General features: G+C 39.5%; 1 protein-coding gene across 3 annotated transcripts; it reads left to right on the forward strand.

The window, feature by feature from the left end:
* The first annotated feature begins 36,569 nt into the window (after positions 1-36,569).
* Positions 36,570-118,715, forward strand: EYA1 (EYA transcriptional coactivator and phosphatase 1). Of its 3 annotated transcripts, none has more exons than XM_064442558.1 (16): positions 36,570-36,694; positions 49,319-49,399; positions 51,292-51,361; positions 51,742-51,887; positions 56,064-56,201; positions 62,755-62,837; positions 63,250-63,436; positions 73,802-73,944; positions 75,125-75,208; positions 81,198-81,287; positions 105,533-105,591; positions 105,789-105,949; positions 106,159-106,273; positions 106,585-106,706; positions 108,689-108,789; positions 117,030-118,715. In XM_064442558.1, exons 1-16 carry the CDS (start codon positions 36,571-36,573, stop codon positions 117,108-117,110), a joined length of 1,785 nt encoding a protein of 594 aa, XP_064298628.1. In that variant the 5' UTR covers position 36,570; the 3' UTR covers positions 117,111-118,715. The 3 variants fall into 3 exon arrangements, with proteins under 3 accessions (XP_064298628.1, XP_064298629.1, XP_064298630.1); XM_064442559.1 differs by having other exon boundaries at positions 56,079-56,201; XM_064442560.1 differs by having other exon boundaries at positions 51,745-51,887; positions 56,079-56,201.
* Positions 118,716-144,179: the final 25,464 nt, after the last annotated feature.

Below are 144,179 nucleotides of genomic sequence, written 5' to 3' on the forward strand. Positions count from 1 at the left end.
TTCTGCTGCCAGGCTGCAAGGCTTGTGAGTATTTTTATAGTCTGGTCACTCACAGAACGCTTAGATTAGACCTGCGGACTATCAGAACCACCTCTGTATAACCTATGTAATTATTAAAATACTTTTAGTTTCAGAGAAAGAAGTAAGAATGTGCATCCTATGTATGTTTAAAGCCCACATTTACATCCTCTGAATTTTTGCCTCATGTTTCAGAGAGGTTTCAGACTGCTTAAAGGCAGCCTTGTCTTGACACTTGCCTGTCAAGTGTCATGATTGCTTATAGTTTTGTCATCTGTACCGATGTTAATTTACTTAGGATGCAGTTATGGCACACTGCTGAATTTTCTTGACCTCAGGCATTGAGTCAGAAACTTAAAGCACTGAAGTAGCTTTCTTAAATTAAAACTGTGGCTATAAATAATGCACACACTTTTGTGTAATGAAATAATTAATAATTTTCCCCAATTTAGTTATAAACTACTGAAGTTAATATTTATTTTTTTTAAGTTCAGATTTCTACAAAATGCATCTAATAACTTTATAGAGCACCACAACAAAAATCTAAAGAAAATATTTACAGATTATAATGACCCCTCCGTTTTAAATTGTTCATGTAAAGATAATCATGTATTCAAAGAAAACGTACAAAGGTTTTGTTTTTTTCAGATGTTTTTCACCTCATCTGGCTTTCTGTGGCAAGTAACAAAGTATTAGTACCTTTGGTGCTAATAATAATAACTCACAACCTAATGCAGAGTTTTCTGAGGCCTCCCTGCAGACAGTATGAAGGCTTCTTGTTTCACTTCTTAGAATTTATTAGTATTCAAGTCCAGTGAAGCCTAGATGAATAATTGCAGAAAATAAACACCCCTAGGAAGTACGAACAAGGTGAGCTATAGAAGCTGCTTTTACACCGAAATCAGATGAGATCCACATTTGGTTCTCTTTCATGTTTCTCTTGCGATTTTTCAGAGGAAATGGTACAATGACAATGACCGTTTTTAGTAACACACTGTAATTGTCACAGTGTTAGGGCACAAACCATTGTGAATCAGGGGAAAAAAGGCTGAAAATGACCAGCAAGGACACTTTAATGAACACTTGAATGCACCTCAAATGAAAACCAGATGTTCTTTGTTAACTTCAGCAGTAAGCCTTCTGTTCCGATTGAGGAAACAGTACCTTCATCAAGGACAGAGAACAAGGAGAGATCTTTCCAACAACAACACATATTTTTTGTATGTTTAATAGATAATACTGCAGAGGTATGTTTCTGTACCTTTCTGAACCTTTATGGCATATTTAACATCACTGATATAAATAACAACCCGTGGCGCCGTAATTTTATGATTTGAACAGTACAGTTCTTTATTTAAGAAAGCTCTGTAACAATTTGCTTAGCAAATGGAAAATATTGCTGCAAAATAACTAACAAAAAAACCTACGAAAAGGGACTATTTCCTTACAATTTCACTGCACCAGAAGGAATACTGCAAATTAAGTGATGCTGTAAGTAAAGTTTGATTTTCAGCACGGTTTTGATTTAATAGATCGTAAATACCATTTCGTAGCTATCCGTTCTCCAAGTTCTAGTGGGACTGCCTCGGTCTGGCAAATCAACCGCTGACAGGAAACTAAAAATTCCTGGAAGAATTAGTCACAGTATTTATGTGCACGTGTGTATCTGTATCAGTACATACCTAGACATTCAGAGATCTATAGCATTGTATGTAAACTCTAGACCTTAAAAACATATTGGCTCATAGGACACCTACAGAAGGTAAGTCAGGTCTTAGGTGCTGCAGTTACCCCTGTAGACCTGCTATGCTACTGCAAGTAAAACATCATGGGTACAGCTGGAATGTAACAATGGTAAATTGTCTCTTCAGACTTTAAGGAAGGGGTTTAATTAGAGATGTTCAGAACTAATTCTGGAAGCCTATAACATTTTATAGGTTTAGCACTGATTTCTCCAGATCATCAGGTTGTTCTGCAGCACATGGTGTGTGGCCAGATGAATCCTTTGTAGGTAGTGAGAATCCTGTCTCTGCCCTGGAATGGGTACAGATAATTTTCCTGTACCATCTGTCCCCTTTCACACTGGGAGAAGTGGAACTGGAGGCAGAGACAGGTCATGGTGGAGCTAACTGGTCTGTGCTTCAGCACTTTTTGGACTGTGTTAGTGGAAATACAGGTGGGCTCCTGGTTGTTTTAGCTGGAGGTGAGGAATGGGGAGGAACAGCCAGCTTCTTGTAGCTGTCCCTCTCCACTATGTCTGAACATAGTTTTAGGATTATGTATTATTTCATGAATTACTAATGTAATATGAATCATTACAATCTGCCACATCAAGGCCTACTGAATGGAAACATAATGTATCATGCCAAGACCTAGTTGGAGGCAATTTAATTTATGGCTTATCGACTAAAATTTGTGACCATTTTCTTCTGAGCTTTTAATATATGCTGCATAAGGGTTTATCAAGGCACTTATTCTATAATAAGCAATGTCGGAGGTCTGAAAGACTAACATGCAGTGGCTAATGCTAAGCAATATACTACAGCTACAAGTTGTTCTTTCTTTGTGCATTAATTCTTCTGTAATTAATGTTTAATTATTTAGCCACTTACCTGTTTAGATAATTAATAATTTAGGATGTTAGGATTATGGGAAAATTCAGTTCGGAAGGCAGCCCGAGAGGTCCCTGGTCCAACCTTGTGCTCAAAGCAGGATCGCCTGTAAGGTCAGATATAAGGAAACGTCACCTATAAGGTTGCTCAGAGCCTCATTTAGTCTGGTTTTGAAAAACCTCCAAGCTTTTCACCTCAGAGTAAAAGCAGTTTTCCTATTATCCACTCTGAAACTCTTGTGTTTCAGCTTATGCCCACTGTTCCTCATCCCCGCACCATGCCTCACTGTAAAAAGCCTGGCTGTTGTCTTCTTGATGACCTCCTTGCAGGTACTGGAAGACTGCTATTAGGTTCCCCTTAAGCCTGCTAAACTTGGTAGAGTTTGCCTGATTCAATCCACTGGCCAAGCCACATGTTATTTTGAGGAATAAAGGCCAGGTTTTAACCTTTAAACAACTCCTGACAGCTTGCTGTTGGCATGTGTTTAAGACCTTCAGACTTTTTGCCCTCTTTTTTTGTTGGTTCTGTGCCTCTCTGCGCTGTACGAGCGCTGGTCTGACATCAGTGAGCAGTTGTGAGTGTTGTGCCCAGCGGTTCATTGTGGGGTGAACTAAAATGTTGTTGGGTATGTTTAGGCTGTGGATACTCAGTGTCCTCTGTTGGCTGCAGAAGGGTTTTGGTTTCGAGCACCTCTTCACATGATAGGAGTAATCTGCTATTTACACTGGCTATGCAAGGTTCCTCCAAAGGTCCTCTCTTGTGTTGTTTCCACTTAATCTATTCAGAAGAACATACCCTCTTTGCATCCTCCTTGCTTTCTGCCCTTTTGTGGGAATTTTAAACTCTAAAATGAAAGTCAGATCCACAAAGCTACTGGCAACACCAGTTCATCTTCATGGAATTTGTGTTTAGCTCATCTTCACCAGATTATACCATTTGTCCTACTTAGGATTTCATAACTCTTAGGGTATCTTCTCCTTTTCTTTGATTGTTATCTGGTTTGCTCTGCATTTCTTTATCACATTTAATTTTCAACACAAGATGTCTGAAAATGTTCTTACTATGAAAAGTGGTTGTGGTGGGTTGATCTTGGCTGGATGCCAGGTGCCCACCAAAGCTGCTCTATCACCCCTCTCCTCAGCAGGACAGGGAGAGGGGAGAAAATGAGATGAAAAAAACCCTTGAGGGTCAAGATAAAGGCAGTTTAATAAAAGCAAAAGCAAAGGCCTCGCATGGAAGCAAGAGGAAAACAAAGATTTCGTTCTCTACTTCCCATCAGCAGGTGATGTCCAGCCACTTCCTGGGAAGCAGGGCTTCAGTATGCGAAGGAGTTGCTCTGAAAGACACGTCATACATAATTAATGCCCCCCCAACACCCCCACCCCCCACCCCCCCAGCTTTTATTGTGCAGACATCATATGGTATAAAATATCCCTTTGGTCAGTTTGGGTCAGCTGTCCTGGCCGTGCCCCTCCTGAGATCTCACCCGCTCCCAGCCTACTGGTGAGGGGGGGAAATCTTGGAGAGGCAGCCTTGATGCTGTGCCAGCACTGCTCAGCAGTAGCCAAAACACTGGTGTGTTATCAACTCCTTTCTAGCTACCAATACAAAGCACCACACTATGAGGGCTGCTATGCAGAAAATTAACTCCATCTCAGCCAGACCTGATACAGTGGTTCATCTGTTTTTGTGAACAGGTTTTTTTTTTTTAAATTATTGAATCTCAGCTTCCTGACAATGCCTTTCAAAGTTGACATTAGCTGTCTTCATTACTTTGCCTTCAAAATTATTTTGTGCCTATGCCTGGATTGAGGCTGGACTGGAGGGAGTAGGTGGGGACATTCCCATAGGTCCTCAAAGGGAATTCAAGGGTGTGTCTTACATTTGTGTCAAAGTAAAATGCCAAAATTGACCAAACATCAGCATTGCCTATATCAATCCTATTTTTCATATTTTCCATTTGAAAGAAGAGATCCTGTGTACGCCTAGAGATAAAAGTGAAAATCTGTTACTTACCAGCTAGTAGTTGAAGAATACAGAGCTGGCTTATACAGCTCTATTAACAAGTTTGCATACAGCATTACAGCACACCAGAAATCACTGCGTGTAAGATGTTGGAAATACCAGATTCACAGATATTTTTGGAGCCTTGGTCATCTGTCACAACTTTATGCTTGTCTCCAGTGTTTCTGTCCTTATAGGGGAGCTGTGGACTTGTAGCTGTGTTGCGTGAAGCTGAAGCTTTCATAAAGCCTTAGTGAAGAATATCCAATAGATCATTCTGAGCACAAACTGTTGGCAGGAAACATGGGGAATTCCTTGAGATTCTCTGATAGTTTTATACTTGATATTTGGAGATTTTTTTTCCACAATATGTAGCATTTATACTGTAAAGACTCAATTTGCTTTGGCTAGATGTGGAGACGGAAAGCTTTTCTTTTTGATTTCTGCATTTATGGAAATGAGTGGCAGTTTAGCATTTTGTTCTCATCCGTGGAAGACTCGTAGGAGATCTAGTGCCACGTGAGACTGTGGAGAGATGTACTAGATGGATGGATAGAAAAGCATGAGAAGGGAGGGGAGCAGATCAGCAGGTCCTTCTGAATATCAAAAACTGTGCTTATTTAGATTTTGGTGATAGCTACTGATGAACAATGCCTACATATCTACGGATAGACGGACAGTTTGCTCTGAGCAGAGTTGCTGGCTTTTGTTTGATAGCATCCCTGCAGTGCCTTGGGAAGGCTTTAGTTAGTGAGATGTACCCAGTCCAAGTTCTACAGATTTTAACCGGTTCTATCGGAGCATCCCTCTCGTGCTGCAAGAAGGAAAAATATTAATGTTTTAGTTTCTTTCTATTTTAAGTAGACTTTTTCTTCAGTGTAACTGAAGTTTTGTTGTTCATTATGCCAACTAGTATGTCTCATGGAGAACTGAGGTCATGGAAATCTGCTGGGGAAGGACTTCACAGCAGCAGGACGGAGTCCAGAAATGGCAGTAAAACTGTGGTTTTTCATTTGGTTATTGAGGCCTATTAAATTTATGTTTAAGTGAGCAAACTTATGAGATATGAATTGGTACACTGAGAAAAAAAAAATTGGGGTCATTCCTGTATTTCATGCTTTAGCAATTAAAAGTGTAAATTCATGTGCTATTGCTTGTTGTTTTATATAAAAGCCAGTCTTGGATCCTGATTAATGTGATTTGTGGAAATAGTAAAATATATACTCATTTGGGAAGTCATTCGCAGGTTTAATTCATATATTTTGACTAGGTCTTGCAAAGTTTATCCCAATGTTGTCATAAAGTAGATTCGTTCCTGTTTTAAGTGATAGCAGTGCAACAAATTTATGTTTACAGAAGTAGATTTCAAATGAAATATTGGATAAACCAAATAAGCCCCAAAAGCGCAATAACTTAGATACAAATTCAGTTTTAAATATGAGTCTGGGATACATTTAACAAGGCAAATATCACAGGTATTTCTTCTGTTTCCTTCTAGTTCCTGTGCAGTGGGATTCAGTAATGCACGTATGCAAAAAGCAGAGCTTTATAAAAGCATTAACTGATGTACTCATTAGTGCCAGATACCAACTTTCCTAGAAGATGTTGGTGCATAGAATCACTAGTTAGAACAAAGTGGATTTGCAAGCTGAAGTTACAATATTTCCATACTGTACTGTGGTTATTTTACTGTTTTAGAGTACACGGAGCCACTATTCAGCCGCATGGCAGCGTTCAATTTTGCATATACTGAAGTATTGCATGAAACTGCATGACTGCCAAGTCTGAAGTTTAAGGTGGCTGACAGCAATTTTCATAAAGAAAAGAAGCCATGAAAAAGGGAATTTTACTGCATAGATATACTTTTGATTTCCCACCAAAATTTCGTCCTGTTATTTTCTCATTTGAGTCTTTTTTTTCCTTTTATGATTTATTGGAATTTTGTCTTACAGTCTGGGAAAGCATTGTAACAGGGAGTAGAAATCACAGATTATAATTTAAATCTATGGTATGGTCGCTGTTGTAATGTTGGATATAGCTGTCTGCTGAGGTTTTGGTATAAGAATACTAGTTCCCGGGTGAGGAAACAGAGTTTGTAACTTAATAGGAAAAATAAATAGAATGTCCCACTCTTAAACAAACAAAATCCCTGTGCCCCTAACCCCTTAAAGTTTGGACAGCATTCAAAGTAATTCAGAATTAAAGTTATACTCCAACAAGCCATTGTGGAAATGCAGTCTGAAAAAGGAAGAAATAAGTGTCCTCTGTATTTGTCCTGTATTATACATAAAGCAGGAATAGTCTTCATTTTATCACGCCTCATGTATATTTTAGCTAGGTTTACTGGAGGTCTCCTTTGAGAAGAAGAGAAGTGGATGGAGAACTTTATTAGCTCTTGAAGGACAGAACAGATCATTGAATAATCAGCAGAGATCTTACCTCCCAGCTGTTTGAATTAAATAAGCTGTAAAAAAATGTACACAAATACTCCCAGAGATTTAAGTAGGTGACTGTGCCTGAGGAAGTTGAATTATAGAAAATAACATCTTAATTTCAGTCCACTGTCTCTGAAACTCATTTCATAGGCACTGAGAATACTGAACTCTCATAGAAATCAGGCTACTGAATTCAGGGCACCCAAGTCAGAAAACACAGCCCTTTGTATCTTCCCCAAGACATGTATATTTTTGTTTGTTTGTAGAGAAATGGAAGAGCTTATCTTATAAATAACAGAAAATAATTTGTGATGATAATTTTTCTTAGGATCCTTTTGCTAATGCCCACTAGAATGAAAACCATGTAATTATTCATTCTGTAAAAGCCAAAACATTCATCAGTCAGGCTATTAAACTGTAAGAAACTAAATATAATATCCGAGAAGGAAAGAGGCACTATATCTCTGTAAGGACTCATGAATGATTAATTTATGTTAGCTTAAAATTAAACACTTTTTATACAAAGTTGAGGAACTGTGTTTACAATGCTGAAGGATGTGCTAAACCAAGTAACTGAACTGAACAGCAGCAAGAAGGCCAAATGGCATTATATTTGTTCAGTTTAAGAAGGGGTTGGTTAAAAAAATGAGTAACAATACTGGAAAGCACTGAGACATATTTTTGTATGAGGTAACCAGTGAGTGTGGAGGTGTAAATCCCTCAAACATATGTGAGACACAATGAGGCTTCTGCGTTCTTCGTGTGGGTCACTGGGAAGGTGAACGAAAACCAGACAGATGTGGTATATTTGGATTTTAAAAAAGCTTTAGATTCTCAAAAGAAGTAATTCAAGAAACATGTTGCTGCTAAACTTCTGTGTAAATTGAAAAGTGGCCGGGAGAATAAAGAACAAATAGATAATATGAGACCAATATTCATCATGCAAAGCCTTCAGCATCTATACTGCAAGTACTTTGATAAATACACTTATTAATCAACTAAAAATAGGATGAGTGGAGAGGTAGCAAATTTAAGACAAGATAATTTAGGTGAAGAAGATTAAGAAAGGCTGAAGAACTCCTGTGGGACCTGGTATAACTGGCAAATATGATGCAAACTATTTGGAAGGACTGTGCGAGCTGCTGTAGCCAGAACTCCTAGAGAGATTCAAGCACGCTCTTGTGTAGCTCATTGCCACTTCTGCTCAGAGCATGGCACCAATCAAAAATTAAACTGGTTTCATTGACACTAGAAAATGTTTTCTTTGTGCAAGTAATATGCCTGTGTTACCCATAGAAGAAAAATTACTTAAAGTTCAGAAAGATTTAAAAAGATATTAGCAAGGATAATACAGATAACAAAAGCATCATAAAAAAATTGTTTTTAATGTTTCATAATCCTTATTCTTCAGAAGGCAAAAGCATGGGCAACTGTATCCCTCTGTTGTTGTTCTAGAAGAGCAATCAGTATCTCTCTGATAAAAATGTCTGGTACCGTCAGATGGGTGAGACCCCGTGGAAGGGACAAAGCACAAGGCTGTGGCAGTACAGCAGTCATTGTGTTCAGAGTTCACCAATAAAGATATAAGTTTCTAAATGACAAAACGCTTGTGGGAGTACAGGTTATTAGAAAACGGAAGTTCAGATTGCAAACCCACTCCATTTAGCTTTTGGGTCTTACACGTTTACTGTGTGCAAGACGACACTTTTGTCTTATCTGAAAAGATATAACCTTCACTATTCCTATTAATTCATAACTGATCACCTGCAAATGAGCAAACTACTTAGACTTGTATGGTTTTAGTATCCTAGCCTAGCTAAGTGCTTCTGGAGACTTAAAGCTCAAAACTCAGCCCACTCAAAAAGCTTGTTAATGGGTCCCACATGACACAGCTATCAATTTTTTAGTATCAGATATACATGCTGTATCCATTATAACTTTCACTTAGGGGCAGGCTTGCCCTAACTGTACAGGAGCTTGTAAGGCTTTGCTCTTATTTTTGGTCTGAAAGAAGGAAAAAAATTAACAGTGTTAGATGAAGGTGAAACTGTGTATTGCAAAAGACAACGCTCACTACGTGTCTGGCAGAGAGAGGCCTGATGCATTGCAAAGGGTTGCAAGATTCTGTCTCTGTTTTCAACATTTCCCAGGTTGTTTAAATGTGCATTGTAAGCAATGATAAAATGACAAGTTATCATTGATCTGTCCTTTCCTCCATCTCAGAGGGATTCATTAAATAATGCATGCACCCATGTGAATTACCCTTCTTCACTATAGTATCCCCAGACCATTAGCCAAATATAGCAACAGCAACATTCTTCAACCCCTAGAAACCCTTTGGCTTTCATTTAATTAAATTATCCCATTATGAAAACTCTTATAATGAGATTAAATTTAATTATTTATTAGACACTTATTTGCACTAGGGAACCTATCAATTATGCATGGTTGTGCTAAACATTTTTCAATCCATCACCTTTTCTTTTCATGGAAGGTGCAATTTATTAAGTGCATTTGAAGTACTGTAACAGAGTTGCTCTAGCAGAAATGTGCATGCCATCCTAGTCCAATTACTTGCAAATGTAATAGGAAAACAGAAATATGAAAATTTATTCTTTCTCCTTTTGAAATTCAGCACACTGACAGAATTGCACATTTTGCAATTATTTGGTGCATCTCCTCTTTACGACCTACCTAGTAAAGTTCATGGACAGTCATTTTAATTCATGCTTTTTGGTTGTATTTTGCATGTTGACGGCTCCTAATTGCACAAAAATTCAGATGCAATGTCTAATTAGAATAGTTCAAAGAAATATTTGTAGCACAGTGTGGCTTGTAGCTATGTACATGCATGAATTTCTTATTAATTTATAGAAGACACTAGTATTCTCTTAATATGAATTAGTTGATCATAAAGGTTAAATTTTAGGCAAATTGATAATGCGTATAACCATAAAACGTCATCAGTCACATATCTTGATGATAAGAATTTGGATATGAAGGCAAAAACGTATAAGCTACCAATAATTGTTTCAAGCAGAATGACATTTTCTAATGAATGTTAAGAAGAAGATATAAACTTCAATACAGCTCTGAGCTTTTCTTTTGTAAGACCTTGTCAATATGTAATTAATTATTCAGCTGGAGTTCTGTGTGGCTCAGGGCAGTGTTACAAAGAGCTTTCTTTTATAAATTGCAAAGTCATCATAATATTGCTTTTTCTTTTTTCTTTTCCTTTTGTTTTTTTTTCACATTTAGAAATAGCATGTGTATAAAAGCTCATAGACACCTGCGAGGCAGCATAAGTAGTGCAGTGATAAAGTGAGGAGCGGCAGGCTTTTTAGTAGCAGTAGGCTTTAGCAGATGCTTTTAATACATTACAAAATTCTGCCTTGCTTGAAAAGTGCTCGTGTTTCATGTTCAGATGTGAATGGGGGTCAAACAGAAAGATTTATGTCCTTTTTCTCCTCACTTATGCATGTAAGAGGATGTTTGCTTCATTAACTTTGAAATTCACTGGCCAAATAGACTGCATATTTTAGAGGATTTAAATAAATGTGCCCCAAAGTTCGGACAATTTACTATAGAGCATTTCAATCCTCATCTTGAAGGAATGAAACACTATGCTTCTGTTAATAAAAACAAAGGAATACTGCCTGTATTTGGCAAAACAGTCATATCTTGTACTTACGACTTTATCAACATCACTGGTGGTTATTATTTGGTACTTTCTTCCCGAAAGCCAGGACTGTTAATTAAATGTCAGTGTACCCTAGTGGGCTGGATAGGATGGTTTTATTCCTGTGAGGGAGATTACATTCATTAGGACAGCTCTCCGGACGATATTCAGAAGTGGAGTTTACTTTTTGGTATGCTGCTTTTGCCAGCCAAGGATCTAGCTCTCATTTTCCAGAATAGCCACCCATCTTACACTTGGATACAGATACTCATATGTAAGCCCCATATGTAAGGTCTGTACCTAGTAACACACAAATACATTTCTTCTGTCAAAGTCCCAAGATCATATATGAAGCAAGTGGTGGTACCACAACTAGTAATTTTGGTCTCTGACACTTTCTTCACAGAACCAAACCTCTGAGTGAAGCTAAAAAATAATACCTAGACTAAAACCTTTGCAACGTTACACTGCAATGTGATTACCATCTGCACACTCTTGAATGGTGAAAGGGTGAGTTACATTTGACATCTTTTCAGCCTAAAAGCAGTATTTTAATATATTTTTCAGTAAGTTACAGCAAAAACTTCATTTCCACTTTGGCAAAGATGAGGTGATTGCTGTATTTTGCATTCTGAAATCCCGGTGCTGCAGTTGGCTGTGGAACAGCCCATCCTAGCCCGTGTTGCGGGCTGGTAAGCTGGCAGTGGTTATTCCCATTTTTCCCATTGTATAATTACTTGACAGCTTTGAACTCTACTTTGAAATCTCTTTTAAGGATCCTGTAGGCTACACGCTACAATATGTTAGCAAATAATTTTAAATGCATACTTGAGACATGACATATGTCAGCCACCAGCTTAAATTATAGCTATTCAGTCAGGTCAGATGCATTGGTACGTGTACTCAATTTTCACACCTATATTCCATGAAGTGTTTCAGTGTTTGCAAACTGGCTGTGGTTGCAAGTGCCCATATACTCCTCTCTTCCTTTTACGTGTGAAATTATATTTTTTTCAAGTGGTACAAGAAAGGTGAGCCTTCTAAGAACTTCAGATGCTGAAACAGTAACGAAACTGTACATCCAGCTTATATTGTGGAACAGGCATTTTGGATACAGCTTTTCAATACTTTGGATACAAGTTTTGACAGTTTCACATGGGCAAAGACATGATCTATGAGGAAAAATGGAATGGCAGTGATGATGTCATCACTGGTATCAAAAACTTGTAGGGAGGCTTTTCATTTACGGCTTGCTAACAGCTTGGTAACCTCCATTAACATCCTTTTGCTTTTGTATTTAATAAAGACAACAATTAATAGGATATTGCATAGATATAAATACGTTAAAAAGCAACCAATTTCAGCGGTGTACCTTTTCAAGCTTTATTTTTAACACTGATGGTGAAAACACATGATGTGGCCCAATCTAGCTTGTTATAACCTTTGGTCTTCTGCCTTTATTAATAAAGAACATCATGCACTTAGTATGGTTCTTAATTAATATTGTTTAGAAATGTTCTAAAAGAAAGATACCAAGTTTAATAAAAATATTACTTAGAGGTATGGAGTTTCCAGCTTTTTTCTTGTTCATTGCTTTCCTCTTCCATAACTCTTCAACTAGAAAGAGGTTTCTGCAGAGAACTTAATATAGGAGTAAAAATAATGTTTATCAGGGGGATTATGTTAAGAAGGAAAAACTTGTTAAAAATGGAGGGAAATGTGGGTTTTCAGAAAATTACAGGATGCAGTAAAATTTTTAAGACACTTAAGGCAAAAACCTTTCAGCTTTTTTTATTCTTACAGCTTTTAAAATATTTTAGACAAGTGAGACTTTGCTTATGTTTGGGTGAAAAGACCTCTGGTTTGAGATTTGCTTGTTTCAGGAGAAGATTCTTTTTCAAGAGATATAGATAACTGTAGCTGGAAGTTGTCAAGGCATTGGGTCATTAAGCCAGGGAGAAGGACTCTTGCTTCCCCTGTCCCTGATGCAAAGCTTTTTTTCCCCATCATTTTATGCCCTCAGATTGCCAACACTCTTCCCATTTTCCTTGAAACAAGCTGACAGCCTAAGGCTTTCCAGCAGGCTTTGTAACAAAGCCTGTTCAAGACCTACTTGGTAGAAAATCAGGTTCATTGTGAACACACACACGGTGTCAGTTCTTGTGGCTTTTACTTCTTTTCTAGTGGTCTTATCCCTCACTGCATTCCTGTGCTGCCTTTGATTTTATTTTCTGGTATTCATCAAGGTAGACTGAACGAATGGGTAAAACAGGAAGATCATCTTCACTGATATCACTCTTACTCATGACCTGCTGCTCTGTGGTGAGGAAGAGAAAGTGAGTCTGGCCCACACATGAGACAGGACAGTCCAGCTGTGTACAGCATCAGGTCTGAGGTGCTGGCTCAAAAAAAAAAAAAAGAGTTCAAATGATCTGTAATACAGAAGAAGCAACCGCTGGCTGAAAAAAAAAAATGTTCAAATGATGCAAAATATGGAGGAAGCAACCTCTTGATTGCAGCCGTACCCAAGCCCTGGTAGCAGGCAATGCCCAACAATATTGGGGAAGGTTTCTGTGCTTACTGTTTTCCTTCCTTCAGCAGCTCTATAGAATGAAGCTCATTTCTTGAGGTACAGCTTTGCTTGTACAGGTAGGGACTGAAAGGATTTCCTGTGACGACTGACAGAACTTACCCTCTGGGGAACTGTCTTTCTACGTAAAATGAAGTTGTTCTGTCAGCAGAATGAATGTCAGCAAAATGAAAAATTTCATTAAAATAACTGAACAGAACTGTAAATGGAGATGAGGCACTTTCTTGTTATAACCTGGTTTCCTAAAGAAAAATGGTTTTTACAACCACATTCTTTGTACATGTCTGTCTAGCTGTATGCCTCCTAATAATAACTTTTCAATTTGTTGGTAAATCTCAGTCCAGTCTGATGGAGATCTGGGAGCCTCAAAAATATCACACTTAAATTTGTATGAAAACAGGCAGATCAGTCGTGGAAAATGTGTGTAGACATCCCTGGCTGATGAAAGGCTAAAGACAAATACATGTTTCAGTAGACATCTGTGAATCTGTAGGATAGGGCTGCCCTGTACTGACAACAGAAAGGTTGGAGGTGTGGGTCTTCAATCCAAGCTAACTGCCTTTTGGCCCTTGGGGTGCTGCTGGTGGGAGCAGCTCATCATGTGTTCCTCTCCCCAGACCGGGGTTTTGGTAAGAGGTGCATGGTAGAGTTGGTCTGTGTCAACCCTAAGCCATACACCCTTAGTGCTCCCAAGCCCAAAGGTTGCATTTCTAAGCAACTTGCATCCCAGAAGCAGGACCCTTTCCTTTTAGGAGCTACACCATCCTCATCAGCAAAACTCCCCTGCTTCCCCGTCTCTTGGTTCCCTTCACTTAAGTCCCCTCCATGATCTTCTCTCCAAGTTTCTCAGCATGCAGCCTTCAAACCCGTTGCAGCTGCTTCACCATCAGATTTCAGCCTTTCTAAAGTGCTGCTTCGAGCCGCTGCGCTCCCACTGGCCACGTGTGTTCACTGCCCCTGCCTCCCTGGCTGCTGAATTTCTTGAGGTTATCTGTGTGGGGAAAAGAAGTACTCCCTTTCCGCCCCACTCGCTTTCCAGGAGATGTAAAAAAGCTGGTTAGAAGCAGCAAGTGTGAAAAATGAAGCCTACAAGCTATAAAACTGAGGGAATCTCTGGCAAGACACTGTAAGTAACTCCAAGACTGTAATTCTTTCTGCTCACAGCCTTGCTCTAAAATACCCTGGCTGACCTTCCTGGGACACTGTGGGGAAAGTTCAAATATAGTCAAATGACAAAAATCTTTCATTTATAACCTGCTGTCATTAGCTTCTGGGGGAGGAATGTCAAAGCATGGTTTCTGGGACTGTTTGATGGGTTACCAGGTTGGTTGTGTCTTATTCTGTTTTTAGCAGTGCTTTTGATCCTACTTTTTCAGTCATTGTGCTTTTAATCATGTCAGAGGTTCCCAGGGTATTAATTTTCTATGTACCTAAGTAGGCATTTCAGCAAAGGAATTAATGGAAACATCTTTAGAGATGAGGATTAAGAGCAGCATGAGGAGCTTAGTAACTCTGATTAGGCTGGGGACTTCTTCCTTTGGGTATAAAATGCCACCAGAGCATCCTGAAGTATCTATGTGAAAAGACTACGTTTCCCTTGTGTATTTATAGATTATAGAATGGGAGATGCAGACAGTGCATACTTGGAATTAGACAGTTATTTTAGATGGTGGAAAGCAGGAGGGAAATTTTCAAATTAGAGTGTGAGAACATAACCACGTGACTCATTAAAATTAATAGGAACTGCATAGTTTAGTCTCTATGCACCACTTTGAAAATTTCCCTAGGTGATTCTCTATGAATATTTATGTAATCAGAAATAAAATGCAGACAATGAAGAAAAAGACAGTGTAAATACAAAGTGATCACATAATTTACATGTTTTAAATTATTGACATAAATTCCACTTTTGTCCAGTAATAAAAAAATGCATATGAATGAAAAAGTCATTAAACACAAAAGAAAACAATTTCAGCAATTTTTAAAAAAGGAAATACTTTTCTGATTTAGTTTCTAAAGAAGTCACTAAACCTGGTTGCATTTTAACAAAATCTAGAGTCCAGAGTATGTTATAAAAAACAAAAAGACATGATTGCATCACTCTAGGGGAGAGGTTTATGCCAATTGGATCACTAGATATCAAACAGCCTTCTGGTAGTGTACCATGGATCTTAATTTGATCTCAACATTGGGTTAAACTAGTTCTTTGAATTCTGAAGACTGTACCTGCACTGAAGGATGACGTGAGAAAGGTGCAGGATGTGAAAGGGAAGGGGTATGCATTTGCTTAAGAACCCACCTATCTACAGTGTCCTCTGACCAGTTACTACTGGCTTACTGAAAGACACAAGGTGCTTATCTTTAATTAAGTCATGAATGGTGTTAATTTTATTATCCACTGATCTTTTATTCAACAGCATAAATCCAAAGCAAGAGAACTAGCAAGGTTTGTCATTCCTGATTGGCAGTTCAGCTCAGGGAAAGACTGAAAGAAGCAGTTATGTCTGAAAAAAAAATTTATCATATGGTGTCTGCACCCCATGCCAAACTCAGGAGCCCCAGAACTAGTTTTATCTGTTAGTATTATTGTACCACCTTTGCTTTCCCAAAAGGGATGCAGCAGGTCAAAACATGGCAATGCCTGCAAAATTAGAATAATTCTGAATCAATATAATCTTTAAAAAACCTGTCAGGAAAAGTAGATGTTCTGCAACTTTCTCCATGCTTCCCTGTCTGCCAAGTGGTTTCTACGTTTTGAATGAGCAGCGATCTTCCGCCAAATAATTCCATCACCAATTAGTCTGTCATAGGCTTTGTCAGCTTATCTGAACTTCTCTGCCCTATGGACTGAATACTGGATACCAAACAAAGATCAAGAGAAAAGAAATGTTATGCTTTCTCTCTGTATAACACTGCCTTACCCAAACATCCTCCTCCTCTGAAGCTGTGAAGCTGCCAAATTCCTCCCCAGGATCCCAAACTGAAAAAGGAAACAGTCACATCTCCAGTAGGACGAAGCTGCTCACACCCTTCCTAGTGAGACCCAGTGTAGGAATGGCTAAAGGGACGAGAAGAAATATATAACAAATTGATCAGTATCAGAGAGAGTGATCCCTTATATGTCCCAAGAAAAATATGTGACCTCCCTACCCAATGGAAAATCTATAGGATAGAATAGAATAGAATAGAATAGAATAGAATAGAATAGAATAGAATAGAATAGAATAGAATAGAATAGAATAGAATAGAATAGAATAGAATAGAATAGAATAGAATAGAATAGAATAGAATTGAATAGAATTGAATTGAATTGAATTGAATTGAATTGAATTGAATTTCAGTTGGAAGGGACCTGCAATGATCATCTAGTCCAACTCCCTGACCAATTCAGGGCTGACCAGAAGTTAAAGCATGTTGTTAAGGGCATTGTCCAAATGCCTCTTAAACATCAACAGGCTGGGGACATCGACCACCTCTCTAGGAAGCCTGTTCCAAGAGAATAGTTTCCCCTGGGAAATACATGTGGTTCTTCCCCAAAGGAGAGTTTAACAAGCTTGTGTAAAGAAAGACAAATTGTGCAATTGGTTAACCAAAGGGTAAATTGAGAGAGGGCTGGAAGATGGTGCTAGGTGAATGTGGGCATCGCCAGCTGTTGGCAGTGGCTTGTGAACAGCTGGACAGCGGAACCTGCTATGAAAAAATGCCAGCCAGCTCGTATTGCCATGGGACTGTCCCCACTGCCAATATAATTCAGAATATCTGTGATTCATACTTCAGTGGTTCAGATCAAGAGAGCTGACAGAGTGAACACCAGAGATCTAATAAATATGTTCACTCCCTTCTCTCATCTTCAAAGTAAAGAGAAGGGAAATAAGCTTCCGACACACAGTAAGGCTGTCACCCCTGCGTGGGAGAATGGACTCCTCAGAAAGTATTTATAGCATGGTTAGGGGCAAGACACCGGCATGTTGGACAACGCATTGACTTCTCTGATAAACATTTTCTGAACAGTAATTTCTGGAGCTATCAGGGAATTATGTAAATGGAGAAATAATCAGATAAAGTGATCAAGACTGAAGAAATGAAACACTTTTTCAGGGTACAGTTATGAAAAGATGATTGTGATACATTTAGCAGATTTCAGCTAATGAAGTCAGAGTTGTGATTGCAGGCAGGTGAGGAAAAGGAACACATTTTAAATGGTAAATCAGTATTTATGTTTTCTAGACTTGCAGGAAGTCAGAGTTTCATTTGTTTCAGCCCAGATAGTTGAAAAAGAATTATGGGAAATTTTGAAAATGCTCTTACTACAAATAGCTCTTTTTTTGTGTTTTGTTTTTTTTTTCCCTTAAAAAGTAGTTTTATTTTCACTGTCATGATATCCGGTAACTCTGATAAACACTCTGACAAACATGATAAACATTCTAGTAAACATACTGATATCATTCGTATCAATAAAGTATTGTAGAAACATTTGTGGAAATGGCAGGTGAGGAAAACAATGGTTTCACGAGAGATTCAGTTTCTTCAGGGAATGCTTCCTTTGTGGCAGCCGATAAGGCATGTTTGTTGGAAGCTAGATTAAAAGCAGGTTCTACCAGTTGTCGGGAAGATGCAGAAATTCTCATTGGTTGTGAATCTGTGCCTCTCCTCACTCCCATCCCATCCCAGAATCCTGCAGTGTGGAGATACTGTGCCATTCGGTTGCAGGTTTCTCCTGCCATGTGCTTGTATGAGATCTGCGGTTGCACCCCTCCATGAGGTAGGTTTCAAATTTGAACCCAAGTCCTTCATGTAGGTGTCTGCATGCCGATGCTGCTGCTTCTCCCAGCACTGAGTCGTTCAAGTGCCACCTAGGAAGAGGACGATATGACTTAGGTAGCGAGAGCTGCAGTGTGAAGGCTGCGGTTTGATCCTACAGGCAGATCCCGAGTCGCAGGAGGGACCACTCACCATCATGCTGTCCTACTTTCCATCAAGAGGTCTTCTCCACCTCTCCTGGCCAAGCTGCTTTGCTGTGGTGCAAGAGGTGCAGTGTCTGGCCCTTACAAATTGCATTTGCATGAGAATGTGAGTGCTGTGATGTTTTCTGAATCCGGGCAGGCCTTAGGTACCAGAGGATGGTAGCCTAAACACAGTGCTCAGCCCTCCAAGGGGAGAAATGGCACTGTGTATGCTTGGTAGCACAATTTAAGCACCAGTTCCAATGTGACATCATTACTGACTTCATTTTTCTTAGATGATGTCCGATACAGTTATTTGGGCTGCACTGTAAGCTGGTTGAAAGCTAAGGTCAATTCATGGAGTTGGGAACAGTTTGGGGATATTTGTTATTTTTCCTGGTAGGCAAGAAAAAATATTCCTTTCACTTTGTTGATACAATTCATAATTGTCCAGTATAACTACTCATAATATTAATACCTTGTCTATAATTAATCATACTATTAATATTTTGTCATAAATTTTATTTTGCATTGTAACTGTTAGCCAACCATCATTAACAAGATGCTAACCTTTACTTGGTAATCCATCTGTCACTGGAATACCAGATCAGGTATTATAAATCAGCTTTAAAGAACAACAGTTTGAACATTTCCAAGCATACCTGTTTCTGTCAAGCTTTCATAAAAGGATGTTTCAAAATTTGTTATAGTGAATCCATTTGTACATTTCAGAAAGCAAGCAGAGTAAGGAGTAAATTCTTTGGGATATTCAAATCATGGAGCTAATCCAAGATCCATTCAAGTGAACAAAATTTATTGGATTTAATTCTTTTATCAGTAGGATCCACTCTGCAAAGGTGTTAATTTGGGCATCCCTGCATTTGGTGTTAGGCAGGGAAGGGTGCCGTGGTTTAATAGTTCTTCTAGGATGGGAGGAAAGAAACACATTTTCATATTTTAAAGGAGATAGTAAATGAATGACTCATTCCCTTGAGCAAATGACACCTATCTGCTTGTGGCACATTGATACGTGGAAATCGTATAATGTCTGGATGTCACCATTTTTATTATTTATTAGGTTATCATGTTTCCACTGATGTCTGCACATGTACTTTCATGTTTGTTGACTGTTAAATGACATCACTGCTTTCTAACTGCTAATAGTTCTAACTACTATTAGTTCTCAGCTATCTGAGAATTTTTTGGTGTTGTACATGGACCTTTCTAGCAAGAGAAGAGCCACATATGTGCTTAAACAGAGCTAAAGTTGGAAATTTGCCATGTATTTTTAAGCGGTGCAGTGCAGTTTTATTAAAACAAAGAAACTTATGTCTTGCAAAGTTACAAGCAAGCTTAAGTGAGTGTAAAGATTTAGCAAATCAGTGTCTCAAACCAGTCTCTTAAATCACTGTGATTTATTCTTTTTTTATTCACAGTCATGAATTTCTAAACCAAATGTAAACAGCAGTCTTCAAACCTCTCATTCAGGGTCTCTAAAGTCCACTTCTCTTACTAAATTAATAGGAAACTTTTTTTACCTGTGTATTAACTTTCAGCCATTTTTTCATTGCCCTTCACTTCAAGTCATTTTATGGTACCCATTCAAATTTTGAGAAACTGGTGTCTTGGTGGACTTCAGTGCATCCAAACATGAAGAGATAACCCGACCTGGGTCCTGCAACCTGGGCTGTGAGGGTAGACCAGTACACGGCCCTTCTGAGGGCAGAAGGACTGTTAATGGGTACCACAGTCCACCTTTGGATTGGACTGCAGGACGGTGGCCTGGCTGAAGCAGACCACGACACTGGCTGACACGAGCCTTGTAATGCAGGACCTGCTGAAATGTATTTCATCCTGCACATTCATCAGATGGTAAGAACAGTGTTAGGCATCCCCGTATTAGACTACCATAAAAAACATTTGACCTAGCAGTTGTTACTTTATGATGTGTACTGCATTACTACTTACTATTATTTACTTATTGACCAGAAAAACAAGAGGCAAATCTTGGAATTCATCAACTAATAGAGAAAGATTTGTATAAAGCGCCTGCTGTGCTTGGTGTACTGCATATGTCTGAGGTCAATTCCGTGAAAAGAAACTTGGCATGAAGTTGATCCTATTTTAATTCAAGCTTTAAGATGCATACACGATGTTTTGTAGTATTTTGGAGGTAAAAGTACTAATAGTGTTTTCTTATTTAAAAAAAGAAAAAGATAGAACTAAAAATAATGAGGATTTTATGAGAAGGGAGACAGGAGGGAGAGAGAAATGTATTGTAAGGCTGTCATTGCTTCTTTGTTGCAGCTCGTTTGGGTCTCACAGGGGAACTAGAGCCTTATGGTGCCCAAGCTGTAGCCAGCTGAGGGGCAGCTGCTCTCCATCCCCTGGATTTCCCCCTTCCCAACTGTAGGCACCACACGGTTCCTGAGACTCTTTCTGAATTCAAAACCTTTTCTAGATGTGGCTTAAGATTCAGGAGGGGGAGCCTTCATTCTGGATGCTTGTTTCCCTTTGCAGCGAGGGGTGGGGAAGCAATTCATCAGTGGTTGCGGGGGCCGGGGATGCTTTCCCATATGGCTATAGCTACCAAGAAATATGCTTGGTAGAGCAAGCAGCATCACCACCGGTGTCCTCAGCCAGGGCAATGGAGCCCTTGTTTGTGTCCCAGGCACCATAAGGCATCACTTGAAGCATTCGGTCTCCAGCAGTATAATTTTGACTTTATTTCAATAAGCAGTGGAGTACCTTGGTGGATTATGTTTCAAGCTAGTGCATTTTTAGGCTACTAAATCCACTAAGTTTTCCTAGGTCCAGTTTAGGATTTGCTGCTTTCCGGAAGAGCTATTAAGAATCAGCCTAGATACACAACGGTACTCTGCTTATCAATATAATGAAAGTGGCACCAGATGCACCAACGATAAATGAGCGTTTTGGGTGCAGCTAACACATTCCTTATACTGATAGCTGCTGAATTACAATTTTAAAAAACAATTTATAAGAGTTAAAACCTGTTTATCTCTGCTCATTCACCTTTGTTTCGAGTTCTTCATACAGTTTTGTTCTGTTGTGTGTATCTCTGTGCCCTCTCTCCTTACGTCATGACATTCTTCTGGTATCACTGCGTAAAAAGCGTTCTGCCTCTTCTCGGCATGCCGTACCTGCGCTGTGTCCTTCAGCATATAAATTGGCATCCAGTGCAAGGTGTGTTTTCATTTGTCTGTGTCTAGTTTGGCAACATTATTTAACGGGGACTGTTGTGTGCAGAGATTCCTGACCTATACAAGGCAAGGCGTCCTTAAGGACACATTTTCAGAACTTCATCCGGTGAATCACTCGGCTGGATGTGAATGCTTCAGTCTTTTGCGCGTGCAAATGTGGTACAAGACAGAGTGGCAAGGTATATGATTTAGTTTTTTAGATATTCAAATCAAACATTTGCTTGTTCTTAATTCTTCTGAAACCCTCTTGAAATCCTTATTTTAACCTATTTCCCTCCAAATTAATGACAGGTTTGCAGGGACAAAAGTACTGACTGCCCTCTGTCATTTTTTTTTCCCCTTGAGCCTAGGTTTGAAAGGCATCTGTCATCTTATGTTCATGGGCTGAAAATATAGGTGTAATTATGAATAATTTGTATAGGAATTAAATATTTCATTGGAAAGGTAGATTATCAAGCAGGAAATACGTGTAGAAAATCTGTATATTGCACTTATTTTTAAAAAATCTGTATTAGGAGCTTGGAAGTATCCGAGCAGTAAAAAGAGTTTAAGCTTTGTTTACATTTTGGCTGCAAGAGGTGCCTCTCTTTAAGTATTTAGATAAACAAACCAAAGCTGCTGTTTTCATTAGCATGTAACACAGAGCCCAGTTTCCTCACCTTGGAGAATATTAAACTAAAATCTGGTGGCAGAGAGCAATTTGATCTCTCACAAATATGACTCCTGATAAACCTTACAGTATAGAACACCCCCTCCCGTCCCCCCCAACCTTCAAATTTTGTACCTATTGACATTGCTTAATAAAAACATCTCGAGTGCTGGTGCTTCTGGGTGTGTTTCCAATAGCAATGTGATTGCAAGGCTCTGTGGATAAAGTTACCAATCCTTTGAATTCTGACCTTCAGTCTAAAACAGCTTTAGAGGTTACTCTTTTTCCGATTTGTGAGATTGCAGAGAAAAAGTTAATGCTGCTGGAAGGAAGCGGGGGAGGGAGCTGGGCTTGGAGACGAGAACTGGGACTTTGAAGCCATCTGAGAAGTTTTCCTCTGGCCTTGATTTGTAACAACAAATATTGGCAGTCTGACTCTTAGTAATTATACAAAGTTTCAAAATAGAGCATGCGGCAATTGAAATTTCTGTGAATACAGTTACTATTGAGACCTGATGGATTTTAAGGGAAATTATATTGTTGCATTCAACAAAGTCTGGGTTCCTGGGGGAGCCGTAGCCATCAAAACCTCAGAGCCAGCTTGAGCCCATCATCTCTGTCTATGGGGAGGGGAAACCTCAAAACTGAGTCCCGCCTAGACACGTCGACTGGAAGCGTCTGTCCCTCTCCACTGATGATGAGGGTTGGGATGATCATCTTGCACGAAATGCTTAATTTTAGGTGGTTACAGTTAGGTGTGAGAATCTAACCACTGCTGAACAAATGAAGGTCACGGCATAATTACTGTAAGGTTCAAATCAATTTATTGTGGTAAATTTCTTAAAAACGGTTTACAGGAAAAGCAATTGTTGCGAGTGTAAATTAAATTGCCCTTGTAATGATTATTTTAACTTAGACTTCCACTTTTTCCTTTTCATTACAAGGCCCAAAATGTGGAATATTTATGAACTTCACTTTTAGAAGATACTTCACCCTTCCCGATCGTCGTAAGAAAAATATGTGTGACTGAATATTTCAAGGTTAAGGACGTACATATTTACTGTATTCAACTAACGCAAGGTTTGTGATTTGAATGTGTGTTTATGAATCACTTATATTAGTCATAAATGCAGGCTTGTCTTAAAAATTTGTGAAGTGAGCTTGGATTGCTGTTCTTTCCATTTTCTTCATAGTTCTGAATTCTTTAATTAACAATTATTTTCTCTATATCAGTTTTTTTATTTGCTTACCCAGTGTTATATGTCAGCAGCTGAAAAATTATGCAATAATTGATACAAATAACTAAAATACAGTAATGATCCACTGCTCCATCTACTGTTGAACAGTGACATGAGTAATGCTTCAGGAGAAAATACGGAATGCATTTAGGAAGTAATAACAAAATGGAATTTGCAACAAATCAACCTATTGTTTCTGTGGTTAGTGAACAAACATATTTTTCTTGCAGAATTAAGAATTCTGAGTACGACTTTAATTCAGAGCTGAAAAACAAAGAGGAACTTTCCATCTCCTTTTTCACCTTATAGGAGGTGCTGACAAAACTGGTTTTGTTCATGTTAGTGGAAAATACTTGGAGAAAAGACAGTCTAGCATTACTGAGCTGACTCATGTTATACAGCATGCTGTATTTATATCACTGGCAAAAGTGTAAGTTATTGCTGTGAAAAAAATTTGCAATGGTTTGTGAATTCTAACTTTTTTCTAGTAGCACTAAATGAAAGATGAGGAAGGCTTAAATAGTTGTGGGAGGACAAACTACAGAAAAATGGCATGTGTGTGAAATGATGTGTTTTATAGTCTTTACAGAACAACGGGACTTGATTATTTTGTCAGCTCACTGATAATCTCTCATTTGTACTGTATTCTTTGTGCAACTGAGTCTTCTGAGGAACCACTCAGTATAGCTTTTATTGCCCATTAGAGTGCTAGCAAGCTGCTCCTCATCATCACTGGTGCATTTGATTTGACTTGTTCATTTTTGCAAGCAAATTATTATTCAAACACCACAGCGAAGGATGATTACTTTCTGGTTTTTGGGCAGTGATGTTTCCATGCTGAGCTGGAGTAAAAGCTTGAGTGTAACTTAGAAAAATTAGCTCTTTCTCAAGGACGCTCACAGGTTGCAATTTACTCCTTTCGTTTCACCCCCTGTCTTGCAAACAACTTCACTGAAAGACAATTTAGTTGCCTTCAGCAGGGCTACTTTTATAAAAAGTTACTAACATTTCACGTATCTTTTCAGCTGAGGCTTTTGTGCAAAACAAAGTGACATTCTCACTGATTCTTAGGTACCATAGACAGTGTGAAAATCCCCCTGTAACTGAACTTTACTGGAAAATGGAAAGTAATTTTCAGTACTTCCATTTAATAGATAAGACATGGCTTAAATGAAGGCTGTTGTAGTTAGAAAAGCTAGAATATCACTCTTAAATCAGGAGCAGCTCCCAGAGCTTTGCCCTCAGAGTGTCACAGACCTGGTGCCTCAGTCTTTAGGGACACTCCTCTACTTTCGGGTAAAGCATCTGCTTCAGATGATCTGGAGACCAGAGCTTATCGGTATTTTTGTGTGGTGATCATAAGTATAATTACCTTCATGAGATTTCTAGAAGGGAAAAGCGATGTAGGAAGTTTTCAGTTGGGTATTACAAAGTACCAAAAGAGAGATGACAGTATTAGATATGTTTGTAATTTACCTTCATGTAGGAACCCTTCCCTTGACCCCGCCAAACTACTTATTTTGCAGTTAGAGTACTGAGCATATTTATAGTTTACACTGTTTGTGTCTAAATATATATACACGCTCTGTGTTTTTTCCCTGTTACATAATGCTTTTAAGAGGTAATGAATCTGTTGAAAAAACATGCATACCTTGATTTTGGAAAGCAAAAAATTGAGAAACACTAAGGTACTTGCTCTCAAACTAGATCTTGACCACTTCTTCTGTGGAAAATCTCTGCATTAGTTGATATCATAGTTGTCAAGAACTATTTCAGAATCATATAAAGTCATGCATTCATTCAACAAGCTAAAGCAGTATCTCTCTGAGATTAATAAAGACTACTGTTTCCTGTTTAAAATTATACAAAATGATCCTGTACTTCATACTGTAGCTGCTGATTAAAAACCAGCACAACTGCATGCACAGTAGCAAAGATGTCATCGGGGCCAGCAGCTGATACATGTTTTGACTAAGGATGATGGTTAGCAGCATGTACCTTTTCATATAACACGTTACACGTGGACCTTAATTCGTGATTAATTTTATCCAGTATGTCTTGAAAGACTATAATGAAATTGCCCTTCTCAGTCATGCCGATAGTTTTTGGACAAAACAGTTAAAATGGTTGATTTCTGTCACTTTTTTTGTTTGTATTTACCAAGGTCTTCCTACTTTTGCTCACATGAGCAGCATGAGACAATAAGGGCTCCTGTCAAACGCTGCAAACTTCTGCTCCAGCCAGGGACGTCTCTAGGCAACAGCTGCTATGTGTAAGATAAAACTTGTATGGAGACATAGGAGGGATATTGCCTGCTTCAGAGGGTTCTGACGTTGCATTGCAGTTGTTACGGGAAGAGCCAGGCGGTGGCTTTCAGGAGTGACGGGATGCATCTTTTGCTTTTTGTGATCTCCCTGGGCCTATTTCTAATGTGAAATATTTCAGTAGCATTTCCTACTTAGAGGCAAACATGCAAACATGCCACTGTTCCGTATCCATCTTATACCTAATTTTTCTTAATTACCAGTGCATCGGTAATTGTGGCACCTCGGTGCCCAGTAAATACTATGCTCAGGATAGACCCACTTTACTTGAGCTAAAACAAGTGTGTGACACTGCATATGGAGTTAAAACCATATTGCCATGACTAACAGTTGTAAAAATATACCCAATAGCTTGTTGTGCATTTGATATTATGTAATAGGCCTGGTCCTTTATTTCTTTACTCCTGAGATGCCAGCTGCATCAGCAGGAATGCAGAATCAGGGCAAATTCAGGCATGATGTAAACGTATACAAATCCCACTGAAATATCTTCCAAACCCAGTGTTAGTGCAATTGTGGTTTAAAATTGATGCTGGGTGCCAGTGATCAACAGCCCAGCCTGCACTGATTTGGTATGCAGTTAACTGGAAGAACAAAACCAAAAAGCCCAGTAAACAAACCTCTTTCAAACAGGCTTCAACTAGGTGCAGTGCTCAGCTGGCATAATTAGATTAGCTATTGAAATGAAAAAAAAACCAACCCAAAACCAACCCTGCACTCGCTTAAGCCAAATGACGTTCTGGTCCATGGTATCAGCCGTAGGATGAGTTCATAGGTTAGACCATATCACGGGGTAATGATATACACTAATCTGAAGTCCAATCTTCAGACATCAGATAAAGAACTTTAAGGCACTGTTTAATGGCTGTATAAACACTGAGGACCCTACTTTATCTTATAACCCCCATCTAGATCATTTATATGGCTTCAGTTCCCGTACTGCCTACATGCCATACTACAGAAGAGATTAAATATTCAAAGCTGATTCTTTTCTTGCAATGCATCATCAGCACCCTTTTTCTGATCATCTCAGCCGCTGTGTAATTTATCCCATGTTTATCATCACATCATCGGGCTTTGTATGTGTGCGAGGGGACCTGTCATAGTTTAATTAAATACAGAGACCGGGCACACTCCTGAAGTTATTACTTAGGCAAAATTCCCATTAGGGACTACAAACTCCAAACAACAGTAAACCTGTTTCAGTAAGCTTTACTTTCAAAACAGTAATAATTTTTCCATTCATTTGTGCTGTTTGTTTTTTTCAAATTTTGAATGGAGTTATGCAAAAATTCATATGTGTCACTAGAAGTCACAGTCATATTTTTGAAATATTTTTTTTTTTATTTCCGTAGCATCATTGAATTATCACTATTTTTGAGAGGGGGTTTTGAGACATCATTTTCCAGTGTCTGTTGGTACCTCACAACAAGGAGATGGTATTTTTTGCTTGGGTTTCCCCCCCCCCCCGCCCAGAAAAAAAAAAAAAAAGAGCTTCTGTTTCCTAAAAGTATGTGCCTGATCTTTTTCATGTGGTAGATGGAGCTCCTAGAGACAGTGAGGTGTTTTTAACTCTGTATAGGATTGGGTAGGGTTTTTTTTACAATGATCTTATTATCACTGGTAAAGACTTCAGTGGTGAGTATTTTCCAGAGGATCATGGCTGTTCCAAAGAGCATAGTTCAGAATAATTACATAGCCTTGTATTTCAGGATTTCAGTGAATTTTACCTGACAAAACTGCATGTCTCCATAATAAGTAATTTGTATTTCTTTCACAGTTTAATATAGAACATCACAAATAGTTTTCTTGGCGCGAGATCCGGTTTGTGACTATAAAGAAGTAAAGGGATTGTGTTTGTGCTGGCTACGCAGACGGGCCCAATCGAAAGCTGCTTATTTTGACCTGGGTTCCCATATATGGTGTGTGACTGTCCCGAGATCCCTTTTCTCCGCTAAACAAAATGAAATCCTAGGTGCCTTTTCAGCTCGAGGTTGACTTGTAGCTTTGCAAACCGATCTGCTTTCCTGAAGTATTCCCAATGTACGTGCTACAAAATAATGTCTCGCTTACTGGGATGTAGTAGCCAGAAGACATTTCTCCTCTAGAAGCATTGCTTTCGTTCACAGATTAGTTAATTGAAGGTAAGGATATCTTAGTAGTGAATAACAACAGATTTAGGTAAAGAAAAAAGAGTTTTCTGTTTGACTCTATTTATACAGCATAAAGTTTTGTTGGTTTTGCTTTTGGATTTTTTTTATTATTATTATTATTATTTAGTACTGTAGACCTGGCATAGTATTAAGACTTCTCTTTTTTTGGTACTGTAAATCATTACACTGTTTTCCTCATCATATTTGGATTACGTGTGCTGAAAAAGTGTAGAAGAATAAGTGTTACATGAATTGAAAGATACTGTCTACAAAGTGGAAATGCTCCGGAGAACCCTGGTCAAATTTGATTATTGTGTATGTTATAATGTTTTTTAACATAATGTATATATTTTTAAAAGGAGTTTTTTTGAATTATGATCAACTAAGAGTGCTGTAATAGAAATGTATCATAAACCCATTTCAGTTTAAATGGCTTACTAATTAAATTATTTAATTACTTATTGATTGGTAAAAGCGAAGCTTTAAAGAGTTACTGTTACTTAATGCACAAATTTAACTCTGTGCAACTGTCTCCCTGTTCTTTGGAAATATTTGGAAGGTCTATGGAAAGGGCCTTTACGCAGTTTTAAGACTTCAGTAGGTGAGTTGTAATAATGTAAAATACAAACTTGACTGTGTTTACGATTGCTTTTAGGGTTAGAGATACTTCACGTATCTGCATGGTTTAAACCATTTAAAAAGTTCCAGATACTTTATTTAATAAATACCTTTAAATTGGAGAAGGCCGGCTTAAATAGTTTTAGCAGACCCTTTCTTTACAAGGTTGCAAGAATGTCAGATATTTGAGAACAAATCTGTTACATATCCAATCAAAACGGCATGTCCGGACGTGCATGCCGGTTGTATGCTTAAGAGCCTCTGTGAGTATCCTTATTTAGCTTCTCTCATTGATACAATGTTGGTTTAATTCCAGTTATTCTATTAGCAGGGCTTTTGTTTAAACCCAGCTTACTAGAGGGGACGCGTCTCCGCGCAAAGTTTTTAAACGAGGAGGGACTCGAGGGGGGTTCATTACTTGTTCTGGGGTGAGGCTGAGGAAGGTGTACGGAGGCGCTGGGGGGTGCGGGCTGGAGGGTGCGGGCTGGGGTCCAGGGGCGCGCAGCCCCGGCCGCGTTTCGCCCAGGCTGGAAGGTTGACTTCAGACCGAGGGAGCCTCGCTGCAGTTGTTGTTTTTAAGCCAATAAGGTTGGGACAAGAGAATAGCTGCGGTTTGCATTACAAAAACAAAAACAAAACCCGAAGAGGGGAGAGAAAAAAAAAAGGGGGGGGGGGGGGGGAAGGAGAAAAAGAGGAGTGAGGAGGAGAGCGGGAGCGGCAGCGTGCCCCCAGGCACTGCCTGGGCAGACCCACAAGGCTGAGCAAAGAGGCGGCGGGGCTGGAGGCAGCCTGCGCCGCGGCTTTGTCTGCCCGCCGCCCCGCTCCCGGCCCCGGCCCCGCTCCGCGCCCCTCCGCCCCGGGGCGCGCCCGCCCCGCCGCGCCGCGCCGCGCCATGGGAGGCGCCGCCGCCGCGCTGTGATCCCGCCGGCGCGGAGGCTGCGCGGAGGCTGCGCGGAGGCTGCGCGGCGCTGCGCGGAGACGGCGCGCCCCGGCACCGTGAGTACCCGGCGGGCGCTGACAGCGGCCGGCGGCGGCGGCGGGGGGAGCGGGAGCGGGAGCGGGAGCGGGGCGGGAGCGGGGCGGGAGCGGAGCGGAGCGGAGCGGAGGAAGGGGGCGATTGCGCTGGCCGCATTGCAAAGCAGCCCGGAGCTCGGCGGCGGCGGGGATCGCCCGTGCGGCGAGTTGCAGCGGTGACTTTCTGCCGTCCCGGAGAAGAGCAACGCTCAATTATAAATCACTAGGTGCAGCAGTTAATTTTGGCCGCGTTTCAGGCCGGGGTTTGTAGGCTTCCCACAGAGCAGATGTTAGGCGGTTCTGTTTATTGTGATCAGGCAGGTTTGGGGCTTCTCCTGTTGGGTTTCCTGGAGTGCTAATGGTTCGGCGGACGGGAATAACGTGATGGTGAGACGTTAAATGGGGGCAAAAACCAGGTACGGAATATAGGAAACCCGTAGACCTTTCTGAAAGAGACGTGAGAGCGTGAGAAAAATAATTAAAAAAAAAAAATTGGGAGGAAGAATGCCTGACAGAGATTTTGACAGCGCTTTCTGAAGCAGGAAATCCTTTTGCTTAATATGTTTGAGTTTTCCAAACACCAAGGAAAACACACAGATCCCCACAGGAGAACTTTTCAAGATGACAGAATAAACATCTACACAACTGAAATAGTTGACGTTTATTGACATTTTAGATGGCTTATTTAGAACGATGATCTTAGAACGAGGAAGTTAAAGACCTTTTGAAGTCTCATTAAATTTACATCTTGCTTTTGAGCAACCCAGACCCACAAAACATTCCCCAGTATGCGTTTCTCTCCGTGTTTCAGACAGCCACCGACAAGAGGAAGGACTGCCCTTTGCAGCGAAAGGTTTATTCTGGAAAAGTAAAGGTGTTAGTGTTTTTAAAAGTGTTTCTTAGAAGGCGGTTGAGTTTTGGTGGGGTTTCTTTGGTAAGTAAACATTTAAAAAAGAGGCAAGCAGAAGAGATAAAAGCTTTTTTGGGGGGAAGAAGAGGATAGTGTATTTCATGTAGTTTGTTTAAATTTAAAAATGATCGCAGCGAGGAATTTGGGATGAGAAGTGGAAATGTTGTGTAGAATATCACTGGAAGTTTTTAACATTAGATACCACGTATAAAGAATCTTTTATTTTCCATCCCATACTGAGACGGTTCGCAAAGCATCTGCCAGAACACTGGCTGCTGGTCTGGTGTGTAAAACAAATTCATAATGTGTATATGTGTCTGTAAATATATATGTGAGCGTGTATACACACTGTATACTTTTACGTACATCAACACGTATGCGCACAGCGTTACACATGTTGCTCACGAACCCGTGACACGCAGTCTTTAGCCGAGCACCTCACTGCTGTCGGAGTTTTCCCAAGGCCTGGTAGGGTCTGGAAATGAGCAGCCATCCCCTCTCGGCAGTTCTGCGCAGTGACAGACGGCTTGAGTCACGCTTCGCCTTTGGAGAGCGGAGAAAAAAGAATGAGTAATCATTTTGTTTGAATTGCAATAAGTATGAAATATTTCTCAGGAGCCAAAAAAATCTTGGAAAAGCAGAAAGACATTCTTAAATGGCTGGTCAGAATAGGAGCATTGTCACATTGCAGTACTTCTGTCTTAAAGGGAAGCAAGTGGTGGGGCTTCAAAACGTTTCATTCATAAGTGTATGAAATGAGCACGCAGGGTAGCGCTTTTAGAAGAATTTAAACTAGTAATTAAAAATGAAATCACTGTAATTACCTGCCTCTGGTTTAATAAGTGCAATTTGTCTTTGGTGTGAGTAAGTAGTGAGAAAGCTTTACCTACTCGCTTAGAGCCCAGCCGTAGGATTACTGGAAGAGTAAAAGTATTACCAAGTTTTATGTGTTGCCAGCAAGGTGCCTTTTTTGTAGCCAATTTGCATTTTATTTTTGTAACATTTTGGCTGTTGAAGCCAATACCCTGTAGATAGTGATTGCACAGCGCTTTTAAGGAGGCAAAGAGTGCTGTTGGGGGAAAAGTGCTCTCCTCTCCTTCCCTCCACCCCCTGCTAAAAATGACAGATATATTTTTTTTTCCTAAGGAGGAACGCTCTGATTTGAAAACTGCCATTGTCTTTGAAATTTCCTTCTTTAAAGTAGAACTGTTTTAAGAAAAAGCGCATGCGCTGGCTATAGTTTTCCGGGTTAACTTCTTATTTTTTACTTAGAAAATTTCTTTTCAGCTGGAAAAATGTTTTAAATTATAGCCATTTAGGAAAAAAAAAAAAAATTGCTCCTAGCAAGCAAAAATACTGTGGAAAACCTGTAATTTAGACAAGTACCTACATTTTATTTGCTCTGTGCTGCTGAAATTTAGAATCCCTTCCCATTTACAGTTTACTTTTCACAGAACATTATTAACTTTTTGGCTTCATACATGATATTCTGTCAGATGCTTTTGATTTGTAATTTAGCAAAGTATAATAAACAGTGCAAAAGTCATGAATTTTCCTCTGCATCCTGAGCTCTGTGGTAGGGAAAATGTGATAAAATGTGTACCTTAAGTCTTGTTTGATGATCTCTCAAAGCAAGTTTGCCTTCTGGAAATAATTTCTGGGGTTGAAGAGCATGGTATTAACAGATTTAATGTGGCTATTCAATGGATTGGTGGAGTACTATGTGAGGTTTAACAAAATGAGAGAGACAAATTGAACATCAACAAAACCTACATCTGTGAAGAATTATAAATTTAATTAGAAAAAAGGCAAACTTAAAAGACCTCATTAACTAATCAGAATTTGATGTTACTGATTTAAGATTCTTAAAAGGATGAATTTTAAGTAGCTTTGCTATCATTGTCCTTTTTTTCTCGCCGTGTACTATGTAGTCCCCTGATTTGCAGTCCGTATTAAAGAGAAAGATGTGAACGTTATTTACAGCAATGAAATTATACACAGTAACGTTTTTGCGGTACTAAGGAGAATGTGTATGTCATTTTTCATAGCAGGCATTTTTAGTTTAAGTGGAGAGCAGAGTATGAAGGGTGAGTGACAGCTCCTTTTTCCTCTTTTTGATTTTTTTTTTTTTTTAAATGTGCTCCTTTGGCTGGCTGGGTAAGGCCGTTGCTTTTTTTTTTTTTTTTTTTTCGGCTTTTTGTTTGATATGTGAGTTGTGTTGCAGAACTTCAATTATCCAGAAATCTGTTGGCAAAATGGGAGAATGTATGAGAGCAAGCACACGCCACCCAGAAATGTTTTTATTCTATGAACTGGTCGTCATAAGTGTGGTTCCTTACCACGTTGTAATTTTGTACTACACATAAAAAACTGAAAGCATGTGAAGTGTAGCATTTTGTAAACTGTAACTAATTTCACTCACATCTGTGTCTAATTGTTGTCTGCATTCGCATTCTTGAGAGTAGATTTATTTTTCCTGGACCACTCTGTGGATTCAGCTGACCAGCCTAAGTGAGGATTAGTTGTTTTAAAGTTATTTTGATTAAAGAGTCATTTTTAAATATGGTAACGTGCAACACATGGTTTAAATAATCCTTGAGACACAAAGGAATATATCTAAAGTATGTCTAATGAAAATGAAGATTGTGGATATGAACTTTCGCAAATCATGGAGTGTTAGAGGACATATAAGGTATATATTTAATTCACTGTGAATGAGCTGGATTTTTTTTTTTTTGCCCTCTCCCATGAATCTTTAAATGAAATCTCTCTCACTATACACACGTGTGCATAGCATATATGTATACATTTGTAAGTGTACAGAAGTTATTATTTTTTTCAATTTGGGTAAGTAAAATAGTGAGGATTAATTGTATTTTAAGGTTTAGTGAAGTATGAATAATACTGTAGGGCACTTTGGAAAATATCAATTAATTAAAGCATCTGTTTGAAAAGCAAAAGTTTTTTGCTGTTATAAAAGATAGGTTTTGAAGGATCCTGTGCAAGAGGGAGTGAAGATAGCTCTGTAAGCAAACTGAGTTCTCACCTATAATTTTTTCCAGGTGTTTAGAAGTAACAGCAGAAACATATCCTAAGGCACTCTGCTGCAGTTTCTGGGGCAAAGAAGTAAAAAAAAAAATAAAACAAAATGCACAGTTTTGAATTTATCTGCTCATCTAGTTTGATTGGGCATGTGACGATGTATTGAAAAGCACATTATGCAGTACTTTAAGTACCCAGTTGTAAAAAGATTGATGTTTTTCAGCGTACATCATTGCATGCTTCTTGACATCATTTGTAATGTTCTGCATTGCCTGGCTGCCCCTAGCAGTTGTTTACTCTTGCTAGTAGTAATTCTGTCTGTGAGTAAAAATAACAAAAAAAAAAAAAACCCAAAACAAACCAAACCCTACAGACACATAAGTAGGATTTGCTTGGATGATTTTTATAGCACTTAAAATGCCTCATCTCTCTTGTCTTTGCTCTGTGATCATTTAAGAGATGTCGGTTCAGGTTGAGTGGAAACGCACATGAAGGATTCTCAATGCAGACATTAAGAGGTTATATACCTTGCCCGGAGAAGCTTTGTATGCTTTTAAGCTAACAGTGTCTAGCCGTGTATCTTCACCTGAATTTTATCACCTGCTGACAATTGTTACTGGCTACAGGGAAGAGTCTGTTAGCAAAGCAACAGTGTTTTTTTCTAATAGGATATGATAAATCTATTGCTCACCTGAGTTATAAAAGGAGTTGTTTTATTAAACTGGAAAATTATTGGTGGGCTTCCCTGTAGAACCAGATTCCTTTTCTTGATGAGTGACCTCAGAGGTAAATGCTACAGCTTCCTCCTATTTATTTAGCCAGAATTGTTCTTTTAAGTCATTTTATCAGAAATCTCATTAGTGACTGGAATTTTTTACAAGTAAGACCTTGTGCAATAACGTGTGGGGATTTTATTTTAATTTGCCCTGGTCAGAGATGGGCTCATTTTGGAGATGGTTGTGTAATACTGTTGGTTATATATTGAAGACCTTTACAATAGGTAGACCTGCCCCTTGTTGTCCCCCCCCAAGAAATAGTGTCAGCCTCTCCAGCTTGCTTTGCTCCTTGCCTTTGGGGTGAGCTGACTTGTGGGTTCCCCACTGCCCAGGCGCGGAGGAAGGATGGCGAAGAGTGGAGGAAGAGGAAAGACAACGTGATGAGGGCAAGAAGCTGTCAAGAGTTAAGGGGATGGGAGGGAGACATAACCCGGCTGGTGACAAGAGGCGAGAGGGGTGGAGGATGCTGGGGGGCTCGGGGCTGGAGTGGCCCCGCGGCTCCTGCCACCCTTGGTGGGGCGACGCAGCAGGTTTACCTTCGCAGGGGTGCGTGGCCGTGCCGTGCCGTGCCGTGCCGTGCTGGGGGAGGAGTGAGCCCCTCTGCAGCTGTCATGGGCCCCTGATGAATCACTATCCCGTCACTTGGCCGCCGTCCCCCGGCGCGGGGAGGAGGGAGAGAGACCTGCCGAGGAAAGAGCAGTTGAGCCTTCAATTTAAAGACAATATGCCTTTCACGGGCACCGAGCCCTCCTCCTCTCCTTTTGGGTTTAAAGGACGGAATTGTCATCCACGGTGATACCCTTTCTTTAAATTAAGGCCTCATAGTAAAGCGGAGTAATAGAGGCTTCTGTTTGTTTCCCTGGTTTACAGGTGCAGAAGTCCCAAACCAGTTCAGATGTTGCTGTTTCCTCAAGCTGCAGGTAAGGATTTGATTGAAAATTGCTGTTTTTCTGCAAGCCTTTTAATATCTTTTTAACTTCATGTGATAAGTTAATATTTTTTCCTGTTTTCCACGTTAAGCAGATGAGTAAGTGCTGGAGGGTTGCTTTTACGTGCATGCAACCAAGTCTGTAAACCACAAGCACGTACGCTTTTTCACTAAATTGTTTCACTTTGTATTAGATACTGGCTTTTCAAATTCATTGTGATATTATCCTTTTTTTTTATGTGTAGATTGGTTTAGGTAATGAAATATAAAGTGAAGGATTTGTGTTTAGAACTTGTGATAAAATCTCAGTTAAAATGTGAAAACTTCATAGCTGAAATGACACTTGCGCTTAAGGATGTTTATACCATTACTGTGGGAGGAATTTTTATATAATTTTAATAGTCTTTAAAGGAGCCTAAGCGTTGCTTTTAAAGAGAAAAATTACTGGTTTGAATGCCTTGGAGGCACAGTAACCTATGAAACTTCTACTGGGAGCAATTACTTAGACTGAGTACATCAAATAACATTATCAAAAGTTTTAGGTAGAGAGAAACAGAAGGATGGGGCACTTCAATCATAAGCTTCCCCAGCATCAACCAAGGCATATGTCGTGGTGGTGACGGCTGTTGGCCTTTTTCTACAAGGCTGTTAAAAACGCAGATCAGAAATATTCAGCTGCTTGTGTGCTGTATAAACGTTTAATTTTTGCTTTCAGTCGGAATGGCTCTTCTTATTTTGCCTAAGTGACAGCTGCTGAGATACGGCAGAGTGCTAAGGCATACTAACGCCTATATGGATTCACTGTATGTTGGTCATATCCCTTTTCAGTTGGGCACGCTTTATGTAATCCACAAAGCAAACAAGTGAGCAGACATAATAATGTTTTAATGCTGCATTTGTTTCAACGGAAACAGAGGAACAATTAAGTAGTTTGCCAGAGTAAACACATACATCAGGAATATCTTATTCCCTGTCAGTAGATGATAGGTTTCCACAATTGCTTCAAGTGTTTTATTTGGTTTGGAGGCCCATTATATTGCCACTGAGTGGTAAATCTTGAAAAAGCAGAGTGTTAATTTGTCGTTAAGAGAATATATGTCTTCATATATTGGTGATTCCATCTTTGTATGTGTCTTAAAAATACAAGGTGACATGAACGTTTAAAGTACACTGCTTCGTATCTAAATTTTTTTCTGTTAGAAGCTGTAAAAATCATTACAGTAGGTGGTCAGTGATGTGTGTGGAGCTGCAAAATGAGTTTAGCACTAGAAAAGATCAAGTTGGGAGAAGCTGTTAATTTTTTATTAAGTGGCTTCAGGATGTTGATTAATAGCAGGCTGCGTCTCATATAGGTAACTCCTCTGTAATCCATGTTGAATATGTCACTAAAACTAGTTGCATCTTGCTTTCAGGTCTATGGAAATGCAGGATCTAGCCAGCCCACATAGCCGACTAAGTGGTAGTAGTGAATCCCCCAGTGGTCCAAAACTTGATAACTCTCATATAAATAATAATTCCATGACACCCAATGGCACAGAAGGTGAGCTACCACTTTTTTAGTGTTTCATAGTTTCTTTTTTCTCCTTGTTGCATTAGTGTTCTTGCAGTCTCCAAGCCAAACACAGACACTGTTTTACTATTTTAGGTGTTGCGGGTTTATGTAATATGGTGTAAAGAGCGGATGTTCAATATTTATCGGTAGTTACTATTATCAAGTTTCAGCAATAGCTTTCATTCCAGGTTTATGTTCCTTTCATGGAGTTTGAATGGTCTGAGCAGGTAGCATGTGCAGAACTTTAAAAAAAAAGATCCAAACACCCTCAAAAGGTAGTTTAGTGATGAGAAAAAAGGTGGTGTTTACAGTTGTCTTACTACAAAAGGCAATCTTTCTATCTTTTTCACTATTCCAGTATTTCTTTATGTTCTCACTTTTTGCAGGCTCCTAAGGCTGTGAAAGTTTTGTCAAGTAGGCTAATAAAACTGAGTGTTGAAATTTCCTCAGGCTAGCTTGCGGCTCTGATGAAGTGGCCAAAATTCAAACAGGTGTAGTAATTCAATGGGGTAAATTGATACCTATTTTTCAAGAAGCAGTCAGCCAGTTGATAAGTTATGTTTGTTCTCAGTAGAATACTAACGACGGAACAAGCTAACAATTTTGCCAGTAAGGACATATAATGAAATACAGAAGGGTTTATACAATAAGCAGTGAAAAATACTCTTTCGTGTAACATTTCTATGGCAGTAGTAGAAAAGGTCGTATATGTCATTTGGCTAGCTATGTGGACAGAGATTTTAATACATTACTGGAAAATATTATCTGAAGATGTGTGATTCTACTTTTCAGTATAAATGTATAGCTAAACAACTGTTGTGGCATAGATATGCCTTTTTTTCCCCTAAGAACTGGGTCATATTAGTGCTGTCAGACTGTTTAGGATTATGGACATGCATTGCATTCTTCCAGGAAAGGCACATGTCAGTCAAACAGATGTCGTCCCCCTCAATTCCCCAAACATCTCTGTTATTCATTCTAATTGGAGTCCTCTGTAGTGGGGAGGGTTTATGGGTTATCAGATTAACAGGCGTTTGTGCCAGAGTTGTGTATAATTTACTTTTTGCTATTGCTTTAAAAGTATTGCTGCAATCAAATTTTAAGCCATATGAGGAAAAAAAAAGTAGCTTTTTAAAGAATGAATTAATTGTTTATCATGTTATTTTAGTTTGAGCAGAAAAATTTTTCATCTCCACAGATGACTCTTCTTCCTTTTTAATGCCCAAGTACATTATTATATTTTTATATAATATTATCAGGTATATACCAGTTATTGGTATAGGATAAAATTGCTCAGTCCTTTCAAATTATAATTCCTCTTGCTCATGAAAGCCTTTGCTGTGAACTTCACCAGCTTTTGTACCTCCATGTAACTTCAAGGTTCTTTAGTAGCACAAAGATAGGGAGTGTTCCTTGAAACACTGAAAGACACTCACCATCTGGCTTGACTTCTTTCCTAAGCAGTTGTATGCAGGCATACGCTCTGAAAAATGGGCTGCTTAATATTACTTTGTGAAGAAGTTAGCTATATATTGTATCTATTCATGCACTGGCCTCAGGTAGCAAATAATTTTGGAAATAATATCCCAACTTCTAGTAGGTATCAGTTTATCGAAGAAAGTAAATTGAATCACAGTAACTTATTTATCTGAAATTAGAATTTCAAAGTTCAGGCTTATTCATTTTGGGTGAACGCTGCCCAGAAAGCTATAATTTGCAATACACGTTTACCTTCTGAGACAAAGCCAAACGGTTTTCTTTTGTTTGCAATTTTCCCTCAGGTGACATGACCCTCCTCAGCACTGCAGACTGGTTGCTAAGCCCTAGCACACAGACCCCCGCAGGTTTGGGTGGCTGCCGTGGGCGCCGCAGGCGTGGGCACTCAGCATGCATTTTCAGATGTTGTCCAGAAAGCGCCCCGAGAAATAGCTTGTGCTTGGCGATTCTGGTCTAAACTTTCTAAACTGAAAATTCCTGTCTCTGATTGCTCTTAAGTGACAAATAAGGAAAAGTTCATGAAATAAACATAATTGAATAATTTATTTCTGAATTAGATGTGTTCCAAGAGACACAATCTGCGAGCGAAGCAGATACCTAAGAATCTGAAGGTGGAGTTTTTGCTTTTAATCTGTTTTATCTTGAGAAAATGTTTGGTTTGGGTTCCTTGAGCTGCCAAACAGGCTTAAGGAAAAACTAGAGTGAATGAAGCAAAGGTTTCTTATTTTTTTAATGAAAGGTGAAATAAAATTTTTTTTTCCTGAGATTCTTGAAGCAGAATCCTGCTGAGACACAAGTGGCAGATTATAAGGATACAGTCGTATCTTAAAATGCTGCAGTGTGGTTTGCTTGCTTGTTGCATGTGGAGTGGAGATGTGGGTTGCTGAAGCTTCACATGTTAAATATAATATGTGAAGCCAATGTCTAATCTACTACGCGCCCGTTCTCACTAACATGAAAAAGCCCTCCTTTTCTGGCATCAGGGACCTTCATGTGAATGAGAAGCAGGGCCTCCAGGTATTCGCATGTCATAAATATCTTGTAAAGATATGTTAAATTTGATTTTACTATGGGTGTGATTTAGGCAAGTTTCCATACCCCAAGTGCAGGATATGTTCACTAGATGAGGGGGAGGAGAAGAAAGAAGAAGGAGGAGAAAATAAAAAAAAAACCCTGTCCCAAAGTGAAATGGCCCCGTTTCAAACAAATGTTCATTAATTCCTCTAAGGCATATTTTCAGACTTGTCTCTTATTGATGTTGTTCTACAAGAGGATGTGGTTGGAAGACAGCTCACTGTTATTAGCTAATATTTTTAGCTTCACACTTAGTGGTATATTTTCAAAGCACTGAATAGGGATTTAGCTGTGTGATTGAGTCTGGGTTTCATCTCTGCGTGCGGCTTTGATACAATAACTCTTTGTGTGCTTATTTCACTTTGGTAGGGCAAAATTACTGTAGTGCAGAACTGACCAGGTCGTGCTGGCTGATGGCTGCAGCTGAAGAAATTCAGGGGGTTTTGGATGACTGCTGTTTATTTCCTTCTAACTAAACATTTTTGAACAAGTCAGGTTTACTACTTCTTGTCTCAGATAGCAATTCCTCTACAGATTCTTTTAGAGCATAGTGATTTCTGTAGAACAAACGCTATTTTTTTAAAGTTTGTTGCAGATCATGAGACAGTCTTCATACCTCTGGATGTATGTGTGGTGAGGGGAAAAGTAGTATTTCCTTAACATCTTGATTTAAAAAAAAATCATAGCTAATAAGAAGTAATTACTTTGCTGGTGTTTGGGTTTTTTCTTTCTCTTCTCTGGGAAAGGCAGCATGGACTTCAAACCATTGATGGGGAAGTAACAAGGAAATTATAGACCCTGACTAGTCCGAAATTTCCCAGGATCAAATGCAGAGGAGTAACACTAAAATATCTGGCTAAAGACACTCAGAAAAGTCAGTTCTGGCACGCCAAGATGGAGCTGATGATATAAATACTGCAGTATTTCAGTTTTCCGTGATCTCTTTAAGTGTTTTTCCACAAAATGCCCTCTGTTGTAGGGAACAGCAGACACTGGACACCATTAAAAATTTGGCCCTGTGTGACTTGCCTAAGAAAATCTATTTAAAAAAATAAAAAAAGAGAGAATTGAAGAAGGGCTCAAAATGTTCATAGTCATGCCTTATCTCTAATCTTCCTTTGTCAGCAAATTGCTATGGTGGGTTGAAACTGAAGGAGTTAAAGAAACAATAACAACAGAAGCTAATAAAATTGCCATTCATTAAGTTTTATCAGACAGCTAGTGGCTATTCCAACAACAGTGCCCACTTTGGTAGATACACTTCAGAGGGGAAAGGCTGCGAGTAATCAATAAATTTGAAAGGAGTAGCAAAGCTGTTTTCTATAGGAGACAACTGCATCCAGTTTCTGCCAACAGTGATCTTTACTTTTACCTAAAAAACATAAATCAGTTCTGATGGTTTCCATAGAGTGAGAAACAGAAGCCTGTGGCCCATCATGATAATGTTTTTATGCAACTGGAATGGAAAAGAATAGATGAAGACTGGGAGAAGGAGCTGTGCTTTTCCAGGCAGCTATACTTCATTCATATTGGGAGCAAGGAGCTGCTTCTGCCCTCGTTTTTGAGTGTTCAGAAGGAAGAAGAGACGGCGTTTTCATATCAAGCAGGAGGGGAAAATGGATAACAAATTGAAGATCAGATTTTCAAAGATACATAGGAGGGGAGGCTTCAAAGGGAGTTGGACATCAAAATTCCTTTGGAAAAAAAAGGGTTCTCACTCTTTAAGTACCTGCTGCAACATGAGAATGAGATCCCACACAAAGGCATTCAAAGCTCCCCACTACGTGACTATCTAATGGGTGGCCATTAGAAAGGTTGTTTTAAGTCTGGTGAACATAAATCCATCTTCAGGGTTTCAAAAGACAGTGCTGTGTGGTACGTTTGCTGTCGAGTAGCAATATCATAGAATGGAGGAAAATTGTTTTCATTATTTTCTGAAGCAATGGTGGAGTAAGATGTTGAAATCCATAGAGAGTATGAGCTGGTTGTTCTTATGGCACATGATGTAGACTTCTGTAAGTAAATGATATGTTGCGTATTCGTTGTAATTCTAACAATGCTTTATAGCACTCGAAATAGTCTTTCAGTATTGCAATCAAGCCTGTGCATTGGTAGTGAATAATTTTTAATTTTGTGTAAGTTATTAATAATTTTTAATAGTTAATAATTTTGCATGCTTTGAGGTGCAATGTTGTGGTAGGTGATGGCAGTCAGACAAAGTGATCCTCCTTTGGGAGATGTTTGGGTTCTGGTATCTTTTAATTGCTCATTTTTGGAGTTTCTGCCAATTACGTATGCTGAAGTTTCTAGACTTGTGTTTGTGATGATGAGCTTGATAGTATGAAACTTGTAATTGATGCAGGGATACCTCCATATTTAGACATCTTGAAATAATAGCCTGGTAAAGGTGAATCTAATCTTCGCATTCCAGTAGGGTGTTAGTATCAAGAACTGCTGATGCCAGCTTCTTCACTCAGCCCCAGAAGACTGCAAGAGGACAGTTGTGTGGCCAGAGGCAAAGACTGCAGTGGTCCCAGGCCCCAGGCTGGTAAAAGCAACCTGGGGGTCAGTAGGGGCTAGTAATCTGGTCTTCAACCTGCTGCCACTTCTGGAGGATAAAAAACAGATATTCATCACTCTGCCCGTTTATGTGAAGGCAAGGGGCTGACTTGGATTATCTTTTCTTCCCTGCTCTTCACCTTTTTCTTCTTGCTGTATTACATTGGCTTCCTTCCAGACTCTTTGTCTTATCTGTGCTTTTATCCTCCTGCTTCCCTAAGAGTCCTTCCGTCTGTTCTGAGCACTTGTAGCATAATGCTCTATTATTCCTCCTTCATAGGTTTTTGGCCAGTGAAATAACTTGTCTACTCCTCTGTTGGCTCAGTCCAGCAACTCCTGTTGCAAGGTCTTGAGGAGGAGACTAGCTAATAAATATTTATGTATTTATTATCTTTTCTGTATGTATGTGCATCTGTTTGTGAAAGCTTCACCGTTTTGTTTTCCCCCATAACATTTTCCTGAAAGAAAGCACCTTGTTTAAGTGAAAAGTCAGTAGCAATACTGGTTCCCACAGACACTTGAGGGAAAGAAAATACTCCGAATGACAAAGGATTTTAAATAAAAACCCAAACAACCAATTGAACATTTTGGAAGCACCGTTATTTTAATATCATTTATTTTTGCAAGCCTCTCGTAAACATTTTTGCAGCATATGCTGTGCCAGACTGTGGATGGAGCGTGGTGGTGTGAGAGCACCCTCTGAGCATGCCTGAGGGTCCCAGAGCCCCACTGGCACAGTGGCTTTGCACAGGCTGCAGGATGTCAAGAACCTGTGAAAATATTCACTACTTCACTGAAAACTAACTGCAACACATTGCGCTAGGTGTTGCAAGCCTCTCCAGTGGGACCAGCCTGTTACGCACCACCTGCAGGTGTGCAATCGCTGATTGCACAGCGTAACATAGGAATATCATACGCCTGGCCAGTAACACAGAACAGAAGGAAATTCAGCCCTTGCTGTTGGTGTGCACCAGCAGAAACTCCAGGGAACAGGAGTAACACATCTAAATCTCGTCTGAGATCACACCTTAATAGACAGTAGGGTGAGATCTGAAGAGCCTTAGCAAATTCAGAGGCTTGTGATCCTTCAGATGGTTTAGCACTTTCATTTGCTTCTTGCAGTCTTCTGAGGGGTTTTGCTTATCGTGGGTAGACAAAAAAAGCAAGAAACTTGGTTAAACTTCAGGGTTAGCTGTGTCATCTCACCCCTGGTCGGTGAGTGAAGTACTTGTGCCGCCTGGTTTGATGAGACAAGCTGGGGAGTTTTCTGCTCCTGCTGGGTGGAGGGGAATGCAAGCTGGTGTTATCTATCTCTGTCCAGGTGAATTTGCCTTCAAGTCTGGCAGTCCTGGAGTTCAGACCCTGGCCAGAAGTCAAGGATATTATTTCCCATTTATGAAAGGCCCCACCTGCTTTGTCATTTTGCTTCTATCTTCATGTCTCTGTCTTGTACGACTAAATGGCAGGGCAGTCTTGACTTCTCCATGATGCTCTCCACTCACTTGAAGCCCTCCGTGCTCCCAGACGGTAGCTGAAGACAACCTTTTTTTTTTTTTCTCATTAATGCCTGGGGCTGTGATGCTGTGTGGTCGTTCTGTCTGGCTTTGGTTAAAGTGTATGGATATTTTACACAGACATGGTGCAAACTGTTACACATGTGTAGGGGAGCTGCCATGGTCAGATTCCCAATTGAGGATTTAAGAAGGGAAAAAAAAAATAGGCCATAACACCTCTAAAAAGATTGTTCCTGCATATATGCTGCCTGTTTGGACAGGAGAGATACTATTATTCAGTATAAATTGACAAGTGACTGTGAAGGGGTAAGAACGTTAGCTTGGCTCAGATATTCTCATCTAACTGCAGTGAACGAGACTACTTTAACCCATGACACTAGTTCTCAGACAAATATCTGGGTTAAATCCTGATTAGAAGCTACAAATACTATCAAAAGTTGTCTCCAATTAGATGTTTTTGAATTTTCTTTCTGATTTTGCACTGTAGCAGTGATGCCATTTCTTTGTGAATTTAAAGTTTTTACCGCTAGATGAGCAGGTTACAAAGACATTAAGGCTCTTTCAGTGTAATGCATAGCATAAGAAGATGATGAGGGTCGTGGGGGAGCCGTGCATGCAGTGAAGGCTAGGTGTCAGTTGCAGCCAGAATACAGCAGAAGTTTTGAAACCACCTCACATCAGAGGAGGGGAGAGCAGGAAACAGTCTGGACTTGAACTAGAATGTGCTGCTTTGAGCAGGGACTTTCTTTGAAAACTGAACTTAAATTTAGGTTGGAAATTACCTTGTAGTAATTATCTTCTGGTAATTTCCCGACAAATGAGATTCAGGAAGAGTCCTCTGCTTTGAGAAGCAAGAGCAAGTAAGTTTATCAGGCTTCATGGTTAGGAGCTGATGATTTGATAGTGTGTGATAAAATGAGAGAATTATGTCCTGGATCGGAATTAGTATATCTGAGTAACTTGTTTATAATTAACCTGTAATCCTTAGTAACCTGTTTATAATGGCAAGATTTTCCACTACAAAACAGTTGAGAGTTTGAATAAAATAATGGAAAATATAATCAGCTTAGAGATTCAAGGTAGATTTTTTTTTTTCCCCTGTTGTTACATAATTTTCTTTGAGCTTTCAGGTGAGCTTTGGACTTCTAGTGGGTACAGAAAGAGGATGGTATCAAGGAAAATAGTGTATGAATAGTAATAGATACAGAAAATACTTACGATATATTGGGGCAGAGTCTGTCATTAAAATTTGCATCAACATAGTGTTTAGCTGCTAACATTATTTGAAGATGTCACCTTGAGATAGAACAAAACAGGGCTAGAGACTGTATTTACATGTGTGTCTACAAACTAACAGCCTCGCTTACTTTGCTGGGACTCTTTGTGCCCTGTGAGCATTGAGAGCTGTCAGTCAGGGATTACTTCATTTTGCCCACTTGCAATACAAATACTGTAACATTATAGTATTAATTCAGTCTTAAAACTGCAAAATTAGAACTTATTTAATAACTCAGCCATGTTTACAATATTTCTATGCTGGGTTGATGTATATGGCGCAGCTGTTAACAAAGACTAGTTCAGTAGAGCAAGCCTTATATGTATTTTAGACAACAAAAGTAATTTTAAAAAGGTATTTAAAAACTTTACTTTCTGCATGCTTGAAGGTACAGTCGCTATGATGCATTCATATGACTTTTGTGTTAGCAATGGCCAAATATTAGGTCCCTAAATCCATATTTAAAACAACTATCATCTCATTCCTCATAGTCCTCTTTGCTGCTATATATGCCAGTGGCTGTGTGACAAGCTGTGAACTCAGACAGTTGTTACATGGCCAATGAACCACGTGAACGTGTGGGTTCTGGTCTGAAGTTCTCTCTCTCTGTGGAGTTCAGAAACTGCCGTGTAGTCATTATTAACCACCTTTTGTAATACGGCTGACAAAACAGGGCACATTGCATTTGCTATCTCCGAGTGTCCTAAGAAAAAATATCTTGACAATTGATAGAACGGTAGATGAACAGTGATGCTATCTCAGAATATTTGTGCTTTTTTTCTCACAGCCAGCATGTGTGTTATTATCTGCAGCTCCTATTTTTTCTATTATTCTGTTGTTTTCTTATACAGTTTCTTTTTAAATCTTGTTTTTAGAATCTCATAAATGACTAGAAAAGAAAAATAAGGATGAAAAATGTCTCTCTGTTGACGTAGCTTCTTAAGTTCCTTGGTATATAAATCAAATCTGTATCAGTAATTCTAAATGTTGAATTTTTGCGGCAGATTAGGAATACATTAGATTTCTTCTTTAATTTCTTGTTCATAATCTGGTTTATTACATGAGTGATTTTGCTGTCACTAAACCTTGGTAGCATATTGCTAAATCAGAGTCTGTTTCTATAATGCAGTTCTGATAATTCTGCACCTCTGTAAAGGTCTGTTTTGATAAAGGAACAGCAGAAATGGGAACTCTCCTGTTTTGTTTTCTGTGGTCTCTGCCACGACTGAGGACACTGTTGGAAGTTACTGGCAAGCCTGCAACACATTCTGTGTAAATGTGGCAATATTCCCACTGATTGCCCAGTGTCATCCTGTGAAAGCTTAGGACACGTTGCAGAAATGTTAATTGTCATGGAAAATGTGGAGGGCTGAAATCCAGAGCATGCTGAAGGAGCACGCGGCAGGGCCAGATCCAAAGCCTTGCTTCCTCGGACAGCTCCATACATCTCATGATAGACATGGATTACTGACACGCTACTGTGATAGAGTGGCAGACTTGTAACCTTAGGAAACCCCTTCTTTCCCCATGATTCTAGGGGGAAATACGCTCTGTTGCAGGTCACTTTTTGTCCTGGGCAAATGAGAGACCTTCCTTGGCAGTGAGAAGCCATGTGGTGAATATTTCCAACTGGTGAAACCATCGCTGTTTCTTCTCAGTTGATTTCTTTTTATAGCAAACTTTCATCCTCTTGAAATATTTTTAGGCTCAGGTAGAAGGAAATACTCCATCATTTTCTGGCATTTTGATTAAAATGCTTGGGGAATGGAGGGCTTTTCAGTTCCTATCCATCTGTATTAAATTCCCAACTAGCTGCGGCAGAAGGTCCATTAAGGTCATGGTTGTTCCTAAAGACAGCATGATAGGGCTTATTTATTATCACCCTACTAATGGCTATTTCACATCAGGTATAATGTGAACAGCCTTTCTCATCCCGTTTTTTCATATATTCAGGAAATACAACAGCTGAGAGAGGAGACATAAGGAACAGTTTTAATGAAAAATTTGTGAGAATCTCAGACAGCAACTAGAATTCCTTTCCATGAAGGAGGCACTGCAGTGTATTTCATATAAGTTTTCCTGTATCTTCAAAAGTCATATGTTTAGTAAAGAGCATTCAGTTATAAATGTAGTTGCATTGAAGTATTTTTCATGAGTCTTAGAGAAAGAAATTCCATTTTGATGAGGTTTTTTCCAAAAATAGTATCTTTAACAAAGATCTGAGATCCAGATAGGTGGCAAACAGTGCATGTGAAGTAGGCTTTTAAACCAATGGCATGAGAGGCATTTACTTCCACTTGGAAAGAAATTATCCTAAAAATCTTTATCGAGAATAAATGATGCTAAAAGTCTTGACACTGTGTGAGGTGGCTCAGTGTAGTCCTTGGGCTGCCGGTCTGTGGTGATCCAAACAATTATATTTTATTTTATAAGGAATATATATGAATTGTTTTTCCAGTAGAGATGAGGGGAAGAGTTTGGAGAAAGCATATACTGAAATCTCCCAACCTTTACCCCAAGTTAGGCTGATTTGTCTCATCATCTTCCCTTTTCCTCCCCGACAGCTGTCAGCTATAGAGAAAAGCATCTTTCACTGTTATTTCCGAAAGTATAATTGCATTATGGAAATAAGGTTCAGAAGACATGCAAATATTGGGGAACGCTGGAGCAATCTGTGAAGGAAATATTAGTCTGACTGTAAAATGTAGCTGTGATAAACTTTTAAGAAAAAGCAGAAGATAATGTAGATGCTTATAATTCTCGGTAGGTTCTGGAAAATTACTTGGGATAGACACTTTGCAACAAATGTTTTGTTGCATATGTGTGTTAGACTTTCAATACTTAGTTATGAGATGGATGTTGGATATGTTATATGCTGTGTTTTTAAGAAATATGTTTATATTAGAGTCGTAGTTCAGATCATGAGTGCACTCCTGAAGTGAACTTCTTGGCCACCCCTTCTTTCCACATGTTAATTCACCGTGTAAAGCCTTTCAAATAAGGTGCTCTGCAAGAGTGCAGCTCATCTTCTCCAGCTGCTGATGGGTGCTCCCTCCTTGGGACAAGACTAAACCTTACACAAATAACGCCTCTCAACATGCCTAAACTGTGGATACTGGACCCCCTGCACCAACCATTTCACTCCTTGAAACTTTTCTTACTGGGCTGCATTGCTTGTTAATGCAGACATAGCAGAATTTTGTGTGGAGCTAGCATTGATCTCCTGAGTTAGCGTGTGCACACAACACATCCTGCATGAGAATCAAAAGAAAACAGCGGGCAATTAGTAAAATCCTGAGAGATTTCAAGCAAATCCCTTGGATGAGGTCAGGTGAAGGAAATAGCGAGGCACGTGGAAATAAGAACTTGGATAGGCAAGGAAAGGAAAGGTCCTTTGTCCAAAGGGGAAAGTGCCTCTCTGTCACCCTTTGCAAACCTGGCACCAAAAGGGTTTCTGCTAGTGATGGTTGCAATTCCTGAACGCGTATGTATAGACGAACATACATGCAGACATGCGCACCTATGTCAAGGTGACACTAAGGCTTTACATGTCAAATGGGGTTCAGTTTGCCTTGGTTTTCTTGGATTCACTTTCTGCAGCGTTACTAACTGCCTCGCTGAAAGGTCAGGTATGCACCAGCGCTGGTGCGTGGGAAGCGGCGACTGTGTGTGTCAACAAGAGCGAAAGCGGTGGGATGCTGATAGTAAGATCAGCTCTGTTGTTTTCTGAAACACCATCCTCAGTTGCTTTTGTTGTGCTGTAACTCCAAAAGCTACGTATATAAAAATGGATTTGAGAGATTGCCATGCTGATCTGCTAACTCCCTGGGAGTAGGTGTTGCGCCTGTTTGCACCCATGCCGGGTCAGCCCCATCCTTGCTCCATGGGTCAGAACACTGTTGTGACTGAGATTGCGCTGGAGTAATCGAAAGGGAATTTTGCTTATTTCTTTGAGGCTTTATTAAAAGTCATTAATTAATAATTAATTATGAAGCAACATGAGCCAGGAGAGAATCTTTCTTATTTTTTTTTGCACTCTGACAGCCGTGCTGGGTTGCGGGTGCAGAGGGAATAAAATGTAAAAGCATTCTTTGAAGTATTTGGTGAGGGCTGTGTCCCCTTTGTTTATTCAGGGTTGCTGAGTATGAAGTTGGTTTTCATTCTGAGGGGAGAAATCCACCACGTGGGAAGTGTTTTACTTCATTAGAAATTGTCATTTTTCCTCTGAAAAGTTAACACGGATGGAAAAAAAATGTGAGCAGCCCTTAGGGAAACCCATTTGAAAATTATTTCCTTTTTTGTCTTATTCAGATTGCTGTCTTTCAAGCCTGTAAATGTCTGTGTGACCTGATCTAAATGTAGACCCTTATTGTTGGGTCTGCAGGATTGAGAGGAATCAGGACAGGTGCAGAGAGTTGCATGGGGACTTCTGGTTTGTTACAGTGGCTCTTATTCCTTGGGGACAGAAATAACCCTCTTAATCATTTTATATGTATGTGTAAATCATAGCTGCCAGTACTTTGCATTGTTTGTATATGCAAATACATAAAATGCAAAATATCGACAGCCACGATTTAAAACATTTTTGGCAGATTTTTGTTTTATTGAATTTGTGGCTGCAGTGAGTGTGTGTGCATGCGTGTGCAAGAATATTAGGTGCATATAGAATATATTTTATTTATATTTCTATAGTTAAAACAGAACCAATGAGCAGCAGTGAGATTGCTACTACTACTACCACAGACGGGTCTTTAGACAATTTCTCAGGATCAGGTAAGGAATAAACAAAGGTTTTAAGCTCAGCATTCTTTTCATTTACTATTTTCTTATCCCATGTGGTCTAAACCTGTGCACAGCTGTTAAAAAGCCTTGCACACTTTGCAGCTTATGCCTATTTCTGTTCATCTTACTCAGACAGTGTAAGTCAATAGGAGTTTTCCCCAAGTAAGGAGCATTACAGCATCAGGCTTATTAATGTCCATTGGTGTCTTTGGTGGGAGTCTCACTAGGGAGTATTCTGGCCCAGAGTAATTACTCTTTTGTTTTCTGTGAGTAAACATACCTGCCTCTGTGATTAGTGTTGTAATTGAGGGGTAGGTCTTCCTCATCTATTCTAATTTAATATTATCAAGGTATTCATTCTTTTGTCAGGCTTTTTTTCTTCCTGGAAGCCAAACACATCTTGGCTTTTAACATACAGGAGACAAACACTGTGAGAAAACCCTAAGATGTTTGCGCACTTCTGCATACCTATTTATTAACTGTAGTATTTCTAGCACATCATTTTAATGGTGCAAATCAAATAAAAAAGGATCTAATACTATGTTGTGGGGTTATACAAAATCTGACATCTCACAGTCAGGCTTCAAGCAGCCAACCCTTTTCTGGTCTCATCACAGCCTCCATTTTCTACCCATGCTCTTGAGTATGAAACTATCAAGCTTGAAAGCCAAAACAAGGTTTCTAGGGTATTTTAAATCTCCGAAAGAAGAAAAGGTAGTGCGTTTAATAGTAGCTATGTACATCTGTGGTGATCTGGCTAAAGGTCGGACTGTATTATTTGACGTATCTGCAGCCTTACAGGCCACAGAAAGAAAAACTATCAGGTGTGGAAGGCACAGAAAGAGATTCCCTGCTTCCCTCCGCGCTTCGCGAGCGCTCCCGGAGTGTAAAGATGATGGATTTTCCCTGTAGTTGGCCAGGAAAGGGGTAGCTGGTGAAGGGTAATTATCCGTGCCTTGTTTATTTCCAAGTACTTAGCAATAGGGCCTGTTGTTTCTCTGGCTGTCTGGTTTTACAGTAGTCTCATAACCTGCTGCTGACCCCTTCCTGGCAAAGGCTTCAAAACCCACCCTGGGACCCAGAGAAGAAATGGCACCCAAACGGTAACCAGAGAGGGAAGGGCTCCCAAAAATAACGCCCCGAGCAGAGCACGCCGGCACATCCGCCACGCTCTCAGCAGCACCCAGAAATACCGAAAGAAATTGGGATGCGTTGGCGTAAAGCTCTGTGTCAGCAGTGGGGGAGAAGCTCACTATTTAGCCTTCTAGGCTTAGGTGTTTCACTAAGAAAATTTGCATATTAGTCGTCATATCTTTATGCAATGCTGAGTGTTTTGAGGGTCTGAAAGCATTTTAGCAAGCAGATAAGATGGGGAAAAAAAGAAGGAAGTGTAATACGGTAATACATCATATGCATTATGGAATTATTTTTAAAAAAAGAGGCACGTGCTCTGAAGCTGGCCATATGTTTTCAATCAAGGCATGCATAAAGCTCCTTCATAAAATGTAGGTCTTAAAAATTCTAAAAGTTAATAAAATATTGCACTTGAGATATCAATAATCCTTTGAAAATATGAAGGGAAATGTTTCCATTAGGAAATACATAGTTTGCATTGAAAATGTTGTCTGTGTGTGAGCAAAGAATAAACTGTTGCTCAGGAGTTGTACAAAGGGGCAATTTAGTATTTGAAATTTGTAATCAAGATTTTAATGTTTAAGCATTCTTGTATAGTTCCTGATAAAATATTTTCTATCTAAAGTATCAATGATATTTGAATTTAATTAAAATCTTGTTAATACTCTGAAATTCTATTAGGAAAAATAATATTTATCTTTGGTGTGTGTATTTACACTTCTGTGTGCTTTCTTTTCTCCTTGGTGCAGCAATTGGAAGCAGTGGTTTCAGCCCAAGACAAACACATCAGTTCTCCCCACCACAGATTTACCCTTCCAAGTATGATATCTTTTAAAAATAATAATAGTAGTAGTAGCAGTAATAATAATAACTGAAATAGGCAGATTTTTACCTCATTTAAAATAATAATTGGGTCCATCTGTTAAGTCATAATTTAAACCACAGCAGCTTCTAGGGGAAATATATTTTTTTTAATGCTAAGAATATATTTTTCAAATACTTGGAAAATTCTTATTTTGCTTATTCTTTTATTGTTGATTTCTTATTGTTGTTTTGCCATTGTCTTAGTTTCTGTTGTCTAGCACAGCCTATGATTATATATTAATGAAGTAGCAGGATTATAATAAGGCTAAAAATAAGTACACGCATGTCTGTCTAATGCAGCGTCTGTCCTATTTTCTGTCCTTTGTAATCAATAGCAGACCATACCCACATATTCTTCCTACCCCTTCTTCACAAACGATGGCTGCGTATGGGCAGACACAGTTTACAACAGGGATGCAACAAGCTACAGCTTATGCCACCTACCCGCAGCCCGGCCAACCTTATGGAATCCCTTCATATGGTAAGAAACCGTGTCCATGTTATTTTGTTCCAGAGGCAAATAGTTTTTAGAACAAGATTACATGACCCTTGCATCCGTGCTTAGTGGAAGAGCTGTGCTCTTGAGCATTTCTTGTGGAAGACTGGTAATTTTGCCACTGGAGTGCATGATGCTTAATTTATGTATTAAAGAGCCAAGAAGCTACTCAAAAGGGTGCTTCTGCTGTGGGATCAAGGAGAGGGATTCATTAGGGTTTTATTGATGATATAAAAAAAACCCACACTGAAGGGGGAAAAGAGATCTAGGGACTTCCATTACACAGGCACAGCTCCTGGTGACTTGCCGAGGACCTCTGCTCTCCAGCAATGAAGTAGGGTACATCGGTACGTAAAGGTCTGATTTTCAGCTGATCCAGATTACTGGAGCCCAGATGAATTAGTGAAGCCGTGCTGATTTTCAGCAGGTGAAAGAAAAAGACCTCCACCAAAAAAAAAAAATCTCACTTTCAATGTTTTAAAACTCCCTGGAGGTGAAAAATGAGGTAAATTGCTACTAAAGCTCTGTCTGCCTGATGAAGGAGATAGTACTAAGTAGCAAATATTTCCAAAAAAATTTAATTTAAAAACAAGCTGCTGTGGGTGAGACCATTTTGCTGCCAGACTGTCTGCTGGCAGACCACATAGCAGTTCAGCAGCAAGGATGCATTATTAGAAAAAAGGTCTTTTATTCCTCTGGGGGAATATATTAAAAATATAAAATTCACATGCTTTTAGCTATATATTTTGCAAAGACACATTCAGGTAATGTAAGTTTTATACCAGAAGGACAGGACTGACAGTACAAGCCATGCCCCTTAAAGACATTAAAACTTTTAAATGCAAAACTGGTCCATTTTTCATCCTGAAATGTGCAAGTTGAAATCCACTCGGTCTCAAGTATATCCTAGAGCAGATTATTGTAACAGTAGGCACAAGAAATAGGTTATTGTTTCCCCTTACTTATAAAAAATGTGTTTCATTAATATATCATCAATAATTATGATCCAAGGAAGCATTCTTCCTGTGGCTACAGCCTTGATTACTTACTGCCAAAAATATGATTATAAACATGAATTAGATGTTTCAGTGTCAGTTTGAATCCACATATTTTAAACTTACACAAACAAAATACTTTAAGGATATTTAAACTACATTTTCAAGACTATGGGGATTTTTCCCACCACCACCACAAGCTCATGTTGCTGATGAGAGCTTGTCTGCTTGATCAGGTGGTGTGATAACAGACGACCCCTTTCCCCATCATGCTTTTCTTGACCTGTTTCTCCTGCGGACACCTCGTGTTCATACTTGGCCAGCTGTGGTGGCTTGGGCAGCCCAAACAGTGACTTTTTTGTTTTTTGCTTGGTTCCTCTGGATGAAATCCTGACCTCACTGAAGTCAACTATAAAACTCCCACTGGCTTCAGCAAGGCCTTGATTTCACTACTGAGTTTAGCTGTCTCGCTGTCGTCGGAGCTATAATTGAGAGTTGCTTTACTTGGCAACTGCTTGCTGGGGGTTAACATGCCTGCCTGCTCTTTTGTTTTGTTTTGTTTTTTTGCCCAGTCGATCCCTTGTGCCTAGGACTTTGGATAATTTTGCTTAACATTTTACATTGCAGAGCTGCTTTTGACCACTGAAACCCCCAGCTCCTGAGCCAAGTGGATTTTAATGTGTTGTGTTCTTTTCAGACAGTGCCTCGTGACTGGGGCTAAGGTGCTCCGTGCTGATGTACTTTATAGAAGTAATATTTAAAAGCAAATAACTATTAAAAAGTTTTGGGACCCAATACCATATATATTTTTGCATATTTGAGGCACATCGTATAATCCATGCTATTAAAATAAATTACCTAGGGAACACTGGGGCACCTTGTTTAGAGCCAAAATTCTCCTCTTGGGTCTGGAGCTTAGACCCCATGTACTGTCTGCCTTGCTGTTTCCTTGTCCAGGCAGAGAGCTTCCAGCAGGTATAAAAAAGGGGAGGCTTATGACATATGTGAAAGGAAAAATCTGAGTTGGAGTCTTTCTTTTTGTTTCTTTACTCTGGGGCTTGGGCTTACTGGCAGAAAAAGTATTCATTATTTCCCATATCAACCTCCCCTCAAGTTTTCTCTCTAGGGCAGACTTTGGGAAGGTGTTGCCTCGAATGCACCTCTAACCTCTTAATTTTCCACTCCCCCACCTCCACCGTGGTGCAGCCGTGCAGGCAGGAAGGGGGGTGGAGGGGAATGCCACCGACAGCTGCCTCCCGGGGCTCCTGGCGCTGGTTCATCTGCAAAGCCCCTGAGGAGGCTGGAGAATTTCCTGAGGCTCCCTCCTCCTGCCTGCTCCAGTACCAGCATCTAGCAAAGGCTTCGCTCACCAGCTTCTTATCCTTCCAGATCCTGGCAGTCCCGTTATGTTTTCTCACTGTCCCTTCCCGCTTCCTTGCATACATTAGACTTGGGAGAAGGAGAAGGGAGCGTCAAGGTTTAATGAGTGAAGGCCTTCTGGGTGAGAGCAGATGGGAAGAGTACATCCTAGGAGATGAAAGGCTCTTCATAGCACAGAGGTTTGCAAAAGGGCACGTCAGTGCCAAGTTGTCTTCACTCGAGTGGCATCCTCCTGCTGCTGCCTTTGATCGTCTCCTCCCACTTCGCCTGAGATGGAGAGTTGAACCAGGCCGTTAAAGCTGGATTAGAAATGTAATGCTTGATTTAGTTAAACTTTCTCTAAGCAATATTTAATCAGCATTTCAGAAGTCCTTAAAGAGGCAACAAATAGGGATCACTGATACCAAAACACCCATAGCAGGAGTTTCCCCTTGGAAACGAGGTGTCAGATTCATCATTGTGATTGTTTAATTGTAACATGAAACAGAAGAAGCAAGTAAGCATCAGGGAAAAACAAGCAAATAGGGTTAGTCTGGCCGTTAGCAGGTCTGGCAGAAGGAATTAAGGGTAATTAATGACAGCAGTTGAAAAATAATGACTTAAATGGCAGAAGAAAATACGCTGCCATTTGTATATAGGGAGATATTGAAGTTTTGCAAACACAGTAACTTCTCAGCCCTCTCTTACCTTCAAAAGCTGTTGAATATTGTTTTTTTAAAAAAAAAGTCCAACCAGGAAATGGACTGAGATTAACAGTCATTTTCAAAGGAATGTTACTAATTCACACTTAGTTAATTCTGTTCAAATAACGGTGGTTTCTGAACAATGAGGTATCACTGAATGCCCCAGTGAAACCTAAGAGTATTGTATTACTTTTCCATTGCTTTGGCTATAATTATTTTTAAATGGTAGTTCATGTTGGGACAACCTTATAATTAAAACTAAGAGACAGAGGCTGAATTGTGTGTGTTTCCTCAGTGTTTCACTTGCTGTTGTTTACTTGCTTGTTGCCTTACAAATTGGGGGAAGAATCACTGAAGTTGGGAGGCAAGCCGTTCATTTAATTGGACTTTGGATTCTTTTATTACTAAATTTGGAAATGAGAGGGTAATGTGATGTGTAATGGATTTCCCTGTCAGTGCAGAGTAATGACTCTCTGCTATGTTCTTCCCAGTTTGGGAGATTGCTTCAGGAATAGTTCCTGTCTATTAGGTGTTTATTTGTTAAAAGACTGAATGCCTCCTATAGTGTTTAATTAGCTTTGAAAATCATCATTACTCTTAATGCTGCTCGTTCTCTTTATCCACTTCTAATTCCTTAGAAAGCCATTGCACTCGGAGCCATGTAATTTTCATGTAGGAATATTATACAATGTAAGTCTCAGTTATGTCATTAATGGGTGGATGGCAGGAGAGCTTGGCTATGCTATGCTTCATTAAAATCGTATAAAGTTGCTAATCTACCTCTGTGAAATGTCATGAATATATGGAAAAGTTAGCCTCTGGCAGGAAGGGAAAAAAGGAATAATGCAACTTCCTGTTCATATATAAATTTCTTTTGCAGCTCTTGGAAACACAGTTTTGAATTTAACCTCTCCCTGGTGAACTTCAGTTTTATGTGTGCTTTTAGACTACCCTTACCCTGTTCATTTGTGCATGCTATCAATATTTGTTCTCTCGTGCATGCAATAGTAGGAGTATGTTAAAAATGCTGTTAATTAAGTGATTTTATTTTCCATCCCTGTTTGAATATGAACAAATAGATTTGCTGTCACTAACTGATTTAGGTGCATTGTGGGCAGGCATCAAGACAGAAGGTGGATTGGCACAGTCACAGTCACCTGGACAGACAGGATTTCTAAGCTACGGTGCCAGCTTTAGCACACCTCAACCTGGACAGGCTCCCTATAGCTACCAGATGCAAGGTCTGTATAAACAGATTTTACCATTAATTATATAGAGTTAATGCTATGGGTTCCCCCCCACCCTTATTTCTTTACATTCCTAGGATAAAAAATGAATGATTGCTTGAGCACTTACCTCTGATGTTATTGCAGTTGGAGCTGACATGATGATTGCCTTTGCTGAGAGCAGTGACGGGCCAGCTCTCAGCAGTTTGGAAGATCCCTCGCTTAGTGACTTCATTAATTTTTAAATAGTGAAGTGTTGTAGTGTTATTACAGTAAAAATGTATCTCTGAATAGCAATAGTTTAACAAATACGAATGTGCCAAAGCGAGTCCTGGAAAACGTGTCAGGATTATGAATTTAGGAAGTGCCAAATATAATTTGACACCTGAGAGTGTGCGGGAGGGAGAAGAAGATAAAAATACCTAGTGCAGCTGTGGAGGTAGCTAAGTAATGATTGAAGTCTGTTTCTTTGAAGTCTATTTAAAAGCTGTAAGTCTTTGTATGTGCGGGCTATTATTATCAATTATACTTTGTAGCCTTACTTGCCTGTTAATTTACTTAATATTTTTCCACCTTGTTGTCCCAATTCCTTTTTCCCCTTCTGTATCAGGAAGTCACTGGGTATGTTTGGTTCTGGATTTTCACCACTTTAAGGGATATGTAAGGAATCTTTGTTTACTACAAATAATTTTGGTTGTCTGCTGCGGGACTTTTCGCCCCTGATTTTGACAGTTAAAATCAAGTGTGTTTCAGATTTTAGAATTGTTGAAATAAGTGACCACTCACAGCATTGGACCACTTTTAAAAAAAAAATTAGCACCTCTCTATTATTATTGTGCTCCATTTAAACTCTGTGCCATCATCTAAATGCTCCATGAAATGGCTTGAGGCAGACGTGCTTTTAGAGACCAAGTGAATGAGGTTTTGCTTTTGCTCCTTGGCTTTGGGGTATATTGATCCAGTCCTTTGCTCAGACACAAGGGACATGTTTTCAGTTTGGTTTGGGGTTTTTTGTTGTTTGTTTGTTTGTTTGTTTTTAAATCCTTTTTTGAACTATGTGTTGGGTAGCTCTGTACGGCAGAAGCAACCATCTGACATCTGAAGTGTTGCTTACTTGTAGTGTGCTCTGAGAAGTAAGAGGAAAATAGTATGAGAGTAGTACGCAAACGTTCATCTATATGCTGAATAGTGGTGATTGTCTACTCATCGGAGTAAATATAACCATAACCAAGCTGTTGGTTTTGCTTTCTGCAGATAGCCACACTGAAAAAAAGCCAAAGACACATACCCCCCTCTGAAAAAAACCCTACCTCTCTGTAGGAGAGAGCTCAAAATGCTTGCCAGCAGCAGCTGCGAGGAACTCCTGGATCGACATTCCAGCTTTTAAGGAACTGATAATTCATGGTCGCTAGGAAATAGTTATTGATAAATCATGTCTGTGTTACCTATAATTTCTATTGCAGTAGTGCCTTCATAACACAGTCATGTATTGGGATCCTGTTGTGCTAACTCATACAGCCAAATGAAAGTATAGTCCCCATTGAAGTTGGAGGGTAGAATAAAACCCACAGGCTTATTAGGGCCTAATATAACAATAAAGCTGACAGAGTTTAGGCATAATAAATAGTCATCACCCCATATTGGTTATCTGACAGCTCTAAAGGTGGGTTTTTTTGAAAGATACAGAGCAGGGAGATGTCAATAAAAAGGGATTTTAGGGAGGACAATGAAGTATTTTTGCAGATGTCTACTGGAAACTCATTCGATGGAGGGAGGAAAAGGGGAACAGCATGGGATAATGTGAGAGTGCTTGTTGGAAAATGTTAAGAGTAAGAGTGAATTCTGGCATTAGTAGAGCAAAGCTGGGACTCGGTCAATGGGCTACACAGAGGTCTATCATAAAGGGTATTGCTTTGTTTTCTGCAATATGCAAAATGTGTATAAGATGAGAATTGTCAAGGTTGTGAAAGGGTGATGGCTCTCAAGAGATGGAACAGTAAAATCTTGGAAAGCATTTCAGCTCTACACACTGAAAGGCAAGGATCTAAAAATATTCTGCTGAAAAGATGTTTTAAAGATGACCCAGTTGTGAAGCCCTAACAAGAGGAGGGTCAGAGGCATTGATTTCATGATAGTATTGTCTGCAGGGCTGAGGGAGGAGGGGGTCTGAGCCTGGGTTCTGCTCCAGCTGTGCCATGCTTGGGCTGAGAGCTGCCTGCCTATGAACGATAGCAGGTCACTGACAGTCTGGCTTGGGTGGAAGAGCCACAGGTCAGAGTGGAAGAGTCTGGGGTCCCCATGGTGTGTATGTCATTTCTGTTGTGCTCATGAACAGCATGGCATGTGGATGAGGGAAGGACTGGTGTCCTAGAGAAACCTTACAGACCACAAGAGGAAATAAGGAGACTATTTCAAATGAAAATATTGGAGTTTTTAGAAACTAAGTACAAAAGAATCACATTGCTAAACAGGTCTTTCTTGCAGTTAAATATTGACAGTCTATACTATAAATGAGAATATGTGTCTTTTTAATGATTTCATTAGGCTAACTTTTGAATTTGAAACAAGTTTAAATTGACTTAATTCTTCCTTTTGATTGAACAGATGTTAAAAGTAAACAGGAACATTTGCTTCCCTTTCCTCATTTAGTTTTGCATGCACAACCTATTCATAGTTTCAACTATTATTTAAGGAAAAAAATTGATTCTCATGACAGAAGACAGGGGTAGTGCTGCTGCTGTTCAGTTGTTTGTGCAGAAACCTCCAGAGGGGGAAATGAGTTTATTCTCCCTTTCTCCTCTACCAGTATATGGGCAGGCTCAAGCCTCAGCCTTTTCATAGCCTGCAATAGCCGTTCTTCATCTCCAGTGTGTGGCTGCTGAGCTGCTAAATGGAGATAACGGATCCCACAACCTACTTCACAACCAAGCCTTACACAGCAGGGTTCTCATGGCCCTTCTGGCATTCTTGCCTGCAGTAAAGGGGATTTCCTAGCGGCCTTGCAGTTGCCATGTTCGTGCTCCCTGATTGGGGTTACCTTGCGCTCAAAAGCTTTGGAGTTATTCTGGTTCCTTTCCCTGGGGTGAATGTCTCCCTGCAACGTAAAGGCTCTGCCTTGTGATGTGTGTGCAGCCAATTAAACCCAGTGCTTTTCCTGACACCGCTAAAATTACAGCTTGATTAGTCACTGAACAATAGCGGAGGGAAAGCCTGCCAACTTTTGAAGATGATGAGGAAAATCGTGGCCTGTGACTCCTTGCTAAGGTTATTCTGGTAATTGGATTTTTGTTTGTTACAAATTTATCTTCCCTGTAAAGGGGGGGTGTTGATGAGGGGGGGAGTGTGGAGGGGAGGGGCTGGGAAGAGGACCTAGGTGGTTCTGCTGTCCCTCTCCCCACTCCTCCCCACTCTTACTTTAATGTTTTTCATATAAGTTGCTTCATAGATGTTGAAAGACCACTTACATGACTAATGGCTGTGGGAATGGGCCGTTGTTCCTATATTGGTAGAGTTATAAGAAGTGCTCAGTGAGGATAAATGAAGTGGAGAAGGGCTGGGGGAAACATCTTCCTGAATACCCTTTGATTGTGATAAAAGCATGGCTTTTACCCTGCAACCGAGCATCCTACCGCTGGAAGGGTACTAGACCTGTGATGAGCACAAGCGTTGTTTTAGTTACCGAGACTGTGATGTTTGAGAATATACTAACCAATTGGTTTGGGAATTCGTCCACAAAAAAGTAAACGTTAAGGTATTTGGTTATTATTATACAGTATAAAAATATTGTGCTGGATGGCTAAGCAGTTACTAGGACAACAAGGGGGAGTTTGCCAAGGATTTTTAAACACTGTAAGCAAACGGAAGAAACCTTGAGTTTAAATAGCCCATCTGGCCGTCTTAGGCTTTCCCAGGAGAGCTGCACTAAACTTCTGCCACATACATTGTACCCTGATGATAGACATAGCCCATGGCAAGGAGACTGAGCTAGGAAAGCAAATGGACTTCTGTGGCAAATACACAGGGGAGGACCGCGTCCTACGCCTCGCGGCGGCATGGGGGCAAGCCCCGCACCTGGAGCCCGCGCCCTGGTCCCAGCAGGGTCCGGCCGTCTTCCGACGCTGACTGGGATTCCCAGCTTTAATGTGGGTCCGTGCTCTTTGCAAAATAGACCTTTGACCTGCAATTTACAGCTTTTATCACATTTTAAAGCTACATAGCGGGTGAACTTGGGGCAGTAAATCTCGTGCATTTTGTAAAGATCCCTATTTTTATGTTTGCTCAGCTAAGGCGGGAACAGCAGCTCTCTGCCGTGCTGCAGCCGATTATTTAAAAAACAAATGGCAAAATTGGAGTATTTTAAAAACAACTTTAGGCAAGTAGTTCTGGGTGGCCCACAGAGCCGTTTCTGAGAAACCTGCTTCATGTTTGTTACGGTCTAGGAGACCCCTACCCCTCCTCCATAGGAGCCAGTGCTGACCATGAGATGAAAGAGAGAGATTTGCGTGTTAGTATGTGTGTGTCTTTGTCTGAGAGGGAGGGGTGCTGGCTGGCATGTAATTACTTTTCTCATTTGCTCTTGCAAATTATTTGCCAAACTTTCTGTGGAAAGATAATGTATTCATCAAAAAAAGTTTGGGGTTGTTTTTCTTTCTTTTTTTTCCTTCTTATAACTATGAGAAGCCTTTTCTATCCTTTCAGAATGGTTCAAACTGTGCACCTATAAAACTTGTGTTTGAATGCATTACTGCATCACTCAGAAATAACTACAGAAATAAAAAGAGACACAGTGACTTACATTCTTCTAGCCAAAGCACTCTTAGAAATAAAATAGCATTTCAAAGTTTTGCAATTTAAAATATTTTTCAGCTGTATTTTGCCTCTGGGGTTTGTTATAATAAAAAATAACATCTGTTTTCCAATTTTAAATTAAATTTAAAACAACATGTTTTTCTCATTAGTACTGTTTATCTGTACTATCTGCTAAACTTGGATGTCAACTCTTCTGCTGAAGTAATCTGATTTTAGTTCCGAGGATTAGTAGCACCTATCAACAACCACAGAGCTTTTGTACTAATAACAAATACAAGAGAAGTGTTTACAGTCATTATCACACGTTAAGTTTAAGCTTCATCTCTTCCTCCCACTGCTGTTGGACATACTTCACATCTACACTGAGGCTTAATTTGTGGGCATTTTTAGTAACTTCTGCAATCAAAGCATTTAAATGTTTTTCCTTCTGACTTTTTATAGCTAGGATACCTATTGCTGGTTTGGGGTTGGTTTTTTGTTGTTTTAAAAAGTAAATAGCTCACAAATGCCCTTTAGGGCTTGTACTAAGCATGCAGCCCAGCCTGCATTCCTCACTCTTCGGAGTTGCAAGAAAAGTTGCTTTTCCCAGTGAGTAACCCCCGCATAGGGTTTGGTTAATTGAGTTGTGTTGGGTACATCAGAGGATTGGTGCATGTGTGCTCCTGGCTTCCTGTTGATTTCCATCCCTCTTTGCCTCCTTTGCTCACCTGCAAGCTTTTGCTACCAAGGTCTTGGTTTATCTCTGCTCTAAGGAAGGTTTCAGTGGTGAGGGAGGCTGCAAACAACCCGCGTGCTTTAATGTGAGCTCCTCGCTGGCTGAGGCTCTCCCGCTGGATGAGTTCAATAGGTTGCCTCATTACAGACTTTCTGTTGGCTTACGTAGCTTCACCCTGTGCATCCATATGTCTCAGCTGGTGGCTGTGTCACTCCCGGGTTATAACCAGTGAGGGCAAAACAGCTGAAAGGGGGTTGCTGCCCTTTTAGTGGAACAGCTTCTCAGGTTAGGTATTAAACAAGAGCCCCATCTGTCTATTTTTTGTGGTTCATGAGGGGAGGAGGGACGTGAAGGCGGTAATTCAGTCTCTGGGCTAAATTCAATCTTGGGTCTCCATTCTCAGAGAGGTACTTTTCTTCCTTTGTGTCATGCCCAGTAGACTCTACCCAAAAAGAGAAGGGTTTGCGGCCCAAGGCTGTCTATGATCAATTAGCAAATCCTAATGGCTTCGCAGTCAGGCTGAGCTGTTCAGAGCAGCTCAGCTTTTGCTGAGCTTTTGCTACGGCTTTTGCTGTTCCTTCAGGCGGTGAGGCTCAGGGAGGGGAGAGGACCCGGTTTTCGAAGGGGTTAGGAGATATGGAGCCAATGGACTTCAGTGCGGGGAGATCGCGTCTCTCGGGACAAGGCTCGCAGTTATCGTTCAACAAAAACTGAAAGTAAAGAGACCTTCATTACTTCCACAGAGCTGGGGATTATTTGGAAGGGTGAGCCTAATATTCAGTCAGACCCAAGGTGCCTCCAAATTCCAAATTCCCGTCTAAATTTCAAGGTTTTCTTTTTATTGCAATAATGAAACACAGGGTGTAGGAACAATGAATTATCACTTTCCCTATATTAACATGTTATAGAGCTGATGACAACCAAATCGGTCAACATATGGGAAATATTAAAAATATGCCACATCCTCATGATATAATCGCATGATGGAAGTTATTTTCTGATACGGAGTTTTAGTAATTCACATAATTTTTCATTTCATTTCAGGCAGCAGTTTTACAACATCATCAGGAATATATGCAGGAAATAATTCACTCACAAATTCTACTGGATTTAATAGTTCACAGCAGGTAAATTTGTAGATATGAGTCAAGGAAACTTTGGCAGAATTATCCACTGAAAACACGTAACCCATAAATAGCTTTTTGAATAAAATTAGCATCATTTCAAGTTAAACTAATGTTTAGAAATGTTTTTCTTCAATTCATCACCTTCCAGTAATAGAACTAATTGTCTGGGTTTGATGTTCTTATCCACACATCTTCAGTAGTGTGCCTAATAAACTATTTGTATGAGAAGACATACTAAATTATGTGTAATTTAGATTTTGTTTTACTGCCTCACAGCTTTAAGTCCTACAGCATCCAATCCAGGCAGCATACGTGCTGAAAGTCTGACATGTGTTTGTAGTTATATTTTGGAATTTATACTGAAAAGTAGCAAAACTTTGATGGACTATTCAGTTGCTTTTTTGTCTTTCAGGAATATCCCTCTTATCCTAGTTTTGGCCAGGGCCAATATGCACAGTATTATAATAGCTCACCGTATCCTTCACATTACATGACAAACAGCAACACCAGCCCAACGACACCCTCCACAAATGCAACATACCAGCTTCAAGAACCACCATCTGGCATCACCAGTCAAGCGGTTACAGATCCTGCAGCAGGTAATTACATGGATTTTATGGTCCCTATGAAGCACGTTTTTGTAAGTTGAAAGGGGGTTGAATTGGATTTTGTGTGCGTGTGTGTAGTCGTTGATATTTTTTATTATTATTATTTCTTAATCCTGAGCCTGTAGCACATCTTGCACAGATTCTAACAGAAAATAGACTAAAGAAAAACTGGGATCAGTAAAAGTTTAAAGCTTGCACGAAATGCAGGTTGTTTGTATTTATTTGTAAAATGATTGTGTTAAAAATTGCAGGATATGGGAAGGTCTTTACACTAAACCGGAACCTGATGCTTTTAAGCTCTGTCTTCATTAAGATAAACTCCTCTGATTTTTCCTAAGAAAGACTGAAATCGAGAGGCCTTCAGACCATATCCCGACTGTCCACTTGAAAGAGAGCTTTTGTGTTTTTCACTTTCGGAGGACATCATAATGCTTGTAATGGGGAGTTAAAATTGTAGAAGTGTTTCCATTTTAAGAAAAGATTTTCAGTGGCTTGTCCTTCTTCCCAGTTGTTTTACCTTTCTTGCTAGAATTTGGCAGTCCGTTTCTAGTTGAGATATTTTTTGAATATTTATGCCAAACTGCTCCAGCTGTTTTTGGAAATGAGAGGTGAAAAATACTTTTCCCATTATAAAAAAAAAAAATAATTGCATTTTTTAACAGTTCAAACATGTCAGTAGTTAGTAGATGGCAGAAGTCTGAAATCTGTCAGAGAGGAAGTACAAGGCTGCAGATGCGTTTCTCAGTAATGTAGTAAGAAGGAGCTATGATTTGGTGATGTTGTCAGGAGGTTTTGTTTTGGAGTTTTTTCAGGGTAGATTGTTTTTAGTTTTCTTGAAGTACACGATGAGACTGATCTTGCATGTGCAATGTGAGGTTTAATACATTTGCCGGGACTCTCCTGCTTTTCTGCATGAGCGTGTACCTGAAGAAAATTTATGTAGTGTTGTCTCTTGATACATTTGCTGAAAGTACGTAGGGAAAAAAATACAGCTGGTGTGTTTATATACATGAGACCATGTGTGTGTGCAATGTATTTGAGGAAGGAATCTTTCTAAATATATGAATGCATATCGGAGTCTGCAGCTTTTAGAATATATGGATGTGTATTGAAGCCTGCATAATTACTCTGCTTTTCACTTTGTTTTTAATTCTTTTTTGTTTTCATTTGGGTTTTTTTGCTTTTCTTTTTAAGTTGGAAGCAGGAAGTTCCTCTTACTCCAAAAAACAAATGTGATCAAGTTTTAGCTTTTATCAAGATACTCAGATTGAATCATTGTATCATCTGGGTCTTGACCTTTTACAAAATCTTTGCATATATTTTTTTAAAGTAGTTGATACTTCCTAAAAGCAACAGTAAACACATATAGGGAGAGAGTCTTGTTAAGGAAGCTTTGTCTAAAAATTTGAAAGAAGTTGGTGGGCTTTCTTATGGATGGGTCCTGCACCTAAGCCCTCTTCTAGATTATGCTTTCAAGTATTGAAAGCTGTGTACCCATAGGTGCCTTACCATTGCTCCCTTAGACATGTTCCTTGGTCACGTGCACACCTCCTCCGGCAATGCTGGGGAGGCTTATTATTTTACTGATTTAACAATTCTGAAAAAGTTCCTTCAAATGGTTTTCAAATAAAAAGTCTTAGTGTAGCTATGGGGTTATCCCACAGGCAGGGATACATTTAGGAAGGTACCTGCTGTGCGCCACTCTATTCCCCTTCGCCAACAGGGTCACAGTTGGCAGAAGGTATAGGGCTAGACCAAGATTTCTCCATTTATCTTTTTTCACTTGTCTTTATGCATTTAAGTCAGGATCAAGCCCATTTAGGCTCCTTCTGTACTAAGTGGAGAGAGATGAGTACCTCTATTTATAGGTCAGTTTAACTACAGTCTTAATCCCGAGGTGCCAAAGCCTCTCCACTGGTATGAGCAGTTTAAGGTGGCTGACGTACTATTGTTAGGTTCCTAGTTAAAATCAGGTGAGAACTTCTCGCTGCATCACAAACCTTCAACCCTGGTAGAAGGGAAGTGAGGACCAGTCAGTGAATCCAATGCTGTGCCTGCCATTTCCCCTCAGATGGTGTAAATTCTTTGTGCTCTCTTCTTGCTGAAGCTTTTTGCAAAGCCTCAGTTGAGCTCATACACCATTTGCTCAGAAGATAAAGCAAGGCTGAGGGCAAAGGAAAGAGGGGTCAGCATGGAGGAAGGGCATTCTGCTGGAGTGGGGACAAGTGAAAGGCAAATTAGAGAGAAGGAAATTCACAGTTAGGTAAAACCACAGAACAAAGGAGCAAACTAACCAAATTTTAATTACAGTTAGTGAGATTTCTGTAGGATGTTTTGCCACATCTGGTCAAGTTAAGCTTGTGGTTGTCTACCACAACTGGAACTCTGCATATGAGGGATGGTGGGGGGCAGTGCAGAGCCATCACCTTAGGCTACTGTACCCCTTTAGCAGGATGGGCTCCAGCTGCTGAATTGCAGCTGTTCTTACTGGATGTTGATATCCCTAGACATCATCTATATTTTAAAAACCCAGGTCATCTGTGCAGTTCTGAACTATGCCAGAACAAGCAGAGGGCGGCCTTCAGACTTTGCAGAGGCACCAGAATAATTTGACAGACATAGGTGGTTCCTATGAATTTGGGCCAGTAAGTGAAACAGAAGAATCTGGTAAGAAACATGTGAAAAGAGAAAAAGTAATTATGTGCTCTTGTGACATTTTTAGTAGACTTTTGCAGAGTCAGAAAGCTCAGATAATTTCACTTAAAATATGTTTAATTCCTTATCCAAATATAAAATAAACCTTTTATGGTTTCCCGCAGTTCCTAGTTAAATATGCAAGTTTTTTTGCCATGCAATCCAGAACATCCAGGGATTCTTGCAGGAGAACCTGAGATTTTTCGATGCTCAGTGTTTCTTCTTTCTTTTGCGGATTTGAAAAATTTCTTGTACCTCAGTCATGACAAAACCTTTTGATTGCACAGAGGTTGGTAGCCTCTGTCTCCATAAAGCAGGCATACAAATTAATGTTACTTTCTTGTGAACAGAAGGTTCTATTTTTGCTAGTGACATAATCAGAAAATTATTAAACAAAACTATGAATCTCAGTATAACATTTCAAATTTTTAATGTGTGCTTTGCTTCAGGTTTCATTGGAAATTTTGTTTCAGCTCAAAAGAATTTTCAAAGTTTTTTTTTTTCCACTCATAGAATTCTAACTTTTGCTTTACAGAATAAAATGGTTTTCATCAGAATAACAACATAATACTGGGTTCCTTCTGGCATGATCTTTCAATCCATACATGAGTAGATTATCCCAGGTACTAATAGTGAGTTGCTGATTTTTCATGTGAGCGGTAGTATGTAGGAGTAATAATAATTAAAATAATAAAAAATAATAAAAGTAGATGAGTGAGCAAAAATTCACTCTCCCTTCCAATACTCAAATTCATTGAAGTAGGTTCAGAGCAAACAAAAGGAAGTATTTCTTTATGTTGCATGTAGGTAAGATGTGCAGCTCCTTGCTGCAGGATGCTGCGGATGCAAAAAGTTTATGCCAGTTCAAGCATTGCTTAGACAAACTCAAAGACTGCTTTTACACAGATACCAAATTAAATTCAAGAACTTCTTGACACAAAGAATCACTGGAGAACGTGGATGAATTAGCACTATGTATATGTCTGTCCTCTACGCTCTCTCACCTAGTCACCTGCTGTTGGCCAGTGTTGAAATTTGCCCTGGATTTTGTGCAAATTTTTGTTTAGAAATGCAGTCAACAAACTGAATTTATTGTTCTGTTTCATATGATGCTGTATTTGTAATTTATTAAACAGTGTTTCTTGCAAGAGAGACTTGCTTTGTTCTTGAGATTTGATCTCTTTCAGTGTTCTTGGTTTATGCAATAAGTATGTTTAAAATATTACTGGAAGGTTTTTTTCATATCGCTCACATACTTCACAATGGAGATTAAAAACCCCACAAGGGCTGTGCTAGCCAACAAATATCGTTCTCAGCCATGGGTCACCATTTTGCTCTTAAAGACTAAACTTTTTCCTTGAACACTGTACCACATTTAGTATTGCAAAAGGGAAAGCTACTTTCACAGTTTCTCCTTATGATATTTCATAACAATAAATTAAAGACAGGAAAGTGAAACAGAGCGAGTAGACTATATAGGACACTTTTCAGTAATACCTGTATGGAAACAAATACTGCTGTATTTATGCTGTCTAGCTGTATTTATGCAAAAGTAAGAAAATCATAGCTGAGACCAACATATTCAAACTACCTGTATCTTATACTTTTATTTTGGTATACAGGAGTTGAAATAACACTGGCCTGAGGATTTAAGGTCTTAATTTGGAATTAAGCATTAGATTTGGGGGGAAGCCATTAATCTATTTACCACAATCTAAATAGAAAATATTTGTACCTACCTATTTGCAGGGACATTTGACTATAGCAGCTATCTAGACCCATCTCATCTATGGGATTTACATTGTGACACGAGATATCATTACTTTGATATTGTGCATTTACTCATTTTTGCATACCCTTTCAGTGAAGTAGGGGAAAAGTCTGATGAAATTTCCAATGCCTTTGTGAACAGCAAGAGCTCTACCCACACACTTGCCAGTCAGATTTACCTAGAGATAGACTTGATTTTGAGATTTCTGGGGCAGCTAGTTTTCCCAAAATTTGTCATTTGAGACTATTGCTGTAGTAAGAAAATACAGCAATTACTTAGCAGGATTTTTGTAACAATCAGAAAGGAATTACAGGATACAATGTTGCAAATGGTATCTCTGTGTCTATATTGTCTATTCATAAGTAATCAAAGATGATGGAAAATTGTCCTGTGCGACAAAACCATCAAAACTGCCCATGATGATGTGTAATGGGGAAGTATGTGTGTATGATGTTTTACGTCAAGTTGGGTTAATATCGTTAGTTGTAGCACAGGGGAAGGTCTGCTACAATATGCTTCGTATATTTTAGGTAAAACAGAATGAAAACATGTTCTATTCCTCACAATTATGTGTAGCTCGGAAAAAGAGGTATACATTTGTAGACCCTGGGGTAAAAATGTTTTTCTTACTGATTAGAGAAGTCAAGATTGGCTCTACTACATTTGCTCAAGGTTTGGAAGAGGGAATTCTGAGTGTGTGAAACAAGCCGTAACATTTGGCGTCAGACAGCCTGGGGCAGAGTTTAGAGAGATGCCATAGAAGAGACACCTAAAATTGTATGTGTCTGTTAATGGATGCAGAAGAATAACCATTATTACAATATTATTATAATTTTGTGAAGGCATAGGCAACCTACAGAAATGGCATTAGTGGTCCAGACTGACAGATCAACTGGCCCGGTACCCTGCCTGCCGCAGTGGCCATCAGCTGACTCCCTGGGAGCAGTGAGGACAGGCTAAGCTTGCATAAGACTTGCCCTAAGCACTTTTCCAGCTTCCAGATATTTCCATCTCAGGGGATTTCCAAAGCTGCTGTTGTTTGTATGTTTAGGGTGCACCTACATTAGCATTTTAATTTGGAGCAGGAGTCTGTTTTGAAGCAAAGAGCTTTGGTTCAGCAGAGCAGTCCTAGAGCACCCAGCTGGAGCCCTTCCAGGAAAAACTAACCTGGAAGGTGTCTTCCAGGACAGCTTCTAATTCCTCCAACCCCTCTTGAGGATGCTCAGGGCACCAGATCAGGCAGGACCTCCCATCAAGTGACCTCCCAAAAACAGGCAGTGAAGCCTGGGGTTGTTGCCACCACTTGTTAGGTCCCACAGACCCAACCTGCTAGTGCAGACATGGCTATAGAACCCCTGAAATCCCCTCCTCCAAGGATGTCTCCAGGCTCTTCTTGAACACTTACAACCTCTTGGGAGCCTGGCATTTTTTGAGAAAAGGTGCTACAAATCTCCCAGCTTTTCTTTTTTGCCCCTCAGACTAGATATAAAGAAGAAATTTTTCATGATGAAGGTGGTGAAACACTGGAACAGGTTGCCCAGAGAGGTGGTAGATGCCCCATCCCTGGAAACACTCAGGGTCAGGTTGGACGGGGCTCTGAGCACCTGATCTAGTTGAAGATGTCCCTGCTCACTGTAGGAGGGTTGGACTAGATGACCTCTAAAGGTCGCTTCCAACCCAAACTCGTCTACAATTCTGTGATTCTTTTATCTGAACTCCTACTTCTTGTGCTTAATCTGGCTGCTGCCAGCTTCCTTTGGTAATCTTGCTTTCGTTTTGGGGCGAGCAGTGGAGGGCTGATCCTCACCTCCTTTTCTGCTCATGATTTTGTGGGAGGGATGGGTTTTGTCCTGCACTTCCCTGTGTTTGTGATGCCCAGGAACAGGATAAAATTAAGTCCAATGCTTTAGAAACATAATAATTTCCCTTGGCTAATATTAAAGTAAGTCTGTTACTATGAAGTTTGCTGAGGTTGAACAAATTAACCTCCTCCTATCAACAAATGTAGAATAATGGGTATAACAATAATGTGGTTTGTGGCTATACAGCTTGTGTTCAGCAAGGCTTTTGCACCCTGGAAGTTAAATCTTTCCATTTAACAATCTTATAAGCAAACTAGGCTGAAGCAGCCTAGCAGAAACTACAGCAGAATGATATAGAGCTGTTTAGGAAACCAGGTCCAGAGAGAAGTCAGAGCTCGCTGTTAAAATAGCAGGATGGCTACAGCAGCATTCCTTAGTGTCTGCCTTGGGCCCAGCATTTTCATTAATCATTTAGATGACGGAACAGAATGTGTTTGCCTATTAAATATGTAGATGACACCATGCTGAGAGGGGCTCCGAGTTCTTTGGAGACAGGATGAGAACTCAAAAAATGGAGATGTGATCTGAATAGGAGCAGGTGTGAGGTATACATTTAGGCAGGAATGATGAACTGCACAAATGTGGGATGGGGAATGTTGGCAGCTCCTTCCAGGCTCTACCTTTCTCTGCAGACCGCTCTCAGTACTCCAAATATTAGTGGCACATGGAGTACCCTCAGCCGCTGTTGTTTTTCTTGCTCCAGAATTTGTCAGGGCTCGGGCTTGTCAGGGCTCGGGCTTGTCAGGGCTCAGGGCTCAGCTGGATACTGGATTCTTTAATTGGGTTTCCTTATGAGGACCTGAGAGTGACCATTGGACAGTGAGCTGGTAACCCAGCCGCCCACATGGAGGCTGCCCTGTCGAGCAGCCTTAATCCGAAGAGTACATGCTATGGTTTCCTTTTACATACATGGAATAAGTTTCTAACACACTATGTCACGTTTCCCTCCATTGATTACTGCCATCTGTCACACTGCTCATAGCAGAGTGGTCTCCTGAATAGGCTTGGAAGCTCCAGGTATTAACAATGTTGTGCATTCAGTTCATGTCCAACATTGGGCCAGGTGTTTGAGAAACGACCAGTTAGGTGCCACTTCTTTCTTGGAAGATGATCTAGGGATCCTGAAACTAACATTTATTAAAAATATTGCAGAAAATGCAAATTGTTCCTTGCCAAGTGGTGTCCAGGGGAGGGTAGCCTGCAAGACATGGGAAGTAAAGCTTTGCTCAACCTTGTTTTGGATTACTGTGTCCAGTTTGGTGAGAAAATAGAGAGCAATAATCGAAGCCTAGAAAAGATGATTGTCAGGGAAGGGTTAACCTAACAACTAAGGGGATCTGAGAACAGCCTTCAAACGCATGCAGATACCATGAAGGGAAGAATTCTTACCCCACTTTCATGGATGGAACTTAAATTGCTGTAATGAATGCTGAACTTGTATGTTTTGTTTCTGATGGTATGGCTGTTAAAGCAGCAGAGTAGATTGCCTGGAGAGATCCCTAAGTGCAAGACAGACAAATCTCTCTTGGGAATGATGCAGGTACAGCAGGCCCCAAAAGGGTGGGCTATGGTGTGTCCAGCCAAACTTGGGGTCCCGAGCTAGGGTTGGGAGTCTGAAAGTCAGGTGAGGGGCTGGCCCATTCAGACAGATGACTTGCAGCTGAGAAGGGAAGATGGAAATGAGCCTCCACCCAAATTTGCAGCCCTGTGTTTGAAGTTTTGAATGCAGAATACTTAAATGAAGGTGTTTGCAAAAATGGAAAGCTGGATGACTCTTACAAACAGACCTTCTTCCCCACCCTCACCGTGCTCTGCTCTGTGCGCTCACTCTTCTAGGTTTACTTGGCTTTTTTTGTTTACACTTTTTCCATGCTATCTGTTCCCTCTTTTATCTAGTAGTATTATTGCTATGCCAAGTTTAATATGTAAAATTTTTAGGGATATCACGTCCATGAGAAGAATTTTGAAAACTGGAATCTAAAGCTAAACTCCTAAAAATACTGTCAGAGACCAAAAGCAACCCCAATTTCAATTAGGCAATAGGAAATGCAATTTTTCATTTTAGAGCACATATTTAGAACATCATTGGCCAGTATACCTGTTGAAGAAACTCCAGTCCATTTATTTTACTGGGTTATAATTTATTTCAAAGCTTTTGTGCATTTTTTTCTTTTCTTTTTCTTTTTATTAAGGATTTTAATAATAAAACCAATGTATAACAGATAAACCTATTTAAGTTTAAAAGGTTGGGAAAATTTCTACTACCTGAGTAATGATTCTTATTTATGTTTTAGTACAGTAAGTGAAAGAGGAATCAGCATTCAAAGTATTAGTTTAAATGAATGTTCTGACGTATACATCATCATAGGAAAAAATGTATATTATTGGAATGTACATGATCTTCAGCTTTTAAACCTCTGACTAGTTATGTAGCCTGATGTGGCTAGATGATGATTGTTGTATGGCACATACACAGAATCACTCTTTTAGGTATAGGTTGAGTCTTTTTTGAGGACTCTTTGTTTTCACTTGAGTTACTTGTTACTCTGCTTTGTTTAGTATAGCCTGAGATGCTCAGGCAGAGGTATAATATGAAATATGTAATATATACTAATTTCCATTAAGTGTAGTTTTGAAGGCTGAACATGAGAACTTTGAGACCTTTTTTCTTTCTTTCGGCACAAGTAACTGTTATTTTGAGTAATTGTGAAGACGTGGTGTTACACAGATGTCCAGAGTCTCCTCCTTAATCTAACCTTTGACCTCAACAGGATGTTTTTTTAAGAGAAAGAATCACTTGTGTGAGAAGTATACCTGTCTGTTCAAACTGGAATGCCATGGACTAGGCTGATTAAAAAATAAATTAATGTTGATACAAGTATCCACATCTACTGAACTCTAAAGAGGAGCTAATGTTAACTGCGATGTGAAATTGATAAATATATCATATGCTGAAAATTCTAGCTGCCTTCAGAAAAATAGGTTTATTTAGGAAAAAAAATTAACAATAACCATCAAAATAAAAGTCTTTTCTCTGTGAACTTAAGACTGTGGAAGGAAGTCTTGAAAAGAGATTTAAAAACGTGTCGTTGCATTTCCGAGGAGTATGGTAATTCTAGTTAAATGAGTTAGGAAGGGTAATTTATGCTGGGTGTCTGCTTTGTTAATGTTCAAGCACTTCACTGTTACTGAGTCTATGGATGTTAATAATAGCAAAACATCTTCCACCCAGCATGTTTTTAGGAAAACTTTGTTGTTCTTACATACATAAATCATCATTCTTTTTCACCTGTTCAGCACAGTAAATATTTTTGTAAATAAACTTTGAAGTATAGTAATTAGCATATAATGCTGTTTATATAGAATTTTATCCTGTCTTGAAGGTACTCATTGGAAGAGTTCGGTGTTGAGTAGGCCTTTGAAGAATACTATAAATTTCATCTTCATAGTTGATGCATATTTAAAACTTATTAATTGAACTTAACCTGGTAAAGTAAGGACTCTATTTTATGCCGTATTTAGAAAAATTCTAGTCATCTGGCTCAAATGTAGCAATCTAAAAGTAAAGTGTCTGCAACCAGGCAATTTGGAAAAGTTTTCAATGTCTGTGGCTTATTTTTTTTCACACCTGGAATTTTTTTTCTTGCCAGTCACTATAGTGGTTAATTTAAAGCATATTTGAATACTTAGGATTAAATCAATGTTCTTTAAAATAAAGCTGGTATCCCTTAAAATTGTTCATTTAGAGTTTATTCTTTTCTGTGAAGTAATATGCTCTTCTCTATTATTTGAGGGAATTAAGATTTTTGTTTTACTTTTTAAATTTGTTTATTGAAATAATTTATCTATTTTACATATTGCTCAATTTAATTAACTTATGTATCAGTAATGCCACTTATTGTAGATTTAATTATTTTACTTAGGACTCTTTAGGGGACATCTTGGTTTTAGCATCACCTGTAAAAAGCAAGTAAGTTGAACATTTTGAAGTTTAAACTGAAAGGTAAAAATATTGTTTCTTTACTACAGCAGAATACAGTACAATCCACAGTCCATCAACACCCATTAAAGATTCAGATTCAGATAGATTGCGTCGCAGTTCAGATGGGAAATCACGTGGACGTGGCAGAAGAAACAATAATCCTTCACCACCACCTGACTCTGACCTAGAGGTATATTATATTAGATGTCTTTGACCTGTTACATTCTCTATTTTTATCATTATTTTGCAGGGAGAAATATTATTTACACATCAAAAATAAAGTGGCATTGGAGCTCCCTTCCTTTTGTTTTCCTAACAGTATTTTTGTAGAAGATAGAATTTTTCTTCTAAAGAAACTTCTTCATGAACAGCACCTACTTCCTGTGGAAAATACTGGGGGTTTCTTCCTCCTTTTGATTAAAAATAAACAAATTAATTAAAAACCCCAAACACAAGACCCCTTCTTTGACTTGGGAAAAGCTTGTTTGTGTTGGACAGGAGACACTTCTAGCACAACCGTGGTTTTTGTTCTCCCATGCTATGTTCACATTCCCCTCAGTGGCCCATGCTTTGTGTTGAGAACACATCTCCAGTGACACACCACAGCTATGAATGTCCACACTGCATTACTTTTCCTTTCCAAAAGCTTATCCCATTTGTCATCACGGGAAATATAATCTCACCAGGATTTAAGAGACTTGTATTTGAACACTTTATTTTTTTCATTAAAATATCATTTTGTGTGTAGTCAGAGGACAAATTTAAAACACATCTTTTCCATTGGCTGTAACCGAAAGGATTATTTACTGATGCCATAAATTCTTACACATGCAACATCTAAGTTCATAATTTTCATTCTTCAGGTGCCTAAAATCCATTAAAAATGAACACAGATTAAGAGGATTTAAGTGCTTAGAAGCAATTTGCTTTATTTTCATTTTAGAAGTCATTTTCAAGAGCAGTTATATGGACTTTGTTTTGTAAAACTTGCAGAAATACAGAATTCAAACGCAGAATATGTCATTTTCAGAGGCTTCTCTTCATTTGTTTCAGTTTCTATCTCACATCTGGATTTGAAATAATACATTGTACGTCTGATTTCTGTGTGTATTTGACAATAGCTATAATTTTATTCTAATAGAATAATTTGATATAATAGCAATTGTAGTAAAAAGCTAACAGATTGTATTACCCTATTCTGGAAAAAAACTTGTTAGTTCTGAAAATAAATGGCAAGGAAACTATGGTTTTAATATATAACCATTTCAATACAATTTTCTCATTTGTGCACTTACTGATTCAAATTTTAACTTTCCATTTCAAGTATCAGCTTCACAGAGGAACACATTGATTTGATTCTCTTTTTACAGAGAGTATTCATTTGGGATTTGGATGAGACAATCATCATTTTCCATTCCTTGCTTACAGGGTCTTATGCCAACAGATATGGAAGGGTAAGTGTCAAGAAACTGATGGAAATTTTCAGTAATATTTGCTGTTTTATGGTTGATACACAAGGAAGACCAGAACATTAGTTCATTTTTCCAGAGAGAAAATGGTACTGGTGTTTCAGGACATGAAAAATGAAGGTGTTTCACATATTCATTCTTTGCATTTACTCAGCTCTTATATTCAGTAAATAATTAAATAGCATTGAGAGTAATACTTTGACTGCTTGAGGTTTGGTTTGTAGGTACAAAGTGTCTGAAACCTGTTGATATCATCAAAATCTGCAAAGGTTTAGCTCCCCTCAGAGAGTGAAGAACTTCCAGGAGTGGCTGCTAAAATAACATTTTTAGTTCTGAGTGATCGGCAGTGGACTGTACTCTGTTGAGAAGGCAAGAGGAAGAATACTCTTGGACAGAGACAGATTAGTCTAAAATTTTTTACCTTAATTTTTTTTTAATCTACATATTGACTGATGTTTTTGAAAGTCTGCTTGAGTCAGATCTTTCTATTACGCACAGTCTATAAATCATAACTGAACTGATGAATATGTCTACAGACTGTGGGTTTCCTCAGTAATTCTCAGAAGAGAAATGCAGTCTTAGGTGAATAAGAACAGTTTATGAATGGAATGCTCTTGTAGATTAAACTTTGTTTTTCCAGGATTGTATCTGAAAGATGATGTCTCAGCTTGTGCTAAAACCTGTTGTGCCATTTCATGTTCACCTCATGTGAGGTATAACTAGAATGTGATTGTTTTGTAACCTTAAAAAATTCTTCATATGAAGACCAACCAGGTAGTTTTGTCTGGCTTTATGTAATCACACTCTCGTAAAGCAAAGTGAAGGGCAAAGCTACTGATTCGGTCTGTGCCTGAGTCAGGTTCTGAATTCCTCCTACTAGCTTTTTGCATTACAAAAATCTAAAGTGGTACTTCTTTGCAACCTTTCTTGCTTGTTCAGGTGCAGTGTATTTTCAGAAATGTTTGCTGTAATGGCAGCGTACCTGTTTGAGAAATATAATTAGATTTTTCATGATGTGTCAGAAAAGCAAGTTAATTTAGCAGTCTTAGTTTCCTGTGTGTTAATAGTTTCTTATTTAGGTAGTAAAAAAGACACTAGAACTGTAAATGTTTCTACAATTATTGTATGGATATGTATAGACAGTAGCATTATAGAGTATTAAACATTTACAAAAAGTTGTCTTCCATTTCTCAGCCTTCTATGATGATATGACAATCTCCCTCCAAAACCAGCTTTTGCATGGCACCCCAAAATCACCAAATAAGTGGCAGATTAAGTTCAGCTCAGACTGTGGAGAACAAATTCCAGTGCTCACAAAAAAACTTGGTGCCAACAGAATCTCGGGACTTGCTTTCGGGCAGCCGAGCAGGGCTGGAAAACCTAATCAGTCATTGCTGTAGAAGTACTCGTGCAAGCATATTTTTTCCATTTGTTACTAGTTCCCTATAGTGGCTTCATTAATTGGGGCCTGAACATAAACACCTTTCTTGATGGATGCTTGAGGTTGAGGAAAGTGGCTACTATTCAGCTGTGAAGAGGCATAAGTACGTACGCTGCAAGGAGGTGGGTGACTCCTGATTGCAGCTCCATCACTGTTGGCACTGTTTACTTGAGATGTAGCGTTCACCCAGCTGGCTCTGGTTGCATGGCATGTGGCAGAATACTTCTGCACTGCTAAAAAACAACAGACCGTTGATGTTAAGAGGGATGATGGCATTAGTGCTTATACTGTGGATAAATGCCCCTCTTTGGTGAGCAGTAAAAACATGCAAGTCCTTGGTTTTCAGATGCCATCATGGAAGTGTGCCATTCTTGCTTTGTTTTTGAAAAGTTTCATTCATATCACAATTTCTCGTGGCTTACTGACAGCTTCAGACAACAGTTAGCAATTTCATAGACATTAGAGGAAGATAGCATCAAATGTTCAAAGCAAACATGCTAAAACATGTATCTGTCATATGAGAATTGTAACATTTATTTGCAGCTGTGGGAGGTGCACATTTTTTTAAAGAGTGTTTCCTAATGATTTCTGGCCTTTAAAATCAGAAATCCATATCATAAGTCAATCTGAAAAAAAATTGAGGGGCATTTTTGTTCTTTTCACTTTTATTCCACCTTTTTGGGCGGTCTAACATCACAGTCTCATATGTTTCTGCACTGTGGTGAAGGCTAGAAATGCCCTTTTAAAAAATTAAATCTAAGCTGCTCACAAAAGCTGGATCTTCAAACAAACAAAAATAGCATAATTAAATAGTAGGGGATTTGGCAAGTTGGCATTCAGCTCTCTCCATAATGCCTGAGTTTCATGGTGAATGACTGTGAATGATGAGCAGCCCTGCTGCTGAAGGGATTGATTTTCTTTTCCTTATTCTCTACCTTGTTCCTCATAACTTCTTGCTTGTGCCATCCTTTTCTGTATATTCTTACTTTCTCATCTGTTTTTATCACCTGCTCTCCTTTTGCTGCTATTGTGCTCTGCTTTTTCCCTGCTTTTGTCCTTCAGCTTTGTTGGAACAAAATAATACCCTTGTTGTTATTTTGCACAGTCATGGTATAAACAGCTACATTATTATTTAAGGGTGATTTGAATTTTGTGAATTTCATGGAAATGTATTAAACTAGTATAGGAATATGGTTTGTACTTCCAGAGGAGAAGATAAAGAAACAAACCAAAACATTTCCCGTTGCTTTTGGATTTTTTTTTTAATGTGTACAGAGAGAGATCAATTGATCAAATATCAAGTTATCAGTTACTTTAATTGACATTAGGGCTTCTAACACCTCAAAATTTATGTATTGCACCAGATGTCAGCTGATTAAGTTTTGGAATTTGGAAAAAGTTGGAGCCCATCTTTAGTATCTTGGAGCAGGTGGAAATACATCTCAGTATTGGCCCTAGAATACTGTGTTCTTTATGTACATTTCCATTCTCCATGGAAGCATATATATTCAGAGGCTTTAAAGGAATTTTCTTTTAAATTATAAGGTATTTTAATGTGATTTAATATATTTTAGAGATTGAGAAAAACAAAGCCTGGTTTCACTTAACCCTTCATTTGTGACCTGTAGGCTTAAGTGGAAAATAAGCCTTGTACCCAAAGTGAACTTTCCTGTTTTTCAGCTTCTTGTTTCTCCACAAAACAAAGAAATCAAGTGGGTAGAATTTAGAAATGACATACAGACAATGTTTTGGCTCCAATACCAGTATTCAAAACAAGAGGCCTGCTTAAGGAGTTTGACATTGGTATTTCTTTTCTTTAGCTAAACTGTACCTCCCTCAGAGATTTGTACCTGATTTTGACCATACCTGAAAAGACACTCCACCTGAACCTGCAAATCCCAATCAACAAGAACAGATTGTCAGCTTTCCTCCTCATTGTGTGACACCTCACAATAATTAGTTAGCAATTAGTGGCTTAAAATTGCAAAAGAAGGTTCGGTATGGGATTTTTTTTTAAACCTTATTCTAGCCTTGTCTTTTCTTAATGTTTTCAGCCTCCACTGTAATGCCTGACATTGGGGTTCGATATACTGCAGTGCCTTAAACCAAGGCTCTTGTGCTTTTCACTAGAGCATTTGCAAGATTGTGACTACACAGATATTTAAAACCCTAATGCAGATAAGGTTTTTGCTTCTGTTAAATATGTGGGTATCCAGAGCTGCAGCTTAACACAGTTTTTTTCCTAAGTGGAACTTTCTATAGAAAAAGATTGTGTTTAATCAAGGAATTAAGTTTTCTTTGAAAAGCAACCTGCTTTGTTTTTTCTCTTAGCTTTTATGATATTTAATCTGACATTTTCAGTAGGTGACAATGATTTTCTTATTTGTTTTTCTCCAATTAAATTAACCTAATAAATGGCATTATTTTAATATTACTTTAGAGAAATCCCCATACTGTTTTGTCTGCCATTTAAAAATACCTTGGAGTGAAATGGTTTACAGAAAGAGTTACCAAAAACTATTTTTTCAGACTCAGAAGTATAATAAAATGTTTAATAAAAATATTTAATTTAAGTCATACGTACATTAAAACTTAAAATTTATATTTGGAGCCGTTTGTTTAAAATCAACCACATGGGTTCATAACCAACATCATGTTCTGTCTGCCTATTTATTCTGCTTTTCAAAATGATATTCCTATTTATGGATGGAAGCTCAGAATGGAATTAATTCCACACTGTTACATTGCTGGCTGATAATCAAGATGTATCTAGTGATCCTCATTTGCATCTTAGACACTTAGTTCATCTAACTCCTTTTAATAACTGGAGCAGAGAGTTCAGTGGTGCAGAGTCTGTTAGTACTCAGGGACAACCGAAATCCTTGTCTGGTTTCAAAAAAGAAGGGTTAATGAGCTATGAAGGATGGTGGGGTGGTAACTGGGCACAAAGGTAAACAGGAATGTCAGAGAGAAAAGTAGCCTCAGGCCTACCTAGAGAGAAAATCTCACCTGCTTTCCACCTCACATGCCTACAAAAGTAAAATACGCAGGTCTACGAATAGAGCAATATTAAAACAGAGAGACAGAATATTTTTGTTCATATTTTAAAGTCTTTCCATTTGAATTGAGAAGCCAAATATTCTTTTTCTGGCAGTGCCAGTTTAAATAGAAGCCTTATTTTTAAGGGCAAAGTTCATCAAAATAGCATGATGCAATTTCTATTTCCCATTTATACGGGCTATTTTTCTGATACTGGAAAACTTACTTACTCTTAACATATGTAAGTGCAAGAATAAATGTTTTGTCTGTTCTATGCAGCTTTGTTTTTAAATGCTTCTTTCCAAAATTCTTTTTCTGGTTCGTTTTACTTAGGTTTTGGCATTTCCAGAAGGCAAACAAGCTGCCAAATCACCACTCTTTTCCAATTCTTCGCTGCTGACACATTTTGCCTTTTAACCAGTAGTTATAGAAAAATGTTTGAAGGTTCAGAGATCATGTTGAAACACCTATTAATTTGATTGAGAGGTGGAAAAAGAAACCAGGGACTGCATCTCTTGGTTTTTAACTTTGAGTTGTCATCAGGTTTAGAATATTAACTTATTTTAAGTAAAATATGGGTTGTCACTTCTGCAGTTCTATTTCAAATATGATTCCTAACAAACTAACATTGTTAACAGAGGGTGTCATGAGATAATATAACATGTTCTTTCAAACTCATGCTTCTGTGCGCTCGGATATACTTGGCATTATAAACAAGAAACTCTGTATCTAACGTATATATTAGGCTTTCTTTTTGTTTTTTCAGATTGAAAATACATAAAACACAAAAAAAGTCAAAACAAGACAAACATCTGTAATACATTTAGTAACCACAATGCTGAACATGCTTTTTGAGTTTATTAGCTCAGTAAGGAATAAGTTGTTATGGTAATTTCTGTAGAGAAGTTAAAGTGTGTTACGTATTAATAACAAACAATAGATTTGTTCACTCTGCATGGGTGGGCCGAACTGAAAGCATAATTAAAGCATGGTTTTGTGGAGAATCAAGGAGTGGTTTTAAATATAATTGCTATTTGCAAATAAAACATTAATGGTGATTTGCTTTAAAGTCACTAGGTATTCCCAGGACTGAATCCTTTCACTTGTGACCAGTGAGAGTTTAATTTGAGCAACAATAGCATCATCATGTCCCCAGTCAATTGTAAACACTTGTAAAATCTGGATAAATTGTAGCTGAAATGGATTTGCCCTTTCTGCGTGGAGGGCAGAGAGCCCATGCCAGGGATGCACAAGGGTGGCCACCGAGGTCGCACTGCAGAATCACAGTATGGGTAGTTAAAGTCGTATTTTTGGGTGTTACTGGTTAAGTGTTATAGTACAGGATTAGAGAGTTGCTGAAGTTAAACTGAACAAGTGGATGTTGCATTTAACACATCAAGTAATCTCTCTTGAAAAGCAATTCCTCCAGTTTGTATTCTGGTATGTACGTTAGGCATGGAATTGATGGTGTACTTGCTTAATTTCTTCTTTAAGGATCCGCCCACCTCTGTGTCTCTTGGACTCCGAATGGAAGAGATGATTTTCAATTTGGCGGACACGCATCTCTTCTTTAATGATTTAGAAGTAAGTGTTCATTCTTTGAAAACACATAGAGGTGATTTAGTATTTGTCTCTTTACGTGTTATTAGATGGTTTGACAATTATTGTTCATTTTACAGTTTTCATATGGAAACGTTTAGAAAAATATCTGTATAATTTAGTCATTAGGATATATAATAATATCTACACTAAGTGTCTGCAATGGCATTCAAAGGTTACAGTAGTTTAAATGGGAGGGTTTTGTCCTCACAGGCCTTAGTATTTATGACCACAGTAGGCAAGTTTTAGAAATTGATACACCAAAAGCGTCTATAAACATCAGAATTCAGAAGTCTGCACAGGCCATTAAATATTAAACTTCAGCCTCTATAAACAGTTAGTGGCTGGGTACAGATTTCTCACATCCCACTGTGGGCAAGTATTACCTTAAACCCGAGGGGAATCATTAATGTTGTGTACGCTGTCCGTCTCAGTGGCCTACTACTGGGGGTCCTCCGCCTTCCCTGGCAGCAGGTACGATTTGTTAGGCACTAGGGTTTCTCTCCCCCTCCCCTGTGGTGTGAGCGAGGAGCTGGTGTTGGCACGCCAAGGGCTTTTTCAGCCTACATAGGCTATGGTTTGGCGACGCTTGTGAGATCACTCTAAAACTATCCAAACTGCTGAAAGAGACTGTCACTATAATGCCTGGCTGTTTCATCTTAAAAGGGAAGAAAGCAATTTCTGATCATATTTTAATAACACAAAAACATGAAAACAGTCAGATTTCTTTCCCATCATAATGAGGACAGCTGTTTATTTAAAATCCAACTGTTAAGCAAGCTTGTGGTGGGGCTGCCAACACACATTAATCATCAAGTTGTTGTTTTGCTAGATTTTAGAATAGTGTGTTATTCCAGACAGGCAAAAGAATCTAAAAGATTCAAATGCAACTTTTGCTGATCAAAGTTAATTGGCAGCAATTGGCCTTTAAATATTTCCTGATGTTTCCCTTTTCAAAATCAAGCAAAATACACCTTATTTAATAGATGAGCCAAAATAATTTGAAAAATGCCAGTGTGTGATAGACCTCAAATGTGGTTTGTCCAACATCTGTCCTATATTTTGATTTCTTTTCATCTAAAAAGAAACCACTCACAGATGATTTGGCATCTTAGAATGTAATGAAATTATTTAAATGTGCTTTATTTTTTCTTCCCTTCCTTAGTGGAGTATTTCTTTTTTATACTTACAATAAAATAGATGATTTCTTTACATTTTAAAGTAGTGTTTTCTTTCATTAAGGTAGTTGTATGTACAGATATGATTGGCTTGGATATAAGAAACTCCATTAGCGAGTTGCATGTATAAGACTGATTTTTCAGATTTGTAGAAAAGTATAACAATGCTAGTTATTTTCCAAATCTGTTTCTGATTTCTGGTTATATTTCATTTTATTCCGAGCAGAAAGAGAAAGTACTACTGTATCTTACCAGCATATTCAATAAAGATTAGTGTGTTTTCATTTGCTGTGCGTAGCCGGATACTTGTAGCCACCACTTTATATGTTATTGTCACCCTCTCTGACTTTAATGGAAGTTAATCAACTGCATCTTAGGGATAGCAGATTATCTTCTGCTAATTGGCGTGTTACACCCTTAACAGTACAGCACAGCAGTTCATTCGCGGAAGAACCCTGAAGCTGTGTATGGAAAAAATACTGATCCAGGTGGTTCATGGAAGCAGAGGAGCTCATTGAATGAGCTTGGTTCTTTGCACTTACCCCATAACAAGCCAGTTTATCTCACCTCTCCAAACTCAAGTGTAATAGTCTATGTCTATACTCTAGTCTGTCTTCTTCATACACAGAGGCACTTAGGAGTGAGCAGTTGTGTTCATATCCTTATACATGAGCTTTAAGTCCTTATTTCTGAGGAACATAAGTTCTGATCTGAAAGATCATGGTCTGTCCAAGGGAGATAAGAGCATGTTCAGTGGTGCAGGGGAGTGGGTTTGTGCTTGTGGATTGCCATAGAGAAGTCTTCAGAGAAGTGCACAAGGAGAGGGCATAACAGAGCCTGTACTTCGAGGGAAGCAGCATGTAAGGACTAGACCTGGCTACAGACTGAGGCTTTCAGTTCACCATAAATTTCAGGTTTTTTGAAACACGTTGCAGGCATGTGGTGTTCTTGAAGGAACGTGTCCTCCTGGAGCCGCAGTTTGTTTTTCTTGTGAGTATCACCATTATTAGCAAGGCCTGTCTGGTTCCCAAGGCCTGCGACCTTGGGGCAGATTCCTCGCATGCATCTGAGCAACTCAAAGTCCTTGCTTGGTGGTTTGGAAGTTCAGTCTGCCCTACAGCTTGACAGGCTTCCATGAAACCTGTGGGCAATTTGGGTTGGCTGTGCCTCAGGCTCAGAGCATCTGTTCTTGCTGATGAAGGGCTGAGTCTGGAAGATCTAGTGGTGACCTGCTCAGGCCTAAGCTTTCCAATTCATGTTCATAAGCATCTGGCTGTTAGGAATCGAGAAGTTTGTAGGCAATGTTGGCAGTGAGCCACAGAGCTTGGGCATCCTTGCCCAGAAATAGTATGAAGACAGGCAAAGCTGCATTTGGAACATGTCTAACCCACAGTGTAGACATGTCTTTGGGTCTAGGCATAATTCAAAGTGGGAAACTGAAAGCTGATGCTCTCTGGCTCACCCAGGCTCAGAGGGAACCCTTCCTGGCATATAGACAGGCTGGGTTTATGGGCAGGCAGTCGTCTGTCATAACTTTGGCCTATGATGCACATTTTCTCAGATACCACAAGTTAATGTTTTTTAATAAAAATCTTATTTTCATCCAACGTGTTCCAGAAAGTTCTAATCAGAACTTAACTCTTGTTATCCAAGTTATGGGGAAAGTATTTTGTCTTCTTAGAAACTGCTGAAGACTGATTTAACTTTTTGAATGCAAAGGGCAGAGTTGCAGCAGTGATCTCCAAAGCACTGCTTGATTTGTGTATGACCCAACTGGCTTTTCAAAGCTCAACCTAGAGATTAATTTAATGTTATTAGGTTAAATTCTAAACTTCAGCAGTCATGTTTTAGTCTGTATAAAGTGAATCAATGCCAACACATATCAATTGCAAGCTAGTTTATCCATCCTAATTTAGTAGGGGATACAGCCAGGTAAATGAATCATCTAATTTCCTATATGTTGATCTTAATGTAATAATAATGGTATTTGTAATTGGCATTTTTCAAATTCCATGAAAAAATTCAGTCAGATCTCACCATCTAGCTCTGAAGTCAGTGTTCTGTTTATGAATGGGTGAGCGGCACTTAGTCTTACAATTAGTTACTGCACCCTTAGTTTGTACTAGTTCTTAGTTTATTGGTTTGAGAAAAAGTAAAAGAGATGGCTTATTTCCTCTACTTTGCACATATTTATTTAGAGTAATTAATTCCAAATAGATATGATAGCAAATAATTTCAGATCTTGAAGGAATGTTTCTTAAACAGCATGTTAAAGGGGTATGACAAATTTTTTAACATACTGAAAGGAAAATATTAATGTTTACTAATGTATAATTTGATCTAAGTACCATCATAAACAATGCTTTCTTGCATTAATAGTAATTTCATAATGAAATTATAGAAGTACACTAGGCCAAACAGTAGAAAATAGTGCAGTGTTGTCAAAATTTAGGTTCCAAAATCTGCATTTGGGCTTCAAAATAGGAAGTTTAGGTTTTCAGTATTGAACATTTTCATTTAAATTTCTCATACTCTGTTTTACAGTAGAATTTTAATTGCATGCAGGAGAGAATAACTACATTGATGCAGTTCTCCCAGGAGAACCAGAGTTATCTCATCAGAAGAAAATGTGTGATTTTACATGCTGATTATGTTGTGATGGGGATAATAAGGTGTAATATTATAATGGTATATATGTGAATGATTATGAACGTTTTATTTTTAAAAGTTAGTTCAGTGCTTTACAAACTCTGTTCTAAAATGGTACCATCTCAGATCTGTTCCTTTAGAGATATTTACTGTGGCTGAAAAATGTCACTTATGAAGACTTTTTTTTTTTCTTTTATCCTTACCTGACACTTTTGTATGAATAAGATATTTTTTTTTCTGGTCTGTGTTGAATTCTACTGAAGTAATTAAAATAAAATTAATTTGTAGTTGTTTTTTTTTCTTTTAGGCTTTTTATTTCTGTCCATTTCAGGTTTTTGGTGTGGGCTTTTGTGGGGGGTTCAAAATAAGGTTATATATATTATGATACTATAAAAAAATAATTTTGACATCTCCAAGAAATGCAATAATGCATAAGGGCACAGTAATGATGATTAGCATTCATTTTCCTTCCATCAGTGAAGGATATATAACGCGCACTCATGGCTTCGCAATTCACTTCTGTTTGTGGAGTCTCTATATGCAAAGTGATGATGTATGTATGAGAGTCATTTATAGTGAATGGCAGCATGGTATGAGTTTTTCAGCTATGTTAGTTGATCTATTTCTCTTAATGATAAAAGATGAGGGAATGCTATCAGGTATTACTGTAAAGCAGTAACTTTAGTTCTTTGGGAGAAAAAAAAGGAAAATATGTTCTAACAATTAGGAATGCTGCTTTTGATTAGTTTCTCCTCAGATTCCTACTTAAAATCCACCTGGATATGTATCAATGTGTTTCTGGTGAAAATTCAGAGCATAGTCTCTTCTGTGTGTCAAAAAGAGCTGCGTAACTGCTTTATGATTACAAGTACGGTGTTACTTCAGATTAATGAACCTTTAAGGCATTGCACTAGCTTATTACTATGCATGGACCCCTCTGGAAAGCTGCCTGCATTAAAGTTGCATGCGATTTCCATAAGATGCAGCTCTGTCTGTAACCATGGCTGGCTGGAGCAGCCACCCGGGCAGGCGGGGGCCATGGTGCTCGCTTCCCACACCCGGCTACCGGGCAGCGCCTTTGCTCCTCTGTCCTGCCTGCTGGCAGGGTTGGCCGGTCCTCCCACGCCAAGGAGTGAGACAAGAGCAGCCGTCTGCATTGCTCTGAACTGTCTTGCCTCATCACTCCATTAAATAAAGTTAGATTAATACAGAAACATTTTACAAATCCTACACTTTACACATATGGGAGTATAACCGGCTCTCGTGAAGCATCGAGATACTGACTTACATAGATGCATCTTTTCACAGTTTAAAGCAAAGAATAAACAGCATTTACAGCCTCGCACTCTCACACTCTGTGTTTGCCCTGTAAACCTCCTCCCTCCACCCATATGGCAATAAATCCTTCCAGGACTCCTACTAGTCTGTAACTGCTCTCTTGGATTTACTCAGACCTAGAAGTTGATAGGGAGAAATTAACTGGCAGGTATTTTTTAATAAAAACTGCCCTTTGTGGATTGTTTCCTGCATAATTTACTATGTTGATGTGCCTGCTCTCCTTGTTTGTAGCACCCAGTCATCGGACTATCAGTATTTGTCAACACTACCTCTCCCTTGTGTTCTTTCGCAAGCTCAAGGCTGTGTGAAAGGCAGCTTTTCTACTTGAACTGTGACTGGGATGTCTGATACCCAGCAGTATGCAAAGCCCTTCTGTTTCCTAAAGAAATATAAAGGACCTCTAAGGCCCACGTTGGAATGCAGACTCTCATGGCACTAAAGCAGACTATGACACCTTCTGCGCTAACACTGGGCACTGATGGGATTGCTCCAAGAAGAGGTGCTCCAAGGAGATCGTAGTGAGAGCTCAGGCCTAAGAAACTCAACCCTAGCACAGAAACCGTGAAGCCTGATCACAGAGCAAAACTTCTCCAACATTAGTCCCTCTTTGGCCTTTGCCTTCAATTCTTACAGGTGAAACTAGGCTGCCTCCCTGCTGTTGGAAGCAAATGCACCATATAAATCACTTCTAGGCCTCAAGGAGACCTTTTCTTCATGACAGGAACATATATTCTTCTTTTCATCAGCCTGAGAATTTTCTCCTTTGTAGGTCTCAGTAACACCGCGGGAGACTAAGTGACTTTCCTCCCAGGTCCTTCAGTGACCATGCACACAGCTGTCCCCAGTGTATCACGCATTGCCCTGTAGGAATGCCTTTGAAGCAATACAGCCATATGTTCTGTTTCTTTAATCTGAAAGAGAAAGGAAAACTGTTTCCCCTCAGACCTTGATACTTTAATATGCCACAGACTTAGGCTGGTAACTTTTAGCACAGTAGCACTCTGAAGCATGATTTGGGATTGTGGGCATTATGATAATACACGTTATTGAATAATAACAGTCATCAGACTTATTATGTGCAGGTTACCGCACATCTCAAAGAACCATGACCACTGTAAGGTAAAATACTCCTCTTTCTGAAAGCATTTTAGCGCATCTGGTCCTAGAGTCAAATAATCTAACAAGTGAAGTGCTTGGATGCAAGCCAGCCCTTAAGTGCAGGCTTTGAGCAAGCTCCAGAGCAAGCTGGGAGAGCAGGTTGGCCACTATTAGCAGTGTGGAAGTCCATCATTTATTTTCTCACACCTTGTGGAAATGTCATAGAGCCAGCTTTGGGCAGGTGTGACAGGTATGAAGTTGCCTAGATTTAAACTTAACTAAGTTGTATGGCGGTTCAGTCAGTGATGGGAGTTAGGGGAGCTGCAGAGGTGTAGCCAGGCAGACCAAGAAAGTGGAAAATGAGGATTGTGAAAGCACAGTCCCCAGAGAGAAAAGCTTGTTCAACATCTGCACAGAAAAAAAATCAGATCAAGATTGTTTTGTGTCTGAAGCCATGCTCCAAGCCCTGAATATTTGCAGGGTAAGCCTTTGTTGGCATTATGTACTCATCAGTTGTCTGGTGCATGTATCTTGCATATATATTTGTGTAGAATGAAGTGACACAAGGTCCATTTTTGTGGTTGCCGCTACTTTGTAAGTCCTGATCAGTGTGCCTTAGTCTCCTCATCTCCAGGAAAGGATGACAGTGGTGATAAGGATGGTATCTACAGATAGGAGGATGATAATTCTATTATAAAGTACTCAAGAGGGAAAAGAGACAGCCAAGCTTGGTGGTTGTAGTAGTTGTTATTGTGTACAGTTGTAGTTATCTTTCTAACCATGCTTCAGCTTGGTCTCTTTAATGTCTTAGACCTCAGGAACATCCTGACAAACGCTTTCTCTGCTGACACAATTAGAAAGTGCGTGTATTCAAACAACTTTAATTGCAAATAGTCATCCAAGAAAACTTTCCAGTTTTCCATTGTATTTGCTAATTTGTTTTCTACTGCTTTTTATTTTGGATTATTTCTGTAAATTGTAATTGTTCCAGTTTGAGTTATTCATACATTTCAAGGAAGTCTGTTTTTTAAAAGCACGGGGAAAAAAATAAGAAAACAACATGTAGGGCAGAAGGCCATCAGTCATCACTAATCATTGTAGTGTTTCAGGTGTCTGTACTTGTGAGCTAGTAATCAGTATGAACTCCATGTAGTCTACTGTTTGGTATTAGGGCTTCTTTTTGGGATGCCTAGGTTTTGCTGGAGTACAAATGAGCTAAAGAGTAGGCGTGCTTTGTGAAGAAATACGTTGACACACAAATTGCCCAGTATAGTAAAGAGCATTTCATAGAATCATAGAATCATTTGGGTTGGAAAGGACCTTTAAAGATCATCTAGTCCAACCCCCTTGCCATGGGCAAAGACATCTTTCACTAGATGAAGTTGCTCTAAGCCATATCCAACCTGACTTTGTTGTGACTACCACCTCCTCGGGCAACCTGTTCCAATGTCTCACCACCCTCATCATAAAGAATTTCTTCCGTGTGTCCAATCTAAACCTACCCTCTTTCAGTTTAAAACTGTTACCCCTTATACCTTCTCCTATTGCTACAGGCTTTGGTAAAAAGTCTCCCCCCATCTTTCTTATAAGTCCCCTTTTTATGTTGGAAAGCCACAATAAGGTTTCCCTGGAGACTACTCTTCTCCAGGCTGAACAACCACAGCGCTCTCAGCCTTTCTTCACAGGAGAGATGTTCCCTTGCTCTGATAATTTTTGTGGCCCTCCTCTGGACCTGCTCCAACAGGTCTATGTCTTTCTTATGCTGGAGACCCCAGAACTGGATGCAGTACTCCAGGGAGGGTCTCACCAGAGTGGAGGGGAGGGGGAGAATCACCTCCTTCAAACTGCTGGCCATGCTTTTTATGCAGCCCAGGATATGTCTGGCTTTCTGGGCTGCGTGCGCACGTTGCCGGCTCATGTCCAAATTTTTATCCACCAGTGTCCCCAAGTCTGCAGGGTTGCTCTGAATCAGTTTACCACCCAGCCTGTATTGATTCTGGTGACTGTCCCAACCCAGGTGCAGGACCTTGCACTTGGCTTTGTTGAACTTCATCAAGTTCACATCAGCCCACTCCTCAAGCCTGTCAAGGTCCCTCTGGATGGCATCCCATTTGTCAGTGGCATACATGCTAGTGAAAAAAGATTTGTGATAGACAGCAAGCTAACTTTTAGTGCTATTAAATCCATCTCCAAGATGGTAGCCTAAAGAAATTTCTGTCAGATAACAAAACGTGTTTTGTCTGCACACTCTTCCAAATTGCACATTCAAAGGTGTTCCTTTTGGTGACAGAATTAAAGTTATTGTCCTCTTCCCAGGAAATAAAATACCAAATGCTGACATACTTTTCATGGTAACAATTGTACCTGCCCATTACAGCTAGGTTCTGCAGAGCCTGAAATATCAGATTTCAGGATTGGCCAGTACAGGAGATGATAGTGTTCTGAAGGGCAGCAGTAAGGTACCTGGAAGTCATTGTAGTATCTGCATGAAAGAAGTATATAGACAGGGTCTGTTTCTGGAATTACAGATCTGCCTGAGGTATGGCAGCTTTAACTGCAACAGAAACCTTAGTGTTGTGCTGCAGCGGCAGGCTCTGAAGGGTAACATAAAAATTGATATACCATGAATGACATGAGACAGCACTTTGAAAATTCTCTTATAACCAGTAACGAAACAATATAGTTGTTCTAAAAACCTGTCTAAAGCTTGATGGAAATTGAGATGCAAAACTCACTGTAAGAAATTTAACAAACTGAGAAGTTTGCAGTCTATTTTCATGCTTTTGCTGTCAATTCATTAGCGGATTTCAAAACACTGGCTTACATTATATTGCTGACACATATAAATGCCTCCCCATACTGAATTTTTACTTTTGAGGAGTTGCAAAATCCTTGATATGTGCCATAGAGCTCCTCTGCTAATTCAGATTGTGCCCTAAGCACGGATGTGATACACTGCTTGACGGTTCGGCATATTAAACTAGGTAATGATGGGATTCATCCTGAAGGCCTCTTAGTACCAGAACTGTAATTTCAGATTTGAATGGGCTTTTTTTATTATTTAAATTATACAAGAAGTCTGAAATAATGAACAGTGATGCCAAACGATGGAGTAACTATAGTTGATACTAATGGTAAAAGCAGTTAATGTTGCTATCAATTAATGTATTGCTTTCCGTTTATTCTTGCATAGAGAGGCTTCTCTTTGGCTTTTACTATTTCATGGAGCTGATGTGAACAAAATAGTTTTTACATTTTCTTTAAATATTATGAATACCACTGAACAAAAGCCTATCTACTACTACAGATATAAATACTGTAGTTATGACTCATTCATAAGTTCCCAAAGTAATCCATTATTAGTTTATAACCTAAAAATCTAAAAAGTTTCACAAATTCAAATAACATTCCTGAGCAGTAGATTCTGTGTTTTGGTCTCTGATTAAGCTGACAGGTGTAAAATCTCATACAGCCAGTCATGCCCGCGGCACAGCTGTAAATGCTGAGGAGTGCAAGTTATTCCAGCTAAGATCAACATTAATTTACACTCAAATATCTTTCCCAGCCCACCCTTTCTTTTCATATAATGCAGTTATTTTGTGCTGATTCCACCACTTTGAGGCAAAACATTGTTTTTTCCTCACCAGACTCTTTCAGTGCAAAACCCAGAAGATAAACTGAAGAGAACTTAATAGTCACCTTTAAAAAAATTTTCTCCTTTTTGATTTGGGTGCCATCTTAAACCACAAATCTCAGATTTGCATTATTCAGGTTGGTCTCTGAAAATTATGTATCTTTTATTTTAGGAAAGCTAGGCGAAACTGTCATCCTTACATGCCATTTTGCAGGATGAGAGCACATTAGCCAATCCTCACATAAGTAGAAAGATTTGAAACCACAGCATAAGCATCTTAGCAGTATGCATGGTAGGTAGTTTCTATCAGCCTCGTCAGCCTACGTTTAATTTTATCACAAATTCACAATGTTATCAGTGCAGTTGTCTGATAGCGTGAGAGCCATCATGCGGTTTGTGCTTGTGTGGTTATGTGTGACTGCTACAATTGTAGTTTTAAATTTTAAGAAAATGTGTATGTACATGCATTTTAAACAGATCTGTTTGTGCTGGGCTTTTTGTAGGAATCATATTAAAATGTTACTATAGGGAGAAAAATTAAGAAGTGTCTTTCATTCATTTTGTTTTAAAAGCACGAAAGGAGTGCTGGAGTGCTTGAAGTTGGTTCCCAAAATGTTTGAGTTTCATGGTCTCGGGAGATTTCTACTGTTTCAGTGTGGTTACAATAAGGCCTCTATCTGAATTTCATCCAGTTCAATGGTCTAATGAAACTTTAAAGAAAGGGGGAGGGGATTATTCCCTTTACTCATAGCAGTATAACTTCTATTTTTCTGTGTTTAAAAGTAAAATTTGACTGCTGTTAACTGTATTTTTAAACTGTGTCTTTAGATACGGTCAAGAAGCTGGGTGATTCTGTAGTGGACTAAAGCAATCTTATTGTGTGCTGTTAAAGCACAAGGATTTAATGAGGATTTTAAAAAATGTAAAAGAAAAGCTTAAAAGAAACAATGAGGTATTGAACGAATTGAGTATTTGATTTGGGTTTTTTTTCACAAGATCCTTGTCCAGTCAGAACAGGGCAGTCTAGGCACTTTCTGAACATTACCTGCAGTACTCTGTGCAGTCAGGAGATGATAGTTCTTATGTGATCACTGACAGCAGAGCGCAGACTGCTGACATGAGTACTGAGCTCAGCTGAAATATTATTGCCACAAGAAAGATCAGCTATATCTAAGCAGATAATCCTTTCTGAACTGTAGAAAATCACTTCAATCAGTTGAACGATCTCCTCTTTTTCTTCTGCATATTTGTATAACTCGCATTGCGAATGTAAAGTATGGATACACGGGGGAGTAATGCCTTCCCTAACATCGGTAGGCAAGGAGGAGAGCCAATTGTAGCAGCAGTTAAAATGCAAGTAAGAGGTTTTTGAATAATTTTCTCTGACTGAAATGTTTTAAAACACAAGTTAAATATTTCAATTAATTTATCAGATCAAAAATTGTATATTTTTTCTTAAAGGTGTATTTACAAGTCCAAAACTCCCATTATGGCCTTGGTCAAACAAATAAAGTCAAGCCAGAATTACCTACAAATAAGGGCTGATGAACAGAACAAAAAAAGACAGTGAAAACATACACCGACTCTTTTTGTTCCATCACTTTAATAAATTCAGACAGAAATTTGAATACAAGCAACCTTTGACTCCCAAACAGTCAAGAGACTGATGAACAAAACTAATGTCTCTTTCCTGAATGTAATCTCCACTAGTTTGGTGCTTAACAAAGCAAATATAATGACTAACAGAAATATCTTCCACAAAAATCATAAAGCAAACAGGTTTTTTTTCTAATTGTTCCAATATACTGTAAATTCATACATCTTTCCTTACTATAAGTAGATAGGAAGAACAGGAAAAAAGTTTCATATGGCTTTAAATTTTTAGTTTATAATCAAAACCATACCCAAGCATCTATGCTAATGTATTATTTCATGTATTGGGAAAGAGTCTAATTTTAAATACAACATTGTGCATTAAGAAAAAAGCATGAATACTGCTTGATGGATGAAAATTCAGTCTTTTTTTTTCTTTTTAGTTAAAAGAAGCACTGTGAAAAAAAAATATTTTAAAAACTTGCCAACAACAAAAATGCTTTTACTAAAGCATTAAATCAGCAGTGTGGTAATACAGCTTTTATGTGTAAACTTCATATGGTCATGCAAAGGGTTAAGCTATGTGATTTCAGGATAAAAGGTTTCCTGAGTTGACTATTATTCCTATGGTCTGCCAACAACTTTGCAATAAATGGAATGATTTTTATGGGAATGTGGTTATTCACAGCAAGACTACAGTTGGTGTCAGTATGAAAAATTCTTCTTTAGTAGATTCTCTCAGCAGGGATAACAGATCTGAAAGAAAGGCAAAAAGGAGTTACAGAGAACTCTGGCTGGTGTTGGTGACAAATTATGTTTACAAAATGATGGGGTAACCCATTGAAAAAGAACAAATCAGAACAACAGTAAATCAGAGTCTTTCTCCTCTAAGTACTGCTGTTCCAAAACAAGTTACTTGTGATTGTGTGTATCATTTAATAGCTCCCATTTCACTTGTCCATAAGGCAAGTGAGACTTCTAGGCTTTCAGTTGCAGAGGTGTGAAATAATGCTTCAGAAATCAGTAAAACTACTGCAAAGTTATACCATTGTCCTTGAGTTAACATAAAATATTGGTATGTATGAATTAAAGCAGTTCAGGAGAAAGGAGAAAAATCTTCTTCTTTGATTAGATTTTAATATTATTTTGTAGTTAGTAATTATAATTATTTACAGTTTTTATTATGTCTTAGTATAGCTTTTCTGGTTTTTACTTCTTTATGTTTTTTTTTAAATTATGTTATCAGAAGGAAAGTGTAATGGAAAATGCATTAATACATAAATGAACTTAGTTGGTATTAACAGTTACTGCACTTAGGTTCGGTTTGTGATAAGCTTTCAGAATGCTTAAAAGATTAAACCATAAGTCTGCAGCACCACTGTTAGAGCTGGTATTATCTTCCATTCGAGATGAGGAGTAAAGTTACATAGAATTCAATGATTCTTCCCAAACCATACAGCAACTTTATGGGTTTTAATTCTTCAATCATTCATAAAGTTAGTTGTTGGAGGATGGAGGCGTTTGTTACTATTTTGGTTGGGATTTTTTTTTTAAAGCAATAGGTAGCAGCTGTTAAAGAGGTAAACACGGCAGCTTTGAGTGCTTCCTGCTCTTTGTTTCCCTCATGCGCAATTACCCCAGATCTATTTAAAACATTTCATTTGCAAACTTGTGTTAGAGCATTGCAAGACCTCGGGGTAGCATTATGGCATGAATTTCCTTTGTTGTGCTGGGATCGTCAATGATGTAGCAGCAAGGCAGAAAATCAACCTCGCTGTCTCAATGTCAGGAAAAAAATTATCTAGTACAGAGCAATGGTGTTGTTGATAGGTGGAGGTTAACTTCTCTTGAGGTAAAGAGGTGACCCAAAAGTAAATATCGACTAAGATGAGGCCAAAGAAAATCAATTTCTTAAGAACATTACATTTCACATTCTCTCAAACCAGAAAAATAGCATGTGCATTCTTTACTATTCAAAGAAATATTTCTTCACTAGAAATATTTAAAAAACAGTCTATGAAAGAAATACTTTTTGTTTGAAAATAGTTTTCAGAAGAGTGTGATAGTTAAAGATGCAACTGAAAACAGAATCAGCTCTTGGTTGAATGTAATCATTCATGTTGGCCATGTGAATATTTATTGCTGGCATTACAAAAACTGAGAATATAGCAGTCCAGCTTTTCATAAAGTGCTGAGTTTTGCCAGATGACCTTCATTTAGCAATGAACAATGGACTGAAGTTCGTGTTCAGCCCACTAGGTCTGGTTCTACTGCTGTGAGAAATAGCTGTTTTCCTTGAGGCACCTATCTGATTTTGGCAGAGTTAGCCTGATTTGGCTGTGACTGGAGGATGGATCCTGGAAAGTCTTAGCAAACATTTGGCCTTCACTTCCTAATTGGATAGCTGATGTTGAATAAGAAACAACTGTAGTGACTTATTACAGAAACAGGTAGAAAGGATTGTAGACCATAATGAAAATACATAATGAAATTTCTGGGCCACTGTACTCAAAAAAAATAAGTGATTACGGGAAAGGCTGTTGAGTAAGCCTTATTCCTGGTGAGATACAAGGGATGGTTGCAGGGAGAGGAAAACTTCAGGCAGAGCTGGCTGAATTATCTCCCTCCCACCCCCAAATACCATAAGGATAGCAGCTGAACTAATCCTGGCTCACCCCGAGTAAAGCCATCCGGGGCCTTACAGAGGAATATCTATTCAAAGCTGCCTTTTCTCATTTGGCTGAAATAAGAGTGCACCTGCTGCTGATGTTGGTAACGGCTGTGACCCGAACCTCCTGACCAGACTGTGGCAAGGTATGCTTTATGAGGAGCCCATGATTCAATTTCTGGTAGTTCACCTTCAGCAACAAAGAGTTCTGGGAAAGCTGAATGTGATTATTCCAAAAGCTTCAGAAGAGCTTTTTTCTTTTTTTTACAGCATTACATTTACAGATATAAACCTAATTTTTAAGGTTCTTTAAGTCCTACGAAGAGTAGGAGAGTTCACTTTGTAATGAACCCATCAACAGTGTCGACTCCCTTCCAGCAGGCATCACAGCAATTATCTCAGTGCATTCAGACTGAGACGCAAAGCCCATCTACTTGCATTTAGTCTTCCACAGTAGCAATCCAGGAACAGCTCAGTTTCGCTGCAGGAAAGAAGGAAAGAAAAGAAAGGAAATACAAATTATGTTAAGGAATTATCCCTGATATGTATATGAGGGAATGGCTGGACATAGTTTCTCCTCTACATGATACTACAACCATGGGTGACTTGCAGAAAGCTCATGAAGTTCCACTTCATGAATGTGTGACTAAATTACACCACACATGTTGCTATAGGTAAATGAACAGAAATGCAAAACAAAGTCTTTATTCATAGGCAGAACTGTGGCTTTGCTGGCCTGTGCAGAACCCAGCTAAAAGCTTCAACCCATCCGAAATGCATGATGCCTGAATGTTGTGGAATGTGCTGCCGTGGTTTATGAGTGTTAGAGCTATGAAGAATAACAAATACCTCCTTAGCTTATTTGAGAAGATCATTCCTATAGGCTTATGCAACTTATTAACCACTTAACTCTTTTCATGTGGCCAGTGATGAGTACTTTCATACTAGGTGCCACTGAAAATAGACCCTATATGATTTCCTTTCTCAAGAAAATCAGATAGAGTGGTCTTTGCACACATACAGCTCAGCTGAAATACACGGGAACATACCAAGCTCATAGCATCAGTTTTATCACTTTATTTACCTTCCTGTTGCTTCCTCTTTCTCTAAATGTAAGGCTGTAAGGTGACACAAAATCTCTTGCCTATCCAGCTGGCGATTCTAGAGCTCTAGCGAAGCAGACAGCCATCCTCTGCTCCAGCTGGGCAAGGCAGTGGTGCCTCAGCTCAGCCTCTATTTCTGCCACTGAGCAGTGGCATAGGGGTCAACATCTGCCCCAAAACATCAAGGGGGGAAAGAAAAGGAAGAAGAAAAATGCAGTATTGTGCAGTGGTCTTCAATCTGCCCATAGGAGCAGAAGTCTTAGCTGTCTCTACTGGCAAGGTTAGCAGAGAGAATTTTAATCCCAGCCTTTGTCCCGGATGGGAGACTCGCCAGCCCAAAGCATTGTAGCTTTCGTTTAAACACATGCATTTAGGATTTGATCAACGGCACCAAGGCACAGCAGGTTTAAATGGATTGGTTGCACAGGACTGAAAGAGAAACCTTGCATCCTTTTGTGAAAATTTCCATGTGAACCACGAGAACGCTCTTATTTCCTGAGATATGAGACATTGTTTTCAGGCTTTTATGGAAAAAATAATTCTTTTCATAAGTTTAATTTTGAAATTGTTTAAAATTTGAATATATTTGAACAACCTTTAGTATATAGTTTCAATAAAATTATATGTTCCTAAAAGTATACTTTCAAGTTAATATGTTTGGGAATAATTCATGACAGGCTGACCAGGTTCACAGCTGTTGTTACTCCTCGGAACACATTCATATTTTGTTTTCACTGGCTTTGATTAGTTGTAGAATTTTCTTCTTTTTACAAATGTATCTGCAGATAACATGAATTATGTCGTAAAGAAGGTATTTACAAAGTGAAGTGCTGAACTTCGTACAAAGTGCTGAACTTTGAACAAAGTGAAGTGCTGAATAAAGTCAATTTGACATTTGAACATAACACTGTCCTTTCCAGGAGTGACACAGACTCCTTAAACAGATAAACTTGAGTCATATTTAGCCGTTTCTATCTATGGGTAAATTTCTTTCTCTGACACCCTCCTTTTCCCTTCTCTTTTCCTGCAAAATATACAGAAATAGAATAACAAATTATTTTGTCAGAGTCGTAGCAAGAATTGACCATTAGAGAGTCATTCCAAAACACTTCCCTAAGATCATACATTACGGAAATAGAATAGTTTTATGTTTTATCTTGACTGAACAACTGGAATGTAATAAATGTATTCGGAATGATAGGGAGTATCTCTGAACTGGAACCCAAACAACAAATCTACACCCTAAAGAAAGGGAGAAAGCTCTGGGGTTTGGAGGACTGCACTTATTGTGATGGTCCTGAGCTCTGCTGACCCTGTGCTAGAGGTATGATTTTATATTTCAGTCTTCCTTTTCAACAGAAAGATTTAAATGTATTGAGTAATATATACTGAGAAACTACCAGTTCTTGAAATATTTCTTCATGACACTTACGAGGTAAAGAGAACTAGCAAAATAGAGTTTTCTTTTGCTGTGGGACTGTAACTGTCATGTTACAGGAACTCTGTAGATACTTCTAGGTCATGTTTTATTTTATTACATTGGATTCTTCCAGTTGCAGGTGCAGCTGAAATGAAAATGTAAACCTTGATTTTAGTGTAGCTACTTCAGTAAACACAAGTTGCAGAATAAGAGCTGTATTTATTTTGGAACAAACACTGTTTACTTTAGGAGTATCATATTTAATCCGAATGCACTTGTTCGTGTGGGCAAGCAAAATAGGATTTTAATCACTTCTTCTATTAGAAAAGAATCCATTGTGTGCTCTAAAAGGGTTTCGTGTTTGGTGCGAGAGAGTGCTCCTAAGTCACTGGCTATGAAAATTAGTTTGTTAAATAATTTTACGTCCTCTTAGTCCTCAGTGTTGATAATAGCTAACAGCCTTAAATTTATTTTTTGTTTTGATATGCTATTCTAACAGTAAAAAGTGGGTTTGGCTTTTTGTTGTGATTTTTTTTTTCTTACACTATAAGCTTCTCTTTATAGTCTTAAGTTTAAAATGGGGGTGTTTTGAAAACCTTCACAGCCTGATTTAATTCCTTGACTGTTCATCCACAAATTGTCAGACTGAATGAAGTGGATTTCAAGAACTCTCTTTGTTCTACATATCCTGTGCCTGACCCACAGGTAATCTGCACCTTTTTTCTTCAGCGGCGAATAATTGTGGTGGGAAAGAAGAGAAAATGTTAGGGTCACAAAGTGCAGGCTAGACAGAGATGACAGGTCCTGCCAATTGAGTGCCAGTATTGAGAACCTGCGAACCGTAGTCTCTGCTTTTTCACATGGATTTGCGCTGTATGCTCGCAGGCACTCCATGATGGTGGGTTAGGAAGTTCAGCACACTTCAGCCTCTATTGCCTTGGCTTGAAAGGAAATCCAGAGGTTTTTGTATATTTAGCAAGTACAGTAGAGGAGCATTTGGCACAGGCCATGCACATATATATGGGATGTAGGTGTGTCGTTCCATGTAATGTCGATTTTCTAACCTGTATGTATACTAGAGATTTTGCTGTCCTTCTAGTCCAGTAAAAAACAGAGGTTTACTTGTCAAGTTTGATGACTACTATTAAATAATGTTGGGATCCTTGCATGTTATTTTTCTAAAATTAGAATAGACACTAGTAGGAGCAATCTGCTTTTTATTATGCAGGAAGATTATCACAGCGATAAGTAAAAAAGGTGTAGAAAACAACAGATTTATAAAGAAAAAGGTCATTCACAGACTAGCTTTGAAATATACAATTGTTGCTTGGAAAAACATTCCTTGATAATCTATAAGTGTATGTTTCGCAAAGAAGCACGTTGTGATGGCTGATAGAAGTGATGATCATTTGTGGAGCAGATAATAATCTGAAAGGGTACATTTCTTAAAGGGTATATATATCTTTTTTCTGGAAAAGACATAAACAGAGATACTGCTGTCATTAAAAGCTGTGTAAAAAGAAACACAGCAGTGTACACTAGAGGTTGTTTGGGTTTTTTTAAGTAAGTTTTTTTCAGATACATCACATTTGTAAAGGATTGCAGCTTTAACTTGTTTTGCCAGATCTTTTCTCACATGTACATGACCAAATTTCTCTACTGTTCAGTAGGGAAAATGAAGCAGTGGATATAATTGCGTAATGACAGATATGAGAGGAACAGAGAATCCCAGCAATCATTTCCTGTGAGTTGGCCAGCTTCCAGGCTGTCTCAATGGGCACGCTGATGTAAAGGCAAAATGAAAATAGCTTGTTGTGAAGGGTGGTTGTTGGTTTGGGTTTTTTCCCCTCTCTCATTTGACTTTGCAGACTAACGTATTGAAACTATTTGTTGACAGCGTGGTGTTAATTTTCTCACGGTAAATTAAGAAGATTAACCAGATGTGGTTGGGACTGTAACACTTCAGCATCCTCTGAGGTTATGTCCATAATATTATTCGCATTATTCCATTTCATAATGTGCAAGCTTGTCCAGAGTTATCTTACACTCAGTGTTTATTCAAAGACAGCAGAATTATTAGATTTATTTTTGTTAGTTTTGTAACACAGAAACGTAGATGATCAGCATGCTAGCCGTTACGTCACTCCACTTGGCATGTAGTATTGGCACAGATAAGAGGAACTCTTGTAACAGCCTGAATCTCTTTTTATTATTATTATTAATTTTCCTACAGTAAATTGAGTAGTGAAGCATATTTTACATAATTATGGCAGAAGTGCACAACTTGACGGGTGGTAGCAAAGGAGCAAAGTAATATAAATATTTGCAGAACATTTCTGCCATAACTTAATGATTTGCATATGACTCTTTATAAAAAGATCCTAAGTTAGTTTAAAGGAATGATTCCAAAAGACTACATAGGTCCAGGCATTTTAAGAGCTGTGAATGATGACTGTGGAGCATCTCTGGGAGTTTTTGGCTCGTCATACAAAAACAGAAAAGAGAAGGGGGAAAAGTTAGCAGGAAGGAGTTAGCAAATGCTTTGGGAATGGAGGAGGGAGAAGACACAAGCTTTCCATGTACATGTCTTAGGCTAGACTCATCTGGTCATTCATTTTTGATTGTTGTTTTTCTTTGGCTTACTGCATTTCACTGGAGACATATTTTCACTTAGCAAATGATTGCAGCAGTTTTACGGAGCTCATGCAAGCACGTATGTGCTGCCGCTTCAAGCCCCAAAGCAGAGCTGGTGGAAGGGAACATAGAAACAAGTCTGTTACTCCATGCAAATTCTGTCGGTTTAACCGAGCTGCTGCAGATTGGGTTCAAGCTAAGCTACCAGTTGTGGCACTGAAAGGTCTGAGGGACACAAACACATGGATCCATGCAAGCCAGCTGTGCAAGAGAACAGCAAAGGACAACATGGACAGGAACAACTTAAAATACTATAGGTAGATTTGCTAAGTTACACATGCTGACACTCTCATTTTCCCTTAGGCTAATGGGTAAGTCCACAAGCAACCCCCAATATCACCATTAACATTGTATCTTTGGGCATGCTCTGAGCATGTTACTAATGTTTTATCTATCTGGCATCCAGCCTCATCCAAACTTGCACTTAAAAGATATATCAGAAATATTTCCTTTCTCTCCCCTGACAATAGCTTTTGCTGGGGTCTTCTTCCTACAGGCTTTTAAATGCTCCTGCATTTCACAGCCTGCTGTCTTTCATGCTGCCATTCCTGAACTGAAAAGACTTGCTCTCTCCCTTTTCAGAAGATGAATTTTCTCTCTGCCTCAAATTCTTTCTTAAAATGTAATTCTCCATGAAGCCTTTTGAACAAATGTCCCCAGCTTCCAGACGGCACTTATTTGATGTAGGTCTGGGGGTGCTGCCTTGGGCTGCCTTGGGCTGCTGCCAGAACCAGTCCCACTCCCACCCTCAGCCCCTCTCTCTTGTCATTTCCCAAAGCAGCTATCAAGCTAGTGTGCTGATCCCACAGAAAACCAACCAAGAAAAAACAACTGCTCCAGGTTTCTGACCAACTTGGCGTATGATTGCTGGCTGTGGCTGCAAGGGGTCTGCAGCAGAGGTCTGAATCAGAGCAGCGTTGCTTCCCTAGACTAAATTACCCTTTGTGAATACCTGTCCTCCACAGTGTCTGCCCCTTTTACACAGAACATGCATGCAGCACCTTGAATAAGGTATTTTAAAGTTTATTTATGGTTTAGTAGCCCAAATCTCATTTTCAAATGCCAATTAAGGACTTTGGCAAGAGTTTCATAAAAATCAGTGCAGTTTAACAGACCTATGTGAGAATAGGGTTTAGATGCCTAAGGTGCTTTGCCCTGCTGAAAATATTATCCCTGAACTATACCAAGTGCATTTTGCTTTCCAGGGATTGATCCCAAAGTGCAGAGCTGCATCTCAGCCTGTCTGACTGAAATCCAAACCTTCAGTGCAAACATGTCATCACTTGTAGTCCCTCGTGAAGATTTCAAACTGGATACACTGAAGTTGCAAGGTCAACACCTTTAGGAGCAAAACACAGCTTGCTGCATAATCTTTATACATAAGCCACAGGATATTTTGCTCCTTACTTGCCAATTCAGCCTATTTTAAAGGAGAATCCAACAATTTTAATGTTCTGCTTTGGAGCTGACTGCTAAACTGATTTTATTATAATAAAATACATCTGCATAAATAACATGTATTTATAGTGTTTCTACGGGGGCTTTCAATATTAATTTCAGATATCACTTTGCTAGAGCAATTAGAGGGAGAATACTGGTACTGTATTTCCTATGAAAATTTTACAAAAGTGTCAAATATATCTGTAAAAGTTTGAAATGGTAAACCCTGCAAACAAACCAGGGTTTGGTTTTTTTTTTCTGAATGGCTGTTTAGCCTAAGTTGGCTCCTGTTACAGAAGTTTTTTTGGGAAATACTCGAGGATTTTATGAGTCTTTGTATTTTTATTAAAATACATCTTTGCAAAAATGTACTGGTTGGAAGTGCATATTTTATTTGTTGGTCAGTGTCAAACTTCCTTTTAGCGTATCCCAGATTATGGTGCATATTGAGTAATCCGCTATTTTAAAATGTTCAATGTGTGGGTGCTTGCTTATAACTCATCAGGGGACTGAGCAGTGTCTCAGGTAGTCTTTGCTCACAAACAAAATGCTCCACACAAAGCAAGCAGGTGAAAAACAAATGCAAGATGTTCTAAACGAAGGCTGGACCAGATCAATTAGTGGTGGGCAGGTAATTGGCTGCTTTGAAGAGGTATTCCTGAATAACTTTACTGCTAAAAGAGCAATTGCTAAATGAGTGTTTTCCCTCCCTGTGTTCAGGGGTTGAAAAATGCACCCATCACTCATTAGCCCAAAGTCCGAGTCAGCTAGACAGCATGAAAAAATACCTGGCACTCAAAGCTCGCATTTAGCCTCAAAGCTGTGTCCTGCCACTCAACAGGAACAAAACAGTCGTGCACTGTTTGTGACCTTCCTTTACTTGTAACGTAGTGTCAATCACATTGCTCTTTAATCCTTTCCAAATTATAACATGTATCTCTCGTGCTTTAATTTTGCTTCAGTCCCTTCCTGACTTTACTTTTTTCTTCTTTTATTCCTGACAAAAGAGGACACTATCTCTTTCTATTATATTACTATTTCACCTGAAATCTGTGATGTTTGTGACCTTTTCTTCACTTTGCTTACTTTCTTGACACTATTTCTGTACCTTTACCTCACCAATTTTTAGTATCTGATTTCTTTTTCTGGGTTTTTCTCTGCAAAAATCCCTTTCTTTCAATACCACAATTTCTATTTCTAACGTATCATTTCAGTTCTCACTTTTTACCTGCAGCAGATGGTTAGACAAAAGGGGAGAATGTCTGTGATGTTCCAGGGCTTGTGATGGTCCCAAGACCATGCAACGTAAACTAAAATTCTAGCTCCTCATGTCCTCTCTAACTGTGGGATCTAAGATGTGGTGTCTTTTCTGCCTCTATCTTTTGCCTGAGAGAGCTGAATTTGGACGTCTTTTGAGTTATTCCTTCCTTCAGCTGCTGCTGTGAGAAGCTGATCTTCTACCCCTTCCTATAGTTTTGTGGTTACTAAAAAATTGTTTCTTTTCCCCAGATTTCTATTTGAATCCTCTTCTCCAGCAGCTTGTTCCAGTTGTCATTCATAGTTTCCAAGCCAGAGGAACAGGCTATTGGCTTGATAATTTTCACTGCCACATTGACAACTTAAGCTTATGCTTTCTGTCCATGGAGACTTTGAGAAGTCACTGAGCAGTGGAGGAGTAACTACAATGGGAAACTTGTGGATTCAGGAAGGTGTCCCCTCATTAGCTAACAGTCAGCTCATATTTGAATTGTTAACTTTGTAGACATTTGGATGGACTGTTCCTTTCAGTTTTAAACAAAAAAAAAAACCCTTAATTTCTGTGAAATTGATAACTTGCAGGAGAAGCTTCCGGTTTTTTTTTAGCCAAGCTGATTTTCAAAGCCTGGCAACATATGTTCACACTTGTAGTTTCAGCTGTGTCTGTACATCTAATACATTTTGTCTGCCTGAGGAGGAAATTCACTGTATGGTGGTTAAATATGAGCAAATGTAGTATTGTCTTTCCTGTGCTTGTTGTTGCTCTTGCCTCTCTCTCTAGCACAAGCTACCTATGCCTAAAATACAAAAGAAAATGTATTACAGTAAGAATAAGTATATGGTGTACAAGTGCAAAAGACCACACCGTGTTCTTCAAAGCGTTTGAAAAGTTTCTGAGGTATTTTTCGTAGACCTATGTTTTTAAAAATCTAGAATCCACAGCCATCATGTGAGGCCAAATAGACTTCTTCAGCTTTTTTCTTATCTGAGGTTGTTGACCTCAGGAGAGGAGGAGAAGGTTACAGGGTCAAAGTCTTTTCCTCCTTGGAGCTTGCTGCTTGCTGGGAGAGGGTTGGCTGGAAAATAGATGTTTTAGAAAAAGGGTTGAGGGTCATGATTTTAATTCTGTTAGGGAACAGCTGGTTTGAGTTTCTTTCCACTTCTATCTTCCCTCCCTTCCTCACAAATCCATGGAGAGAGAAAAATTTGTTCAGAGGAAAGCAGTAACACAAAAATAAAGGATTGCTGTATTTTAATGTTTAAAATAGATCATGATTGTTATAGGACTTCACATTAAGAGGGAAGAGGAAATTATTAAAATAATTGAAATCCATTATTGTTTCAAGCATTGAATTGAGATTGATCTAGAGTGCAGGAGGTTTATTTGTTTTCCTGCCAGAAGTTAAATTGTTAATAGTAATGTTCTAATATTTTCTTGGTGGATAAACAATATGCATTACGATTTTTAATTTAGTGATGCACAAAGCTAATTATGAATGTGCCACATTAGTTTGCATACAAGTCGCTGAAGAAAGATGGTTTGATTTGGCTATTTCTGTTCAGATTTTCTTCATCTTTGCATGCTGCTTTCATGCACTAAGACCAAACGGAGAGAAGGAAACTCACAACTCTCAAATGAATGGCAAACTAGGAACAGATTTTTCGTCTGTGCTCCTCTGAAACACTGGCCTCAGGCTGTGTTGGTGTGTGGCTCAACAGCAATCAGAGGTCATAATTTCATTGGCGGTTAGCATCAGGTTTAATTTTTCTAATATGTTACATTTACCAAAATGTCTGGTTTCAGTTACACTTATGCACTGACTGAATCAGCTTTGAGCAGCATGATGTTTTAAGGTACCTGAAAGGCTACAAGAACGTTTATGGAACACATATGCTAATTGTTTTTAACCACTTTCCTTTCTAAACACAAAAATGTGTTTTTGGAAAGCTATTTAACAGTAGTAGCTAATGATGGTGTGCATTTATTCTAAGAAATGAACACAAGGAATAGGTAAAATAGTTGTTTTAACAAGACTGCCATCTACTGATTTCCACAATTAAAAATATCCCTGATGAGTAGATTGTTCATAGTTTTTTACAGCTTTATTTTTGAGATTTGTGAGATCAAGAAAATTATAAAGTCTTTCTGTCGCCTTAGGAATGCGACCAGGTTCACATTGACGACGTGTCTTCAGACGACAACGGTCAAGATTTAAGGTACAAGAGAACTGAACAAGATAATACGTTGCTTTGCAAGTTCCGTCCTGGGAAAGCAATGAACTGCTGTAACACTTACAGTAGCCGTCTGTCTTCTTAGCTGTCTTAGCCTTTGCAACTCAGCAAAGTGAGTAGCTGCTGGTTGAATTTAGCCTGTTGCCTTTTGTTAATCTGGGGGTTTTCTTATCTCTGACTAGCACCTATAACTTCGGAACAGACGGCTTTCCTGCGGCTGCCACCAGTGCGAATTTGTGCCTCGCGACGGGGGTGCGCGGAGGAGTGGACTGGATGCGAAAATTGGCTTTCCGCTACAGACGAGTAAAAGAAATATACAATACCTACAAAAATAATGTCGGAGGCAAGTGACTCTGCAGTATATAAAAAATCTAGATGAGAAGTACTAAAAAGGAAGAACTTTTGGTTTCTGTTCCTTTTTTAACATGGTAGCGTTTAGTGAGCTGTTTAGTTTGCGGTGTGTGGAAAACTGTCTTTAAGCTAACGAAAGCAAAGGAAAATGACAAAACGTTACTTAATTTCAGTGCAGACATACCCTTATCTACTCCACAGGTCTTCTTGGTCCAGCAAAAAGAGAGGCTTGGTTACAACTAAGAGCAGAAATTGAAGCTTTGACGGATTCTTGGTTAACACTTGCACTGAAAGCACTCACCCTCATTCATTCGAGGTGAGTACAAAGAGTACGGGGTAGTTAGGAAACTTTGCCTGATGATCTAGAAGATCTTTTGTGAACTTATGCTGATGATCTAAACGAGTCTGCGTGGTCTGATGGGCAAAATGCTGAACCCGGAGGACCTTCTTCTCATTCCTTGTTCTGGTCTGACCATGCCACTCTCTACCTTGCTCTCCTGTAAGGTGGAAAAAAACCCCTTTCTTTGTAAGTGGCAATAATAATGGTGAGGGGTTCTGATGGGAGGGATAAGGTTTTCCTTGTTTTGTTTTGTTCAAAAAGTGAAGTTTGCATTTTCTTTCCCATAGGACAAACTGTGTGAACATTCTCGTAACAACTACTCAGCTAATTCCAGCTCTGGCAAAAGTCTTGTTGTATGGACTAGGGGTTGTATTTCCCATAGAGAATATTTACAGTGCAACTAAAATAGGTGAGCTATTTTTATAATGTTATGATACATTTGAAGCTGTAATTCTAAATAAAAAGATATTGTGGTCTATATTTATTTCTTACATGCATTCACTTTGCAAATATAGAGATTAGTAATACCTGATCTCATGAAACACTTTTTCATGCTAAAGCATTCTAGGAGTGCTTTGCAAATGTTTGTCATGGTCCAGCACAGAAAGCTTCCTATAGCTCTATTAACACTGCTGCAGCCTCTGTTGGGAGGAAATATAATTGCTTTTTTGTCATCATTTCTCAAAACTGTGAGTCTACGTAGCAGCTGAGAAGGCTTTTTAGTAGGTTGTGAGTGCAGAATGCTGAAGTCTCCCCAGATTAGCAGAAGAAACTCTGTAAAGGTAAGCCCTGGCTCCATTTGTTTTCATGGGCTCTGGAGCAAATTTTGGTAAACAATTTACCAGAAGCAAGAATGTTTTGCTGCAGAATGTAATTATTTAAGTTCGTTCATACTGACTGTAATAAGCTTCACCCGGGCAAATGTTTATTTGTTTTCTGGCTCAATATAAAAGATGTTATTCTGAGCATGTAGAAGTACATAGGACCAGATGGCAATGGTGCTTGTAGTTTTTAACATGATTATGACATATCTGTTCTGTCTCAGATTCCCTCAAAATTGTGGGCTACATGAAAACATTTTTCATGTGTTCTTAAGTATCTATAATACAGGAAGCTCAAATGGCCAAGAAAGAATGGTGGGTTGTTCGGTTTTGTTTTTAAAAACATAACTTTCTTGACAGTTTTATGTAGAAATTTGAAAGCATTACCATAAAAGATTTAAAACTGCTTTCTGGATAGAAATGTTATGGTATAATCTGTCAAAACTTTAAAGTAAATTAAAACTTTGAATATAATACTTTAAATACACATTTAAATTAAAACATTTTAATAAATATTCACTTGTGACTTCATGTACACAGGACAGACGTATTTTTGGAAAACGGCATTCAGTCACTGACTGTCACAGGAAATTATGAGATTTTTGTAACATGACACGATTCATGTTCTTCAAGCACCGTTTCAACCTACTGTAGTGTTGGAGGTTTCTTATGCCTGGTGCTCCTGTTAAAAGGTGTCACTGAGTAGTTTGGCTTCTCTGCTGGCTAAAAACCTTTTTTTAATTTCCAACCTATTTGCTTTTACGGTGGTATTGTTCTGTAGCTGAAATAAGTATTTTGAAAAACATGATTTTTCCTGTCGGTTGCTATAGACACACAGGTAAGCACGTACCATGACCAGACTGAAGTGATCTTTCAGAATGGGGACATCTGAGAAAAATCAACTCTAGGCATTTTTTCTGGCTTCCCCGTACCAGTACCTGAAGCTTCCCAGTTTCAGTACCTACATGTAGGACTGGAGCACTGGGATCATGTCCCTAGGTCTGTGCAGTGAAGTAAGGAGTCACGTTAATGGATCCCAGTACAGGATCAAGGACCTTGCCCATGTATTGGATTACAGGCATTTACATCTAAATCTTTTGGGTGATCTTCTAAGTCAGGATACTACTGTTTCAGGAGATGTGATTAATCTTGTCACAGGTTGTGGAGAAAAAGCTAGAATTTCAACTCAGATTCAGTCAGTTTGCTCAGTTCAGGATACTGGCTGTAAACAGCCACTAGACAATTCTCCTAATAGGGAAATTCCTCCCAAAGCCTGTCTCAGATTAGGGAAGGAGACAAGAAAGGTGGTACTGCGGACCTCTGGTCTGCTATGCCTACCATGGTGTGTGTACTAAAGGATGTCATGGAGCAGATTTTAAGTTGCCTGTCAGCGGCTGTGGCAAGAGTAAAGCTGCAGTTGGCCTTAATACACCATCCTGCAGGAAAGCTCCTCTCTCCCAGTAGCTCTAATTATGTATTCAAAGTGTTGGGGAGATCCAGGCTAAAAAGTGATTTATTTGATATCATTCCATCACCACCTAGCCTGAATAGTCTGATCTTTTTCTTTCAGGAAAGGAAAGTTGTTTTGAGCGAATAATTCAAAGATTTGGAAGAAAAGTAGTTTATGTTGTTATAGGGGATGGTGTCGAAGAAGAACAAGGCGCAAAAAAGGTAATGGCCCTTTTTCAGTGCAGGTTTATTTCAAGAGTCGTAAAGCAAAATTGTCTTTTCTTCAACATGGGAGACCGTGCATTAACATTTGGGGTTTTTATCTTTGCTTTATGAAATATGTTTTGACCATATCTATTAGGAAACTGCATTAAACTGTAGATAATAATGTACCCTGCTGTTCTCCAAGAGACATATTAAGCTAGCTATGTATGTTTAATGTATTTCAAAAAGGAGCCAGAAAATGGACCCCAGTTTTTGTGCCAAGAACTAATAGTTCTGTTTTCATTGGCATTCCAAAATACCACATAGGATGTTATGAATACAAGCAAAAAATAGCAATTCTTGCTGATCAAAGGCAGTGTACTGTTTGACTATATGAAATATGTCTATGTCACACTTTGAAAAGGTATGTAGGAATGGAGTAGGTATACATAAATTTCATTTTTCTTTTGTGTCCATAATTTGGATCTTGCATTCAGGTAACTACTTGTGGCTTGTCCTGCATTCATAACCTCCGTTAACTGAGCAGAGGATACTATTTGACTATGTCTTTATTATTTTTTGCATTCCTTTGGGAAGAAGGGAAAAATTCACTTTTTTTTCCCCCAGTGTGGTGTAAGCTCCATAAAAAGCAATACTTCCCACTGACAAATAATAGGCAGTATTCCTAGCCTTGCTGTTCTACCAAAGTATGGCAGATACAGAATCTTCGCTTGGAGCAATGAGGCATAGCATTGGCTATTTGAACAATAGGAGGAAGAGTAGGAAAATCGGCATTTCTGTTCTTGCTTCCTTTTACAGGTAAACTGCTTTTACACAGCTGCTTTTTAACCAAAAAAACTCTTTGTGGTACTTCTATATCTGTTTCCACTGGAACTTTCTAAATTGGAGAAGTGAAACTAATTAGTCCGCGTGGCGTTTTAACAACCGTTGACTGGTTTTGCTTTGTGAAATCTCGGGTTTGTGCCCCTGAAGCATTGCGGGTAGGTTCCCGGCTTGTCCCAGCACTTTGCAGAGTCTCAGTTTCATATATCCCTTTGGCGGGCTGACGGGAACAGTTTGCTCCTTTCTCCTTCAGAAATGCCTTTCATCTTTGCGGAGAAATGTTTTCCCGCTGTAAATGATTACATTTTAAAAGCTGCATTTAAGATCAGGGGGAAAAAAAATTCATCTCTTTGTTCCTTTTCTGTTGCTCGGTGAAATAGTGTTGTATATGATAATGGCAGGAGTAGTCCTTTTGGTAACATTATCTAATTCAAGGCTTTTTTGAACAGGAAACATGATTCAGAAAAGCATAAGAAAAAGCCTTTCCAGTCACTAAGAGGAGTAGCAGTATAGAAAGTTCCTTTGTGCCGTTACTTCTGTGTATTCTTTCTCGGTGGAAGGAATTTTCAGACTTAAAGCATGTTAGATGCTCTGGATTAAATTATCTGCTGCAGCAATGCCAGAGGAGTCAATAAGTAGACCAGCAGCCCTGCCTTTCTGCAGAAACAATTAATTTGATTAAGGAAAATGCTTCTGTGATTCTTGTCCTGCTTCTTACTCCACTGAAAAAGAAGTCAATGTTTCACACTGTGAAAACAGGATTTCCTTCTTAAGTTTTGGCCCTTGCATACTGCAAGAGCAAGAACCAAACAATACCTGTGGTACGAGGAGCTGCTCCCAACTCAGGTGATGAGGTTTTGGTTATCCTCAGGTTGTTTTTACATTTATTAGGAGGAGTGTGCATGGGAATGTACCCTAGTTTAAAGACATATGCCTTGTCTAAGGAATAAATGCTATTGCTGTACTGGAAAACAGTAAAGGCCTAGACTTTCTCTGGAGATTGTGCAAACAAAACAGAAGATTTACCCCCACAAAAACACCCAAAGCCCATCAGTCCAAAGTGGCATAACTGTCCCATGATGTACCCCATTCCTTTGCTTATCCCCTGAACCTTGCTAGCTGGTTCCTTCCTACCTTCCTGCCCATCAGCATGTTGGGTTTTGTGATATTCTCATGGCAGCAACAGCTTTTGTGTTATCCCTTCGCACAGCACTTTGCTGAAAGGGTTTGGCCTATGGTGAAGCCCTTAGTATATGTGCATTTCTTCACACTACTTACAGCGTAAACAGTACACAGTATTTAAATAGCACTTCACTGAGTACATGTAAACTGTAATGAGTATTTTTTAAGTAAGCATATAGGTTCAAACCTGTTTAATTTGAGATACTTTTTTATTCTGTGTTCATTTCATTAAAAGAGCTGAACTTCCAGCTTATGATGTAAGAAAGTTAAGTTTTGTTATTAAAAATAATTTACCAATAATTTATCAAATGCTTCATCATAAGACAAGATTTTCATTCATGTCCTTCATTCACAGAAAACCCTGAGTCAATACAACAACAGGAAAAATAAAGGACACATTTAAAATTTTTTATTATTGTCATTATTGTAAAAATTCAGTAGTAGAAACTTTTTAATACCATTTAAAAGATCATTGCTCTTTTGAGAAACATTTTTAGGGTAGACTGTTTTGTCGTGAAATGCCTCTTTTGATTGACAAAAATAAATACAATACACTGAGGAAACCGCACTCTCTTAAGTTTCACGTAGCACGGGACAAGCCATGGTATCAACGCGTTCGTTTAGCTGTCACTTCCACCAAAATATTTTATAAGACAATTAAAATGCTCGGGACGTTTGCGTTGCAGACTGAGGAATAATCATACCCTTCTGGATCAGTTCCGCACACAGCCAGGGTGGCTGTAACGCCAGGGTTTACGCGGAGGTTGCTACCCTACCTTCCGATCAGCTTACGCGGGAAAAGAGGGAGAGGAGGGGAGAGAGGAACGGGTACGAGAGCTGAGGGGTGCTCAGGACGGCTGCCGGCATCGGTGCGGGTGTTGCGTGGATCAGAGCCACCGTCTCTGAGTGCCACTGCCCTGACGTAGCTATTCGAAGAACAAGTTCCTGGGGTTTTCTGCCAGAGACTCCATTGTCTTGGCATTTTGTTTTGCTTTGTTTTGTTTTGTTTTGCGTTTTGGTTTTTGTTTTGCTTTGCTTTGTTTTGTTTTGTTTGAGCTCATCTTTTGCCTTTCCCTTTGGAGACATAATCGGGAAATACTCATAAGGCAGAAAAAACCCCAATTCCTGAGTTTTTCTACCTAGGAGGATCCTCCAAAAGATTTCTAGTTTGCAAGAGGAGACAAAGGAGGAGGCTTTCTGCACTGAGGAGCTGGATTTTACATCAGGTGATTCGGGAGAGCCTGGGCAAATCGGCTTCTCCCTTTGTTTCCAAAATGGTCATGCTGCCTCAGAGGGAAATTGGGAGGAAAAATCATAAATCTTTGTGGAGCAATAAATAGAATATAAATGGGTATCCAATATGCCACTGCTTTTAAGCTCACAGTCACACTGTGCTGGTCAGGTTCAGGGTAGGAAGTAAAGACAACCGCTTAGCAAATCTGGCAGGAACGCAACAAAAATACTGTGAAAGATGACAGTAACTGGTAGATTTTCTATTCAAATCCGACACAGACCTCAGGAGTAAGGTTTTTGTATAAATATGTATTCATTTAAGGGAAGGAGGGTAGTCTGTACTTTTCAGCGTTGCTGTCAAAAAATGGCTTTGTTTTGCACGTGTATTAATAGAAACACTTTATTTTGTTGTCTAAAATAGTTGAAGTTTTGTTCTTTTAGTAAATATCTGCTGAAAAATAATATTGTTTCCATTTCAGAAATTAAATACCTTAATACTTGAGGTCATTTAATAATGTTATAATTATCAGATTTACTAAATTAATAATTTCAATTTTCATGCTTTCTACACAAAAACCAAAATCACACTTTTGCCACCATAGTTCATTTCAAAATGTCCTCAAAATTAAGTCATTAAAAAGTTGATAAATGTATTTATTACCAAGTATCATCTACAAAATAATTCATGTTTTTTAAAAGACAAAAGCTTCATGTTTACATAGAAGATATTGAAATAGTACACAAGATCATTGTTATACTTCCAGTCTAGGTGTATATTCCTCCAATATACAATAAGAAAAGCTTTCTTATAGTTTCATTAGATACTAATGCATCCAGTTACACTGCCTATTTATTAACAGTTAGCATTTGTCATCCATTCACCCACAGCAGCAAATGAGATATTAGCAATTTTCAGTGCTCAGAATAGAAGACACGTGTTGTACATGACATGTGTGCTAAGTGTGGGTAGGGATGGCTTTCTAAAGGCGATATTCAGTAAATAAATAGACAAAGAGACTCTTGCCCGGTCAGTTGGTAAGAAAAAAATGTACTTCTGTCCCATGGGTGTGTTGCCACTTTTCACAGGTCTGAATAGCCATGGATAAATGGGGCATGTTAATACAGGAATAATTTGTAAGGTTTTGTATGATAATTTCATTACTTTAGAGGTTTTAGTTTTGTACAATCATTTGTTTTCCCAGATAAGGTGGAAGTTACTGTGTATGCCCTGTGAATGCACACACATATATATGGACACATATGTGTGTGAGACTGGATATACGTACACAAACATATACATATAGATATATTTTTAGATCTGTATCAGGTTTGTTTCCCCTCCTCTTAGGTGTGAAGGCTGTGCCATAGGGTCAGACTGATAGAGATCTGAGTCAGCCGCATTCGGCCGTGCAGGGAGCGCCCGTGCAGATTCCAGTCCCGTGCAGCCGCTGCGTTCCTGGCATGCTTTATTTCTTGGGAGTGTGCTGCTGGTCTTTTGACCTGTATGCAGGAGGACTGAAAATAATTATAATCCTGAGGTTTACACAACCTCTTTATTTTCATGGTACTCTCCAGAATCATTCCACACCTCACTCATGTAACTACGTGGAGTAAATGGAGATATGCTCCTTTCACAGACAGACATAAATAAAGCAGAGGACAGTTAAATGAATTTGAAATAGAAAGATATAGCCAAAGTAATGACCACTTAAAGTTTTGGTTTAAAATCTGACCATAAACAGCTGAGGGTAATCCAAAACTGGATATTGCATATGGGCATCCAGCAAGAATCACTGTGATTTGATTTAGCAGAAGCTGAACCTTCTGTTAAATCAATCAGGATCTTTAACTGCCCTAGCTGCCTGGTGTGTGTACGCTGTGTGATGCTGAGGTTGTTACTAGGGAAGCAGTATAATGCTGGAGCTGCATGAAGTAGGAGCTGGAAGCCAAGAATTTATTACTCCAACTCTCCCTATTCATTAGTTTGCTATATGACCTTGGAGGGAATCCATGTCATTGACTCTTGGCTTCTGCAGAGACACTACACAAAGGCAGGTGTCCACCAAACTCTTCACCACACCACATCTTAGGTATGCTATTTACACCCCCCGACCCGGTCATTGAGGCAGAGTTGGTGCCAAGCTGACTAAGAGAAGCAGGGAGCTATGGCTGGCTGGCCTGGGGGAACTATGGCTGGCTGGCAGGGAGAGCAGGTATGTCTTACCTGGCAGGGGGCTTGTGAGAGAAGAGGGAAACTGCAGCTGCCCAAGAAAGGGAGGCAGCACGGCTGAGCACCACCAGCCAAGCACAGGCAGCTGTCAAACATTGCACGGCCCTGCTGCAAGCACAAACCTGTGCCCGTTTGTCCTTGATATAATACCCCTGTCAGATGTTATAAATTCTGCCAGGAAGATCTTGCAGCCTAAATAAGAGATAGGTGCACAGAAGCTTTTGGTGAGTCTGCAGAACAGCATGGTTAGGAATTTTTATTTTGTTTTGCTCTTGCTGGTTCATTTCCTGAACATGGTGGAAGAAATGAATCTTCGGGAAAGATTTGAATTGGAACGCAGCAATGTCTGACCTGACAGAGCGCACAGGATAGACTATCTGTATAATGTAATAGGGAAGACATGGAGACTCTGGGAGCTAATTGCACCTAGTTTCTGTTGCTGGTGGAGTGTATGCACAGTACCATGGAAGTCTTGATTGAAGATGTAGGAATAGTAAGTGTCATAGTGTTTAACACTTCCTTCTTAAAGAAAGGATTAATCTGTAAAAGTCTTTTGGAAATATCGTAAGTGTTTTTTCCAACACCATCTCAATTGTCTCTGAATTATTTTGTTTGTTTTGTTCTCTCCATAAGCAGCTATCGCTCATGCATTTGTCTTCAAGCTGAGATTTAGTCAGCTGTTTCTCAAGGCTTTGTACAACCTAGAGTAAAGTGAAGTAGAACAGAAACTCTTCCAGTGGTGCTTCCTTGAGGGTCATTTTATTTTCCTCCTGAAGAAATGCCTTTGCTCTGTAAGCTAGGCATACTCTGAATGTGGGCATCTGTTGATGCATCCATATTACATATTAATTCAGATCAGGAGTGTCATATCGAAGCAGACCTTCCAGTCATTCCCCCTCACTATTATTTGATTAACATCCTGGACTGGTTCTGGGGGTGGGGGGGGACACCAAACCCAACAGATTTCTTTTGGATAGAACTAGACAATATATTGTCCAGGTGCTCACCAAATGCTCTCCAAATGCTAATGGGCACTTTTTCCATGATTACAGACTAGAGCTATTCTGAAGTGAAAACCCTGAAACACAGGCACTGGGTGCTCAGCGCCACCTCTTTCACTCTGCAGTCCTTCTAATTGTGCAAGTCTACCTGCTAACACTTGTCCTTCATTGGGCGTGCATTTTCCAGGCTCCTTACAGCACTCCCTTGCTGATCATGTATGCTTCTTTAGTCTTGCTTATTAATATTAATTACTTAAGTATTATCTTCTCTGGCTCTTGCAAGAGCAACAGTTGATTGTTCCTTAACAGTTGCCATTTGACTTCAGAGAGACTTTTTTAAATCTCTGCTTTATTTTTTAAATCCAACCCAATTCATCGTCTCAGCATTATCTGGATTGAAGCAGCATTCTTCTAAAAATAATAATTATTTATACACTGACAGACAGATGTTTACCTGAGCTTCTAAAGTCAAATTTATGATAGGCTCTGTGCTAAGACGTTTGCTTCTGAAATAGGTATAAGGTAAAATTACAGGGCTTACAGTAAACATGCAGCTGGAAACAGAGAGTTTCACATTGTTTTTTAAAAAGTTCTATAACTTGAAATTTGAGGAGAAAGCCTGAATGAAAAAAGGAGGTAAGCATAGAAGTGATAATCAGGAGAGATGGAGGTTTGCCACTGATTTCAGTAGAATTAGGAATTTACTCAGGAAGTGCTGAAGGAGGATGAAGAAAGACTCTCTGAGAAGCTGTCAATAAAATGCTTGGGGAACTCAGAAGCTATTATGACAGTAAATTGCTTGTGGTTTGCCTCCTAAAGATGACAGGACACAAGCTGACCCAATGAAAAGGTGAACATGATCATGTTAGCCTTCAGAACGTCGTTGAATTGAAATTGTTTTCCCATGGGTTTTATAGAATATTTTCCTGATGAAAGCTGATGGTTATCTTTTTTTTATTTATGCAAGAGTTCTTGCTGACACTATAATCCCTGGTTTAGAGTATAAAGATAGTTCTTAATCAGATTTTTACCCTTCATGGATGAGGTAATATGTGCTTTTTCCTGCTATTTATGTTTTCGGTTTATTCAGGTTCTTTGCAAATGTATTTGTGCTCCAGACAGATTTTATTACAGCTAATAGGAAAAAAATATGTATTTATTTTAAAATTGTCCCATATGGAAAATAATTTTAAAGATTAGTGCTAAGCAATGATGTTGTTATACAAACCACTGGGACAAAATTCCTTTCAGAGTGATGTGAGCAACACATGAGCTATTCTGAATCACCATGGCTATGTTCTTAACTCACCTGCCAGGGATAGTTCCACAAGGAACAAACACATTTTGATACTAAATAATATTTTCACTTCCTCTATTTTTTGTTTTTTAATCAAGTTCTGTTCCCTTCCTCAAACAATGCACATGCTTAATATATAGGGGTTTTTTGTGTTTTTTTTTTTCCTAGAAATATGTTCTTTTGCAGTGTGCTGAAATCTGTTTTTCTTATAAAGACATGAGAAACCCCTCCCTTTCTTATGATCTTCTGACATGTTTGCTATTGTTCCTGTTGGTAAATAGATTTGCTATTACTGAGAATTTATGCTGAGGGGGTGGGTCAGAGAAACCAGAGATAAACGTGAAGGGCTCGAGGTTTTGAGAGCTCTTTTTCTCTCCTCGCAGTGTTCCCTTATCCTTGCGAAAGACAATGGGTGGGTCTAAATACCAGAATGCTTGGGGTTATTTTTACATGTTGTCTGTGCTGTTCACAGCATGCTATGCCATTTTGGAGGATCTCGAGCCACTCTGACCTTATGGCCCTTCACCATGCCTTGGAACTGGAGTACTTGTAGCAGCTCAGCAGCACTTTGAAACCCCAGAGCCTCCTTCTGCCCGTGGACGGGATGCCTGTGTCTTGTGTCAGCATTGGACTACAGAACTTTGTGATTTCAACATGTTGACGTACAGCTGCAATTGGTCTTAACCCTTGCCCTTTCAGTAAACGGAGGAGCATGTCTTTTTCTTCAGAACAGCTGTTGACTCTGGTACTGTGAGTCCAACGAAAATAAGCCATGCAAATGTTTGAACAACTCATCTTTACCGTATTTGCTACCAAAAAGAAATAGAGAAGGAAAAAAAAAAAGAAATTAAAAGGTTCATACCTGTGAAGAAAAAAAAAAGGACCTGCAAATGCTTTGTAGTTTTTAGACTCTTCAAAGTGACACACACCGTTTCTTCAACACAGCAAACTTGATTGCACAATGAAGACTGAGATTTTTCAAAATACCAGTGGAGTAATTTTCTTGTAAAGAAGGTTTACTTTTTGGTTTCTCATGCCCAGGGTACTCTGTACATCTTTACTTATTTATGAACAGACTATATTTTGACATCATATAACTGAGGATATGTATAATAGGATTAAAGGCTATTATAAGCCTTTGCCTTATGGTACAGCAACTACTTTTGATTTTAGCACATTACAGAGTAGTTTAAAATATGTCTAATTTAAACTAATAGGTACATCACTGAGACAATCATGTACAGGAAGAATTTTTTGTGTAAATTTGTAATAATGAATGATTCTTTTACATATTGTTAAGGTAAATGCTATTGAAAGATAGTAATGCCTTGTTGGTGAAGAATGAGGCCACGTGTGCACAAACTGTTGTGCAGTGCCTTATCAATGCGTTGGATATAAATATGTAGATAACGGATTTTTTTAGATAAATTTGTCAAGACCAAAAGCATGGATGTCAAGTGTCAATAAGAATTGGGTTGTGTTCTTCTCAGCTGTTTCTCTACCTTTTTCTTCTCTTACCTACTCTGAGTATGAAAAGATTGATTTCTTTCCCCGCATGAAAGAAATATAGATAAAACACAACTGAAGAGGAGTCCTTTGCTGTCTTCTGTTTCCTTTTTTAAATTTAACATATTAACCCTTTTCTAAAGTATTGAAAAAATGAATTAGCAGATTCATTCCATAAAGAAATAGAGAGGCAACACAAATATATTTTAAGACATAACTTAAACTGGAATCTTGGTACCAAAAGGTTTCTGTGTCATCCAAAAATGAAGGAAATTATCATCATTGTTATTTTTAGAAATTAGTAATGGGAATATTTTGGAGAAACTGAACAAGAATAGTCATATACATTTAAGGTTTTTAATCCTCTTCCACCAGGAGTCAGATTTTCCTAAGATATAACATCCATTGCCGGCAATGGAAATACTGAAATAGTTACCGCCAAGGAGCTAAAATTTGCTTTTGTCTATACCCATTTACAGGACAAACCTAGACTGTGTCTGTCTGTGACTTGTGACTTTTCTAATCTTGAAGGCCATGAGCTACTTGGTCAGATAAACTGTTAGTCTGACTTTTCGGCTTGAATTGTACCAATTCCCTTTACCCAATTTAAATCTCTTCATTAAAAAGAAGCCTCGGCTTTTTTGGTTCATTCTCCAGCTTTTCTTCTTGTTTTCTTTTGCTAAAAACACCAGCCCTGAAAGAGCTACCTGCAAAGCTACAAAGCACCAATGTAGCTACACAACACCTTTCTCTACTGGAGGAATCATATTGCTGCTAGAATTCAATGTTTGTGGATTGCTTTTTTACCAACAGGGGTTTTTATCCTACCAAGACTTGTGCATGTGCTTTACTTTATCCAGTATGAGTGCTGGGATTCACACAGCGCTCACTCACATACATACATAAAGCACATTGTGGGTAGTTTTTAGAATCGAGACTATAATTAGCCTTTTTTTTTTCCTCAAGCAAAGTAGACAGTGATGGGGGGTTGGTTGTCTTTTTTTTTTTTTTTTTTTTTTTTGGCTTTTTTCAATTTTTAGTCACTCGCAGACTAAAAAAACCAAACCATTTATCTGGGCCTTATTGTACAAAAAGTGTGTTGTGTCCACTATTGTGTACAGAATTTTTCTTCATTAATTTTGTTTTAAATTAATAAAATTGATTTGTGAACGTATTAAACAATTGTTTTGTATGCAAGTCTATGACATTTCTGCCCTCTAGCTTGGGAACGAGGAGAGATCTCTCATCTCTTTGCTGTCACAAGGCAGAAGTTGTTCACCTGCTTGTGCCCAGCTGAGACATTAAATAGGATAAAAAATATTTGCATCTGGTATACAAAAGGCTCAGTTGGATGGGCAGCAGTTGTTTTTCATATGGAAGAAGCTAGAGAAGGTCAGTGCAGAAGAGGGACTCGGTGCATGGTGTACTGGAAACGTGTGCCTAAGAGACTCAACGTTAGCTGCTGCAGTGCCTCTGAATGTTGTCTGAAGCAATCCATGTGCTGAATGGATGAGTCCTATTGTTCAGATATCTCACTCAGGGCTACAGCAAGTCTTCCATCCTCAGAGGATCTACAGGCCTGAATGTCTCTGGGAATTCAGGACTGGTATTTATCTTTTGCAAGCACAGAGCAGGGACACCCTCTAAATCAGGGGGAGAGTGGTGATGCCCACTATTTTACAGCAGACACTTTATTGTAGACCCATGAAGTATTGGTCCAGAGCGTGGGTTTAATTCACTTTTCTAAGGAGAGGGAGGGGAATGCCCAAACCCACATCTCACCTTCCACAAGTTTATCCTAATTAACAACTTTTAGACTAATCTACCCAAGAAATATCCTTCACTCCTCCTGGTACTGCTGTGCCACCCTGCACAAAGGGATTAGCTGAGCCAGAGACTGCAGAAAAGAAGCCATAGCATGAGTATGGCTGTGGCTGCACTGAAGGGAAAAGCAGGATCAGCCAGGAGAAGAAAACGTGTCCATCAACGGTGTATGGTTGTTTTGCAGTGGCTGATGAAGAGATCTGTTTGCTCCTTCACCCATGAGTCAGAGCCTTGAATGGAGGCTAGTGGGCACTTGTGCTCACTTTCTGGTCTAGTGAGACATGAGTTTTGTTGCTACGTTGTGGTACATCTTCAAAAGGAGAGATGGACAATGCCCCAAACTGAAAAATGGCATGGCTTAGTCAAGTATGGGTTTTAGTCTTCTCAGAGAGAAAGGGATTAAGTCAGCATAACTTCTTTTTGAACTAATCGTCCAATTATAACAGTAGTGACCAAAAGGAGTGCATTTCACCCATTCCCTGCATGGCGTAGAATTAACTGATGTCTGCCATGTTTTCTGAGCAACTTGATGCTACTGGCGTCTGAGGTGCTGGAAGTGCCTGGCAAGTCACATCCTTAGGAGATTTGGGAGAAGAAATATTTCCTTTCCAACTCCCTGATGGCCCGGGGAGTGAGCAAGAAACCAATTCAGGGCATATGTAAATAGGTGAAACAACTAAATGCAAGTTACCCTTAACTCTACAATGAAACGATCGTCCTGTTCCTTACCTAAAATTATCAGATACTGCGGTTTGTAGAGTCTGCCGAAGTCTCACTTTAGGTACCTTGAATTCTTTCTGTATCTAGCCTTTATCATCTCCCTCAGTACTGTGGAAGAGGAAAATAACCTGAATAAAAGGTTATGGGCAACAAACTAAGCTGTAGTATTATCAACTTCCATGTGCTAAACACCTTTACTTTCTTATATCTTCCTTACTTTCACCTTTCCTCCAACAAAGGATTACTTGGGTTTTGCTACAGTGTAGCTTGTTCTTTGGCAGTGCTTGTTGCAAGGTGTCCTGTCACAGTATGTGTGATGGCCTCAGTTCCACTATGCCGCCACGTGCCAGAAATTGTCTTCCCTTAGGAAATGGCTTACCCTCAGAAGGGTCAAAGTGAAGGTGTCTCTGTTACAGACAAATTGAAGAAATTCTTCCAAAAAAGTAGAACTCTGGAACAAGTGTAGTGGCTGTAACTCCAGGAGGTTTTGCGGTTAGCTTCTGCAAATGATAAACAAAGCCTCTGAGGTTTGCTGTTTCTTGTGATTACTAGGATAGAGATCTTTTGGAGACTGAAATCCCATTGCCAGCTGGCCACGCTTTAAAAAGCCGTCTTTAAACCTATCTCCTCCCCTTGATTCACTGAATGCAGTGCTCAGGTGTGCTCCTGCACTGCCGTGAAAATGCACTGGCTGTTCTATTGAACACATTTTGGAGGTTTTTGTGTTTAGGCTGGTGGATGATCACAGTGTTTTAAAGACATCCTCTTTCATCCTTGCTTCTGATCTCAGATTAGTCCTAAACAAAGAACATGAAATTGCAAGTGTTGCTTAACTCCAAACATTTGCTTCCAGAACCCTGGAAGGCCTGTAGCTAAACATTATCTGACATTACTGATGAAGGCTATGTAGCTGAAATATTCTACACTGTGAATCAGCTCCTTTGATACATGAATACACATACCCCTATTAAAAAATCTTGCCTCGGGTCCCTCATTTATTTTAAACTTTTGCATCTTAAAATTATTATATGTACAGTACTATTGCTGGTTTTGAGGCAAAACAGAGACATACAATATATTATTCTGCTGTAATCCATTACAGCGTTGAGTTCACACTAGCAAATCACAATTACAGCTTTACAAACTTTTACTTATAATGTGAAGATGAAATTGAGCTTTTTGTTTATATTTCCATCCCTTCCTTTTAAAGCTGACAACACAACAAATGGAAGCAAAACCAAGACCAACCAAGGAACTGCTTCTATGTGTTTGGCACCACCCCGGAAGTTGGATGCTCAGAGTTAACTTATGTCTAAATGTTTTCAGCACCAATGGCCTCTCAAGGCTCAGAGAATGAATTATTTTTTAACAAACTTCATATGAACACCCTACTTAAATCGAAATCTTGTAAGAAAGCTTTAGAGTGAAGGCCATCGCGTTATGATGTAGGTAGCTCATAAGCTTGGGGTCTGCTTTTTGGAACCTGTCAGTATTGCTTGAAGTTTCCATTTCTCGGATGCTCACTGATAACAATGTTCAGCTGTAATAGCTTTAGTTCTAAGAATAAAACACATCAAAATCATTACAGTGTGTAACTTTGAGGTAGTGCCAAGAAAGTAAAAGTAGTAGTAGTAATTATTATTATTTATGTCTTTCATGACTGGAAAGCATGCTCAGTGAGCGGTATCTTTGCCTCAAAAATGCTTGCAATGCAAGCCAATAAAATATTGTTAGAAATTCTCTTTTTTTCCTTTTCCTTCAAATTTCTGTGTCTCTCCGTGTTGTGATTCTTGGATTCTGCCCTGCAACATGAGTAGAGGATGGATGTCAAGAGGCATGTTGCTTTGCGTCAAATGCTAAGGAAGAGGCACAGTCCTGCACCAGTCTTCCTCTGTACTTTGTCAATGGCAAGGCTGCACAGCTGCCACTTTTGTCATTCTCCTTTTAGCCAGGGACCGGCTCTAACAAAATTGTCCAGCTCTCTTGTACCAGCAAAGGGCTAGAAGAAAAAGGGAAAAAGTGGGTGAAAACAGTCATCTCCCAGGTTGAAAAAAAAAGGGAGAGGTGTGAGAATTGCAAGGCTCCAAAAAGGGTCTGTAGGTAACCAGCGATGGTCACTGAGCAGAGCACCCAGCACTCCCAGGTGGCCTCCCAGCAGCTGCCCAGTGCTCTGTCCAGGGATGTGATGGGACAAGGGATGGTGAGAGGCCTCACAGTCTCTCAGCTACCCTATTCCACCATCTTCATGGTGTGGAAGGCCAGCTTGGCCATAGCAAGGAGATCAAGGACATGCTGTAACTCAAGATGGGCCTCAGATGGGGATGGTGTAAATCAAGAGGAGACTGGTTGCAGTTCCTCTTCTGGCTCCTTCTGAACCTCTTGCCCTGTCCCCATTACGTCTGTGCAGCTGCAGCATAGCCTCTCACCATGTGCCAGGAAGGCCGCAGTAAGATGTAGAAATCTGTGGGCTGTGTGTCCTGGGCTGCCTGCACAGTCTACTAAATCTGTGAACCTGTACACATACACACACATATATATATATATATGTTGCCAAGCTTGGTTATGGCAGCAGAATGAAAATGATGTGTCATTGACTGACTTTAAAACAAATGGTTTGCAATAGGAAACACCCCTTACTCTCATTCTTCAGCTATCCAGGAGATAAATAAAACTTTTGCCTACCCAAATCGTTCTTCTTTTATAGCTGTTTGTGAGCATTTCATTTTATATTAGTGCAAATAAACTTTCACATTCTGATACACTGGGGAAAAATACATTTCTCATTCTGTACTAATATTCTACATTGCCATTTCTGGTCTTTAAGTGGCTATTAGTACCTGCTAATGGTGTTAGAACAACAAAAGGAAAACAAAAGATTTTGATTTATCCAAAGGAAAATACAGCTCTGCCAGCTCTTATGGAAGCCACATGATGTTGCCAGCTAACACCTTGTAGAAGTCAGCCCAAGGCACAACTATGTATGTTATTAGCTATCTGCCCTTTCCGTTGCTTCACAGCCACTGGCAGTTACTCTGTTGGTAAGAGGTATTTGTGGCTTTGGTTTTGTTTCTCACCCACTCTTTGAAATCTTTTGTGGAGACTGCTGACTACTACTCCCCAAAGGGCTGGCCTTTGACACTGTGCTATTTCCAATCTTATGTATAGATGCAGCATTATTTTCCAGAGTGGGAATTGAAGCATTTGCAAAGGAAGCCCCAGTCTGCTTCATTTTCTTCATTGCCAACTCATGTCAGATTTGACATGGAGGTGAGGTGAGATCTAGAGCTTACATTAAACTGAGTAGCTGGGACTGCAGAGACAGGAGGTATAATACAGAGGAGGTGGAGAGTGGTTAGAAAGAGAAAGAAAAAAATTTTTATTTGAAAAATGTGAGATAATAAATTTGGGGAAAAATAATCCAAAGCAAGGAGTGGGGTAGAATGATGAGTTGTCTGGCATGGAGTGAATTAACTTTACATTTAGAAAAGCAAGTTTCCTTTCTTGGCTCTGCCACGGAATGACCCAAGCATATTGTTAGGACTTCAGCCCAAAAAAGGCTCGGACTCAGCAAAGCTAAGTGTCAGTGTGGCTGGTCACCAGTGGGGCATCCAGAGCTTCAGATGGGCATGCGTGCTCTCCATGGAGAGAGTTGGGAGCCTCAGTGAGGAGCTGCTGAAGCCAGCTACTGGCACCAGAGCTGTGCACAAAATCGTGTCCTCGCCACGAGCTTAGGCACTACCTCTCGCCCCCTGACTGATAGCTGGGAACCCTTTCCCGTGCAGGAGTTGAGGCTGCCCATGCTGAGGCACGTGGCAGGAGGTTCCCCATGCCCTGCACAGCTCCTGCTGTTCACCTTCTCTGCAGAACCTTAGTGATTAGTGACCACTCACACAGGATACAGGTGACTTTAATCCAAGTCTGCTTTCAACCCTAGCCAGGTCTATGTGTTGTACTCCTGGGAGGCTGCCTGCTGTTAATATTCTCAAAGAATCAGAGGATTTTTGTGGGAGTGGAAGAAGACAGGAGAGAGGGAGCAAGTAAGCACACAGACTCTCAGAGAATCACATGAGGATGGTGTTTGCAGAACAAGACCGCTCTGCCTCTGTATAGATGCTTAATGCAAAAAACAGAAGGTCCTGGGAGCTGTCACTCAGCTCGGGGCTTCCACCTCTGAGGCGTGTGCTCACGCTGCTGAATTACAGTCATGCCCTTTGCTCTCTTTAGCAAAATCCATTGGGTGGACTGACACAGATTCAGCAGGAGGGGTGATGATACCTGTTTCCCCTCCTCTCTGGAGTAAAAAAAATTGAGATCTTGGTACAAAGATGAGGAACTGAATAGAAAAAAATCATGACATTCCCTTTTACCTCAATAAACTCTATAATTCCAGAAGGGATAATTAACCTTGCATTAAAATCCTGTTCCAGCTCCTAAATCTATCTATGCAGTCATTATTTATATGTGACTCACTAAACATTCAGTAGAGCATCTCTGTCATAGATATCAGAGGTCTACTTACATGCCATTTCGTACTTGTCATTAATTTGGGGTCACAGGAGGTTAGTCCAGTAATATCTCCGCTACAGAGAGGGTAAATCCTCCAGGACTGCTCCTGCTATCTTATAAACTGAGAGTTTGGAATTCAATTAAAAAGGGCCAGATTTATCCCTAGTAACAGCCTTCCTGGAGCTCTTTTGTTTTAAGATGGAAAGTATTTGAATAGGAATTGAAAACCCCCTAAACTATATACTTAGCGCTCTAGAAGACAAGGAAAGCTCAGCAAGGTAAAATGAAAACAGAAGCTATGAAAGTTGCAATATCCCTTTTAAATGGCAATTGCATGGGGAAAAAGAAGTTCTTGTGAATGTTAGCAATCCCTTTTTGTGTTCTTACAATCCAGCTGAAATCCATCCTTCAGTAATCTTTTGGTCCAGCATTTCTTAAATACTTGCTCTTACACCACATGGTTCCTCTCCCCATTGCTCCAGTTGCTGTGTGAACCAGCAGGTCTGAGGATTTTGCTGAGGATCTTTGGGCATTTCGCTGCAGAAGACCAAAACCAGGGGACAGGTGTGCAGAGCAGGTAACAGAGCCAATGTTAATATCTTCTTGAAAGTGCTCTTGTTACCATTGGATGTTCATAGGAAACAGGCTAATATATTTCAGTGTTAATGACAGGTGAAAAGTTCAATTTCTGAACTACATTTTGTAATTCTCTTTCTTGCAGATAAGGAGGGTTGGAATTAATTTATGGTGGCTATAAATTTACTTCCATTGATGTCAAAGACTAAATTTCCATGAAAACCTGAACATAAACTATTACAAATCCCAGACATTGGGTAACCCATTGGTTTCTATAAAAGTTACGGGCATCTGTGCAGACCTGGAACTGTAGCAGCCCCTGAAAGTTTGTTAGCATTTTTTGCTTAATATTTGCTCTTTTTTTTTCCGCTAGGAATAGAAATGAGACAAACCTGATCATTGCTATGGCAATCCCAAGCCAGAACTTTTTCTGAAGACTTTAATTTGGTTTCTGAACTTTGTTTTGCTTGAGAATGTGGTCTGATGTTATTTCCTCCTTCCTGCTGAGCAGTCCAAGTCCTGAGCTGGGCCGCTGGGTGATGAGAGAAGATACTGACCTCATGCTTCTTTTTTTTTTTTTTTTTTTTTTTTTACCACCTTTTCACCCACATTTGTCTGTGAAGAACGGATCTGTGATCCTGTTCTTGTCATTTTAACTTCTTCCTACTGGGTGCAATGTCCTCCTCCATATTCAATGATACCCAATGTTTTAAACATTGACATCTGAGACAGAAGCTATTTAATACTTCCATAATAGTATATAATACATTTCCTTCTGTTCTGAGATGGAGAATACTGTACCTGAAATGTGCAGAAAAAGTTAAAGTTCAGATACTAATATTTTCCACAGGCTTCTAATTACTCTTGCATCTGTACCAAATATAGAGTGATGTTCAAACCTTGTGTAGGTCTCTGGCAGGACTTTGAACAGTTATGTTGTTTCTGGTCAGGTTTCTAAAAACCAGTCTAGTAATTTTGAAAACATGCTGGCAAAAGGACTCTGTTCCACAAGACACCAGTTTAATTCTTAGACAGTGGCTTTCTGCTGAATATTTGTGGTATCGTTCTAAAGTGTGGAAGTACATGGGATTTCTAAACCCTCAGTTTCCTGGTGGGAATAGCCCTGGACAGATGGTTTTACTATCCAGATGACAAACTAATTGCCAATAATTTTGTAGAAATAAAAATCTTCTTTGAAATGATGACCTAATTGTTATGTAAAAGAAGAATAGACTATTGTAAATGATTCATTTTGTAACATAAATCTGAAGATGAGCTATGAATGCTGCTTTCAAATCAGTCTGTTAATTAGACTTTATTAGACTTGTAGGTGAGATTGAGGGGTTTGTGTTCATTCAGGGACATAAAGCATAAGGAGATTTTGGCTCTCACAGATGGAAAAAAATAATTTAATCCACTCCGTTCTAACTGGAAATGGAAAGTAGACCCCCCTTCAATCATACTTTGAATCATAAATGAGGGACAGCTGCAGTCTGAGGTTAAGTACAATTATTCCCACAATTCAGTAGTGAGATTGAGATTTGGATTTTGGCCCTTTAATTTACTAATCCACCTAAATAACCAAATGACATTGCTTTTCATCGACGAGAGGCTAAGTAAGTGAGAAAAGCTAACCAAGATGCAGTATGTTTGTGGCTGAACTGGTACATGAGCATGCTAAAACACATGTAACAAGTACGCCTGAGATCCCTAACCCATACGTTTCCATTCCCAGTCACTCAGATTTCCCTTCCAGCATCAGCTGCACAGTTAGTATCAGTGCGGGTATGAGGAGTTCCCAAATAGACCCAAGGCCATCACGTGTCCTTCCCACCCATCTTCAGATAGACTCTGTTGTGAACATACATTTATACAGAAATCAGTATGTTAGCATCCAATCACCTTCATCTTCTGTCAGTCTTGTGACATGATAAGTCAGGAAGCAGAAGCAGCAGCCTATGTGTCCGTGCTCATCTTTCTCATTAACAGCCTCAACACAGTATATGCAGGGAGTGCTCTGCCATGGCTGGGTTCAAGCTATTCCATATACAGCCCTATTTCATACATTCCTCAACTCCATTGGCCTTGGTATTTTGGTATTACAAAATATTAATTCCCTGCATTCACAGTCAGTGTAGTAATGTTGCAAGAATGTGAACTGTGAAATGGCAGAGCTGTGGCTTGTTGTCATGGCATATTGGCTCTTCTACTCAGGTTGGATTCCTGTTTATTAAATTGAAGTCAAGTCTCTGAGTCACACGTCAGGTCCTCGAGTCCCATTCATTTTATATCTTCACTTGAAAGAGTATTTTCTGTTTCATCTTCATGTTCAGTGTTTTCCAAAGGTGGCCTGGGTAAAATTAAAAAAAAAACCCATGTATTTATGCCTGTGGCTAGAAGAAAGGCTTTGTTTCAAACTCATTACAATACTCCTTAAGAACAGTATGCAAAATTTAAGCCTGTCTAAACAACACCAGGAGGAAACAATTGCATTAATTGTATAAATAAAATTAATCATTGGTTCTCCAGAACATAGATTAAGCATGCTGTTAGTGATATAGCCCATGAAAAAATAAACTGAGCCCTAGCGGTCAGATTATAACCAACTCTGACATCCTTATATATTCTTGTAAACCTACAGTGGTTTGTAGTTTTCTTTGCTGCAAAAAGGAAGGCAAACAAATATAAATCGAAAAGCACAGCTATGATTTGAAATTACTCAGCCAGAAGTTGAACCCATGCAACTGTGTCATTTTATTTATCCATCAGTACCAATGTTTTGTTCTGCCAGAACTCCCCAAAGCCTCAGGTCTGTAGCACAGACAGTAAATCGTAAAGAACCATGTTTCAGTAACACTAATTGGTACAGCTGCTGAAAAAGACCAAAGACCCAAAAAACCAAATAGGATAATGGTAAAAGCCTCTGCCCACAAACCTAGCTTGTGGTCTCTGCAACTTTGCCACAGCATTTCAGCTTGCCAGATGCTGACTACATCAGTCTGCAACTATTCTACTATTCCTTGTTGAGGTTGCTTGGTAGATAACAACCATTCTGGATCTTTGAAATAGAAGCATAGAATAGGATAGGAAAGGATAGGACAGGAAAGGAAAAGACAGGATTAAAGCAGCAAAACAAATAAATGGTTTTGGTTGAATAACATAACTGATGGAAAGACAGCCACCATTACTTATCTCCCAGACTAAAAGATGGGCAGCAGTTTTGGAGGAAGGATCAGCCAGGCTAGGAGGAATGAGTTGGCTTAGAGAGCATGTTGCATGCCATGCCAGCACCTGTGGTTAGGTTTAGAGCCCATGTTAGCTAAAATATCTTGAAATAATTCGGCTGGCGCTTAACCCATCCCCCTCCAGAGTGGGAAGGACAGCAGGAAGTGCTCCATGACAGGAGCAGCTGGGCTCATCCAGCTGCAGTGCAGCCACATATGACCCTCTCCTGAATCAGGGATCTTTGCTTGCACCTCTGCTGTACTTGTAGGGACACCTGGACCCCTTCAGAGCTAGAGTTAAAATACTGGACACAGTGCAGAGTTGTACAGCATATGTATCCTCTAGAAACTGCCCTAAGTCCCATAGAAGGGCAAAGCATGAATATGGCCAGCAGCAAAAAGCTCCTATCCTTATCAACTGTTGCCCTCCAACCAATGCACATCATGGAAAAACACTTTTCAAGCTGATAACTTTTGTGAGTCAATAGTATGGCATTGGAAGGAGAACAAGGACTGATGCAGCTCCAGTATCCAGGATGTCTGGGTTGTATCCTCTGATTCCGCACATCATGCTAAGTAAGTGACTTATCAACCTTATCTGCTGTCTCTTATCTCTTAGTAAAAAAGAAATCATACCCAAAAATACCCAAAAGCGGTCTCTCTCTGCTGGGAGACCGGCATGATTACAGTTATGAAGCATTGTGCACTTCTCAGACATACAAAAAGTTCAAATGTTTTCAGTGAGGTCAGTATTTCATTGTATGTGCATTTCCATTTTAATTGTGTCTTATTTCTATTTCAATTGGTTTATTTTATCTACCCCCTACCAATCCCAGTGGATCAACCAGATGTCCTGATGTTTGTAAGACAGTCCACCTCCTTCTTCTTGTCCTCCTCTTCCTCCTCCTCCTCCTCCTCCTCCTCCTCCTGCTGAATTTCCATGTCCCTTGAGAGTGTGCCATTGTGGCCTGCCTCTGGCTTTCCATGTAGTGTGTAGGGTGCACTAAGAGATAGAGAAAAGAGTCATCCCTGGTGGCCACACAGCAAAAGTACACAGAGATGACACTTTCTGCTGTCCCACCCCTCTAAATGCAAGGCTGGTGGTTCTGCAGGGAGGAATCTCATCTCTTGTTAATTTGGGAAGATATTCAGAGGAGAAATCATCCTACAAGCAGAGCTTATAACTCCACTTCTGTCCAGGACCATGGTTCCCACTTTAGCTACCATCAAGGTGTGTGCCAGATAATTATAGCCCAGCAGCCTTTCACATTTTGTGAAATTTGACCTGGAATTGAATCCTATAGCTACTCTGTCAGCTAAATGGTAACGGTGTTGTGAAAGGCTGACTTTTGTCTGAAGGGAATGATCTGAGAGTGAGAAAGTTATACAGAAAAATCCTCTTCAATTCCAGTGTTATTAGACCAGTTCTGATGCCACTTTTCTGTCTCCCTTACCAAATATAATCCTAAACTCTTCATAAATCTGTATTTCTTTCTCATATTTTTCATGCCCGATTGGCTACCCAGTAATTGGGATGGCTGGGCAAGGAGTAGGGGAGTAAATTATTTTGTTTTCTTCAGTATGTTTTTTTAAAACTGTGAGGATAAATGGAAAGGAAGTCTTGACAATATGAGCATTTGTTTAAACAACTGTTAAAAATACTATGTAAACAGTTTTCTGTAATATTTGTTCTAAAATATAGTATCTAGCAAGCCAGCTACATCTAAAGCTGTAAATGGGTCTTAGTGATTTATCTCAGCAAGAGCTAGTGTTTTGCAGGTTCTTATGAAGGATGAAAAATTATTTAATAGGGATTTAGCCATTAAAGAAATGTGAACCCTTAAAGGGTTGTCAGGTCCTGGCAAAGATATCAAACTCCATAAGCAAAGGAGAAGGTGTTACCCCTTCTACCAGTCACCTCCGCATGTCAAAGGAGACACTGCTGCAACAGCAGTCTAAGGAAAAGGTTTAGCTTAGAAAGCCTGCCTGCCTTCTCTCTCTTGGTTTTATTGTCAGCATTCTGTGTGAGCACCACAGCCTCGATCTTTCAAGGAGGTTGAGAACACCTGTCTCACTCAGGATGATGTAATTTCTGCTTTAATTCATGACAATACAATCAGCTGACATGTTATAAATTGCCAAGAAGAATATGCTCAGTTGTGATCCAAAAAAGGTTTTGTTGGGTTAGTTTTTTTTTCCCCTGGGGAAACGTAAACAAGAAGCAGGATTGGAACATGGAAGAACCACTCTAGATTTTCTCGAATATCTGGGTTTATCCAATTGTCTAATGCCTATTCTGGCTACATAGTTTTTAATCTTGTTGGTTTAAATACTACTGTACATTTGATTTTGTTAAATGTAATATTCCATCAATATTGTTGTTCTCATATTTTTATATAAGATATAAATGACACATTATAGTATATAAATATAATATTAATGTTTAATTTTTTTGTTGCCTACATTTTGTGAACCTAAGGTCTTCTGCTTGCAGTACAACTTAATTCTAAAGGCTTCTATACTTGTCAGTTAGGGAACACTAAAAGTCTTTTATGCCAGGTGAAATTTTGCATTCCCATCTACCTACCTGCTCTATGCACCTATGGTCACTGCCCACCACACCTGTACTAGTCCCACTTTTCTCCAGTCAAGCTCTCACCCATCCCAGATGCTGCTTTCATGCATCCCTTCTTCCTTCAGAGCATTCCCTTGGACTACCTTGCACTTCCAGTGGGCAGACTTTGGCCTGTTTAGGAGCCTTGTTGACAGAGTCCCTTGGGAGGCAGCCCTGAAGGGCAAAGGAGTCCAGGAAGGCTGGGCATTCTTCAAGAAGGGAATCTGAAACGCGCAGCAGCAGGCCGTCCCCATGTGCTGAAAGATAAGCTGGCAGGGAAGAGAATTTGCCCGGATGAACAGAGCTTTGGCTGGAAGACAGGAAAAAAAAATTAGTTTATGACCTGTGGAAGAAGGAGCAGGCAACTCAGGAGGACTACAAGGATATCAAGAAGTTATGCAGGGAGAAAATTAGAAGGGCCAAAGCCCAGCTAGAACTTAATTTGGATATTGTTGTAAAAGACAATAAAAATGTTTCTATAAATACATTATCAACAAAAGGAGGGCTAAAGAGAATCTCCAGCCTTTATTGGATGCAAGGGGAATCATAGTGACAAAGGATGAGGAAAAGGCTGAGGTACTTAGTGCCTTCTTTGCCTCAGTCTCTAATAGTAACACCAGTTGTTCTCTGGGTACCCAGTCCCCTGAGCTGGGCCAGGGAGCAGAATGGACCCCCCATAATCCAAGGGGAAATTGTCAGTGACCTGCTACACCACCTAGACACACACAAGTCTATGGGGCCAGGTGGGATCCACCCAAGGGTGCTGGCAGAGCTGGCAGAAGTCCTCACCAAGCCACTCTCAGTCCTTTATCAGCAGTCTTGTCTAACCTGGGAGGTTCCAGTTGACTGTAGGTTAGCAAATGTGATGTTCATCTTTAAGAAGGGCCAGAAGGAGGATCCAGGAACCACAAGCCTGTCAGCGTGACCTCAGTGCCGGGGAAGGTTATAGAGCAGATCATCTTGAGTGCCATCACGTGGTACATACAGGACAAGCAGGTGATCAGGCCCCGGCAGCATGGGTTTATGAAAGTCTGGTCCTGCTGGACTAACCTGATCTCCATCTATGCCAAGATGACCCACTCCACTCAGTGGATGAAAGAAAGGCTGTGGACGTTGTCTACCTGGACTTTAGTAAAGCCTTTGACACCATTTCCCACAGCAGTCTCCTGGAGAAACTGCCTGCTCATGGCTTGGATGGGTGTACTCTTTGCTGGGTGAAAAACTGGCTGGATGGCCAGGCCCAAAAAGTGGTGACTGGAGTTAAATCCAGTTGGTGTCTAGTCACAAGTGGTGTTCCCCAGGGCTCAGTACTGGGGTCAGTTCTTATTAATAACTTTACAAATGTCCTAGATGAGGGGATCGAGAGCACCCTCAGTAAGTTTGCAGGCAACACCAGGTTGGGTGGGAGTGTTGATCTGCTGGAGGGTAGGAGGGCTCTACAGAGGGATCTCGACAAGCTGGACCAATGGGCCGGGGCCAGCTGTGTGGGGTTCAACAAGGCTCAGTGTCGGGTCCTGCACTTGGGTCACAACAACCCCATGCAATGCTACAGGCTTGGGGAGGAGTGGCTGGAGACCTGCCTGGCAGAGAAGGACCTGGGGCTGTTGGTCTACACCTGGCTGAACACAAGCCAGCGGTGTGCCCAGGTGGCCAAGAAGGCCAACAGCATCCTGGCTTGTATCAGGAATAGTGTGGCCAGCAGGAGCAGAAAAGTGATTGTCCCCCTGTACTCGGCACTGGTGAGGCCATACCTTGAATACTGTGTTCAGTTTTGGGCCCCTCAGTACAAGAAAGACACTGAGGTGCTCGAGTGTGTCCAGAGAAGGGCAACGAAGCTGGTGAAGGGTCTAAAGCACAAGTCTTATGGGAGCAGCTGAGGGAACCGGGATTATTTAGCCTGGAGAAAAGGGGAATGAGGGGAGACCTTATCGCTGTCTACAGCTACCTGAAAGGAGGTTGTAGTGAGGTGGGGGTTGGTCTTTTCTCCCACGTAGCAAGCGATAGAACAAGAGGAAATGGCCTCAGTTGCACCAGGGGAGGTTTAGATTGGTTACTAGGAAAAATTTATTCACTGAAAGGGTTGTCAAGCCCAGGGAAGTGGCTGAGTCTCCATCCCTGTAGGTATTTAGAAGACGTGTAGATGTGGTGCCTGGGGACAAGGGTTAGTGATGGACTTGGCAGTGCTAGATTAATGGTTGGACTTGATGATCTTAAGGGTCTTTTCCAACCCAAATTATTCTATGATTCCCAGGCAGCAGCAGGGGGAGAGGCTCTTGGTCTCTTACTTGTGCCTGTGGTAGCATACTAGGAATGCATTTTTGGTTTTGGAAAGCATCTAGTCAGGCAAAATAATTTCAGTTATTTTCACTCATACTCAAAAATTGATGATTTTTAGAAGGAAAGCACATAAATCAGGTAGAAGTTGCTAGAAATGTTTTATTCTTATCAGCATGGAGTAAGAAAATTTGTGGTCTGATATTGACAGAACATGGCTTGCCTGGGTTAAAATACACATTTACCTCTGCTACTGGTTTAGAAATGTTTTAGGAATACACAAAGGATTTTTAAAAATAAAAGCATGGTGCCTCAGGGAGTACCGCTAGTTTAAATAACACATGAAAAGTATTTATGAGCCTTTTTTTATGAGGTGGTCAAAGCAAAGACCATCCAGCATGTAACATAAGACTGGCTAAAGAAGAAAGGTTTTTTAAAACCACATTGGAGAGTTAAGCACGAATGGAATTTTATTTCAGTCTCTATTGCTTATTTAAATTAATGATGTTTTCAGGTGGAGTCTAAATGATAATACAGATCAAGGTGAGTTTTGCCAGGGAGCTGGACACTAGTCTATTATTCAAAGAATGTTACTGACTAACGTTGAAATAATCCTAAAAAGATGATAGGTTTAGTGAAAGGGAATTTTTAAATAGTTTCAAACATTTTCAAATGCACTGGAATTGTGTTGACCCATTTTTTAGCAATGGAGATTAATCCTCCTGAATAGTCCCATGTACCTTAATGGCAGATCTCCCAGTATTTATCCAGTGTGTCCAGCCACATCAAAGTGCAGAATAAAGGCCATTGCCTCTTGTTTGGTCAGGCAATACCAGCTCAGTAGTTCCTGCTGTGCTGTTCTGGAGTTAATGAGGTTTTCCGTGCAACAGGAAGAAGCTCTGGTCCATCCCCATATCAGGGGATCACCACCAGGTCTAATTCCTGGAATTGCCAAGCCCTGGCCTGTTTTCTGGGTCTCCTAGAGGGGGGTTCAAGTGCTACCGCTCCAAACTTGTCTCTCACACACTTTCCTTCCATTTCATACACACTCAGTCCCTAAATTTCTTATCTCCACACAGGTCTCTGAGCTAGAACACTGACTACAGAGACTTTGCAACCCCAGGTGTTTTCTGAGGTGCTATGAGTCCAAGGTACCTACTGACCTAATACACCAATCTCAGTAAGGTGAGCTTTATACATCTTGAATTATATCTCACTAATCAGGGCCACTGCACTGACTTCACGTTATTCACTGGTTCTGCATTAGGCTTCACTGCAACTGTGCAAGTACTTAAAGGGTTTGCAGAAGTGCAGGCTGATGAGGAAAACTTGTGAATGGACATGGTTTTGTTTCTGCCTTATTTATGCCTGTATAAGTTTAGCTAATTAGGACATTCATTAGAAATTATTTTTGCAATTACTATGCCGGTAAGTAGGCAGAACTGAACAAGATTGATTACAATGGGACTACCCTTAACTGCTTAAAGTAAAACATGGACATAAAACCTCAATGTATCCAGAACAAACTTTATCTGAAAAAAAGGAGAGCTTCGAGCATGCTATTTGTGTGACTTCATTGTGACTAAGATTGGTGTACTGATCTGGATGCAAAATCAGTTTAAAAGTTGCTTTGACCATGGTTTGTTTTGTTGTTGTTTTTTTTTTTAGCTGGGGAACTTTCTCTTAAGCTGGTGTCACTATTGACCATTTTGTAACATCAAACCGCAGCCTCCTACAGGAAATGTAAACAAATCCTGCCAAGGGTGGCATGGAACTTCAATAACCTTAAACCATTTTACACCTAAATGAGAGCATCTGTGGAAGGGATTAGCATGCTGTAATTTATGTGCAGTGACTTCCCACCTTAAGCTGGTTTGCCTTAACTTTCCTGTGTGTCCCTAGGCAGATAAGCAGACATGGAAAGAGTCTGGGCTGCACTGGTTCAGTCACTTCATGGAATGATTCCATGGATCTGGGTGTTTGAAACTGATGCTGCATAGAGGCTCCTTGATTTTGGTGGAGGAGTTTCACTCACAGTAATGCTGTGTCTGAGTAGGTTTTTCAGTGATTTATCATTAGTGATGAGGGCAGTACGTCTGTCTTGGTAACTATTGTTGTTCCAGAGCATGCTGTTGGCTATGGTAATGGAGATTAAAAGCATCTTAAAATGAAACAGCTGCAGTCTCTCAGTTGTTATTCATTAACATTTCATTGTTCGATCTGTTTTATTGATTTTCATAGTGCATAAAATACACAAAACGTGCAGAAAATCTGATACCGAATGAAAGGGCAATGTATAGAGAGAATCATGCAGTCTGAGGAATGCTACAGTGAAACAAGCAGTCTGAGTCAGGCTGGGCATGAATTCACCGAAGGAAGTGGACTAAGCTGCCACCCTTCATTTAAAAGGCTGGAAAAAACTATTAAGTGCCTCTGTGGAAATATGTACCTGAAATTATAACAGCCTCCCAAACCAGAACACAAGCCTATGTCTCCACTCAAAGGGGTGTAAGATATTGCTAAAAAATGTAAACAATTTGGGCAGAAGGGTTTTGGCCTTACATTAAGTGGGATGTAGTTGGATGTGTGTATATGCATTTGTGCGTGCTTTTGCTCTTTGTAGAAAAGGCTGGGCAGGTGCAGTAGCAGGAAGCTCAAAAGCAGAAAGGAAGTTGATGAATGGCCTGATTCAGCAGAGTCATCAGGAGGGAAAAGAGCTTCTATGGGGAAGCTGCCCTAAAAATTTTGCTGCTAAAGCCAAAGTCGTCTCCCATTGCTTAATACTGCCTGGTCTCAAGAACATGAGGTTTGTAATCAGGGAGAACTGCATACAAACGACCTGACTCCATCATCGATTTCTCTTCTTAAAGAGAATAACCTTCAAGCCTCCAGTTTTTTGGCACAGACAATCAAGTTGAAAAGGGTAGCAATATAATCTGCATGAAAAGTACAAACTGTACCTGGTGGTCAGGGAGCCAAACTGGCATCATCCAAGTCCCAGGGAGGCCAATGGGATAACTCTGATTTCACCCAAAGTGTGCTTTGGGTCAAGTCCAGCAGTAGCATACGTATCATCTCAGCGTATATTTCTTCCCTTGCAGGGTAACCATTGTTTCAACTTTAAGTGGTTACAGAACAGCAGCACTCTGATAGCAAAGACGCTACCCTGTCACTATGCTGCTAGTTAAAGACAGAAAAGATGCTTTACATCAGTGAAGCACTTTATCCTGCCAAGGGCCACTCCTGCTTTGCAAGAGGTCATTCATAGTCACAGCCATGAATGTATGCAGCCAGCGTATGCCCTGACAGGGATGGGAGCATCTAAGGCCTCCAGGCAAACCTCGTGAAGTTCCATAATGTGATTCCCAGGCCATTTTGGACACTCTCTTCCCTTGGACTTCATGCACAGCAAAGCCATAATGGGATTCTCAGTGTGCCTGGGCTCAGTGCCATATGGACAGCAGTTGTATCCTGGCAGAGGAATAGTCCAGCCCCGGGCATTGCTTTCCTGTACCTTGGGAGTATTTCAGTTCTGGCACCTCTATGAAATTGGTCAGAGAATAGCATTTGGCTATGTCACCCGTGCTGAACACGTTAATTAACATTCTTAATAAGTGCCTGGCTTTTTCTGTAGCTGTGCAGCAGTTAGTTTGTAATATGGACTATCAGCTTTGCTCTATGGAGGCAAACACCAACCTTCTTTTATTTCATTCTCCTACAGCTTCTTTTCCTGTGATTTTAATTTACATTGCTAAATAGTTCAAGCATACTTAGACTACTATCTGTCTCCCTCTAGAATACAACAGGCACTTATCTGGCACTATAAATGTAATAATGGTAATAACAGAGCTGTCTCTAAGTGTTTATTTGAACACACTTGGTAAACTCAAGGGAAAGGCTGAACACAGTGACATATTTCATTAAAAGACAACTGATGTTTTATTTAACTCAATAATTAAAAGTTTTACAAAGATCACCTCAGGGTGGTTTTTAATAGCTCCGTTTCAACTGAATGCCCAAATCAACAGGTGTGACAATTGTCCAAGAGAATAATTTTAATATAAGCAATAAAGGCTCTTACAGATTCAGATATGTTTCCCTCAAGAAAATGAGAAGTGTTTCTATAGAGATTATGATGACTGTATAAATTAGTCCATCACTCCTCTGTGCACAAACTATAGAAGGTTCCCAAATGATTTGAGTCGTTTCCTGCAGCAGGTCAGTGATGGTATGGAGCTGTAAAACAGTGGTACTCAGCTATTTTAGCTCCCATTCAGAGAGGATTTTCACCTATTGGAAGGGCACTATTTTGCTTAAAGTAAAACATAGAAAGAGAAGAGGTCCCAACAGCACAGTTGTCAGACTGCTCTTTTTCTTTTTTAAAAAATATTTTTTTAGGAACTGAGGACTTTTTGGAGGGACACAAGAAAAGCAGTTAGCAGGGCAATGTCTTGGGAGCAGTTAATTAGTGAGAACATGATATGAAAGGGGGATTAAACTCTCCTTTTGCTTGATGAAATGGATGCTAGCTCCTGCATGGTCTATTCCCAGCCTGGTGCAGAAGCTTGACAGCTCTTCTCATGCACTAAGTGCTATAAAATATACTCTCATGCTGCCACTCCAGCTTCTGGCATTAACTTTCGCCTTTTCATGTCCTCCCAATCTTAGCATTTTTTCCCCTCCATGCTGCTGTTTTCTAGATGAAATAGTTTCCTATGCCTTTTGTGACAAATCACTTCTCCTTTCTGTCTCCCTAAGGGAAAAACTAGTTGTTATGACTGGGCACATTTCTCTTATGCATGACACATTTACCTTGCAAACCCTGTGGTGCCAGAAGATGTTACTCATCCTGACAAATATTTGCTATGCCAATACAGCCTCAACAGTAAGCATGGCAAGTGTTTCCTAATCTGCTTCAGCACAGGGTTAGTGGATTAGCTCAAACCACGCTGATGGGTTTTGAAGTTTATCTGGCCACATTTACCCTGAGCGGCCTGCATAATGCAGACCTGAAGGCTGGGAAAGGTCCAGTGAGCCAGCAACGGAGAAAGGAGGACAGTTAGGTCTTCAAGTTCTCCATTTTGATCTGGTAGAAGACACTGTTCCATGCCCCAAACTTTCTTTACAAGCAAACACTGATCCCTTAGTATTTTATGCCTTGCCTTATACATATTTAAATAGGGCTGAAACATATTTGCAATTGATGCGACTGCAAGTATGTGTAGGGGCTCCACCTGGCATCAGTAGGTTACACCAGTATTGACCAGCTAAGAGCTTTGCTCTTTGTACATTAAGCATATGTATAATGCTATACATATGTGAGCGACTGCATGTGAGCATTGCAGTGTAAAGGAGAACAATCATAGCCTTAGTAAAGTATGAACATGAATTGTTATAGAATTACCATAATAGTGTTTATAGCAGTAGGTATAAATGGTACCATGAGGCTGATTAAAGCTGAAGAGCTACTTTTCCTGCTCACTGATTACAATTAGCTCTTCACTGAATTGCTTGCCAAAGGACTCCATTAAGCTACAGTCAATTGACCTTACAGGCTGTATTTTTAGTATGCAGTAAATGCACAGCTGAAGTTTTTCACATGGAGAACTGTACATACTCTGACCACGAGTATAGTGAGGTGAGTGGAATAATTTACCTGCAACAGCAAAAACTGGGACTTTGTACATACATTACACATTTGCAAGCTTTCATAAATCCAAATCTATCAACTGTTTCTCTAGCATGTGGGTAAATCCCCATCAGCCTGCTCTTGTGTTTAGGTATGTCATAAGATTACATTTCAGGAGTTTGAGGGGAGGGGATCATTTCTGTATCCCTAAGGACCACCAGTTGAAAATGTGATCTGGGTGTTCAGTTTCCCAGAGCCCATACACTTACCCATGGTAAGTTTTAAGACACTATACTTCTATTTGATCAGTCCTTGTTTTCAAGTATAAGAGCAGAGGCCCTTCACCTCACAAATCTCACTTTCTCCATTTCTTTCCTCCAAACAAGCTCTCCCCCCGACCCCCACACCACTTTTTTGGTAACAGCCACAGTCCCCAATACTGTAGTTGATAAACAGCCAGCTCTGTACTTTGCTGGTATCTGCTTTTGCTTTTGTAACTCAGCAGGGTCTATTGCTTTCTCCAAACCCCACCTAAATTTAACATAAATTTTCACACTCTCCTCTTTGTTTTAATATTTGATACCCACCCAATCGTCTTCCCTGCTGATTTTCTTAAAGCACTGTGAAGGCTGATTTTGATCTCACTGTGAATCTGACCAAATAAGATTGGCATTTAACAAAAAACCCTTTTAGAAACAAAGCCCTGAAGACTAAATGCAATCATGCTCATTTTGAGAGCTGCAGTCATTTGTCCTTGGCTTGTTTTTCCCAGAAATGACTGGCACAGGCACATTTTTTCATAAGGGTAGTTGGCTCTGCTCTCACTTGGCTGGTCTTGGGAGATTATTTCAGCTACCATTTCATCTGCCAAGTCCCATATTCCCTTGTGACCTAGTTTGGATTTTAGTTTTTCAGCTAGACCACCTGCCTGGTGTTAATTAGTTATGGTTTCCTTTTTATATGCAAAATTGTTTTAACTTCATGAGCTGGCACAGATTTGCCTGGGCTTCCCTCCTAGTCCTACTGTACAAGCAGCACTGCCTGCCTAGACCTGTCATCTGCACTACAAAATCAGCCAGCCTCAATCAGATATGACAAATTGTTCAAGGGGAAGGGGTAGGAGAAGAGAAGCAGCAATTAACTTCCGTGTTTCCCACTTTGAGGGCTGTTGTGCTCTCTGGACTTAGAAAATCCTCATCTGACTGAGTCGCTGGTCTTTCTTCTAAAAAGTTGCTGGCTTTTAATCCAAAGCAGAAGGAGAAGTAAAATGTCTTTAATAAATATGAGAAGTCCACATGCCCAGCTATTTATAATCAAGCTATACAGCTCTGGCAGGGCACTGAGGCTGGCCACCAGCCTGGTCTTCACAAGGATGGCACATTAGCCCACAACATCTGGACTTCCTCTGGTCTCAATAAATAGCCATGTTCTTATTTTCTTAGCTGCTTTTCCTTGTCCTAGGTGTTCTGTCTGCCCTCCCTTATAGCATCCTTTTGCCCTTGACCCCAGCCAACAGACTTCCCCATAGGTTATAAAGCTTTTATTTCCTTGGATTTAATTTCTCCACTTCTGGGGAATCATGATTTACAGTTCACTTTTCAGAAGTTTGTCGTGGTGGATATATGATGGTAAAGGTGGTAAAAAAAAGTTTATCTTTTGTAATCTTCTGTCAGCTTTCTCAGATGCCCTTCTAATCCATCCTAGCAGAAGATGCCTATTTATTGGTCAGGGCTGTATTGCTTAGTTACTGCAGTGAGTGCTTGGCTACACTGAGTCTGCTAGATTGTCACCCCATCCAGAGTTTCATGTGAATAAATGATCATCAAAGCTCAGTTATCTACCTGGGAGTCCCTTTATGTTATGGCAAAAATTCTGTTAACACTTCTTACAAGCAGCAATGAAGGCAACCCAGACCCACATTCAAAACAGCGTTGTTGTTTCAGCTGTTTGGCACAAGGGCTGTCCAATACCAAGTGATGCCATGTCAGTTACTGATGCTGAATATGTGGCATTGGACCCTGTTAGACACAAACATGTAAAGCCATCTATGTGTATAGTATGCCTACTTATACATCTTAGGTGTTTCATTCAGTGCATGTCATCTCTTTGCACCAGTAGCTTTTAAACCCGTTTAATGTACTGTTAAGGTCCTCTAATATGAACATAGATCACACAACTTCACTGAATGCTCCAGATCCTTTATATCTAACTGAAATAACATCTATTTTTCAGAAAGATATCAAAATCCTCATGTAAGGATTTAATGTAGGATTCACTTCTAGCTATGTAAAAGTCAAAGTTAGTGTACAACCTCAAGGTATGTTCAGAAGCCTTTCATTTTAAGACCACTCTCTGAGCTACTAAACTTCCCTTTAGTGTAGTTTCTCTCTCAAAGGAAACCTAAGCTAGATTAGGTCAGAGATGTAGTTTTCAGATGGTTAAAATTAAGTGAAAGAAACTTTCACTCTTTCATCAGTGACAAGTGTACTACCTTTTCTATTTTATCATTTAAGATGTGAATGACATCTGCCAGTTTTGAGTCAGCCATGTTAGCCTTCATCCCTATGGACCTGTGCAATTTTGAAGACACTCATCTGGATGACAACATGGGTGCTGTCATCAGTCCGCTGAGGCAGGTGACATGAAGCATCATTTGATGCCTTTTTCTGGTTCTACACTATGCAAGTTATAACTACAGTAACTGTACAAGTGGCAGTTATACTAAAAAAGGCCTCCTTTCTGAATTTGGGCTGAATTTGTCTTGTTTCTCCTCAGATACTTTTCACGATGTAACAAGAGACTGTCCTGTGAAGATCCAAATTCAGTGAGGCCAGACGGCTCAAAGCTCACATACTTTAGGCTCCAACCCAAAGATGTGACGAAGATGGGGCTGACCTCAAGCGTATGAGTTACACTGCTGACTGTCACAGAACTACTTACTTGGTTAAGTGTCTTGGTACATCAAAGTTTGTGTGGGTCCATTAACAGTTCCTTTGAAATGAGAGGGGTATTTTATAGGTCTTTCAAATATCAAAGAGGTAAAAGTCCCCTAATACCACTCAAATTGTGTCTGAACTAATAAAGTAAACGTGCTTGGAACCACTCTCTGGCAATGAGTGCAACTGGCACTTGGGATCACATCATCACACTCTTGCCCTCCAAATCAGGGTCCCTACATTCAAGTTGCCCGCTGAGAAGACTTTCTGTCCCTTGCTAACCCTCAGACCATGCCTGGGTATTGTCCAGGAGAGTGCTATTTGACCTAAGCCAAAACCATCCCTGAGACCTGTTTAAAAGTTTAGGAGTACAGGCAATTGAAGCACAGTGCCTGGGAACATTCCTTGCCACTTTTTAATTTACTAGAATAGTTGTAGCCTCAGAGACTGAACACTCATCTCAGGTTACTTACACAAGCATGCACAGAGGCAGGAGAAAATTGAGAGGCAGATAGTTAGGAAAAGAATCACTTTCTGCGTTCTGCAAAAGCCGCATATACTTAACTGTGATAATCTGGACAAAAGAAAATGGACTTTCACCAGGCTGTTGAAATGCTGGAACATTTCAGACCATGGAATTATTTGTGTGCCAAGTTCAGGTCTTTATCCAAGAAATACTTAGAAGCTGCAGCTACTTAAAAAATGTGTTAATATTTGTTATAAAATTAAAAAAAAAATATTTTGTGCACTTAAAAATGAATACATCATGTTTTTTAAACTATGAGGAAAAGGACAAATGAACGACTGCAAAACACTCCTTCAGGAGTCTAATCCTTAAAAGCTTGAAAGGTGGAATTTTAAGAACAGTAATAATGTAAAAGGAAAAAAATCCTAGGCAGCTGTAAGCTCCTGTTAAATCAGTAGCATTACTGTTCTTATCACATAACATTGACAAGCCACCCTCTTCCATTGGGTTAATAAAGTACAACCATAAAGAGAGACCATCTGCACTGAAAAGCCTCGGTTCTAAACGGATCAAGTACAACATCCTTATCCAAATCTCACAAATATCTGCAAACAACTTACTGTAGGATGTACAGCAAGCCAAACTGCACTCTGTGAAACCTGTGCAACAATTTGCAGAGTATCTCAGAGGGCAGAGCGTGGCCAGTTTCAGCATGTACCTTCATTTTTTAATTTTCCCAGAAAGTGCATCTGTCCTTCAAAATTATGGCTGTCCCTTCGTTTCTCCATCAATGCTTTCACTGCACTTCGGCCATGTAAACAATTTGCTGATGTACAAGCTACAAATGCAGCCCTGCTACCTGCTGGCCCTGAGGCCATTGCCTGAATTTTCCCTCTTTACAATCAATTTATGTATGCTTTTGTGAAACTAGATACATTAATCAATGCATGCTTCAAGAGTACCAGTTCTTTTGAAAACTGTTCAGAAGAGACATCGGAGCTGATGTACCTTACAGTATATGACTCTATTGAGAATAAATGAGGGGGGAATGAACTGAAGGAAGGGAAGGAGGATAGCTGAGAGCCCCAGCAACAGCACAGAGCCACAGGAAGTGGCTAATGAAACCAAATCCGACAGCAGCTGTGCTGTGTTGCATGCGGTGTCTAGCAGAGATTTCACTGGACTGTCCAGAGGATAACATGAGGATGTACAGCCTGGCATGCACATTACAGTTTGTAATTAAAAAATAGTTATAGAACTTTTTTTAAAGGGACTAATTCACTGGAGAAAAAAAAAAAAAAAAAAAAAAAAACCCAAACAGAATAAACAAGGTGTGTTTGAAAAGCA

The sequence above is a fragment of the Phalacrocorax carbo genome, chromosome 2 (assembly GCF_963921805.1).
Source record: "Phalacrocorax carbo chromosome 2, bPhaCar2.1, whole genome shotgun sequence".
Classification (NCBI taxonomy): Eukaryota; Metazoa; Chordata; class Aves; order Suliformes; family Phalacrocoracidae; genus Phalacrocorax; species Phalacrocorax carbo.

What these genes read in the sequence shown, in the direction of transcription:
- EYA1 (XM_064442558.1), top strand. Translation starts at nt 36,571, where the DNA reads ATGGAAATGCAGGATCTAGCCAGCCCACATAGCCGACTAAGTGGTAGT. An exon ending in GGTTACAGATCCTGCAGCAG is followed by an intron (nt 63,437 to 73,801) that starts GTAATTACATGG and finishes TCTTTACTACAG; the next exon opens with CAGAATACAGTACAATCCAC. An exon ending in CACCTGACTCTGACCTAGAG is followed by an intron (nt 73,945 to 75,124) that starts GTATATTATATT and finishes CTCTTTTTACAG; the next exon opens with AGAGTATTCATTTGGGATTT.